General features: G+C 46.9%; 1 protein-coding gene and 1 non-coding gene across 2 annotated transcripts; one reads left to right on the plus strand and one right to left on the minus strand.

Annotated features, from left to right (window-relative positions):
- Positions 1 to 3,333: 3,333 nt before the first annotated feature.
- Positions 3,334 to 116,191, plus strand: FOXO6 (forkhead box O6). Its single transcript, XM_053398476.1, has 2 exons — positions 3,334 to 3,817; positions 112,931 to 116,191. Exons 1-2 carry the CDS (start codon positions 3,344 to 3,346, stop codon positions 114,401 to 114,403), a joined length of 1,947 nt encoding a protein of 648 aa, XP_053254451.1. The 5' UTR covers positions 3,334 to 3,343; the 3' UTR covers positions 114,404 to 116,191.
- On the minus strand, positions 20,950 to 21,020 carry TRNAA-UGC (transfer RNA alanine (anticodon UGC)). Its single transcript has one exon. It is a non-coding gene; the product is annotated as a tRNA-Ala (tRNA).
- Positions 116,192 to 144,179: the final 27,988 nt, after the last annotated feature.

Below are 144,179 nucleotides of genomic sequence, written 5' to 3' on the forward strand. Positions count from 1 at the left end.
CAAAGCAATGGGGGCTTTGCATGCTTCTGCTCTCTCCATATGGATTGTTGCTCCCCAAGTAGCCAGCTGTGTAGAGCAGCTTACAAACTCTTCTTTGCCTCCATCCCCCTGAGAGGTGAGGAGGCCAAGAGAGGTTGCACAACATTCCCTTGTCCACTAGAGATTATTTCGAAAGGATTGCTTCTCCTTGCTTTTCTCTCTACAGGTAATGATGAAAACAAACAACAATGTTGCATTTTCATTTCACTCATAAGCATAAGTGGGGAGAAAAACAACAACTCATCATTTTAATCCTCGGCGTGCACTAATGGGGTAATATTGTGAGGTGAGCTAGATGCTCCAGATTAAGCAAGCCAAAGGTCACTGTGCATCACCAGAGATCTAACAAGTCATTTTTATTGGCAGTTATTGCTTTTGTAGTGGCATCCTTTTGGATTTGATTTGCATTAAAATAAGTGCGACTTGCTTCTGGGAAATGCGAATAGGATCTGGAATTTCTGCTGAGCGAGGAGCGCAAACCGGGTTCAGGGTCGGAGAAGATGAATGGGGGCTCGAGGAAGAGACATATTTTAGGTGGTGCGACTTGGGGGAGTGGGCGTAGCCTCAGGCTAGGTGCTTTATTGTTCTTTGGAAGTTTGCAAGGAGGCTGGACGAAGATCCTGTAGCAAAGGGGGCGGGGCATTTCGCGAAGGCGAATGGGCGTGGCCTAGCTGGAGGCTGCCCGGCCTGTGAGCTTCGTTGCCCCGGGTTACCCGCGGGTAAATCAAGAAGCGCTGTACGTCACGCGAGGGAGGTTCCCTCCGCCCGCCAAACCCGCCTTTCCCTGCCCCTTTTAGAACGCCGGCTGGGAACGGGCCAATGGGGAGAGCTCTGGGGTTTGGGCTTGTGCCGCGTCCCTTCCAATCAGGAGGCGGCACTCGGGTCAGGTCAGTGTAACAATCTGGAATGAGAGGAAAAAAACACACAACCCAAAACACCCGACTAACCAACCACAGGAGGGGGAGGAAGGGAAGGAGCTGGGCTGGGGCTTCCCCTGAACTTGGGGGGGGGGAGGAGAGGAAGCACCGCTGGGTACGTGCGGTGCGCGAAAGGTTTAATCGCATTGCTGCGGTGGGGCGCGTGGAAGATAAGGGTTCCACAGCGCCTGGTGCTTCTGAAAGAAACGCGGAAAGTGCTTGGAGAGGCGTAGAAGCGCCGAAAAGGGTTAATGAACCCTTTGGAATAAGTGGGGCGAACTAGCATGCGGAGGGGCAGCCCAGCGCTGCAATGGTGTCTGCGAAGTCTGGGAGAGGTGCGGACAGGCTGCCCGTGCCCAGGTAGAGAAGCGCTGAGCAGGGCCGGCCCTACCGTTAGACGAATTGAAGTGGCAGCCTCAGCCAGCTGATAGGTTAGGGCAACCTAAAACAAACAACAACAGTACATGTACTGCCAAGGTAGTTGCAGGGAAATAAGGCGGCAGCCCCACCTGTCTTAGGGTGATCTGATAGGGCAGCAAATAATAGTAACAGTAATAATAATAAGTAAATAAATAATTGTAAATGTATCGCCAGGGTGGTGGGGAACGGAGAGGTGCTTGTGGGACTTTCTGCCTCGGGGACCAAACTCACCCGACCAGCCATGATTGCTATAATTTGGTTGGGGAGGAAGGGGATGAGGAGACACCATTTGTGCCTCAGGCGGTAAAATGCCGTGAGGAGGCCCCGAGCAGGGGAAGGGAAGCCCGGAGGAGGTTCAGAAATGCCAGCACTCCTGCTTGTGAGAAGCGTGGCGCGCGCGAGAGAGAGACCTTCGGCGGGACGTGCTGCGGTGGCGGGCCAGGAGTAGGCAAGGCGAAGTCCCGAGCGGGCCCGAGCGCTGCCAAGGTGCCGTCGGTCCGTGGCGTCGCCCCCCGCCCTGCAGCTCGCGCGACGGCAGCGAAGGGGGAAGCCCGGCGCCCGCTCGTGTTGTGATCATGTGGTTTGGCTGGAGCGTCCAGACTTGTGCAGCCGGGCAGAGAGCCGACGAGACTCTGCGTGCAGCCAGCCAGCCAGGCGGCAAGGCAAGGCAAGCCCGGCTGGCGCGCTCCTCCTCCTCCTCCTCCTCCTCTCGTGTAAGGTGCTGCCCGAGGCCCCGCCCTCTCCCCCCCTCCGCTCGCCGGCCCGGCCCCTCCTCCTCCTCCCTCCCCGCCCTCCCCCTCCCTGAGGTGCAGCCGGCTCGCCTGGCGGGCTCTCCCTCTCTCTCACTGTGTGTGGGTCTGTGTGCGAGCGCGCGCGCGTGTGTCAGTCGCTCTTCGCTCGCGGGGCTGGGTGACGAGAGGGCAGCGAGGCAGAGAGTGGCGGCCGCCGCTGCCGCCGCCGTTTCCTTCTCCTCCTCCTCCTCAGCATGTTGCCATCCCGCCGGGTCCCCAGAGAGAGGCGGCGCCCGCTCGGGGCTGCACGAGCGCAGCAGGAGAAAGAGAAGCAGCAGAAGCAGCGGCAGGAGGACGAGGTGACCAACAAGACCGAGGCGACGGCGGCGAGCAGAGGGGGCTGCCGCGCCGAGGGCAGCAGCAGCAGCAGCAGGTGCTAGGTGTGTGGAAGAGCGCGAGAGAAGCGCGCGCGCGCTACCTGCCTGGCCGCCGGCTGAGCAGCCCAGCCTCTGCCTCAGGTGCGTGCCGGCGGCGTGGAGAGCGCGAGAAGAGAGGAGGGCGATCATGCCAGCGCCAGCCGCGCGTCTCCATCGCCACCTCCGGGCCCTTTAGCGCCGGGTTCCCGCTGCGCCTGGACGCTCTTCCTGGGATTAATTCGCTCCCCGCTGGAGCCCGGAGGAACTGAACTCGCCTGGACTCAAGCGAGGGGCCTTGGAGGCTCCGCATCGCCCGAGGAAGCCCTTCTCCCTCGAAAGCGCACGCCGCTCCTCCTGCGCCCGGCGCGCTCCTCCTGCTCATCTGTTGCTTGAACGGGCGGCCCCCTCCCTGCTCTGTCTCTCGCTCGCCGGGCTTGATGGAGGAAGCAGCCGCCTTCGCCGCTCCTTGCCCTTCCAGCTGAACCTCCCTTGCGCTGGACTCGAGCCTCTCTCTCTTGCCTTCCTCCCCCCCCTTCCCCGCCACCGCTCCCCCGACGCACCTTCCTCCCCAAACCCTGCGAGGCAGCGTCTCCATATCCCGCCCCCCTCGCTCGTTCTCCCCCCCTTCTCTCGCTCGTTCTCCCCGACCCACTTTGGTGCGATGCTGCTGCCTTGGACCTTCGCTTCCTAAAAGCGCCGTTTGCTGTTGCGATCCTTCCGTTGGAAATTTACAAAGGAGACTCCCCCCCCCCCCCCCGGGATAAAGGAAAAAAGGGGGGAAGGAAAGAAAAGGCGGCTTCGGGGGGGAGGGGGGAGGAACATGGATGAGAAGCTGCAAGCGCATCAGGTTGACATCGACCCGGATTTTGAACCCCAGAGCCGGCCTCGCTCCTGCACCTGGCCGCTGCCTCACCCCGACTTCCCGGGAGAAGAGGACGATGGAGCCGCGGCTGCCGGCGCTGCTGGTGGTGGCGGCGGTGGTGGAGGAGGCGGCGGCTCCAAGCACCCCTTGGCCGGCGGAACGGAAGGCGCCGAGAACGCCGGAGTGGCGTCGGAGCGCGGCAAAGCCGCCCCGGCGCTGCCTTCGCTGGGCGCGGACGTTGGACAGCTCCGCAAGGCGAAGACCTCGCGGCGCAACGCCTGGGGCAACCTCTCTTACGCGGATCTCATCACCAAAGCGATCGAGAGCTCCCCGGAGAAGCGGCTCACCCTCTCGCAGATCTACGACTGGATGGTCAGATACGTCCCTTATTTTAAGGATAAAGGAGACAGCAACAGTTCGGCTGGTTGGAAGGTACCCGAGCGATTCTCCACCTCCTTCACCCTGCGCCTCTCGCCTCCCTCGCCAGAAACTAGAGCCCTAGTTTTCAAGAGGCGCTAGTGGAAGTTTCACTAGTGCTGAGCCTCCTTGGGTTGATGTAGTAGACTCTTAATGGGGGTCTAGTTGCCCGGTAGCAGCCTTAAACCACCCCTGTGTTGCAGGGAAGGTTAATTAAAGGGTGTTAAAATGGTGGTGTATCTTCCACCATCATCACCCACGTTTTTTGTTTGTTTTTAAACTCCCTTAGCACATTCTTACCTGGAAAGTGGTGGTTTTAACCAGAGTTAGTGATTAGGGAAGGAGTGGTGGTGAATACTTGGGAGTGAAAGTCTGTGTAGCTTTGTTTGCAGGCGCCGAAATCCTGTAGCAAGAGGGGCAGAGCTGGAAGGGGAAGGAGCCGGCCAAGTTTCCTGAGGGTCTACCCGAGGCCACTCCAGCCTTTTGCAACTTTGATCAGGAGAGCAGCTCTGGTGTCTTCTGGGATTGAGGGAAGAGAAGTTGCTCTTGCAGCCTTATCAGAGCTAGCTTGGAGAAGAGGAGCTCTTCTCTGCTGCTTATATTCGTGAAGTGGACCTGAGATACTTCCCTCTTTTTGCATTGGTGCTTGGAGAGATTATCTTGCAGTAGCTGCCTGGTCCACCTGCCATATTTCCTTCACTCTTCCCCCCACCAGCCCCAGTGGCATCAACAAAGGGGCCAGGTGGACACCCTTCCTCTCCCTCCTCTTAAGTTGCAGTTAAGTTGCAGCTGCCTGTCTGGTAGTAGGACTTTGGAGGGCGGGTACAGGGTAGAAATAGTGTTGAGGTGGGTAAAAGTGGCTTTGTACTTTTCATCTGATGGCATTGATTGAGATGCCAGTTGGGGAAAGGACATGCCAGACTTTCTCCTCCAGTTTGGGTGGTGGGGTGTGTGGGGTTAGCTGCTTGTGATTTTTGTAAGGTCTCCCCCCCCCCACTCCCATAGAATGCAGTGTAGATTGCTGGAGTGGTTTATAATACAAAAAAGGCCCAGAAAACTGATTTCCTCAGCTAATTTGCCACATGCGATGCCATTGGTGGGCAGGGCCATTGGGCAAGTGTTACTGAACTCTGGATGCATGACCATTTTGAGGTCTTGGGCTTTGTAAAACTGGAAGTGCGATCAAACTGTCTACATGTGTTAGCTACAAACTCTGCCTGTCTTTGGTGCTCCATACATTGCCCACGTCTCCTTATTAAGTCAAAGTAAGATTTGGTGTATTTGTGTGTGTTTTTTTAAAGCTTTTGTCTGCTTCTGAGGTCTTGTATGAAATGGCAAATTTTGCAGAGTGTGCTGCATCGATTGTGTGTGCTTTTTTGAGAATCCTAAACATCTGGTAGGCAGTCTGCCCACAAGCAAGTGTTCCCTTGAAGGAGGGCTTGAAAAGGCTCTCCTGCACATGTGGACTAACAAGCAATTAACCCTTGTGGCACTGAGTTGGTGGGGCAGAGTGGTTTTCCATTCTCATATATCTGTTGGTCTCTCAACAGACACACGCCCCTCTGGCATTGGCTGTACTGGCTAAGCTTCCAGGCTGTTGCCTTTGGATTGTTAAATATTTCTGTCAGGAGTAATCAATTCCCCTCTTATTGTGATTTAGTGTAGAGGTGTGTTGCACTCCCTGAGCTTACAAGGAAAGTGTCTCTCTCTGTGTGTGTATGGTGTGAGAAGTCTACTTTTTCACTTCAGTGTGAGAGCCATCCTGCTATAGCCCAGCAGAAAATGGGGTGCGTCCAAAGTGATGTTGCTAGCACACACCTTGCACCCATGTTGGTGACCACACCTGGAAGGGGCAGAAAAGCGTAGGTAATGTGGGAACCAGAAGGGGCCAATTTAAAAGAGAGGCAGTTCCAATTGATTTTCTTTCCGCTTTCCAGCCACCCTATAATAAACAATGTGTTAATTCAGGAAAGGTCCACTCCATCATTTGGGCTGGTGTTATGAGCATTATTGAAGCTTTGTGCATCTGCACCACACCTGGATTTGACCTTCTCTGTGTTCCGTTTACTTGTGAGTAGCTGAAGAGAAGACTTGTTTTAGGCCCTCAAGCACCTTGAGACATCAGAACATAAGGAAAGCCCTGCTGGATCAGACCAAGGGTCCACCGAGTCACAGGAACATATACCAGGTGGAGGTTATTTGTTCATGGGCGATGAAATGGCTCTCCTTCTATCCACCTCCTCTCCCTTGGGGCTATTTTAGTACTGACTCTTTTATGATGCATAGGTAACCAGGTCTCATGAATAGATTGGTACTTGCAAGAGAAGCATATGGGGAAGCCTTGGTAATTTGGGCTGTACAGCTGGATGGAGTCTGGTTGGGTGTACTTATGCTAACCCTGGTGTCCTGGTGCAGGATGGATGTATATGGTAGCAGAGGGGACAAAATTCCACCCAAACTGACGGGAAGAGAGAACTGCATCCAAGGAACAGTCCAAGACACTTGTCTATGGAATGCTCTCACTTCTTGTTCTGCTTCATGCAGTTATTTAAACAAGGGAGAATAAATCTGATGTGTGAAGAGTAGTAGCTACATCAACCAAAGGTCATAGCTCTAGAAAGCTGGGAAAGGCGAAGGGCCATAACTCAGTGGTGGGGCACATACTTTGAATGCTAAAGGTCCCTGTGTCAATCCGCTGGCACCTCCAGATAGGGCTGGGAAGGACTCCTTGTATGAAATCCTGGCTATCTACTCCCAGTTAGCATTGACAATACTGAGCTAGATCAGTGTGGATGGTCCTGACTTAGACAGACCAATGATCTTACTTGGTATAAGGCAGCTTCGTTTGTTCCTATGAAAGTACTCCATTTTTGGAGAAGTGTTCGAAAGTGCCCTGGTTGGGGTGCCAATTTCTTTGAGTTAAATGTTTTGTTTTACAACTGCTCTAGTCACAATGGTGCCAAGGTTATTGGGAAAGAGCTGTGGTTTCATAGTAAGGACTGAATGCTGAAGTTCCAAGGACCTTTTCCTGGAACCTCCAGGTAACAATGGGGGGAAATCCCTTTCTGAAACCCTGGAGAGCTGCTGCCAGTTAGTGTAGGCAGACCAGCTTTCAACCTCCAAACATTGCCTAACTCTTAACTCCTGTCAGCCCCAGCCATCATGACAAGTGGCCAGGGATGCTGGGAGCTGCAGTCCAAAATGTTTGAAGGCATCTGCTCAGGTAAGGTTGGTGTAGAGAGTACTGTGAGGGAGGCTCTATGAATAGGCTTCGTTTATCGCAGCTTCCCATGTTCCACATGATACTGCATGGGAGAAGACTTTGTGATGCTTGTGCCTTCATAGCTTTCAAGAGCTTTCCAGATGCATACCTTGAATTCATTCCTGCAGTAGTGTATTAGACTCTGAGGAATCAAGACATGAATACTCTGTGGGTAGAGAGATTTTCCATCCACATCAATACTATGATTCTTCTTCCAACATAGCTTCTCCCCTCTCCACCGCTGGCCTCCTGGGGAAACTGAAGCAAAGGTATGCCTGCCAACAAAAAATCAGACTGGCTGGCTGATTAGATGGTTGACAGAAGCTTGCTCATGTTTGAAGGGTAGGGAGTTAGGGGATACAGTAGAGGCTGGTCCATTAGGCCAAATGGGGTGCTGCCCCACCAACTTCAGCCTATCCTCAGTCAGCCCCCAACTGCCTTCTTAGTTCCATCCATTCCAGGGGGTGGCACTGGCTGTCACCTTCACCTTTTTTTTGGTCTCCACATTGCCCTTGTAGAATGCAGCAGAGAGGAGGATGGGGGCAAAACTAGGATTAGTTGACCCCACCTTCTTTTGCCAGCATGCCTAATGGTCAGGGAATCCTAATGATGGGATTTGTAGTCTATCAACATATGGAGGACCAGAGACTCTCCACCCCTAGAGCAATATTGATAAAAATGGGAATATGCTGATCATTGAGAGACCTCTATGGGCTGTGGAAGCAGCATACTGGCCGTTTAAAGGATTGATAGGACTTCATTTTCCCATTAGGTATCCCATGCTAGTTCTGCTCAAAACAGACCCATTGAAAATAATGGATGTGGCTAACTTAGATATGTTAAATTAAATTTGTCTACGCTTGAATGTAACTTGAGTAGGATACAACCCAATGGCATGAAACATCTCCTTTGTAGGAGATGAAAGTGTAGATGTATCAAATGAATAAAAATGACCAGCAAAGAAGGAAACTAATGCAACCTAGTTTGGTGTTAGCAGTTGGCAATGTTGGGCACCTGCCAAGGCTCATACCCCAGCAGCAGGGCTGGCCCCTTCTGCCGCTGCCTTTGCCATTACCAGTGGGATGGCCCCCTCTTTCTTTCCCTTCCTCACTCTCTGCCTTCACAGTATTGGCTGGTGCTGAGAGTATGAGCTGATGCCACCTCCTTTGCTCCTTCCTAGCCAGTGCTGGGTGCAGGAGTTGCCACTGGCCACTATATTCTGATTGGCCCTGGCTGGAAGGGGCAGGGGTGCAACTGGCTGTGGGAGGCAGTAGCTTCTATGCTTAGCACTCATTGATGGTGGGAAGGGAGGAGAGAGAAGCTGCAGCAATCCAGGAGGAGAAGGAGATGGCAGGAGCTGCACATAGGGTGCAGGGCACAGGGGACTTGCTACCAGCCTCTTGCTTGGTGCGGGTGCTGGTACAGTGATAAGTCAGACCTGGAATAATCTGTACAAATACACCAGTGTGGAGTTGTGGCTAGAGTGTTGGACCAGAACCTGAAATACTAGGGTTCAAATCCCCACTAGGTCAAGGGGATTGATATTGGGCTAGTCACTTAGACTAACCTACCTCACAGGGTTGTTGTGAGGATAAAATGGGGAGGGGGAGAATCAGGTGTGCCACTTTTCAGAGTTGCAATAATAAATTAATCTGAAAGCGAAAGATTTCTTGCAGCTCTGTGCATTAAAGGTGGCTTCTCCTTGTGATGAGTGCGTGGCACTTGTTTTCTTGTTAGTTCTTAAGTTATCTCACTGAAAGGGAAATGATCCCCTTCCCTTTAAGGAATCCCAGAAAGGCACCTTCCTTCAATGTTAGCAAGATAATTAAGGGGATAATTAATTAGCTGGTGGGTCCTGCTCTACAGTATAAGGCAGTGAGTTTGCACTTAAGGCTGCTGAACTGTGGATACCATAACTCCTAAAGACAGCCTTTGCTAGCCTGGTGCCCTCCAGATATTTTGGTCTACACTGGCTGTGCTCGCTGGGGCTGATGGGAGTTGTAGTTTGAAAACAACTGGAGGGTACCAGGTTGGCAGACACCGCCAAAAGACCTGGAAGTCCTTGAGGGGTGTTGGAGCATCTTTCCAATTTATTTTTTTTAAATGCTAATTCTGTTTCGTTTGTTGCTGTGTGGGATTATTAGTCTTGGCTACTGAAAGGAAAGTTCAGCCCTGGCTGGCTGTTAGTTTTTTGTTTTGTATGTCCTGCTCACATAGAAAATACTCCATTCCTGGTTTTCAGTTTGTAATATGAAGCCCCAGATTGGAGCCTCGCACCTGCGGCCCTGGTCCCTGAACTCTGTCGTGTCCGTCTCTGTAATTTTTAATATTTTTTTTTTGATCCCAATCTACATCTCTGCAACCTGCCACTCCCTTCTGTTAGAGCTACTTTCCTTGGATTAAATTTCTCTCCCCTCGCTGTGCATTGCCAGAGTTGCAGAGAGAGGCGTTCCTCATCCCTGCGGAGAACCTGATACAGGGAGCACCGCTCATCAGTCTTGCGTTCACAATACTGTTTCACTTTCTTAAAAGGCCCGTACATACGAGAGGGAGTTGTTCATAGTCTTTATGTCTGAGGTTCAGAAACATTGCAACTGTAGAGAGTTTCATCTCTCTCCTCTCTCTCTCTCTGCTGGGATGGTGGGGGTGTTTCTGGCAGCGGGTCTTCATCTTCAGTTGCCTCCTCCTTAGCCTAGTCTGTCACCCACAGAGAGGGCTCAGTAGCTGAGAATTCCAGATCATTTCCCCATGTTGTGGAGAGGGAAGGGGAGGGGAGTTGCTCCCCTACCCCATGAGTCAGTCCTTTTTTAAAAGGTGGGATTAGAAGCTTAGATTTAAAACTTCCAGCTGGCCTCTCCATCCTCTCTCCTAAAGTGAACAGAGAACTTCAGCTCCTGTGCACCATTTAACAAATGCACTAGCACAGTCATAGGCAAACTTGGTCCTCCAGCTGTTTTTGGACTGGAATTCCCATCATCCCTGACCACTGGTCCTGTTAGCTAGGGATGATGGGAGTTGTAGTCCCAAAACATCTGGAGGGCCGAGTTTGCCTATGCCTGCCCTAGTATCTCCCCACTCCACACCTTGCAGTTAACACAGATTTATTGGCCACTGGGGTATATTGTCTATGCTTTTGAAATGAATTATTTGCAGGAAAGGGAGTTCTACACAAAGCTTGGAAAGGGCCAAAAGGGGAGCACAGAGCATGAGACACTTAATCTCAGAGTTGTGGGTTTGAGCCCCACATTGGGCAAAAGATCCTTGCATTGTAGAGGGTTGGATTAGATGATCCTGGTGGTCCCTTCCAACTCTACAATTCTTTGGTTCCACTTTTAAGTCATGGCTTTACTGCAAAGAATCTTGCAGACAGTCGTTTGTTAAGAGTGCCGAGAGTTGTTAGGAGACGCCTATTCTCCTCGCAGAGCTACAGTTCCCAGAGTTCCCAAGGAACAGGGATTAACTGTTAAACCACTCTGGGAATTGTAGCTCTGGGAGAGGAATAGGGGGTCTCCTAATGAGACCTTTAACAAACCACATTCCCCAGAATTCTTTGGGCGAAGCTGTGGCATGGTACTGCTTTAAATGTGCAGCGCAGATGGGGCCCTTGGTGTGCTGACCTGTATTCGTTATAGCCTGGTTGCAACCCAGCATTGCGTCATAATTAGGTTTGAAACAAGGGCTGCTTGCAGCCCTTACACCTGTCCCTGCGTGGGAAGAATTGCTTTGTGGCTTCTGTTGCGGAGGGGGGAGAAACTGGTTAGTACAAAGTCCTGCCATAAGTGAACCAAGATGGACCAGTAGTATCAGCTGCAGGCCCGATGGGGTAGGAGATGGTAGAAGGAACATGTACTGAAGCAGCCGCAGTATTTGTAAAGCAACCATTGGGTTTTACCAACCCCCGCCCCCCATTTCCTACAGAGACTTTATCCCATATGTGAATAGTTGGGTTTGTTTATTAGTTTAATATGGAGTTCTGCAAGGAACCAGTATGGCAGGCATCCCCAAACTCAGCCCTTCAGCTGTTTTGGGACTACAATTCCCATCATCCCTGACCACTGGCCCTGTTAGCTAGGGATGATGGGAGCCGTAGTCCCAAAACAGCTGGAGGGCCGAGTTTGGGGGTGCCTGCAGTATGGTGTAATGGTTATAGTGTGGGACTAAGACTGGGAAGATGCCCTATTCAAATCCATGCCCATGCCCAGGCATGAAGCAGAATGTGGGACTTTGATCTGTTTTTATCTTGTAGAGTTGTTGTGAGAATGAGGTGGTGGTGGGGATGCGTGCCGCTATGCACTTCTTGAAGAAAAGGTGATACCAATCTGTAATCAGTAATAAATCTCTGAAGCTATGCAGGTCTGGTCCTGACCAGTAGCCCCCTCCCCTTCCTCCAAATGCCATTCTGAGCTTAATGGATAGGATAAAACATCACAAACACAAACTCCAAAGCATAGGTGAATTTATTGTTTCTGTCTACTGGGCAGTGCAGGTGCTTCCAGACCGTCGCTGTTATCGGGATACACTGATCAATTCAGGTTATCCAGTAAGTGTTGATTAGACACCCTCACTCAACACACCTACTCCCTTTCTTCCACTTACCAAAATAGGACTTTTCTAAATAAGGAAAGTGAGGAGGAAAATGCACTGGTAAGTGTGATAGAACAATTGCTTTACAGAACATTGCCTCACCTTCTTGCAAACAAATGGACAATAAACACCTGGTGTGGTGTAGCCAACCCACAAACTTTGTGCATACAAATGCTCAATCAACAGGTCACCAGAAGGGACCAAAGGCTCTGGCAGTTTTTTTTAAAAAAGTGCCATCTCTTTCTTAATCAGAGCAATCTTGCTGAAGCAGTGAGTTTGTGGGTTGCAGCCTACACGATTTGTCCAGAGCTTGTAGACCTTGGCGTCAGCAGTCCTCCTCCTTCAGCTTTTGGCCTTCTTCTTTTGTGACTGTAAAGCTTTACTAGCAGGAAGTCCTCTCCAGTATGCAGTTCTGGGTCGCAGGCAGCCTGAGGTTTTCCGCACGCCACTGTCCCCAGCTGTGGGTCTTGGCGCTGCTATGCTGCACACGTGTGCCAGTAGTGCTTGCTGTTTTCCAATGCTGCACGGAAGGCCCCATTGACTGACAGTTTTGCTTAATTAGGGAGTTGTTATTTTATCAATTCCAAAGCGCTTGAAGTTTTATGCTCCAGCTCACGCGTTCCACTTGTTAATGGGAAACCAACACCCTCTGTCAAAGAAGCAGCGGCTCTGATGCATTTTAAGGTGCTGTTTGTGCCACTTTGACATCCAAAGTATAACAATAAAGCTATCAGCTGGTGGATGTCTGCTTGATGTAGGTCTGACAGTGCCAAAAACCTTAATCTCCAAGCCTTCCCACTTTTCTTTCTCTCTCTACTTCTTAGGGCTGCTCCTTTGTGGCATGAATATAAACTAGCTGGGTGGCCTTGGTGCTTTAAGCTGAGGAGTGTCCTGTCTAGGGCTGGGGGAGGACCCATCACTCACCTACGGTTGTGCCCAGCCTATCTCTTTACCATGGCTTATAATTACTGCTGCAACATCCTTGACTAACCAGCAGTACTTCCTCTTGCTATTGAGCAAGACCAGGCATAGGCAAACTCGGTCCTCCAGATTTTTGGGACTACAATTCCCATCATCCCTGACCACTGGTCCTGTTAGCTAGGGATCATGGGAGTTGTAGTCCCAAAACAGCTGGAGGGCTGAGTTTGCCTATGCCTGAGCAAGACCATATGGAGGGACTGTAGCTCAGCAGTAGAGCATCTGCCTTGCATGCAGAAGCTACCAAGTTTGATTCCTGGCACCTCCAATTAAAAGGCTCAGGTAGGAGTTATTGAGAAGGACTGTCCGTATGTGACTGCTAGTCTAGTGTAGACAATACTGGGCAAGACGGACAACAGTCCAACCCGATGTAAATTGACTTCTGGTGTCCCTGTGACCCTGTAATAGGAACATTCACAAGAAGCGAGTTGGCTACTTCTCTGCTGTTGGGCACCAGGTTGAAATGGGCTGTCTTTTTATCTCCTTCGTTCCTTTTGTCCCTCGCATCAGAGCAAAGGAGCATGGGCAGCTGGTAATCTGTTGCTTTCAGAAAGAAAATAAGCACACAAAACCATGAATCATGGGGAACATTATGCATCATGTGGACAAAAAGAGCAGTAGCTGCTGCTGGTGCAATTCAGGGGCAATTTACTTGTGGGGAAGAAACGTACCTATGGACTGTACAAGCAACTGGGCAGCAATGCCCCCCCATGCTAGGTATGGATGCCACAAGATAAATAACAGTTTTTGCAGAATAGAAAACTGCCCCATGACAGTTTAAAAGACACACAGTTTGGCTGTGGGTTAAGCTTTTGTGGGTTAGGCCAGCTTTCACCAATGCATACTTCTTCAAGGTTTGCAAGTATTGGGACTACTAATTCCTGTGCCTACAGTGTGTGAAGCACTACAGGAATGCCCCACCCCCCGCCAAGCCTTCTCTTGCAGTAGTCATGATTGCAATGCTACTGCAGTGTGTTGAAAGTGGACAAGCTTCTGGAAGCGCTTTTGTATGGAGCTTAAAGCCGTTCTTGCTTCATCCACTTTGTCATTTGGCCAGAAGGATAAATTCACATTACAAATACCCTTTCTCCACTTTCTCGTCTGTGTGAATAACGATCCGATGGTCACTTAAATGGTGTAAAGGAGGCTCAGCAGCGCAACCTTCTTCATGTTTATTGGAAATAAGTCTTGCTGTTTCCAGTGGGGATTGCTCCTAGGTAAGTGTGCATTGGATTGCAGCCCACAGCCAATCTAGAAGCCCCACTGGTGCAATCGGATCTCAGCAGTCGGTCCTTCTGTGGGGTTTACTCTGGAGTAAAAATGCATATAATTGCAGAGAAGGAAGGGAGGCTAGTGACTCATCTCGCTAGCCATTTCCTCCTCTCTGTACCCATCCCTGTTCCTTAAGAGAATAAACAAGCTTAGAAATACCAGATTGCCCATCACATAAGTAGACCAAAGACCCATCTAGAACAGCATCTTGTTCTTACCATGGCCAACCAGGTGCCCGTGGGAATCTTGCAAGCAGAACCTTTGCACAACAGCGCTCTCCCCACTTGTGATTTTCAGCAACTGGTATTCAGAGGCATACTTCCTCCAAGAGTGGAGGTAGACCGTAGTCTTTTCCTCTATGAATTTGTTAATTCTCCTTTAAAGCCATCCAGGTTGGTAGTCATTGTGGGGGAGAATTCCATAGTTTACACCCCTGGTTCTACCCAGTTCTTTTGGGTGCTTGTCTTTTTAAACTTAAGCTTATATCTCCCATCTGTTCCGCTGTGGTCTTGGCTCTCCTAACCTCCATTAGAGGAAATATCACGCAGGCGTCAGAAGGGAAGGCGGATGTACTCCTCTTTGCATACTTGAAAGCAGCGTTACGGCCTTTGTCCTCTGTCTGAAGGGTTGCTTCATCTCTCAAAAGTGTATGTAGGCTGTGTACAAAAAATCAAAGTGCATGACTTTCCCCACGGAATCCTGGGAATTGCAGTTAAAGGGTGCTAGAATTTTAGCTTGGTGAGGTGTAAACTGCAGTTCTCAGGATTCTTTGTGGGAGAATCATGTGCTTAAAATGTACAGTGTACCTGAATATATATGTTGAGTTTCATTGAGTGCCAGCTCTCGGAGCTGTACCAGCACTTGCATTGCCTCTAAGCTCCTCTTAAGGTAAGCCAGTTACTGCCATTCTTCTTAAAAGTATAGACTGTTTCAAAGCCAAAGCTCTCAATTCAGTTAACAAACATGAAGCAGTCTTGTTATGAAACAGGGACATAGGCAGCTGCCTTATGTGGAATCAGACCATCTAGCTAAGTGGTGTCTACTATACTGAGTAGAAGCAGCACTCCAGAGTTTGAGGTAGGCGTCTTTCCCAGCCTTGTGTGGAGACACCTGGGATTGAACCTGGAACCTTTTGCATTCAGGGAAGATGCTGTATCACTGAGCTATGGCTTTCCCCCAGTCCTATCAAACCAGAGCTGGGCGAGTGCTAAAGATTCACCAGCAATAGCACGCAAGCCTAGCTCATGCAAATGTGCTTTGAAAAGGACTTCTGTACGCCAGCTGCTAAATCTATACATAAAGAGAGACAGGCAGGCAGATCTGGTTTTCCCTGGGCAGGGAAAGTAAGGTTTCTTATCTACCAGTTGAAAGTCTCAGTAAGATTGCTTTCATAGCTGCTTCTCCAAGGTACAGAAGTTCAAGCTTCTGTTGATGCATATGAACTCAGTGTGCTATCAGCAGGTTTCCTATTCTTAACCTAGATCAAGGTCAACGGCACTTTGCATTGTGCCAGGAAAGTAAGTGGTAGCCAGTGCAGATATCTAAGCACAGGTTTGTGCAGCCAGCTGCAATCATGAGTCTAGCCACCTCTGGACCAGGAGATTCTTAATCTCGGGGTTGTGTGGGTTCAAAACCTACCTTGGGCAAATAGATTCCTGCCTTGCAGGGGGTGGGATTAGATGACCCTTGTGTTCCCTTCCAACTCTACAATGCTATGATGCTATGCTGTGATTCTATGAACCTGTAATTCCTGAAAAGCCTTTAAGAGCATCCCCACATAGGGTGTGTTACAGTAGTCTAATCTACTAGTGTTGGTGTGTATCACAGATGCAAGGACTCTCCTCAAGTTCGAAAGTGGCAATTAGACTGTGTGAAGAAGGAGTCTCTTGCACTCAGTGGGCTAAGGCTTTGTTCACACATGCAATTGCATTTACTTCCACAGTTGTTAGTTACTTGCACAAGCCAGTGTGTCACCCAAGGCTGAAAAAATCTTAGATGAAATTTCCATTTCTGTTAATATCACCCGAAGGGATGCTTTCGGTGGAGCCCGTTCACACATTCAGCTGAGAATCGTTAAGGAATCGACTGAATTATATTCATGTGGGAACTGGGCTTATAGGGTTCAGAGGCCTCAGAAGAGAGGGCTGCTTGTATCAGCAACTCACCCACACATCGAAAGGATGTTCCTTTGCCTTCCGGCATGAGCTTGAAATGTGCATGCATATGGATAATAAATTTGTCTTTTTGCAGTGCTTGTTCCTTGCTGATAAGCCAGGGCTTCCTTGCAGCTCCTGCACACCTTGGCTGGACCTTGTTTATCAGAGAAACCCAGTACTTGCTTTATATGACCAAAGGAAGCCTGGTGTTGATACCACTCAGTGGGACGATGGAGTGAATTCTTTCATGCACGGTGGTAGAACTCAGCAGGAGGAAGATGGAGACAAAACTAGATTTAGTTCTCCCTGCCATTGGCTCTGGCTTTACTTACTGTTTGGGCTCCCTGCCTTTTGCCCTTCCAGTCCAAATGTGCCTCAGCCACTGGTTCTACTCCCCTCCTTTTACGCTCATGAAAATTCTGTGTGGCTGGTTCGGCTAAGGGATTAGTGACTGGCTGAAGATCACCTGGTAAGTTTTGTGTCTGAGCAGAGGTTTGAACCTGAGTCTCCCCAGCCCTAGCCCTAATCACTAGGCCATACTAGTTCTCAGCATGTACATACATTGGGGAAAGGTTTTGACCACTGGCACTCATCCTCAAATGCAATCATTGGAGCAGGGCAATCAGGAATGTTTGGAGGCAGACAGAAAGCGGAGAAGGGCATGAAGGATTTCAGAGCATCCATTTGCACCAGAAGTACCTTGCTTGCATCATTTTTTAATTGCACTCTTCCCCATTTTGGACTACAACTCCCATCAGCCCCAGCCAGCGGGGGGGGGGGCAGTATTACTGTACTGTACATTGCATGCTGTACTATACGTTGTATAGAGCATGGTGCTGATAACACCAAGGTCACGGGTTCGATCCCCGTACAGGACAGCTGCACATTCCTGCATTGCAGCGGGTTGGACTAGATGATCCTCAGGGGTCCCTTCCAACTCTAGAACTCTATGATATCATTATGAGAAAAAGCAAGGCAAAAACCTTCTAAATAAACTGAAGGAAGGGAGAAACTATCAGCACACCTGTCTTTTTTTGGAGGGGGGAGGGGGCATGGTGAATTGTAATAGAAACGGTATTTTTTTTTTTGTTCAGGGGACTCCTCTGCAACAGCATTTTGGGCAGGAAGATTTGGCTCGACTGGGGGGGAAAATGGCATTTTTCCTTCTTCCTCTCCTCCGTTAGGTTCTCACCCTCTTACTTTTTTTTTTCCTTTTCACCTTTCTGGAATTGCTTTTCATGCAGTGCTAACTGCTGAAGTAACACAAACCTGCTAAATGGTCCAGCTTTATGATAGCATAAAAATGATACTACAGCAGTGAGTAGAGTTTTATTAAACCCCAGGGACCGGCTGCAAATGAACAGCTTGCTCTGCTCTTCACTTTATTTATTTATTTAATAACTGCTGGAATATAAACTACATCTGAGATTCTGTGGACTAGGAGCACTCTCAAGTCACAGCACTATCCGTCCCCACTCCCAAATGCTCTCTCTTGCTCTCTCTTTGGCTTTTTCTTTCTGAAGAAGCCCAGCACAGGTGTTGGGTCCTTAGACTGGAGAATGGCGTTCTCGGCATTTGGGATACTACTTGGAACTATTTCACACTGTCTCATGGACACACATAAGTCAGATTTCATTCGCTGACAAATCTGGGCAGGTAGAGGTGAGAAGATGCCAAGTCCTGCCTGGTTTGGGCAGTTTCTCTTCACTCTGGTGGTGGTAGTCTTCCTTTCCTCTTGTTGGCCCTTGTGAGTCTTTTACTGACAGTAAAGGTAAAGGGACCCCTGACCATTAGGTCCAGTCGCAGACAACTCTGGGGTTGCGGCGCTCATCTTGCTTTACTGGCCGAGGGGGCCGGCATACAGCTTCCGGGTCATGTGGCCAGCATGACTAAGCCGCTTCTGGCGAACCAGAGCAGTGCATGGAAACGCCGTTTACCTTCCTGCCGGAGCGGTACCTATTTATCTACTTGCACTTTGACGTGCTTTCGAACTGCTAGGTTGGCAGGAGCAGGGACCGAGCAATGGGAGCTCACTCCGTCGTGGGGATTCGAACCGCCGACCTTCCGATCGGCAAGCCCTAGGCTCTGTGGTTTAACCCACAGCGCCACTCGCATCCCATTTACTGACAGTAGGCTCTGCTAATGATTTATAGTGAGTCTCCATTGCTTAGTGCCAGCAGGGGAGAGTGAAGAAACTCTCACACAGGACATGGATGGTAGGGAGCGCTCAACTCCTTCACGTGTCATAAATTCCAGGAAACAAGAAGTCAGATGTCATGAAACTGGAACTGGGTTACCCACCCACCCTTTTCCAATTGGAAAAGATCTCACAAATCGTGACTGCTGAAGCTTGTGCTCAGTTGGCTTCTGAGGTGGAGCTGTTTTATTTTTTGTTTTATTTTAAAGGGGTGATTTCTCCCCAGTTTATGCATTAACCAGGGAGCTGTGTCTCACAGGACTGCATGACTCCAGAAATCCGGGTTGGAAGAAAGGCATGAAATAGGCATCAATAATCTCATGCTGATTGGAATACAGGAAGCTCTTTATACCAAGTGAGAATATTGGTCCATTTACACCCAGTAACGTAGATGTTGACTGGCAGTGATTCTCTGGGGGTTTCACTAGGATGGGCATGTGCCCTACTTAGGGTTGGGGAAGAAATTTGTGTCAGTTTGCATTTAAAGGGGAACTTACCTAATTTGCACTTTCCGAAACTAGATGTGAACCGAAAAATAGCCCCCCCCCATTTGAAACCTGCACTTCTCAGAACATTCTCCAGCCACGTGTGTGTGTGTGTGTGTGTGTGTGTGTGTGTGTGTGTAATATTTGTGTAAAGGGTGCATGCAAATAACAATAAAAATGCCATATATTATGCAAAATTGCTTGCAGACATGCACATTAGGGGGGAAATTTCCTGATGAATTTTCCTGAGAACTTTTTTTTATTTTATTAAATGCAAACTGATGTGGAAATGTGGAGAGCTGAATTTAGGATTAGAAAAAGGAGAAACAGAGACAAACAAAAATGGACAGATTTGCTCATCTCTGGTCCTATTTCCAGAGTCAAGTCTGAAATTGGAAGGGCTTTCTGGAGACAAGTCTTTTCTTTAAGGGCTGTCAGCCCAAGTCTGGTTTAAAGATAAAGAACTATAAGGAGGAAGAGCAGCAGGAGCCTTGAAGTAATTGCCCAGGTTATTGGGTCACAGCCTTTCGCACTGTGGTGAGATGCAGGCAGTCACTTATACATTGTCTCCCCCCCAAAATAAAGAGGATGCAGATCTGCATGTTTTTTTTAAAAAATATGTTGACTTGTATTTATTATTTATTTAAACAATTTTTACACATCCTCACTACAATCATCTCTAAGTGGTTTACAAAGGTACATTATAGCAAAAATTAAAATCAGTTAAAATTCTAACATCGGCCATCAAATAAAATGCCTGCTGGAATAAAAAGAAGTCTTCAGCAGGCAGAGGGAGCCTGCCTGACCTCAACAAGAAAAGAGTTCCATAAAAATTGGGCCCACGACACTAAACATATGGCTCCTGGTAGATGTGACCTGTGCATCTGAGTCATGGGGGAACCACTCACAGCGCAGACTTTTGAGCACTGGAGTTATGTGCCGGTGATAGCCTGTTCCCACCAACAGTCTAGCCACAGTGTTATATGTGCAGATTTATTTATGATTTATTTCATAAAATTTAAATACCGCTTGGTTGTAAGAGAACGTCAAAGAGATTTGCAAATTTAGACAATGTTTACTGTAAGCAGAACTACAATTGCATCTCACCATTGTAGAGAAGTGTGAGACCTGGTGCTTGCTTAGCCAGCTGCTGTCTAGGCGCTCCCTGCTGATGGGCAACTTCAAGGCCTCTCTCATTCCCCCTTCATATATATGTATTTAATCATTAAAACTGGACTTGGACCAGGCAGCCCTAAGAGCATTCCTGCTATTGTTCACCTCTTGCAAGCAGTTAGTATTCATTGTCATCCTGTCTCTGAGCATCTTAATACAATCCATCTTCAAATGTGTGGTCCACCTCATCATTTCCTTCTCACAACAATGCTGTGATTGCTTAGGCTGAGTTTGTGTGTATGTGTGTGTGTGTGTGTGTGTATGTGTATGCATGTGTGCATGCAATTGGACCAAGGCCACCCAGGGAAGTTCCTGGCCAAGTGAGGATCTGAACCCAGATCTCCCCAGCCTAAAAATGTGTAGCTGTTATCTTTCACTGGGAGGAGCAGCTTGCTGGGTGGAGTGGAGATGCTTTGCTAGATTCCCAGTAGTTGGGTTGCTGTTGCTTACCAGGAAGGAGAGGGGAAGGGATGAGGAGGAGGGGAGGTTGGTGTCGGGAGTTCAGCCTACACTCGAGTAGGACCCTGGTGACGACACATGCCCGACTGGCATGTTCTTTCCCCCCTGGTCTTTTGTCATGTGATAAACAACAATCCCATGACTGCAGTCATGGAGCAGGAATTCTAACAGTTGGTGCCATACAAAGGAGTGCTGGATTGGCTCTGCCCTTGCATTCACACCATGCTACCTTGTCCCGTTTTCTCCTGGTAATAAGAGTAACAACAACAACAACAACAACAACAACAACAACAACAACGCCACCCATCTGGCTGGGTTTCCCCAGCAACTTGGTGCAGGCTTCCAGCAAAATATAAAAACACAATAAAACATCAAACATTGCAGCTTTGTGGGCTGCACACCACTTGACTGGCATTGCATTTAAGATGCAAAAGCTATTCCCCATGGAGGGCTTTCTGGACTCCCTTGCCAAACCTGTCACTCATCTGCAGTGAAACAGATGTCCATCTAGCTCAGTATTGTCTACACTGTCTGGCAGAAGCTCTCAAGGGTTTCAGGCAAGATTCTCTCCCAGCCCGACCTGGAGATGCCAGGATTTGAACCTGGGACCTTCTGCACGCAAGGCAGATGCTCTGCCACTGAGCCATGGTCCTTCCCCTCTCACTTGTGGGCCCCATCCCTTTTTATTAGCCAGTTGGTTTATGTCCCCCCTCTCCCTGTATGCCCTGAACTTTTCTTCTGCTGTGGAAGTTACCTGCATGCTATAGCTGAGGTGAAAGGCAGTTTAGGTTACGGAAGGACACTTGGAGCCGTTTTGCCCATGTGCCGCTGAAGCTTATTTTGGACAGCATCTGTTCATTATTACGTGCAGCCTTGGCAGCTCGCCAGCAAGGAGAACTGAAAGCAAGGCACAAAGATTGCTTTCACCCACTGGAGGGGAAATGGCTGAGGGGAGGAGGGTGAGGAAAACCGAGGGTGGTGGGATTGTAAGTGGAGTGAGAGGCAAGTGGTGGGAGGGAGGGGGGAAATACCAGCATTCAATATTTATAGCTCGGCGAGGCTGTGAGTCCCCCGCCAGGATCAGAGGGACGCATTTGCCAGGTGCTCCCCAGGCACAACAGAGGCATTTATCAATCCCCCGAGAAGGGAAAACCCAGATTTCTAGAACAGTGTGTGTACGTTTCTATGAAAAAGGGAGAGGCTGCAACCGATGCCTCATCTACAGAAAAAAAAAAGAAGAGGGGGAAAGCCTTTTGCTTCTTCTGCAAATGGGGTCTGTTGCTCACAAACAGCCAAGTGATGGGTAGTATTTTCACCAGAACAACTCTTACTCCCCACCCCATAGCTTGCAGCCCCCTGTGATTCCCCCCATCCTTTTTGCCAGTCATCTTTTCCATGCCACAACCCACCCTGACACACTTGTGATGGATACAGGAAGACTTCATCTGTATCGGATCTGCAAATTGCACAGGGTGGGTTATCCCTTCAGGCTACCAGCCCACCCCCTGGATCAGTGTGGCAGCAGCCTTCCCCACCAGCCTTGGCTCTGAGCGGTCAAGGGGGTGTCCTATGAGGGTGAGCAGCGGCCTTTCTTAAGTCAGCTCCAGAGCTGCTTTGAGTGGGGATCCCGGCTCAGTGGTTGATAAACCCCATGCTTTGCTTGCAGACAACCTCAAATCCAATCTCCAGGAGCAGGTGATGGGAAAGGCTTCTCCTGCCAGAGAACTGCTGCCAGTCAGAGTGGATGGTACTGGGCTGGCTGGACAACTAGTCTGATTAGATAAAAGGCAGCTTCCTGCATTGTGGGGGAATAATGTGTTTCCCAGTGGAGGCTGTTCCATTAGAGCAAAGGGGCACTGTGCTGCCAGCTTCAGTCTGCTCTCACCCAGCCAACAAATGCCTGCCTTCTTAACTTCCATAGAGTCCAAGGGGTGGCACAGTCTTTAGAGATTTCACGTCCTCCTCTTTGCTTTCTGTGTGATCATTGTAAAACTCAGCAGGGAGAGGAATGGGGACAAAAGTAGAATTTGTTGGCTCTGCCTGTCACTGGCTGTGGCTCTACTCACTGTTGGGCTCCCTGCCTTCTGCCCTGCCAGTTCCAACGGGCACCAGCTACTCCTTGTGCCGCTACTCCTTCCCCCTCCTGCCTCTCTCCCCACAACTAGGAACCAGGTTTGGAGAGGATGGAACGGTGCTGAGCATTGACTCCTTCTTCACCCCAAGCACAGCACAATGGGTGGGGTGCATTCCTTCTGTGTCCTCGGTGCCTGTGCTCAGTTTGAGGAAAGGCAGGTAAGTACAGCCAGGTTTAGGGCAGGAGGCCCTGGTCAGGACTTGCGCTCTTAGCTGAGATAATGCCTCCGTAAGAGGTGGGTAGAATGAGATGTTTAATATGCAAAGCAGGGGATTAACCCATTTCCCCCACTGTGAATGCAACTGTCATTGGAAAATAGGGAATCCCGACTCTGGATGTGAATACTATGCTGTCGACACAGAAAACAGGGTTTGTCCATATTTCCTGCTTTTGCCCATCTCATAAATGTCTGAAGCAGATCTGTGTGCACACAGTGCTTTGTACATTAAGAATTGGTGTGAATACAGGAATTACGACTTGCTCACTGGCTCCTCAGTTGGTGCATACTGTTAATATATGCAAGCGAAGTAGATAATGCTTATAGGGCAGTAGCTAACCAGGGTTAATTATACCAGGTGAGGTTTAAGGCAGAGCTTTCCAAACTTTTCATGTTGTTGGTGGCACTTTTTAGACATGCATCATTTCCCGACACAGTAAATCAGTTTTACTAGCAAACCGGAGGTTAAACTAAACCCTTTGCAGCCCTAGGAGGAGTGCGGGGAGCATTCGCACAACACACCTACACACTGCAGCTGACACACCAGGGTGTCGCGACACACAGTTTGGAAAGCTCTGGTTTAAGGGTATGATGCTTTGTACGTAGAACTTTCCTGTTTCCCAGTCTTCAGTATATTCCCCCAGCCACCCAGCCTTGTATGGCTTGGAGTTCCCTAGAATGCCCACTTTTCCTTTTCCTCTTCCTGGGCTAGTGATTCCTATTTCATTCTGTATTAGCAACCTGAAACATTTCCAGCACAATTCTGTATGTGTTTACTTGGAAGCAGTGGAGGCTGATCCAGTAGGGCAAATGGCTAGAGCTCCATTGGCTGGGAATTCCAAAGTGTAGGTGCTGCCACACTAAAATATCAATTTCATGCAAGCACATTATGGGTATTATATGGAACATGTGACAGTGCCAATTCCACAGTTGCCAGCGGTTGAGTGGGCATACATGGGGTACGGCAATCTCACAGGTAAAATGGCCCCAAGTTGTTCAGTTCCTTATATACTAATAGCAACACCTTCAACTTGGCAACCACTGCAGATCTCCGAGCACAGGTATTATTTACTGAAAGGGTCTCGCTCCCATAAGAAATGACAGAGATATGTGACCCAAACAAAAACTGTTGCATGAGGATAACATCCTAGCTCTTCCCAAGTGGGTTTGGGATAAATGAAGAGAACTCGACAACATATGGAGAACATACCACCCCATTTTAAGGGAATTTGTGTCCTGTATTCCAGAAGCAGACATTCTGTAGACCGTAATGGTGGATGTTTATTTTGGAACACCTAGCTGCATCTCATCTGGTTGTGCAAGTATTCATCTTGGGAATGTGTGTGCCTTGCTATATTTGAAATTTTGATTTTTGCCACATTAGTTTCCAAGCAGATTAGAGCCTGCCTGACTCAGGAAAGGACTGAGAGCCATGAGTAGCTCAGCTATTCTCCTGCCTCAGGAGCTCCTGTTAGTCAGTCCCTGAGGGTTGAAGTGCTGTTGTCTGTTTTTACCTGGCTGTCTTCACAGCACAGGGAGGAAGCAGCAGAGGTGGGGAGATGGATGGGTAAGGGGATTTGCCGGAGACAGCCTGGCTCCTGCTCAGAACACTCCATTGCACAGTGGAGAAACCTTCTGAGGAATCCCCAAGCTGGCTAGCTAGCTTCTGGTTGCACCCTTGAGCATTATTGGGGGGGGGCATTACACCGCAATACGGCAGTAAGGAGCTTTCTTGGGACATTAACCTCAGATTTTGTTACATGCTGCCTATGGCAGGAGCACAGAGCCATCATAGACAGAACTGAGTAGAAGCACAGAAGCTGCTTTTTAATGGTTAGGGTGGCAGTGAACACCATATATATGTGGCCAACGTTTTGGAGGAGAGACAGCTTAACTTTGTCAGGGCTTCTTCACCATATTGATGACATTTGGTCATACCGATCAGCCAAGGCTGTTGGCTTAATAAACCATAATGTGCTTGGGCTGCAGCATGCAACCCATTCTCCTTTCCCCTCCTAGTGCAAGCAGGCAAGCAAATCAGGAAGGAGATAGCTGAATGCTGTACCTGCTGCTCATGTGATGAAATCTGGGGTGGTATCCTGGCACAGAGTGCTTTCCTGCCATTTGAAACATAGTGCAACATTGTTATTAATTTATTACATTTACATACCAGGTTTTTGTTGTGGTTGCTGCACCACACTGTTGACTCAGGTTAAGCTTGTGACCTCCTAAGACCCCAAGATCCTTTTCAAATGCACTATGGGCAATCCAGGTGCTCCCCATCTTATACTTGTGCTTATACTTCCAGCCTGAGTTCAGAACCTTACATTTGTCCCTGTTGAAATTCACTTTGTTAGTTTTTGGCCCAGTTCTTCATTCTGTTAAGGTCATCTTGTCTTCCGCGGCATTAGCTACCCCTCCCAGTTTGGTGTCATCTGCAAATTTGATGAGCATCCCTTCAATTCCTTCATCCATTTATAAAGTCTTTGAACAACAAGCCCAGGACAGAACCCCACAGCACCCCACTTGTCACTCTACCCCCCAGGATGACAAGGAAGTGAGCACTCTTTGGGTTTGGCCAGTCAGCCAGCCAGCTGCAGCTTCCTGCGTTGCTATGACAACATTAAGCAAGATGGACCAATAGTCTGATCTGGCATCAGGCAGCTTCTTACGCACCTTAGAAGGGAGTGGATGTATGGAGTGGGGGAAATGCCCAAGCTGCTTCCTTGGTCAGCCCCACAAGGACAGAAATGATTTCTCTGCTTCCAATGATCTGAGCTGAAAACGGGAAGGTCAGCAGGGTGGGAGGGGCGGGGCGCAGATGTGGTGGTGGGGAGAGGTGGAGTGGTGGGGGGAGGGCAGTGAACTTCTGAACCTAAAGTCTGGAGATCAGTTCATTACCTTAACACGAGTTAAAAATAAATGTCTCATCTCTTTAAATGAGCCTGTCTGCAATTACGGCTTGGCATGTCTGCTTCAGAGCGTCCTGAGTGCTGGCATCGCTCCAGGTGGCAGGCGGCTTCTAAGAACCCTCTCTCTCTCTCTCTATTTTTGAAAAACAAAACAAAACAAATCAAAGGTGTCTGCTCAGCTTCTCTGTCTCCATCTCCCTCTGCTTTGCAAGCTTCCCGAGACACTGAGAGATCTTCAAACGCTGCTTTGAGATCACCACAACCCGTCTAATACCACTGCTCAATACAAAAACGTTCCTTTTTTCCTCCTTAGACCCCTGGAGTGGCTCAGATTACTGCATCCCTCCAAGGGGAAAGGACTAAGGGTAGAGCACTGGCAGCCATCTTTAGCACTATTAAGACTATTCCCCTAGGGTTCCTTCAGACTGGTGAGTCGTCGTCCTCCGCCGCCCCTGGTGCAATTCTGCAACATCATTGACACAATAACTGTGCTTCTGTGATGGATTGATACTGGACTGTCCACACACCATTCTGCTTTATTGCTTTTTCTGTGGTACTTCCCAATGTTGAGGCATTATTTTTATTTTGTTTTATTCATTTGTTAAATTTACATACCACCCTTCATCACAAGATCTCAGGGTGGTTCACAGAATAAAAATGCAAGATAAAAACACATGTAAATTATTGCCATCTGGAGGGGCTTTCTTGCTCTAAGGGAGATGGTGAAGCAAAACAAGACCTTGGAACATTTGCGGCATAAAAAGTTACGGGATTTCAGCAAGAAGTTACAGGGCGTGCACTGATTGGATGCCCACCCCAAAACTTCTGCAGATGCAAAACACTGATATGGAAATGGAATCTAGTATAACCACCTCAATGCCATCATGAATGTACCATGAAAAGCATATAGGCCGCTGTCTTTTACTCTGAGTAGACCTATTGGAATGAATGGCCATAACTAGGCAAGGCATGTTGATTTTAGTGGATCTGTTCTTGAGCAAAAGTTACCTGAATGCATTCAGTGTCTGGAGAGGGCCCTCTAGTTTAAGCTAGCGGAGAAAATGTTCTGGTATATATCCAATCCAATTGAGAACAAGTGGATTACATTAAATAGTAATACCATGCAGACAGCTGTGGTTTGTGTTTGAACGTAGCCAGGTTGGGGTTTTTTTGTGTGTGGTGGTGGTGGGGCTTATCACCCCAGCAGTACTGTAACATGACAAGCTGCACCTGCTGAAAATGTATCTTCTGTACAATTATTGTCCTCTTCTTGTGTGCATGTGTTTTACAGTAATTTGGCTAGAGGTTATGCAGTAAGGCAGCTGGAGGAAGAGACGTGTACAGAGACCAGAGAATGAACTGTAAGTGGAGGGCTGTCCTCTTTGCCACGCTTTGGACCTCCTAGGAAACTCATTAAACCAAGCATGGTGTAGCTTGGAACTGCATGTATGAGAAGCAGCTGAATGAGACACGGTTGTAGGCAGGCAGAAGAAGCTCCAGCGACCTTGGTGTCTGTCCATACAAGCAAGCCTAGTGTGAGACGCTGTTGTGATATCAGCAGGTTCCAGGAACTGCCTTTGTTGTCAGAATTTGGGGGTGATCTGTGGGTTTGTTTGGTCCTTGGGCCAGGGTCAATGCAGAGAGTCCTGGGCAAGAGCCAGGAGGCTAAGAGATGTTAAGTGGGGAGTTGTGTCGAAAGGAGATGGACATGCTATCTGTATATATTTATCAGTAATTTGTAGCAATGGTTTCATTGTGTATTTTTGTGACTTTAGTTTATCATTTTCTGCACACTGCTTAGAGATATGTTTGTGTATGAAGCAGTATAGACAAGGTTTAAATAAAATAAATAAGAGATACACTGCTGCTGTCAAGTGGTTGTTACCCTGCACTATCCACTGTGGTTCTTGCTACAAAAACTCCATTTTTGGAGTGTTGCACAGGAATGAAATTTAGCTGTTGCTAGTTAGCACAATGCACTCACTTTCTTTGCAGTGGGTTATGGAGGTGCACTCCTACTGCATGAAATACATGTACTGGCATCTAAAAGTGCCCTTAGATGGGTTTGCTGTATTACATGGACGATAAGTTTCAATGGCTGCACATCATGACGGCTAAATTCTACCTCCAGGATCAAAGCCAGCATACCTCTGGGGCTTAGGAGTGGGGGACTGCTGTTGTGCTCATGCCACACTTGTGGGTTTTTCAGAGGCATCTGGCTGGGAAGCAGAAAGCTGGAGTAGGTACACCTTTGGCCCAATCTTGAAATATGTCAGGCTCTAGGCAGACCACTTAGTGATTTTTCTGCTGGTTGTAGCAATTGCAATGCACTGTGTAGGATGCTGTATGACCTTTAATTGCATTTTTATTGTTTCTTTTATTTCTTATGTTGTATTACAATTTCAATTCCATAGCATTCAAATTGTAAGTGTTCTTCATGGACATGCCACAGGCCTCTGGTGTTCTGTGGACCAGGATTGGAAACCCCTGGCCTAATCCAGCAAGGCTGTTGATCAATAAATTTTTTTTGGAAAGGTGACCCAAGTGAAATGTGAAGACCCAGAAGCCAAAACAATTATTTCCAAACAATCATCAGGAATCCCTTATTTTTTAAAGAAGAGGTGACTCGTGGTTTTTGAGTACATGAAGGCACTTAACGCCACCATGAATCATCCTGGCATTTGGTACTTTAGTAGGGTTCTTGTGCTGCCAGTGCGATTAGCGTGAGGTTGGCGCAATGGATATGAACTGATAAGTCTGACAGATTTACCAAAGTGAGTCACTTTTGAATTGTGGGCCATTATCTTTTGCAAACGTCTTTGGAATCCTGTAGGGAACAAGCTGGAGGGGGGTGTCATTAAGATGATTATCAGTGTGGTAGCACCCAAAAGGCGTTGGGCACATCGCAGCTTGACAGGAAGCTCTGGTCTCTGCCCCCAGGAGTGGAGCGATTATCTACTTACTTGGCAAGTTTGGCAATAGGTCCCAGTGGAATGAAATGAATAAGGCTTTTCAAATCTACGAATCAAAAGTAAGCATTTTGTTGACGGAGATTATAACCTATAATGCTGCTCTTAAGAACTTTGGCAATTTTTTATTTTAAATCTAGCTTCGGAATGATTCACAGGCTGTGGTTTTTACAATTTTCAGCGTTAACAATGTCTTGAAAGGTCTGTTTCTGGGTTAGATATTAAAGAATCAATTCAGGGAAAATGGAATTGCCACCGTGCTGTGGATTCTGAAGCTTTTCACTTAATGTTTGTGAAATCACTGGGGTTCATTGACTCCCTTCCCCTCTCGAGAACCTGGCCCTCATGAGATCATTTAATAAACTAGATTAAGTGGGTGCAGTTGCTCCAGCTAGATAGCTGGGATTAAATTCACCCCAAAACACAGATGCTTTGCTAGTATCTGCTAGCAAAGTTGGCCCTACCATTTGGCAAAGTGACACAGGTGCCTTAGGTGGCAGGTGCTGTGGTAGTGGCAGCAACCACCAGTCCCCCGCCCCGTCCAGGCAGTCAGCTGTGCTGCAAGACAAACCTGTGTGTTCCCCATGGCCTGATATGCTACCTCTGATACTAGGTTACTGCCCTCAGGGGGCTCCTTCTTGTTGCAACCTCTCTTAAGTGTGCAATTGTGAGATTCAGGAGAAGGAGCAAATACCTTTCTTTTTCATCTGTCCACCTTCTGGGCACTGGCAATGGTGGTAACAGCAAGAGGGTAGATCCATTTGGGGGTGGGGGAATCCACTGAGGTGATCTTGCCCCACCCCCTGAAAAAAGCAGTAACATTGCTTGTTATAGCAGTAACAAGAAAGGAAGGAAGGGATGTGGCTTAGTGGTAGAACATCTGCTTTGCATGCAGAAGGTTCCAGGTTCAACTGTCTGCATCTCCTGGTAGGGCTGTGAATGTCACTGGTCTGAAACACTGGAGAGCAGTAAACCCCATGTAGATACATTAAAACCAAGATCAAAGCGTTAAAAACATCCCACCCACTTCTAAAAAGGTCTTCCAACAGCGGTGCTTCTAAGGTGTGCTCTCACACACATACCGTATTTTTCCGTGTATAAGACACGGTGCTTCTAAGGTGTGCTCTCACACACATACCGTATTTTTCTGTGTATTTTGGGGGACTAAATTTAAAGAAAATTAGGGGAGATAGCCCAAAGTTGTTGAGCTTTTTAAAGAGGGAATTGCATTGGTGGCACCATCACCCCAGCAGGGCCATTGCTGGGGGTTAGCAAAGTGGGCAGCCACTCCTCCCACGCCATGCGGGAAACACCTTCCACAGCAGCATGGGGGGGGGAGAGTTGCGTGCCCACCAACCAGCTGGCTGGCAGCATGCAGCTTCCCTCTCCCCACTCCACTATCCATGTAAAGGACGACCCCAGTTTTTTGACATGTTTTTTTGAGTCAAAAAACCTCATCTAATACACAGAAAAATACAGTATTTTCCACTCAGTGACTGCAGCGTCAAGGGAACGTTTGCATGTGTGGAGCAGCCAAAAATCCCTAGCTGGAGGTACAATGTCGCCTGACACTGCACTGTTTTTCAAAGGGGGGTGGTTCATCTGTTCAGCTGCCTGCTGTTCATTTGGGGATAAGCCACCGAGTGATGTACTTCCATGTGTGACTCAGACCTGGCCATTGTTCTATAGCATTGACTCTTATTTGGCCCGGGCACTTAATCTATAGCATGCTTAGCACAGAGGTTAATCCTGCCCTAATCCTGATACCTCATACATTAAGTTTGAACTGGCGATCAAAGGCTGCTTTGACACAGGGCTTCTTCCAGATGTCACTGCTCTGAATTAAAACATATTGTGGGAGAGATGAAGGCATGCAAATATCTCCAAGACCTCCGAGTGGTTACAGCAGCCCTGCTCTTTCCCTTACTAGCTAAGCATGCTCACCCTTCATATATGTTTTAAGACAAAGAATCTGTTTGCAGATCACTTGGATGCTCATTAATCTCTCTGTTTGAAAAAAGCACCACCTTTTGGAATGCTCCGTGTATTATATGCTAAAAATTGGCTGAGAGAAGGGGGAAATGCTAAAATGTGGGAGGCACCTCTTTTTCTACCGCAATCTATCTGCTCATGGATGATGGTAGCTGTAGTCCTGCAGCATATGGAAGGTCACAGGTTCCTTGCCCCTGATATAATATTGTCTGCATGCTCACACTCCAGCCATCTCTTTTGATTCTTTGATCCCCTCCCACTTTTCTGCAAAGAAACAGTGGCATTATGTGAATTCAAGAGAGTAGACTGCTGAAACTAGTTCGGCAAGGACTGTGTGCATGTGTGTAGATGTGAGTGAGTTCTGAGGCTGTGTGAATTCAAGGATTTGGGCTGCCTTGCCTCCTTTCCTCGGACAAAGAATGTGTGCAGAGACTCTGAGGATTAGCAAGCTTGTTAGGGTATGACAGCATCATAAATTCCTCCCTCCCACCCCCCCGCCTCCTTTTGAGACTGTCAAACCTACTTGAGTCCCAGAGATGTTAGCTGCTGTTTTATTGCTGCCGTTCTGGAAGCTGCTCCCTCTTCTGCTGCTTTGATTTATCTCTGCACTTTGTACTGATTGGATTAGAAGTTTAAATGCTTAAGAGTGCATAACAATATATTTTTCTTATTAATATTAAAAAATCATTATTGGGTTTTTTATTTTTATAGTTCTGCTTCGAACTGAATCCCCCAGTTTGATTTATTCTCTCTCTCAGAGTGGAATTTAATGCTAATAGGAGTAATCATTGCTTTGTTTTGAATCTTTGACTGTTTGGAAAACTTTCGCTGCAAAGGGAAATTACGGCATTATTAAGAGTCCATTAAAAGAGGGTTTGCCTGGCGTTGCCAGTGATTACCTGCAAGGCAGAAGCAGAGCCAAAAAGCAAAGACAAAGAACTTGTTTTGCAGGGGCCTCTTTCCACATCCTTCATTGACTGTAATGTAATTATCACAGCAGTTATTATAATCAAGTCTATTATATTACAGGTATTAATTGCAGGTCCCATTGGCAAAATTTCTTGTGGGACACCAGGCTAATAATGAGTGTAAATCACTGTGGAGCATGATTCTTTTGTGTTAACCTACAGATCAGGTGTCTATGTAGCTCCTTCTGATTAAGTGAGGGCCAATAATAAGAGTCTAGTTAAAACACCCTCCCCTCCCCACGTCAACAGCCCTAAGCTCCAAACCTGATGCCTTTGCAGCATTCCAGTGGGGCGTCTGATGGCTGATAGCTCTCCTGCGAATTGAAATGGCGAGATAGTTTATGCACACCTGTCGCCATTGTGGCAGTCTACACAGGCATATTTCCTTTATATTTTCAAATTTCAGTTGGGGGGAAATCAAGGCATGTCCCCCTCAACAATTGTTTGGTCTTTGGGAATTCTTCTTCTTTGGCGATCACTTTTAGCCGAGTAAGACTGTCTTCCATAAACACGGTTTTAACAATGAGTCTGTAAGTGACTGTGGAGGCCAATTCTGGAACCACACATCCTTCCACAGTGGGGACATTGGCTGATCACGGTGTGGATTTGCCAAGCGTGCTTTCCTCTAAACACGTTTCTCCCTTGCGTCCTGAGTTCGAGTGTCTTCAAAGCCCATGATGCCTTTGGTAAATACCTACAACTTTGGGGATACCTACAACTTCACCACTGTATGAGCCTTTCATTGGACAACAACTAGAACTTCAAACAGGGGTGTGTTATGCTGGCTATAGGTTTGGAAGTCCCTTGAACAAGGCATGATAAGTGGCAGTGATGCTAGCAGGATTCTGGACAGATGTTGTTGAGCTCTACCCAGCAGAGAAAGCAGAAGGCCCCGGAACCCAAGTGGGCGGGCTTACCCACCTTTTGAAGTCAGTGAAATAATTCACATTACTCTCCGTCAAATCATTAAGTCCAGAGTCTACAGTCATCTGACGGCAACCACTGGTCTGGTGTCTTCACTAAGTCATTGGCATTCTCAATGAATTTCTCTTCAGTTCACATTGAAAGTCGAACCTACCTTCTCCAAAACAATATGCAAACTGAAACACAGACCATCTTTCAAAATCCTGGCTCACCAATGCAGTTCTCTGGACAGGGGAATAATGTGTGCGTAAAAATGCCTATAGTGTGAAAATCATACGACACATTGTATTCGGGACATTTGGTTTGCAGAAATGGGTACTGTTTGCAAAATTGCAGAGGAAAAAATATGTTATAATAGGGAGAAACGCACACTAAAATGCTAATGAATTTTCATAAGAACTTCTCTCTCTCCAAAAAACGGCAATCTTATGTTGAAATGTGAACTTTAAATTGGAATATTGATAAACAGAGAAGAACCTGAAATTGAATGATTCGCCCATCCTTATGCACGTTTCTATCTAAAGAGAGCCCCTGTAAGACCCAGAGTGTAATATCTAAGTGCACCACTGATCTGTGTGCCTATCTCCCACAGCATGGGGCTGCTTCCTGCAGAGGGTGGGCCCATTTTCTCCTTGCTCCCAGCTGCTCCTCCTCCTCCTCTCATTTGCCAGGGAACATGCTGGTGTGCAATTGAGCGAGGAGAAGGTAGTTTTTCCTTAATGCTGTCCTTTTCTTACTTGCTGCCTCTAGGCAGAAGGGGAAGGATGGGCAAGCAAGCAAGTAGCAACAGAGAGGAGGAAGAGGAGGAAGAGAAACAGCAGCAAAGGGTTATGGGCAACTTGGCACCCACAGAGGTCCCTTTTGGAATGTGAGCAGGTGTCTGGCCATGCCAGTTATGGCTGGATAAACTCCATTTCCAATCTTTTATCACTATTGGACCATCAGGTGTTGGAATGTGAGTTACTCTCATGGCTAGTGCCTACCAGGTCACTTAGCAAGGTAGGGATGAAGGAATCTTGTCAGTTTCATTCATTTTTCTCATTTGTTCCAGACTTAAATTCTGTTCACCACATTTCTGCATCAGTTTGCATTAAAAAAAAAAGAAAATTTGTCAGCGTTTTAGTACGCGTTGGTCCTGATATACACATTTCCCCCCCCCCACAAGAGATTCCCCCCCCCAAATATGCTGCAATTTTTGGTGTTATTTCCACTAAAACATGCATTTTAATGCACTTCCCCCTCCCTCTAACATATGCATTTTGTACGTTTTCCCTTTTTGATTGGAAAATTGCAGCGTACAATTTAGAGAAGTGCAAATTTCAAAGGACAGCTGTTCATGTATCATATGGGGAAGTGTGAATTTTGTAGGTTAGCAACCCAAACCAATTTTGCCCCCCCACCACTAGCAGATGTAGCAGTATGGCATGGCCATTGCTCAGTACGCCATCGCTCCATTCCCTCTCTCCTAGGTTTCCCAACCTTTCTCCACTCCCCAAAGTCAGTCAGCACTTCATGCCCACTGAACGTTCTCAGTCCTCATTGAGAGATTACCCCCCAATAAATTTTGTGCTTCTGCAAACCGTAGGGTTCCCCTGAGACTGCTGATGACTCTGCCTGGTGCATGGATGGTGCTGTTTTGGCTACATAAGAACTTGCATTTGGAAAATTCAGGCTGCTGTGAATATACGATGATAACGAAGGATGTGCAGCATTTCACTGCTCCTTCTGTTATATTTGCACATTTATCAATACACTTTTGTTGGGAAAGTATTTATTTATTTACAGTACTAAGACATGAGTCCCTGTCCTCAGGCTCACAAAGACATAGCACACGAGGAAAAGGAAATGGGAGGGAGAAGGGGGAAAGCAAACTCAAGCACATATTCAGTGATGGTTTTGGCTGTCTTGCCCTTGAAAAAGAGCACTTTCCTTCCAAGATCAGATCCAGGTGACAATGTCGAAGTCAGAAGGGCAGGTCAGAGTTCCCTTAGAGCTCCTCTGGTCATTTCTCTTTGAAGAGAAGCTTCCCACCACTAATAACCAAAGTTGTTCCTGTTGTTCTCCAGAACTGATAGTGAGCTTTCATTTCACCATTTGGGCTATTGGGAGCCTTCTTTGACATTTCACGCACTTTGGCTAATGAGAAGTGACCACCTTGCTTTATGGATCTCCCAGCTTTGAATCCACAGCCCAGCAGCTCAGCAGGGCCATTTTCAGGTCAGGCACGACTCCTGTCTTTATTGCTTGATTGTTTGAAAGCAGACATGAAGACATTTCTGCCCAGGGTAAAAGCATTGTGATTGTTTAAAATGAATTGAGCAAATCTCATAAACTGGAGCTTAACCCCCCCACCCCCAGCCTGCTGGGCTGTTGCCTTTTCAAAAGTGAGTAGTCATTTAGAGAAACCATAAGCTTCAGTGGATTCATAAGGAGACCTCCATGTTCATCAGGGAAGAGTAATCCAAGGCCTCTTCATATGTTAACATTAAAAATAATAATAAGTCAGATTATAGAACTTACTTCAGGGACCAGAAACCTTAGAACTGGGGGTCAAATGCAGTCCTCCAAACTTCTCTATCTGACCTCTGTGACACCCTTCCAAGCCACAAACCCTCCTGAGCCACACCCCTCACCTCACCTCCTTGCTTTGCACCCTCCTTAAATGTTTTTGCTTGGCTGGAACACGTCCTTGAACTCTGATAATGCTTTTTGATTGTGTGGATAGAGAGGGGCAGACATGGGTGGCGCTGTGGTGTAAACCACTGAGCCTCTTGGGCTTGCCAATCGGAAAGTTGGCAGTTCAAATCCCTGTGACGGAATGAGCTCCCGTTGCTCTGTCCCAGCTCCTGCCAACCTAGCAGTTCGAAAGCACGCCAGTGCAAGTAGATAAATAGGTACCACTGTGGCAGGAAGGTAAATGGCATTTCTGTGTGCTCTGGTTTCCATCACGGTGTCCCGTTGTGCCAGAAGTGGTTTGATCATGCTGGCCACATGACCTGGAAAGTTGTCTGTGGACAAATGCTGGCTCCCTTGGCCTGAAAGTGATATGAACGCTTCAACCCCGTAGTGGCCTTTGACTGGTCTTAACTGTCTAGGGGTCCTTTACCTTATACCCTAGGGAGGGGTGCACAAGTGTGAGTAGAAACTATTGTTCATAGGTAAAATTCAGATTTTTTGCTCTACCCATTTTTGCCTCTGCCCCCACTCATCCCTGGCATGCGGTCCCTGGAACATTGCCCAGAAGTGAATGTGGCCTTCATCTGACCAAAGGCCAATTCTGAACTCTTTTTAGCAGGCAAGTGAGAATTTTCTTGCACAGATAGTTTTTCAAGGGCATTATATATCATAGAATCATGGACTTATAGAGTTGGAAGGGACCACAAGCCTCATCTAGTCCAATGTCCTGCAATACAGAAATCTTTTTGCCCAACCCACAAACCTGAGATTAAGAGTCTCATGCTCTATGGTCTGAGCTATCCACTTCAATTTATAATGTGTGGTTGTTTCTTGCTGGTATTTTGCTGCTGTCTTCATTCTTATTCTTATTTGAATTATTATTATTATTAATAATATTGCTGCTGCTGTTGCACTGAGATCTTTCTGGGTTTTGTTAACTGTGTGAAGCCTCTACACATAGAAGAAAGGCAGGGTATCCCTCTGTGTAGGAAACACACTTTTTTATTTTATTTATAAAATTTGCATCACACCCTTCATTCTGAAAAGGATCATTGGACAGATCACAGCACGTTATGCAATACCCATAAAACTAATCCATTAAGTTAAGTTCACAGAATCACAATTCAGCTTAAAAACATCAGTGACCTCCTTACCATTGATCTGTCCCTGTTCATGAACTAGGCCCATCCTGCTGACTTGAAAAGGCTTGGCAGAAGAGGAATGTTTTCAGCTTGCACTGAAAATTGCAAGTATATTGTAATGCATGAACTGTAGCATGGTATGCACCAGTGGTTTCAGGATCTGTAAGCCCACACAGATGAGAAGCACAGCCTCTTCATATGTGAAGGGATGCCTTCTTCTTCCATGCAGGGATGTCAAAAGAATTCCAATGGAAACTGCAATGGGAGTGGAAATTGCCAATGTTTGCTTCATCGTCCCATGCCCAGAAATGGACATCAAACCAGTGAATACAATTGGTATTCATGGTTGTTTTTGTCAGTCCAAAATTATACGTAGCTGATAATGATCCACCTCCCCCATTTGCACTGAAGTGAATGGTGTGGAATAACACAATGATAGTGTTGTTAATTGTGCAAAATTTCACCATGACCGACAGTGAGATGAATAATGCCATTCTTGTTGGAAGCTGAACTGCAGCGGATGGAAACGGCGCTGAGTGTGACATATGTCGATTGGGACAGAAATCAATGTCTTCTTACATCCCCACTCCTATGTGACATTGCCCCTTGCTTAAGACCATTGCTCCGGTTCCCCCCACCTTTGCAAGAGTGTCTGTCAGACTTTAGAATGCCCTCCCCAGAGATACTTGTCTGGCAGCTAGGCTTATATCTTTTCAGCGCCAACTAAAAGCCATGTTGTTCTCTGACAAGCAGTTGGTGAGTCACAGCAGAGCCAGTGTTGCATTGCAGTGAATGGGTTGGGCTAGGGCGAGCTAGATTTGGGTGCTGTAAATCATTCGGCTATGGAAGCATAGAGTGACTTTGGATTGGTTACTGTCTCTCAGCCTAACAGGATTGTTGGGAGGATGAACCAAGAAAACAGCAAAAAAAGGTACCATATGGCCTCTTGGTCACTTGTTGCCAGCCTGTTTTGCTGCTGTTGGCTCAGTCACTCACTGTTGGGGATATATATATATATATATATTGTCCAGTAGCACCTTAGAGACCAACTAAGTTTGTTCTTGGTATAAGCTTTCGTGTGCATTCACACTTCTTCAGATACACTGAAACAGAAGTCACCAGACCCCTATACAGTGGTACTTCAGGTTACAAACTTAATTCGTTCCGGAGGTCCGTTCTTAACCTGAAACCTTTCTTAACCTGAGGTACCACTTTAGCTAATGGGGCCTCCCGCGCCGCCTCCCGCGATATCTCTTCTCATCCTGGGGCAAAGTTCTCAACCCGAGGGACTACTTCCGGGTTAGCAGAGTTTGTAACCCGAAGTGTTTGTAACCTGAAGCATCTGTAACCCAAGGTACCACTGTATATAGTGGGAGGGTGGGGTGGGGTTTTTCTCAGGAGGGTAGTAGGAGATGGGTGATTGACTCAATGGGTATGGTAAACCTGTTGATGACTGTTAACGACTGCAATTAGTCCTACAGGAAAAAGCAAGGGATAGTATGCAGATGATTAGCATATGTAATGTCGGGGATGGTGCAAGTTGTGGCCCAAAAACATCTGAGTCCAGAGGAAGGTCAGCAGATCAAGTCCTATAAGGAAAGTTTGAAGGAGTTGGATATGTTTAGCCTGAAGGAGATATGGTTGAGCAGAAGCAGCTCACCCAGCGGGGTGGTCGTGTGTCTGCACTGTGTTGACTTCCTCGTTTTCTTGCCTCTCAGAGGGGTTTGAAAGAGGATTAGACAAATTAATAGAGGATGGGGCTGTCAGTGCCTACTATGGTCAGAGGTAGTATCTGTCTGAATGCCCATTGCTGGGAATGACAAATGTGGGCTTCCTATGAGTGTCTGGCTGGTCACTGTGAGAGTTGGGTGCTGGGTTAGATGGGCCATTGACCTGATCCAGTAGCCCGTTTTTATGTTATTCAGTTAAGCTTCCCACCTTTCCAAGTTCTACAGCATCTTGATGCAGAGATGATAATAATCCCTTGATGCAGAGATGATAATAATCCTCCCTTCCCTGCAATGATGGATGGAAAACAAGCTGCGCTTGCTGATTTCTGCAGACCAAACTTGTTTTAATGGCACAGGAGCAGACCGGGGCATTTCCTCGTTCTTCGGTCAACCACAGGAAACTTTGTGCAATGTTTTTGCATGGCAAACTTGCTGCTAAGGGTGGCAGAGGAGCAGAGCCATTGGAAAAAACAACACCCCATCACACGGCAACCTTCTCACTCTCTCCATGCTTCTTTCAAATCCCTTGCTTGTGAGCAACAGCTGTGCCTCTTTGGGGAGGCAGGGTCTTTGGGGAGACGTTTGCACCTGACTCCCTCCTCCTGAAGCAGCACCTGCCTACTCTGTATAAAAGGGTTGGGAGACCAGCAATGTTGCCACCTGCTCCATCTCTCCAAAGGCTACCCCTGAGAGGCACAGCGCAGCCTCCTCCTCCTCCTCTCTCCTTTCACCAGTAAGCCTTGGCTGGCAATCATATGACCCAAGTACGGCTGTGGCGTCTTTGAACTCTGCTAATTTGCTCTCCTAATCCTCCCAGTCTCGGTAGATCTGACAGGCGCTGGGCCTTCCAGCACAGCAGGGAAGGAGAACCACAGTGTGGGGCGTTTGGATGAGGGAGGGGGGAGAAGGTGGCGGGGGGGAGGGAGACAGACTTTGCAAGATTGTGATTTGCGAACCTTTCTTCTCTCCCTTGTGTGTGTGTGGATTCCTCCGGTCCCCCCTGGCCTACTCACGACCTCGTTCCTGTGCCGCTAGCAGCCAAGCCTTCCTTCGCACGCAAGGCTGCCCCAGATAGCTGGCTGGCTGGCTGGGGCTGGCGGACGGCTTGCAGTTGCAGACATGCTGCCTGGCTGCTCTTTGGCAGCTCCCTGCCTGCTTCGCCTGCCCCGGGTATGCGAAGGAACTCTCTGGGCCCAGCTGCTGCCAAGACGGAAACGAGGCTTATGTGCTCTGTTAAAAGAGAAAGAGCGGAGGGGGGCGGCGGCAGCAGCGGTGGCCCAAAGGCCTGGGAACACACGTAACGGAGCATGCATGGGAGTAAGATGTGTGGAGCGCATGGAGTAGGCACATGAAGCTGGGGAATTCTTGGAGCTGAGTTTTCCAACGCCGCAGAAGTTGGTCTCCCTAGCAGCTCAGTTTGCGCCTGGTCAGAGTCAGGCCTTGTGTGTGTGTGTGTGTGTGTGTGTGTGGCTGCTGCCACTTGCAAGTGGAGAACTCCAGGGTGGGGTGAATTCATGTGCATCAGGGGTGTGGTGCAGGATGTGAGTGTGGTTTGGGGTTTCGCATTTGCCGGATCTATAGAACTAGGAAAGGATTAGATAAATGCTTTTGTGGAGAATCACACCGCTGTTGTAGTCTGATGACAAACCACTAGGCGACATAGGCTTGATATCTTCACTCTTTCCCAGGGGTGGGTGGGGTGGTGGGTACAGGGTTGTACCCAGAGCAGTGCTAATTAACTTGTTCCATCAGCGCAAGGATTTAAGTTTGCACCGTGGGACACCCCCCCTTCTCCATGTGCCCCCCTTCCCTTCCTGCCCCCGTTCTGCCCTGTTAGCGACGTTTTCAGGTCACTTCCAGGTTTGGCACCCTGCGAGTGATAGCGCGTCAGTCGGAGGCGTGTCAACCAGCCATTGCCTGTAATATGGAGTTCTGTGCTTGTGCGAAGAGCAACATTTCCACAGATGAGTATAAGGTCATGCTTGTGACTTCTGCATTCTTATATTAAATACCGCCATCTGAGCAACACCTCCACAGTGGGTATTGCAGAAGCCTCTTTGGAACCTTCTTTGTTCAATATGATGATTTGTACACACGATGGTTTCAGGGCTGTTATACATAACTCCCCTTTAAATACCATTCACAGCTGCAGATGCTTTGGGGCGTACATACCACTTCCTGCAACGTTATACCACAAATGGTATAGGGGCACAGAAGACTAGAGTGTACCAGATCAGGTGATTCACCACTGCTGTCTATGCTGGCAATGAGCTGCTTTCTAGGTAATATAAGCATTTATATGTACACTTCCCACTAGTGTGTGCATTTTGGCTGGAGAAGCTACATTGCAAAATTCAGAAAAGTGCAGTTTTGTTTGTTTGTTTGTGCCTTGTTTCAGAAAGTGTGAATTAGTTAGGTTCACCTTTAAATGCCGAGTGAGAAGGAGATTCTCAAGCTGGATTGTGTGCAGAGGAGGGTGGCCAAGATAATGAAGGGTCTAGGAACCAAGCCTTATGAGGAACAGTTGAGGGAGCTGAGTATGTTTAGCCTGGAGAAGAGAAGACTGAGAAAGGCATCTTCAAATATCTGAAGGGCTGTCACATGGAGGATGGAGCTGTTGTTTTCTGTTGCTCCAGAGGGTGGGACCCGGACCAATGGATTAAAGTTACAAGAAAGGAAATTTTGACTGAACACCAGGAAGGACTTTTTGATAGTAAGAGTGGAACAGGCTACCTTCATTGGAGGTTTTAAAGCAGAGGTCAGATGGCCATCTGGCAGGGATTCTTTAGCTGTGATCCCTGCATTGCACAGGGTTGGACGAGATGACTCTTGGTGTCCCTTCCATCCCTCCCCACAATTCTATGATTCTAAACCTCTCCCTCATCCCTACATACGAGTGAGTGACCTGTGGCCTTCCAAATGTTGCCTGACTCCAACTCCCATCATCCCCAGCCGATGGTCAGCGGTGACTGGGGTTGTACCTTGGTGACATCTGGAGGGCCATAGCTTCCCCAAACCGGACCTCCATCCTCTCCCCGTGCACTCTCCCATATAGCCTTGCTGTCAGGAAGCAGCTTTTGGTGATGCCTCTTGGGAAAGGAACAATAACAGCCAAGCAACTCCTCTCCAGCAGGGAGTTGGGGGGGGTCGCATCATCATCAATGGCTTTCCCTAACTGCTCCCATCCATTGTTGTGCCTCCTGCAAAGTAGCTGTTCTCCACGAGTCCCCGGTGTGTGTGTGTGTGTGCTTTTTTGTTGTCTTCGTTGTCTCGCTCAGTCTCAAGTACCAGTACTTGGAGACCCTGTTAAACCCATCTCGGCTGCTTGCTGGAGCTTTTCAATCTAGCTCAGTTCCAGCTGCTCTATGGTGGCGGCGGGGGAGGCATCGCTCCCTCTGTTCCCTCCTTCCTCCCAGCCTGCCGTAGCTCAGCTGTTGGGGAGAAGAGGCGGGTGGCCCCTTGAAGGCGACCCTGACTCACATCCCTCTTTTCATGCCTCATTCTGCAGACTTTTCGGGACTTGGCTCCTCTGTTGATCTACCTCTGTGCTAATGTAGGTTTTCTTATCCTCTCTATGCTAAGAGCAAACTCATTGTCCATGGGTGGGATTTTTTACTTATTACACCCACACCCACACCCACCCACACACCCACACACCACGATTTGCCTGGGACAGGTACCTTGGTACAAATAAATAGAAATTTCCATTTATTGATAAAATATTTATACCCCATCTTTCACCCCCCAAGCTCCCACCCAGGTCACTCTGAAGACAAGGAAGCAATCTGTTGATAATTACCGTATGTAGAGAGAATAAACTACAAAAACAGAGGCCCCCATCTGCCCAATATATTAAATGCAGAATCATGCCACTCTAAGCTGTCATGGCTTACCTCAAAGAATTCCCTGGGAAGAGGCACTGGCTGTTAAAACACTTTGGGAATTGTAGCTCTGTGAAGGGAATAGGGATGTCCTAACAGCATCCTTAGCAAACTACAGTTCCCAGGATTACCTGGGGAGACTATGATGGTTTAAAGTGGCATGGTACTGCTTTAAAGGTACAGTGTAGATGTGGCCAGAGAATCAGCAACTTATCATAAAATCACGGGGTTGGGACGAGAGCAAAATTAAACCAAACATATTCAAGAGTGAAAAAGGGTTTATATGCTGGAATAGCAACAAAAAAAGGTGGCCGACTTCATCTCCTGGGGAAGGACGCTCCATGGCCTGGTGCCATGATGTCAGCGTGTTGTGGATAATTGAAACAAGGGACGGGTTGTAGTTCTCCCCCTCCCACAACAACCTTGTGAAGTAGGATAGGCAGAGTGACAGTGTGTGGCCGAAGATCACACAGGGAGATTCATGGCTTGGTACGGGTTCAAACCCTGCTCTCCCAGGTCCTAGTCCAACACGCTAACCACTATATTACTGTAGGTTCTTCTTCGCATGCAGATTTAATCCACTGATCAACGAAGTGCGGTTCATACAATTGATGAGCCAATATATAATAACAGGAATAATAGCAACGTCGGATACTGGGCCTAGGAAGATATCAGCTCTCCAGCAGGCAACCAGAACCACATTCACACTATGCATTTAAAGCACCATAAGACTTTAAGCAACTAAGGCTTCCCCCAAAGAGTTCTGGGAGCTATAATTTGTTAAGGGTGCTGAGAGTTGTTAGGGGACCGCATTCCCCTCCCAGAGCTCCTATTCCCAGAGTTCCCTGTGAGGTGGGATTGGTTGTTAACCACTCTGCAAAGTGTAGCTCTGGGAGGGGAATGGCAGTGTGTGTGTGTGCGTCTCTCTAAGCAACACTCAGTGCCCTTAACAAATGACAGCTCCCATAATCCTTTGGGCGAAGCAATGGCTGTTTAAAGTGGTATCATAGCGCTTTAAGTGTGTGGTATGACCAAGAAAACCTCTCTCTGTCTTCCCCGCCTCCCCAGAAACCTGCACGGGAGCAGAAGTGAAATGCAGGCAAGGCATGATCTTAAGCGATCATCAGCTCAGTGTGCCGCAGGAAAGCCAGCCAGCTCCAGGCGCAGTTGCTCCCTCTTCTCAGTAAGGAACCCGTTCATTGTTCAGCCATCGTGTCCTCTGATTATTAATCAGCGCACACGCTGCATGCAATATGGTGGCAGCTGCCAGCCCACAGACTCCGAGCACAAAAGAGGGTGTGATTGCAAATAGCACCTAAGGCAAAGGGAGGCGATGGCAATGGCTTGGCAGCGGGGGCGCTGCAGCGGGGAGGGAGAGAGATGAGAGAGATTTCCAGGCAAAACTTGGGTAAGGAAAGCGCAGGGATGCCAAGGGAGCGACGTGGGAGCATCCCTTGCTCTCTGCCTTCCTAAGGAGACGATGGAGAGGGGAAAAAAGCCTTGCGGGAACCCCAGTGCCAGGGCTGCCCAGAAAGCTAAAGGCAGCCTGACCAAAGTGTTGGTTTGGTAGCACAGCAACAGGGAAGAGGACTATTAACGTAAGGCGGTTATTTTGTCTTAAGCCCTCCATTATCTTATTGGTTTCTGAGATGATGCTGGGAGAAACTGCTAGATAATGAGGCTAAGATGAGCTGGAATGAGGGATGTTGCCTCTCTCACATACAAGGACACAGGCTCATGATCACTGGCTGCCTTTGGCAGGGGCTTTCAGCAGCTCTCGGGCAGCATTTGAGGTGGTTTGTGCTGATGATTTTTTGTTTTGTTTTTAAAGAAAACACCCATCATTAACAGAGGCCCAATTCCTGGCCAAGGCTTTGCAAGCAGGCTGACGGACCGATGCTTGCACAAGCAGATCAGTCCTAGGTATGGCTCCTTTGTGGTGCCAGACAGAAGCAGTTGCTTCTTCTTAACAAGAGTGCTTTTGCAGCTCTCCAATTCAGGGTTTCTGTACCATTTGGGTTTCTCTAAACAGAACAGATATGGCTGAAGTTTTTTGTGCAGGGGAGGGAATATGTTTTCGTACCACTAGGAGATCATCCCTTGACACATACCTTGGGGCAGCCTTTCAAAAACAAGAGCCAATTCTTCAGACTTCATCTGGAGTTGGAATGCTTCAGTCGGAGACTGGGCCTTCTTGTGCGTTGTAGAACCCAACTGCTTGAGTCAAGCTTTGCAGACTTGAGCACTACTTTGCACTGAAATCAGTGGTGGTTTGTGGGCTTCCCAAATACATCTGATTGTGCACTATTGGAATAACGGGATAGTGGACTAAATGGATCCTCAGTCTGATGTTTAGGGCCCTCTTTTGTTCGCTGGGCTTGCTGTGATGTGGCTTCTCATTGTGAATTATACTAATGAAGTATACTATATTAGTTGGATATAACCCTGTATTTATAGCTTGCTGTCCTGGTGGAAGTTCCTAAAGCAGCATACATCATAAATCACAGAACCATAATATGATCAGTAAAAGAAATCATAATCAGTAAAACTACACTCTGCCACTCTGGGAAATGGGATACTGGACTAGATCAATATTCTTCAACCTCGAGTCTCCAAATGTTTCTATTCTACAACTTCCATCAGCCCCAGGCAGCTTAGCCAATGGTTGTGGGTGATGGGAGTTGTAGTCCAACCACATCTGGGGACCCAAGGTTGAAGAACACATAGGGATGGGTGCTTTTAAAGGTGAAGCTACCAGATTTGCACTTCCCAAATCAATATGCGAACTGGAACTTGTATATATATATATTTGAATTTTGCAGTGCCGTTTTCCAGTCAAGTAACATGTACAAAAATGCATATGTTAGGGCAAAGAGTGCATAGAAATGTATATATTGGTGAAAAATAGCATGTTTAAAAGCACTGCAGTAAGGGAAATTGCTTTGCAAAAATATGAACCTTTTTATTAACATTTTATTAAATATTTATAAAATAAAGTGATGAAAAAACAAATAAAAAAGAGGGAGAAGAAAGTGGAAAAAATAGAATAAGAAAGAAAGATACAGTATAAGATAGTAAACACGTACCTTAAGGAAAAATTGCATAGGGGAAAAAAGGGTTTGTCCATAGAAATTTGCAGTGAAATGCTGACGAATTTTCGTGAGGATTTTATTTTTCTGGCGGGGGGGGGAATGCAAATCACTTCAGAAATGCAGAAGAATGAATCTAAGGGGGCGGGGAGATGACAACAGAAATGGACGGATCCACCCGCCCGTGACCTGCACATTGCTTTTCCTCTGAAAATTGGCCTCCCTTTCACTCGGGCAGGCCTGGCTTTAAGCAAATTAGTGTGCTGTCCTCACTTTTGGCCTCAAGGGCCGGAGCCAGGCACGGAGGATGCAAGCAAGCCCCATTCTCCGGCCTCTGTGTGCTCAGCAGCTTGTCCTCAGAACACCCCTTGCGAAGAGCAGCCATATGGCTGAGTTTCCCACCACCCTCTTCACAGCCAGCCAGGCAGCTCTGGAATTCCAGCAATAGGATCTGCTCAGCATTGCTCTTGGCTCCACTAATCTTTTTCCTTTCCCCCCCTTGAAAATGGAAAAAAAAATCCATCCTGTAGTCTGAGTGTACGAGCCAAGGAAGAGGTTGTATGGGAGGCTGCATGCCAAGCCCCAAGCCAGCTGTTAAGAGTTTCAGATTTATGTCAGGCAGAGGGGCTGCCGGTGGTGGCAGCAGGTTAATTTTGAACACGAGGTCACCGCTCGTGCTTGCATGTGCAGATTCCTCTTTCCTGACTCTGGGAAATACCAGCGCGAGCTGGAGAGTCCCATCCTGATTTAGCAACAGACCTCTGCTCCTTCTTGGCACTCTCTGCGCCCCTGACAGCTCAAAGCATTTTGCAGGCTTTAATAGGATGATGCCGAACAGCCATGCGTGTTCAGCTGCCTGTTCTACGGATGGGAAACAGAGGCTCGGCGAGATGGGAGGTCCTGGTTGTTAAACAAGTTAGGCCAGTACCTGCACGTGCCTCGATACATGCACAACAGCTGTGGCCGTGATATATGTGCATGCAATTTCCCGTAAGCTCATGCGCGCCAGCAGCATGCAGAGATTGTCTCGTGGGTGCAATGAGTTTTCAATTGCCTGGAGGGAGGGGAGGGAGGAAGAGGCTGGAGAGGAGGAGGAGGAGGAGGTGCAGGTGCAATTTTGAGTCGTTTTATGTCTTGCATGCTTTAAAGGAGAGATGGGAGTGCCTCTCTTACTGGCTGGACAAAGCAGCAGCAGCAGCAGGGGAAAGTGTATACTTGGGTATAAATAAAAATTCAGCATCAATAAATGCAAATTATGGGATCAGTATAATTTAGCCATAGTTGGGGAAGTGATGGTGATTCAGCAGGTTGAATTTCTGATACAGGGAGATTATCCTGAACTGAACCCTCTTCTGATCGTTTCTGCTCAATTTACTTTCCCTTCCAGAATGAAAGAGCCAATGTGATGCAATGTTTGAGGTGGTGAACTATGGCCTGGGTGACCTTGGACCACTCACCCTCTCTCAGCCTAACCTACCTCACAGGGCTGTTGTGAGCATGAAATGGGGAGAAGAGCCATGCACATCACTTTGGGCTCCTTGGAAGAAAAGGTGCTATATAGATGCAATAAATAAAAATGATTTGACGCAATAGAAATCATTATCACCATTGTCTTGCACAACCTAGTGAGGGTTTAATTGGGATGCACAATCTTTAATGGATTTTAATGGGAAATGCCAGGATGTGATGAACATCCAAATGTGCATAAGAGAGAACATTCAGTTTTGCTAACCTGGCTCTTGCCCCAACCACTATCACTGTTTGGGACTTTTGCCCTGCAGTAAAGGAGCCACAAATTCAAATCCAGGTGTGCTCTGTAAGTCGCTCTCTGAGTTAGTTAATGGTCCCTAACAAACTGCTTGCAAAGGGATCGCTTTGGATCCAGACTCATCTTTGCAGGAGGAAGGCTGTGGCTGTCGGCTCTTACGATTGCTGGGAGGAACTGAATAATTGATGCAGTCATTACTCCGGCAAAATGTCCTTCCCCTCTTCTGTCTGCAAAAAAAAAGGAACAAAAACCCAACAACAACAACAACGAAAAATCTTGCCTGAGTTTTGTCAGAGCTCCAGGTCTGAAGGACAGGATAGATCCAGAGTTGGCCTGTGGTGCTTTTGTCAACCCAGGCAGGAAGTGAGTGAGAATAGTCCAGATCTGTCTTTTGTGTGCATTTTAAATCTTGGAAGTGTATATTCTGGGGTTGATGTTTAGACAAGCAATATTCTGTGCAATAGGATCCAGGCACATTTTATGTGACCTGCATAAATTAGAGACATCATATATTTATTTAATCTGCATAATGCATTCTAGTTTCTGGGGAAAGGACCATAGCTCAGTGGTAGAGAAGGAGTCCTCCTCTTCTTTGGCGATCACTCGTAGCGGAGTAAGATTGTCTTCCATGAATACGGTTTTGAACAGTGAATCTGTAAGTGACTGTGGAGGCCAATTCTGGACCCACACGTCCTTCCACAGTGGGGACATTGGTTTCCGGATGGGAGTAGATCACGGTGAGTGTTTGCCAAGCATGCCTTCCTCTTAGCGTGTTTCTCTCTTTTGTCCTGAGTTTGAGTGTCTCCAAAGCCCATGACACCTTTGGTAAAGGCTATTGTCCAATTGGAGCTCTTGCAGGCCAGTGCTTCCCAGTTGTCGGTGTTTATACGACATTAGAACAGGAGTACCGTATTTTTCGCTCTATAGGACGCACTTTTCCCCCTCCAAAAATGAAGGGGAAATGTGTGTGCATCCTATGGAGCGAATGCAGGCTTTCACTGAAGCCTGGAGAGAGAGAGGGGTCGGAGTTCCCGCCGGGCTCCCAAGGCTTGCGGATAGCAGCCTCCAAACCCGACCTGGTTTGGAGGCTGGCGGTGGGGAGAAGCGCTGCTTTCCCCACTGCCAGCCCCACAAGCTCGGGGGACAGCGGGGAGGCGGAGCGCCGCCTTCCCGCTGTTCCCCGACCTGGTCTTTGGGGCTGGTGGTGGGGGAAAGCAGCGCTCCCCCTGCCAGCCCCAAAGAGCAGGTCGAAAGGAATACAAAGCCTCCAGAGCCCAGCGGAAACTCCCACTGGGCTCCGGAGGCTTTGGGTGAATGCACCTTGAATGCACAGAACACACCTTGTATTAGAGGGGGAGAACAAGAATTCCCCCCCCCTGTTCTCCCCCTCCTATGGTCCGGTGCGTCCTATGGTCCGGTGCGTCCAATAGAGCGAAAAATACGGTACTTAATCCCTGGCATCTCCAGGTAGGGTTGGGACAGACTCCTGCCTGAAACCTTGGAGAGCTGCTGGCAGTCAGTGTAGACAATCCTGAGCTACTGTAAGTGGACCTATGATATGACTCAGTATAAAGCAGCTTCCTCAATTAATACCCTCCAACATAGGGACATCCTAAGGAAAAGTGAGACATTCCAGGATCAAATCAGAAACCGGGATGGCTTCTGTAAATCTGGGGCTGTCTCTGGAAAATGGGGACACCTGGAAGGTCTGTATATTCCTAGTTAAAGGAAGCAGCATTGGTTATAGGGAGTTGCATCCTTTAATTGTGGGGATTGCTGCTCTGCCTCCCTCCTTCCAGCTTGTGAGATTACCCACAGTTATTATTTTATAGGCTAGTAACTTGCTTTCTTTTTCTTTTTTCTTAAAAATGTGATAGCATCATGATTTCTGAATCCAGTACCCAAGATCATGAATGCTGCAGCAGTTGCACTAAACAAATTGGCCACGTTTAAATCTCAGAATTGCAAAAGTTTAATCACCAAAGTACCCCTCTCCCCCCCAAAAAAGCATTTAAGATTTCTATGTAGCATATACTTAAGCTTGCTTTATCAAAAGCGCTTCTCCCTGAGTTCAGTGGGATTCACTCTGAGGTGCACTACCTTTTTTTTGTTATCTAGCAGGCAAATATCTCAGTCTTTGCTCTCTAGCATAATTCGAGCCATTATTCAGCCAATGATGTAATGCTGGGTCTTTTGGCCAACTGTGGCATAAGCTTAGAAGAACAGCCCTCCACTTGGAAGATTAAGGATGGCATTCAACTAACTTTTACTCAAAGTAGATAAACTGAAGATAGTGGAAGGACTATGCTGGGTCCATTCATTTCAGTAGGTCTACTCCGAGTAAAATTTAGTTAAATTTCACCCAGTGTGCCTTGCATGCAAAGCATAGTAGGTGGCAGGAATGCCTCTTTAGAGATGGGCAAATCTGTCAGATTTGGTTTCTTTCCATTTCTCATTTTTTGAAACTCACATTTCCACATCAGTTTGCATTTTTATAAATAAATATATAATTCTGGACATACATCCGTATTTTGGTGTGAATTTCTCCTCATGTACACATGTTGTATGCAATTTTGCCAAATATTTTTGCAAAGCAATTTCTCCTAAAATAATGCATTTTCACAAGTATATGCATTTTTTAAATAAAAAAATAATGAACATGAAACTTCCATTGTTCTAGGCGAATTTTTGACTGGGAATTTTATTAGCGCAAGCATTTACTGAGTTCTGGGTGCAGTACTGTTCAGATTAAAACTCCGAAGGAAAGAAGGAAGGAAGGAAGGAAGGAAGGAAGAAAACGAGGACCTTTTTCTGCCTCCCCACTTCCAGCTACTCTCTGAAGACTAGAGAAGAGACCCCCTTGAGAATATTAGGGGGGTGGGCAGGGGAAGGACTAGACCATGTGAAAAATGAACATAATATTTGAGCTGCAATTCATTCATTTTCAGCTCCGTATTCTTCTTATGAAAAAGCACGCCTAGACATTCCTTTGTTGCACCCATAACCTAGGCTTAAGGTGCCATTTAGCTCCTTAGCTTTCACATCTCAGTTTCAAACACTGTTTACTCCCACTATATGCATTTTTGTACTCGTTTCTTGGGTGGAGAACTGCATTGCAGAATCTGGAGAAGTGTGGGTGGCTGTGTTCTAGTTCTTGCGTGTTTAGTCTTTAAATGTGAACCAACAGTTGGCTTGCTTTTTTAATGGAAAGAGATGTCACCGAATGGCAAAGAACATCCCAGGGTCACCCTCCAGCATCTCCTAGGCAGGGCTGGAAAGTAGTCCTGCCCGAGACTTTGGAGAGGTCCTGTCTGTCGGAGTAGACAACAGTGAGCCAGATGAACCATCAACCAGACTCAGGATAAGGGAGCTTCTTATTGGGAAGGGCTACATCTCAATGGTCGGACATGTGCATTGCAAGCAAAAAGTCCTGAGTTCAATCCCCAGCATTTCCATGTGGGCTGGGAAAAGGTCTACCTGAAATGATAATAATAATAATGATAATAATGATAATATTTATACCCCACCATTTTCCCTGATAGGACTCAAGGCAGCTTACAGATAAAAGCAAGAACCGCTGAAAACATAGAATAATCCATCATTACAATAAAATTAAACATAGATAGAATTGAAACTATATGCATATTAAAAATCTGTTTAAAACATACCAATAATTGCAATAAGAACAGCACGCCAGCAGCCCTTTAATTGAAAGCAGTCAATTCCCAGAAGCCTGTTGGAACAAGAAAGCCTTCACTTGGAGGCAGCCAGTCTAGCATCTCTAGTGGTCTTCAGACCTGAGACCCAACCTTAACCCAGTTGTGCATTTTGGGGACCCACTCATTGTTTTCTTTACCATTTTTTCGTATGGTGGCAGTGCTGCTGTTGCGACCTACCTTGATCTGTCGTTGGGTCCCAACCGTCCAGTTGAAGACCTAGACCATACTGAGCTAGTTGGACCAATGGCCTGACTCAGGAAATTTCCTTCCATGTCCCCAGCCATCTCTCCCCAAAGAAATAGCAGCATTTTAATTAATGTTTGATTTTATAGTTTTAACTGAACTATATATATCTTTGTAAACCGCTTTGGGACTATTGTAGTTAAGCGGCGCCTAAATTCTTTAAATAAAAAATGAGTAAAACATTTAAATAAAAAAACCACTGCTGACTTTGTTTCTCAGTTGCATAGATTTTATAGAACCAGATTTGTTTCTAAGGCCCACGGTCCAATATCTTCTTACCTGGGAGCTCGTCCCTCTTATCTAAATGGGACTTAGTTCTGGGTGTGATATAACAGATTGCACCATATATGGTAAAATGGGATGTTTGGAGAGATTAAATAGAATAGCAACAGCATGAACTTTTCTGTGGAGTTGTCTCTCACTTCTGCTTGGACGCCAGTGTAGGACAGGTGATTCCTGAGCAAATAAACTTAGCCCAGAGGAGACAGAGGAACCCCTTCAGCAAAGGATAGGACTGAATGGATGCTGAACAGATGCACGGAAATAAATGTGTGGGTTGTATCCAGTGTTAGCAATTCTCAGAACAGACCCATTGCAATTAATCTTATATGGCTAACCTAGGTCTATTTATTTCATTGGGTCAACTCTGAGTAAAACTTACTTCCAACAACCCTGCGGCACAAATTATCATGTCTCTCTCTTTCCATCTGTGCATATGTATTAAGTGCCTTCTCTCTCTGTGTGTGTATGTGTGTTGCACATCAGAAGGTGGGAGTGAGGCACAGTTGCTGTTGTAGCTTAGCTTATTCCACCTCCCCTTCCCACACACCCCTGTGCGCAGGAACTTTAGGGCCGCCTGCTCCACGCGAGGGGTTAACAGGAATAAAGCCCCTGCAAAATTTTGACTTCAGAGCTGCAGGCCAAAAGTACATTTGTAACCTCAAGTGGCCGCCTTGAAGACGCTCCAGATCCGTCTAGGAGCCGTCTGCAGCTAAAAACCCTTTGATCCACTCATTCTCCTCTGGGGAGCAGGCTGCAGTAATGGTGCTAATGCCCCATGGCGACAGGGGTTTAGCTGCTAGACGGATGTAGGCAAGAACCTTCCCCTCCCTCACTCCAGGAAAGAGGAAAAAAGAAAAAGAAGGCACAGTGAACAGGAGGGGGCCTTTGTGACAAAGAAATGATGCCTCGGGCCTTAACTCTTGAAGTGCTGGATGCTTGGCTTAGAATAAATCTCTGGAGTGCTACTGGATCTGGAGAAATGGAAAGTGATGAATTATTTCCGGACTCTTAAAAACTAAAGGAGTGGGGTGGGTGGGTGGGAAAGAGTGTCATTCCTTCTACAGGAGAAAAACTGCTTCCTAGTTTGTATTCTACTGGGTCACTGCAAAATGGAAATATTCTGGGTTGGTGGAGTTAAGAGAGTCCTCAACACAATCATGATTGGAAGGGGTGCAGGAATCACAATGTGAATTAATGTTGGGGGCCTCAATGGCTGGGAAGGGCAAAGATTCATCTGTGTGGGCAGTGGTATGTGTGTGTGTGTGTGTGTGTGTGTGTGTGCATGCATATACATGCAATGTACCCCAGTTCTGGAACTGTGATATGGGGGTATTCTAGGGTTAGGTCGGCACCTGACCAGTTACACCTTCCCTATGCTTTCCTCCCTTTCTGCATTTGTTTCTGAATACAGCTGTCCACAAAGTTCTGTTTCAATTGATGGGTAATGCAATAACTTCTAGATTTGCAGTGTGGCCAGGGCTTCTCAAATGCAGCCGCAGAGGACTTTGTGATGCAGCCATGGAGGCAGAAATGGGAGGACTCTGGCAGCAGAGAGGTGGAGCAAAGAGGAGACAGATGTCCCATCCCGCAATATTTGAAACCACAGATGTGTGCTTTGGTTGGAACATGTGTGTGAGAGAGTCTTCTCTATGACCAGACCAAGGCTCTGGAATACCCTCACTTTGGGTACCACTTGGTCCCCTATGCCTAATAGTCTTCCATCGCTGCTTGTGGGCAGTGGGCATTGAATCTTGCTTCCTATTTGGGGCATTCAGAGATACACAAGGTGAACTTGTTAGGGAGATGTTTCCTAGAAAGTAACAGATGCTTCCCCCAGGCAGCAAGCTGTTGCCGCATGCAGCCCTGAGCTCCAGCAGCTCCTCTTGTCTCATGTTGACGGCCAAGGCAACTGGGTTTTGGGGGAGAGGGGGGTTGAGGGAGAGGCAGAAGCCACGGGCTGCAGCTAATGTTCGAAAAAGGGGATGGTGGGGTTCAAAGTCTTCCTGCATCCTCTCAACGATGTCTGCATGTTTCCAGAGAGTGGATGTGCAGCTATGACTTTTCAAGCAGCAGCGAGGGAAATGCACTCTGCTTATAGGCTCGGAGGCATTTTCGTTTAGTGCCAAGATCTGAAAGGGCGCCAGCTCAAATGAAAGCTTTAGAAACAGAGAGGAGTCCAAGTAGGGCTGGGAAAAGACCTCTCGTCTAAAACCCTGGAGAGCTACTACCAATAGGGGACGGAGGACAAATTCTATTCAGTTTGCATTTAAAGGGCTAATTCACAGTTTCTGGAACAGCCCTCGAACCTCCGAAATTCACACTTCTCTGAATTTTCCAGAGCAGTTCAGTTTAGCCAAATAACGTAAACAGAGATGCAGATGCCAGGGTGAAGTGTGCATTGAACGGGTATACTAATGGAAATATTATAGATAAATAAATGCATTACATTAGGGAAAGGGTTTTGTGTGTGTTTTTGCAAAATTGTGTACGCTGGGTAAAATGGCATACAAAAAGGTGCATATTAGGAGATTACCTGCTCTGGGATCCCAAAGCTAATTCTTCCCTGGTCTCCTCGCTGGCCCAAATAGGACTAATTTAGCCAGCTAGCCCTGGTGATCATCTAATGTTTATTGGATGGATTTCCCCCCTAAATTGATTTTTGAATTCTGAATTTATTGTTATTCACGTTTTATACTGTATTTTATGCTTTTTTTGTTGAATCAATTAAGTGTTTTAAATTTGTTGTTAGCCACCCTGAGCCCAGTTTTATGAACCGGGAAGGGCGGGGTACAAATAAAAAAATATTATTATTATTATTAATTAGGACAAAAACGCTGATGAATTTTCACGAGGGCTTTTTTAAAAAAAATATATTAAATAAATCACAAATTCATATGGAAATGTGGAGCTTTAAACTTAAGACTGGAAAAATGAGAAGTGCAGCAAGCAAAATTGGCAAGATGGACCAGCTTTGCACGGTAATCTAGCAGGTGGTGGGAACGACTCTCTTCCTGAGACCCTGGAGAGCCCTTAGTGTCAACTAGGGCAGAGAGCACACTGTGCTTGATGGACAGGCAGCCTGACCTGACACCAGGCAGCTTCCTGAGCTGTGAGTGACAGCTTTGGCTGCTTTCCCTGTACGCAAGGAGGAGAGAGAGGCCAGTCCTGCCGGGTGCAGCAGCAGCAGCACACTGGGAGTGGAGTTTAGCACATTGTGTCCTGGCCTGGATTGGGAGCTGCTTCTGTTTGGAACATTCCGCCACAGAGCCTGGAGGAAGCTGGCTCCTTGGTAGACCGGCTCTGACCCCGGCTGGGAGAGGCTCCTCGGCCCCCGGGGGGAGGGGCGTGGGCTCCGCTCGCTTGCCATGCCTAATCGTCTGCATAATGAGCTCCATTCAAGCCGGTCAGGCCCCCCCTGAGGCTGGAGGAGGCCAAGGGTTTTGTCAGTTCTAGGTCAGCATAGAGGAGGAGGAGGAGGCGGCGGCAGCGGCAGCAGGCGTTAGGTCAGATTGCAGGCAGCGAGCCCGGTGTTGTTGCCCGGGCATCAGTGGATGTCCGACTGTAGGCGACTCTTGTCTGGGCTAGAGTGGCTTTTAATTAAAATGAGAAAGAATAATAGTTAGGTGTCACTAAGGTGTCCACGACACACCTAGCTTGGTGCAGAAAATGGCATTGCCTTTTTTTTTTTTTGCAGGGTGGGGAACCTGTCCTTTTTATTTATTTATCTTTTTATTTTCCTTGATTTGTTAAGCAAAAAAAATAATCAAATCATTTTTTTAAAATAAAAAGATAACAAAAAGCAAGCAAGAAATCGAAAATTTAAACAATCAAGCATCACAATCTGGAAGAACAAAGAGGACTGCTGTATAGCTCAGTTGGTTAGAGCGTGGTGCTGATAATGCCAAGGTTGCAGGTTTGATCCCCGTGTGGGACAGCTGGATATTCCTGCATTGCTGGGGGTTGGACTAGATGATCCTCAGGGTCTCTCCCAACTCTATAATTTTATGATTCTGTGATACAACACAGCTCCATAGGGGGATGATATAGTATTAACTCATACAAAGATTCCCTTTACAAATAACAAAAATTTGGAAAAATACAAGTATTCCCCCACCCGTGAGTTCCATTATTATGAAGAATAAAGATTCCATATAGTTTTAATGAGCCAGACATTTGCAGATACTTCTTCAGCAGAATTAACTCTGAAGTTCCTTCCAGATTTGGTTGGTAGTTTGTATGCAAGAACGGGAAGTTTCTTCTTGGAAATGGGGTGTTATCTATTTTACTTTTTTCACACACAGAGGAAAAAACTTCTGTCTACTGAACAACAATTTAAGGAGGTTGCTGATGATACTAAATAGTTCAGGGTCATTCAGAGGGAATGGATGGTAAAAGGTCAAATGCAATGCAAGCTAATGGAAAGTGATACCTATTGGAGTTCCTCCTTGCAGGTTTCCCAACATCTGGTTGGCCACTGTGATAACAGGATGCTGGGCTAGATGGGCCATTGGCCTGATCCAGAAGGCTTTTCCTATGAGAAATAGAGAGCTTTTGACTTCTTCCTTCAGGCCTTGTACATAGCAGGGAGACATTCAACCAAACATACAGGAATGCCTGCATTGCAGGGAACTTGGGCTAGGTGACCCTTGGGATCCCTTCAGACTCTACCATTCTATGATTCTATTCCTGGTCCAACCAGAATGAAAACCTTAATGTTCAAGTCTTTTCTTTTCTATGCAATTCACCATTGCTCGCCTATTGTCTGCCTGTCTTTACCTTTTCTACCTCCAGTGCTGCAAAATAGGAATTCTCACAACTGGTTCACATGTGAGTGCATGTGTTGCTAACCCTATGGATGGGCTTTTCCACATCTGCAGCCTGTGGATGAGTTGTGGATGAGTAGACGGACTGTTGCCGCAGCCGAGCACCCCAGTTTTTCAGCGCCGCATAACCAGCCAGCGACTCAGAAAGCACTCCAGATGATGTAACTTTTGCCATTACCACTAAAGCTTCTGAGCCTTTGCTGCTCGGCTCCTCTGGGGCTCTGTTAGATTGTGCCTCCGTTAAGACAATCTCAGTGGGGCTGCCTCTGGAGGAAGCAACTACAGCAGCAGCAGCAGCAGCTACAGGCATGCCTCCTTTACCTTGCAGGACCTTCCTACAGGCGCTCTCTTGCTAACCCAGCCCAAAGGGACCGTTTTAGCAGCTGCTCTTGGAATGCCAGAGGCTGCTCCAGTGTCACGTGGGCTTGAATCTGAGTTGTTGTTCCCCGGGGATCCGTTTCTGTGATGTTACTCAGCTGGTTCCGGAGCTGCCCACAGCAACGCCAGCTCCATGTGACCAATTGTCAGACTGCCATCTCACCACTCCTGGCTTTAGCCGTGCTTTTCTCTGTGCCCAGTTTGGAAACCTCCCTCTCGAGGTCGCTTAGCTGTGGCATCTGCAGGCGGAAACCAGTCCCACCATTGCACACCCACAGACAAAGCTGGTTGGCCACACTGGCAGTTGTGGACAGTGTGTGTGTGATGCTCAAGCCCATGTTGTCGTATTTCTGGGCACAAGCTCCACATCCCCTCCCAACTGGTGCTGCTGAAGGAAATGAGAAAGGAATCTGCCCTTCTTTCATGGAGCTGCAAGCTCTGTCTCACAGAAGCGTAGGAAGCTGCCCTTTCCTGAGTCAGACCCTTGGCCCATTCAGCTCAGTACTGTCCACACTGACTGCCAGTGTCTCTCCAGAGTTCCAGACAGGGAACCTTCTGAGCCCTCCCTGAGATGCCTGTGATTTGTGCTGGGGCCTTTTTCACACAAAGCAGATGCTCTACCCCTGAGCTAAAACCCTTCTTCTCTTTGAGACCCAAGGAGACATGGATCTTTGAATTGGAAGGTGCTCCCCAAAAAGTGCCTTTCACTGGTGGTGTGGTGTAGTGGTTAGAGTGTCAGACTAGGACCTGGGAGACCCGGGTTCAAATATCCACTCGGCCACGAAGCTCATTAAGCAACCTTGGGCCAGTTACAACCTCTCAGCCTAACCTACCTCGCAGGGTGGTTCTGAGGATATAAAAGGGGGAGGAAGACAACTATGTATGTCACCTTGAGCTCCTTGGAGGAAAGGGGGGAGAAAAATGCAATAAATGAGTGGATAAATAAGTAGAGAAGGGGCTTTCTGCTTTCACAGTCATAGTTGCCATGTATCTTGGGTGAGGGTCAGGTCTGAGATGGTTGCAAAGGGACATACAGCTTAGAAGTTAAGCCGTGCATTCCCTTCAACAATGGCTGGATGCTCTTTTTTGCCTTCAAAGCCAATAGTCCCCTGATTTGGCTAGCTTGTGTTTGAAAGACCAGCGAGCCCCTGTAGAGCGCAGAAGTGCTGCTGTGTGATGTTGAGCTCCCCCTCCCAACCCAGTACTACAAGTCCGTGCTATAATGCATATGCCCCTTTAATGTCACCTGAGTCAACTTTGAACCACTGTGCAACCCTAGCATCTCCCAGTGATGGATAAGTTGTCCGGGAGATAAGTTGTGTGTAGGAAACAGGATGAGGAGGCATCAACCTGCTCTCCCCGCTACAAGGAATCCTTATGAGCTGCAATCTGGCTGCCACTACTTTCCCCAGAAGAAGATGGCTCATGCAAGGTTAAAAACAAAGAGAGACAATATCACGTTGAACATCAGCTCTTCCCTAACCTGCGAGGACCTTATCTCAGGGTTCTGTGTTTCCCTGGCAACAGTAGAAGGCATCCCTAACACCTAAAGCAGAGAATTTCCCTGCTTGGTTTTAAGGTGGTTGCAATGTCACCAGCCGTTTCCTGGGTAACGCAGAATCCGGAAGCCGAGTCCTGGCAGGTAGGGAGGGTGGGGAGGAGCTGGATTTGGCACCCCATTATATGCATATGTATGGTTTGCTTTGTACAAGGAAAAGGCGCCACTGTATGATTTAATAATTATATGAATTGATTGTGCAGTCACCCTGCTAAGGTCACTGCCTGTCTCTCTCCATCATACCATCCCACAGCACACAGTTAAGGCTGCTGCAGTTGGAAGTTTCCAGGGCTGTGTGTGTGTGTGTAGAAAGGTGTGGGCCCCTGTGGCAATGTGAGCTGTAAGCAGGTGGGGCATAATCAGGGAACTTTTATCATTTCCGTCTTGAAACCAAAGACCTCAGAAGACCTCAGATGACACCATCAGCCTAACAGGCTGGAGAAAACTGGTTGGCTAGCTCCTCCCTATAGTGTATCTTCCCATAAGTTAGGTCAGTTGCAAGCCAGTGTGGTGTTGGGTGGTTGGAGTGTTGTTGCTATGTTGTTGTTGTTGTTGTTGTTGTTGTTGTTGTTGTTGTTGTTGTTGTTGTTATTATATTCAGTTTCTTATCCAACCTTCACCAAAAGGCCCCAGGCATATTTTTTTTTGCAGCAATTTAAAAATAAAATATTTAAAAGAGTTTAAAACACACCAAAATATATACACCTGAGATGTCAAACGCCAGGGTAAAGAGGTCTGTCTTCAGCATATGACGGAAACTACATAATGAAGGTTCCAAGTGGAGCTATTTGGGGAGGGAATTCCACCACATAGGACCAAAACCAAGGATATATTGCATGCATGTATGGATTTTTTTTAAAATGCAAGTTACATTTTATACAATATTGGTTATCAAATGATTAGAGAAGTATTTTTAAAGTATAAATTGCATAGTGAAAACAATACAATTCAATGTAAATCATTAGTGGTTGCCAATATTCACATACGGTACATTTATTTATATTTATTTATATATTTCAATTGATTGAGTGATTGCATTTATAGGCCACCATTTCCTCTAAGGAGCTCAAAGTGGTGTACATGGTTCTCCCCCTCCTAATTTAATCCCCACAACAACCTTGTGAGGTAGGTTTTGGTGAGAGGCTACCCATTGAGCTTCATGGCTGAGTAAGGATTTGAACCCTGGTCTCCAAGGTCCTAGTCAGACACTCTATCCACCACACTAGCTTTTTTATTTTTCCATTTAATACAGTTAAAATATGAAATATTATTAAGAAATATTAAATTAAAACCAAATGATATTTCAGAGCAGGGGAAACTGCTTTTATATTCCTTCTCTTCCTCCACTTCTTATTTAAATATATAGATAATCTATTCCTCTTCCCGAGACTTCAATGCATGTGTGCATTTACTATATCTGGTTTTGAATTGTGTATTTTAAATAGCAGCTGTGGTAGGGGTTGGCCATGGTGGCAATGTTGCTGCAAAAGTCATAATGCCACTATGAGACTAAGCTTGGAACGCTGATTATGGTTCTGTTGCCTATTGTGGAGTTGGAAAGGGTTCAGAAAAGATCATCCAAACCGATCAAGGGGATGGAACAACTTTCCACTATGTGGAAAGGTTACTCTATTTGAAGTTTTTTTTAGTTTAGAGAAGAGGCAAGTAAGAGGTGACATGATAGAGGTGTGAAAAATTTTGCATGGTGTGCAGAAAGTGGAGGTTTTTCTCCCTTTCACCTAATGCTAGAATTCGAGCCCTTTCAATGAATCTGAACATTCAGGACAGAGAAAAAATAAATAAAATAAACATCTTCATGCAGCCAAACTACAGAACTTGCTCCCGCAGTATGTACTGATGGACACACCACCTTAAATGGCTTTAAAAAGAGGGCAGATGGGCTGAAGGGAAGGACCCAAACCATATTCATATTGGATGTTGTTTGCTGTTGATTTCCATGTTTGTGTAATCTTACTAGTGTTGGAAGGTCAGCAGGAGGGTTTGTAATGTAATGGCTAATTCTGTTAGTGTCAGCCAAGGCGGGTGGGGTGGAAGTAGGTGTTGCTTAGCAAACAGGAAAAGCGGCATGACGTTTGCTGAGGCAACACTTGCTCTGCTTGACTGTGTAGTTTTGAGGGAATTTGCTCTCTGTGTGTTTGGTGGAATGTCTTCCTTCTGTAAGTACAAGGCCTGGAGTAAAGGCCCCTCTCTCTCTCCTCCTCCTCCTCCTCCTCTAAATACTCACTATTTTTCTTCCATTTCCTCAATGAAATGTGATTAGGATTTCTCTTCGTTCTGGACTCTGTCTGCGTTACTTAAGTGACTTTGCTAACAATTAGGAACCACGGAAATGATCACAGCAGTGTCCCCTGATTCTGCTTCCTTTTTAGCCCTGCAATGTGTGCCCAGCTATATAACCCAGCAGCCACTTCACTTGCATAACAAGTGAGGCCCTGTTGCTTAATACCTGGGCTGCATATGTCTTGTCTCCAACAAAAGATCTGGAAATAATTCCTCCTGCTTTGACGGAAGCCCCTTTCCCTCCTTCCTTTGGCTTTGATGCTCCATAGGCAAGAAGAGAAGCGCCCTGCTGGTTAGCAGCGTTTATGCCTATTTTGTTGCGTAAGTAGATTTGCTGGTCATTTTGAAGAGTTTAGCCTATGCCCTAGCTAGGTCTGAGTCATGATTACGACTTCTCCTAATACAGTCTTTCTCTCTCATACGCGCCCGGTGCACACATACACACACACGCAGAGCTGAAATCCTTCTTATCCAGTCTGATGGGGATGGAACATTCCTTGCCACGGGGCAAGCAAGCCACTCAAATGCAGGTCAAGGAGCTTGAAATCCAGCCTATGATCAGGCTAAGGGAAATTAATTCCTCAGACAGCTGTATTTAGTTGCTCCAGCTTTGCACAGCTGCCTGGCTGCTGGGGACGGAGGCGAGACTGAAGCGCAGCTTTGGGGGAATGTCTGGTGATGGCTCATCGCCGTCCATGCTTTGCTGTGCTACAAGGGGCTTTCCTGAATTCCACCCCTAAGGAAGGCAGCTAGTCATTGGCCATGCTCCAGACTCCTTTCGGCTTAGTCTAGACCAGCCTGGACTTCCCTCCCTCCATAGGCAGTGTTGGATGCAGGCAACACACAGACAGTGGGGATGTAGGTGGCAGCAAAGGAGACAGCAGTCATCACACCCGTAACTCATTTTTTTTGCGGTGTTGATTTACCAACCTGGACTAGACAGAGGTGGTTAGGATCCTGAGGTGGCTGGGAAGACCGTACTGTTCCAGACTGCAGGTGTGGGTGTCATGTTTTCCAGTCCTCCCCTGCATCAGATTTCTCTGCAAGTAAAAAAAACCAAAACGAAACTAGCTCATCAGGAAGGAAAGTTCTATCTTCTATGTAGGCTAGCTTTCAACTTGCATCTAGGCTGAGTTTCTTTTCTTTCTCCCTATTTTTTTTTAAATATAGCAGGGGCTTTAAAAAATGGCCTCTTCCAAGTCTGAAGTGATGCAATTTATTCACCACTCCACCACCACATTCCCATCCCACCTCATTCTGCTGTGAGTTCCAGCAGAATTTTATATTGGAAGTGCCCAAATGATGGTGAGTGTGATTCTAAGCTTTCCCCCAATCTTTTAGTCTTCTCTATCTGTGAACCACTTCCCTCCTGTTCATCCTAGTTCTACAGTCCTGTATCCCCCCCCCATCTCTCTGCCCTTTCGTGGGCTGGTCCTACCATGAGGCAAAGTGAGGTAGCTGCCTTAGGCTGCAGATGCTGAGGGCAGGGAGTAGACAGAGCTGTGTGCCACTTGGCCTGTTGTGCATTTCTTCTTAACCCAGCCTGTGCCCTCAGGGGCAGCAGAGGACCCTGTCCCACTGTCAAAGTAAGATTCAGAGACAAAATGGCCCACCTTCCCATTCCAGTCTGTTCGGCTTTTGCGCGAATGTCATTTTGTCTTTTGCCCCAGACAGCAAAATATCTTGGGCTGGCCCTGTCTTTCATATCCAAACATTCTGCATATTAAGTCTTGACAAGAGTGTTTGCAAAGTGATTGGCATTATTAGAAGATCCCTTGTGTTTTCACAGTTCTAGGAGGAGCATCCTTATAAGAAGCAGCCTGGTAATTTTATCATTACCATAGTGTAAGTCTTGGCCTTTTTTTGGGTGGTGGTGGTGATTATCCACTCCACAATTGCCTTATATTGAGTCAGGCTATTGTAGGGCCAGCTCTATCTTGAGGCAGGTGGATGCTTCAGGCGGCAAACCTTGAGGAGCAGGCCATGGGCAGTTTGCTGATCTCAGGTGCAATGGAGGGGGGCTGTCTTGTCACCAGTATCAAAATAAGATTCTGCTGCCAGCCTGGTTGGCTTCTGTGCATGGGATGGAGTAGGCACCATTTTGTAATTCACCACAGGCAGCGACATGTCTTGTTGCCTCATAAGAAGAGCTTGCTGGATCAGGCCAGTGGCCTATCCAGTCCAGCACCCTGTTTTTTCAGTGACCAATGGGAAACCCACCAGCAGGACCTGAGCACAAGAGCGCTCTCCCCTCCTGCCATTTCCAGCAACTGGGATTCAGAAGCACTCCTGCCTTCAACTGTGGAGGCATCGCGGTTCGAAGCCACGCATAGCCTTACCCTCCATGAATTTGTCTAATCCTCTTTCACAGCCATCCAAGTTAGTGGCCATCACTGTTCCCTGTGGGGGTTCATTCCATAGTTTAACTGTGCACTGTGTGAAATAGTATTGTCCTCTGTCCGTCTCAAATATCCCAACGCTCAGCTTGGTTGGATGTCTCTTGAGTTCTAATCTAAGAAGAAGTGGCCTGCCCATGCGTCATGTGCTGGGCCGGGGGTAAACCTGAGCAAGGGGGTAAACCCTGACTGGTCCAGGTCCGGTCCTGAATCCAAGGGTTCCACGAAGGGTCAGTCTGACAGGGTCAAGGCTAGGTCCTGAATCCAGGCTAGGTCAGGCACAGGGTCACAGGCAGGTTCTAGCAAACAACAATGTTGCTCCCGCAACCTGGGGCGGGGTCCGACACCCTTTTATCTCTGCCGGGGTAACGGCTGGTCCTGATCCCCTGGTGACTCACCTCCCTGTCTCGCCCGAAGGCGAGCACTCCTCCTGTTTCTCCTTCTCTCAGGCCTAAGCCTCTGCAACTTGGGAGACGTCGGTGGGTTACTAGACCCAGAGGCCGCCTCAGCCTCTCCTAACCCAGCTGGTAGTGGAGCAGCTGTGAGTGATTGCCCAGCTGAAGGCAACGAGGTAATCCCCACATCTGGAGCCAGGGCAGGCTCAGGCCCCTGACTCGGCCCAGCTTATGCTTGTTGCAGGGGAACCTGTGCAGACTGGGGCTCTTCAGAATCAGGCCCCAGACTTGGTTCCAATGCCCCCTGAGGCAGAGGATCCAGTGTGGACTGAGACTCCTCTGGTTCTGAGTCCGAGCCCAAGTCCCAGGCCATCACAGGTCACTTTGTTCTCCTTTCCACCTATTAGTTCAATCCCCAAGCACACTTTGGGCAGAGGCTCTCATGGATATCTCTCCTTTATACTCTCCATTGCCCCACTGCAGAGCTGCCTTCAGAGGGCGTGAGCTTGGGAGATGTCTCTTCAGCCTAGCAGGAAATAGTGGGGGGGGGGAAAGCCTCTCCCCGCTTTCTCCCCCTCTCTCTTGGAATGTACCAGGATATTTGCCAGGCTGTGGGCTGAGCCTGTGACTCAGAGTGTGTTGCCCTCCCTTGTTTGTGCCTCGATTTCCCAGGAAAGCCAGGACGGGTGTGTGTATGACAGAACAGATCTCACAGCCAAGGATGTGGCAGGCCTCCCTCGCTTAGCTCATGTGGCAGCTACTTGCACTTAGAGCACTGAGGGCACATACGTAGAAATTACTGCCCCTCCCCGGCATAGAAGGAAAGAAAGGGGGCGGTGGCGGCAGGAGGGAACAGTGGCATAACACTGCTTGTGAGTGTATACCACTGTTCCTATTGATTTGCAAAAAAGCAATGTTTGAAGGGCCCAGCTGCAGAGCAGAGCCCACACTCTCAGGCCTGATGTTGGCATTCAGCCTGTGGCATAGTCTGGTAGTTGGCAGGACCCGAGTGCCCTGGATACTGGCTACTGGTGTCCTGCAGTTCTGGCTGAGCTGGGAGCTGCCATTGGGGAAAGGCTGCAACTTAAATGCAAACTGAACTGAGCTTCTCCTCCACCCCTGCATGTGTTTATAACCAGAGAACTGGAGCAATTTCAGAAAAGTAGGGGGGGGTAGAGAGAGAGAGAGAGAGAGAGAGAGAGAGAGAGAGAGAGAGAGAGAGAGAGACTTTCTGTGGATAAGTGCTAACAATGACATTGTGTGGCTCATGTGTCTTTGGCCTGTGGGGCTACATGCCTTCGGAATGCAGTGTTCTCAAGAGGGCACAATGCCACCACACGTCTGTGCTCATCACAGCTCTATGCTTGGCTCCTTCTTCCTTTGTCTTGGCAGCCTGGAGAAGAGCCTGTCAGTGGGTCAGCCCCGAACAGCCCAGGAAGTGATGACAAGGCAGCCTTAAAGGGACGGCAGCCTAAGTGCCAGACAGGGAGAGCAGTTACTATCAACCATGGTGACATGTCCCTGCATGCACACTCTCCCAACTGGGGATGGGCAGTCTCAGCCATGACTTCACTTGTCACAGGAACAAGGCTGTAACCACGGGGGATCTATGGAGTTATTCCAGACTCCCACCTCCATGGATTTTCAGGCTTTTTTATTTTAAAAAAAGTTATCATTCTACTTATATTCTACTTACTGTATAAGGAAAAATGTGTAGAGTGTTCTGCTCAGCTGCTCACCAAGAAGATGTTCAGTTCATTTTGGCTACCCGTACAGTGGTACCTCGGGTTAAGAACTTAATTTGTTCTGGGGGGTCTGTTCTTAACCTGAAACTGTTCTTAACCTGAGGTACCATTTTAGCTAATGGGGCCTCCCGCTGCTGCTGCGCCGCCGCCACGCAATTTCTGTTCTCATCCTGAAGCAAAGTTCTTAACCCGAGGTACTATTTCTGGGTTAGCAGAGTCTGCAACCTGAAGCGTATGTAACCTGAAGTGTCTGTAACCCAAGGTACCACTGTATATGTATGCTTTGGCTGCCACCTTCGCCCCATCCCCACAACTTTCCTCACTATGGGCTTCCCATACACAGCCTGGGATGTCTCAGATACCCACCGTGAGTTGCTTGCTGGACACTTTGAGGACAAAGTCATTTGTCTCCATAGTGAGGTAGATGCCACAGCTGAAACAGTCCCAGGTGAGGTTTCCAATGCCCTACCAAGTCTTGTTTGGTGGGATCAGTTTCAGTATTAACAGCCAGTTGACACTGACAAGAGTGCTTGTGAGCATGTCTTCAGCAACTTTCCCTCTGGATTCTTGCCCTTCATGACTGATTAAAGCTAGCTGGGGGTGGGTGGGTATGGCTGGATGCATTCAGGGCATGGTCAGTGTGTCTTCGTTTGACGGGGTGGTGCTGGCCACCTTGAAGGAGTAATAGTGCAGGCCCTCCTGAAACCCCCCCACCTTAGACACACTGGTACATTACAACTACCACCCTGTTGCAAATGCCTTCTTTTTGGGCAGGGTATTTGAGTGGGTCATGCAGCTGTAGGCATTCTTAGAGCAAAGTGGTTTTCTAGATCTGTTCCAATCTAGGTTCAGACCTGGGTTGGGGACTGAATCCACCTTGGCTGCCATGATGGATTACCTCTATCAGGAAAGCGACACGGGGAATGCAACCCTCTTGCTCTTATTAGATCTCTCATCAGCTTTTGTTACCATTGATCATGGTCATCTTCTGGACTGGGAGGATGGGTATGGAGGGTATTGTTCTGCAGTGGTCCCAGTCCTATCTCCAAGGACAGTTCCAGGAAGTAGCATTGAATAATTGCTTCTTGGCTTCCTGGAGCTTGAGCTTCAGGGTGCCGCAGGGCACTATACTGCCTCTGATGCTACTTAACATCCCCATGAAATTCTTAGGAGCAATCATTAAGAGTTCTGGAGCAAGCATTGTCCACCCACTATTATGCAACTACAAATGGAAGTCTGTGAATGAGTGCTGTCACATTATAAGGGGGACTTGCAAGCATTCAGGGTGTATGTGTGTGTGTGTTTTTAACAAAAAGGAAGGAAAGAAAAAATATGCCAGAGGGCAAAGTCTCTGATTGCAATAGCCCAGGGAAGATAATATTTCTGGTTTTCCAGGGAAGCTCCAACTTGGGGCAGCTCCTACCATTCAGAAGAAGTGTAGAAATGAAATGGGAAAATTGCATAGCTACTGCTTCCAGCCTTGTGTGCTGAATTCAGTAATGAGCCCAATACCCTTTTAAGTAACTGAATTGTTGCTGGAAAAGTCACATCTATGGCACATTCTGTTGTAAGGTTTCCAAACATGTAACAGCACCACCTGTTGGTGCATTTTCTGCGCTCTCTCTCTTTCCAGATTTAAGGGCCAGATTTAAGAAGAGGTATGTCGTTCGGTCCCAGCTCCTGCCCACCTAGCAGTTCGAAAGCACCCTTAAGTGCAAGTAGATAAATAGGTACCGCTTTATAGCGGGGAGGTAAACGGCGTTTCCGTGTGCCGCTCTGGTGCTGGTTCGCCGGAGCAGCTTCGTCATGCTGGCCACGTGACCCGGAAGTGTCTCCGGACAGCGCTGGCTCCCGGCCTCTAGAGTGAGATGAGCGCACAACCCTAGAGTCTGTCAAGACTGGCCCATACGGGCAGGGGTACCTTTACCTTTACCTTTATGACCCAGGCAACCATGTAGGGTGCCGGACTTTGTTGGGGGGGGGGGGAGGAGAGACTCAACTGCCGAGTCAGATATTCACTTAGCCGTGGAAAGAAATAGCACAAATTGTTCATCTTCCCTTAGAAAGCTCACAATAATAGCCTCTCTGGCCTGATTTGCCTAAAGGTTCAGAGAACGAGGTTCCTATTTTCATGTTTGGTGGGAGTGTACCATGGTCCATGCCTTTTGGGGAAAAGTTTTTAATCTGACCTCCAAAACAATCTCCCCCTCCTAATTCAGCACTTGCCTTATTATTATTAGATTTGACTCCACCCTTAAATCGAAAGAATTAATTTCCTTCCTGTTCACTGCAGTTAGACTAGTTGTTGTCGAACGATGGAAGGAAACGTCTATATACCAATAGACACTTGGGTCTGGAGCGTTGCTCTATCAGAACGCCTCGCATACAACTGGTGTCTAATCAAAAGCATCCCCAAAAAGGATACCTTTGCCATGATCTGGTCTCCCTTTTTCTCTTTTATTGAAGAAGAATAGGATATTCTTGCCTCTGGCCACAACTGGCATGCAGCCCTTGGGCTGAAAAAGATCCCCTCCGCAACCTGGTGTGTTTACTTAATCAATTTTTAAAAAATTAAAAAGGACTGTCAAATATACCTTTGTGCAGGGCTGGCTGGAACCCCAAGCTAGGGTTCTCATCCTTCTCGGGAGGTGCAGATACACACCACAACATTTTGTCAGAGCTACCACCTTTTAAAAAAATGCATTGCTTTCCCACTCTGCGCTGACCCAAAGGAACACAATAGGGCAGTCAGGATAGGTGGCCGGGTGTTTTGCTGCTCTGTGTGCTTGAGCTTTGCATGCCATCGTAGTATCGGAGGCTCTGCGCACGTGCAGAGCGGAGGGCCCATGCCATGTGTGCAGGCAGCGGCATCCCCTCTGCAGGCCCTCAGGAGACGTTCATGACCTTCTGTGTGGCCTAGTGCCTAGTTTCCAGGGGGGGGGGGGGCTGGAAACGCTCCAGCTACGCTGAAGATCATGGAATGGAAAATAAAAGCTGGCCCATCCTCAAAAGGATTTGGTCTGCGTTAGCGTCCAATGACTGGCTGCTCCCCAAAGTTCCTTTGGACCGGAATTCTGCTGGAACAGACTCCCGGGGGAATGGCTGTGAACCTTCTCTTTGTGAGCAAATAGCTTTCTCTGCAGGACTGTGGTATTTCTGTCTCTGCCTCCAGCACGCTTAGAGGAAGAAGGAGTGGAGAAGAGAATGTATTTAGAGATGCAAGGGTTTTTGTTTTTGTTTTAAAAAATAAAATAAAAAAGCATTATTTTTTTAAAGCCAACCCTTCAGATCTCTGTTTACCATTATGGAGGCCAATGTAACAGTACAAGTTGAGGCCGTTTGTTCCCAAGTGGGCAAACGGAGTCAGTTTGAACAGCTTCACAGGATGTCTAACGGTCAAAAGCTCCTAGAAAAATATACCTTCGTATTAAATATCTATTATCATGACTTAGCTAAGGGCAGGGTCCTCCCCTCCCTCCTTTCCTTTTTTATCCTTGTCCAATCTACAAAGATTCTGGACTGCTGTTGTCTTAACGCAGCGTTCCCCAACTTGGCACACCCTCCGGAAATTTTGGCCAGCAACTCCCATCGTCCCCTGCCAGCCCAGCCATGTTGGCTTTAGATGTGGTTAAACTACAGCTCCCATAATCCCTGAGCATTGGCCATGCTGCCTCAGGGCTGATGGAAGTTGTAGTCCAAAACACCTGGAGGACACCAGATTGGGGAAAGCTGTCTTAATGGGCATTCTGATTTCGAGTCGTAGAAACCATGGGCAGGAAACCTTTCGGAGTCTGATCTAACCCATCTGCATGGGCAAGACTTGTTCCACTGAATATTTGTCCTGTGAGTTGATGCATTCTAGAACATTTTTTGGACCCGTTTCCTGCAACCTGCTATAATGTTAAATTTCACAGCTTTTAAGAAGCTGCTACGTACTATAGATTCTCATCTTTAGAAAGAAAAAAAAGCTCTGTTGTCCTCTTGTGGTCAAGCCACAATGAGAGGAAAAAGTGGGAGACTGAGGGCAGACTGAACCCTCCTTGAATCCTGCGTTCCTCCTTTTGCCTTGGAGGGAGATACCCACACATAATCTCTTGGAGCCCTGATTTGTACCATAATCTGAATTTCAAAAAGGAAGGGCTCAAGAGACTTTCCAAAATGTTACATTTCCATGCAAGTAAGTTGGTTTTTTTAAGCACAATGTATGGATTTTTTTGAAAACAGTTCATTTTTCTGCACAGTTGTTTGACACAGTTATTGCGCTTTTGCAATTTTGAAATACCACCATTGAATATAATGCACATTGTGTGTTCCTGTGTGTGTGTGTGTGTGTGTGTAATCATTCCTCTGTTTTTCTGAGAATGCTCCCCTCCCCTTAAATGTTTGGGTCTTCCGAAGGTAAAATTCCTCTAACATTTAGGAACTTTAAAATCTTGGAGATATTATATGGTGGAACTTATGCTCTGCATGGCCACATGTGGCTTGAGAAGAAATCTGTTAAAAACCAATTATCTCCACAAAATTGGAGGCCTGCACACTCTGAGTTTCTGGAACATTATAAATAATTCCATGGATCTGTTTGCCCCGCTCATCCTGGCATTTTGAATTTCACCGAATATTAACTGCAGAGGATCTGTTAAGTGTGCCAGATTTCGTCTTCCTGTATGATGATGAGATATAATGTGGCCTATATAGGGACAAGGAACCAGCCAGCAAATTCTGTGGAGCAAGTTTCTTGTACCAGAAAGTCAGGTGAGCAGGAGGAGCCAATCAAGCTCTATTTCCTGCTAGATAACCACCAGATTGTGCTGCAGTCTCTTGCATCAGGTGGAGTTATTAAGATTCCACACAAAGACATATCTGACAGTCCATTTTTAAAAATTAAAAATTAAAAATGGATTAATTAATTGATTAAGCCTTTCAGCCCTGTTTAAAATGCCCCATCCTAGCCACCAAAGATCAGTGTCCAAACACCATCCCTTTACACACAGTTGAAGGCTCTCTTCTCTGTAGGTTTGCCAGACTTCCAAGTCTGACTTAAAGTCTCCAGGTTTGCCTTATCCCTCCAGTTGTCACGTGGTGGGCTTGAATCTCCAGGGGGGCAAGATTGCCAACGATGAGGATGATAGGCTGTTGCATATAGCTTGCAAGCTTCAGCCCAGCAGGAGCTAGCTGCAAATTATAGCACAGACAATCGGGGGCAGGAGTGTTGCCCACCTCCTCTCCCCTCTTCCAATTAACCTCCATCTCCAGGGCCTGCTCCCGTGACTTTACTGGGGGCTGCCTCTAGGTGTCAGGTTTGAGCCCTGAAATATCAGTTTGGGATGCTCCTGACATTGTAATGCTACTTCTCTGCTTCAGTTCTACTTTAAATGGATGCTTCCTGCTTCCCCAAAGGGACTTAATCTGCAAATGGGTCATTCACAAATGTGTCAATGGCAACAGGTTTTTTTTAATTTTCACTTACTGAACCACCTCTCTAAAGGGCAAATCCAGATTAAATGGGGAAGAATTACAGGCTGGTATTTTGATGCCAGGGACATTGTGTGGATGCTCCAAAAACAAAACCTAACTTGCATGCCTGAAGTGCACTGATCCCACAATAAACACTGGCCCAGAAGCACTGCCTGTGGCTGACTGTCAGGCTCTATTTTATGAAGCAGGTTACAACTTCTTTTTATTTACTAGCAAATTTATACTCAGCTTCTTTCATGTGTGATGCAGTTAGTTCCTTTTTTTTTTTGCAATCCTCAGGAGGCCACTTTAGACACAACAGTGACTGAGTGATTTGACAGGGATAGCTATGTATTTATTCATTTGCTTATTATTTTCTTAACATTTATACCTCACCTTTCATCCAAGGAGCTCAAGGTGGCATACATAGTTCCCCCTCCCTATTTTATCCTCACAACAACCCTGTGAGTGGTGCTTTAGTGGTTTTTCCCTACGGCACAAGCTGTCACTTATGTGTTGTTTTTACCTGTATGGGCCTATGGCCGTAATAAATGAAATGAATGAATGAACCCTGTGAGTTTAGTTTAGACTGACAGGTAGCGGCTGGCCGAAGGCCGCCCAGTGAGCTGAGTGGAGATTCGAACCCTGGTCTCCCAGGTTGTAGTGCAGCACTTTGATCATTGCGCCACACAGTCCCTATTCTCTACAACAGGAGCCTAAGGCTGCTTTAGACATTCAACATTTCGTGTGGAAGGCATTTGGTAGCTTACCTACTGTGCTGTTCACACCAGCCTCTCCTTAGCAAGAGAACTACTTTTTACCCACTGTTTTGTGTCAAGGGACCTACAACTCCCCTTCCAGGCTGTGTGGCTTTGTCGCTCCTGCACCTATATGTTCAACTTCCTAGCCACCAAGGATTGCGGAAAAGGGGGCGTGCCAGAGAGGGAGGGCCCGAGCCCCTCATGGGAAAGGGTGCATGGCTGAGTTAATGAAGGGATGCTGTAAGGACTCTAGGTGGAGGAAATTGAGCCCTGGGGAGAGAATACTGTAATTTCATGCAAAAATTACACGTTAGCTCGGTGAGATGTTCTGCACCGCTTCTGGTGACCAGCACAGGGGGGTAATTAGAACTCTGCCTATTAGAGAGCCGAGGGCTTCTCCGACTCCTCTGGGGGAAATTCAGCCCCCAAAGGAAACCGTTTCGACTCAAGAGTGATCATGTGGCACTGGTGGTAATTGCTATTCTGGAATGAGGACTTCAGCATGATCCAAAACAGGGCAGCTCGCTGCAGGATCTTGTGGGCCTGCTACAGCTGTGTTTCATTGCACATATATTCCAATTCTTCCCTTTTGCTTCAGTAAACTTCAGGCGGCAGCGTAGCATACGTGGAGTTTTGAGGAGTTCTCATCCAGTTGCCAGCTAGATCTAGAATGGCTTTGCTTCAGTAAGGTTGCTTCTTCAGGTTCCTTCAAAAGGTAGCCTGAGCTCAGCAAAAAGCAAACCCACCCCCCAAAACAAACAAACACCATACTGCCGATGGGAGGCCTTCAGAACATATATACAACATGTAAAACACTTGAGAGACCTGCTGTTATTTTTGCTCTTATTTTGATGCTGATTTTATTATTGTCCTGTCTATGTCTGCTTTAAGTGACGTGGGTGGTGCTGTGGGTTAAACCAAAGAGCCTAGGACTTGCCAATCAGAAGGTCGATGGTTTGAATCCCCGCGACGGGGTGAGCTCCCATTGCTCGGTCCTTCTCCTGCCAACCTAGCAGTTCGAAAGCATGTCAATGTGCAAGTAGATAAATAGGTACTGCTCCGGCGGGAAGGTAAACGGTGTTTCCGTGCGCTGCTCTGGTTTGCCAGAAGTGGCTTAGTCATGCTGGCCACGTGACCCGGAAGCTGTACGCTGGCTCCCTCGGCCAGTAAAGCGAGATGAGCGCCGCAACCCCAGAGTTGGGCATGACTGGACCTAATGGTCAGGGGTCCCTTTACCTTATGTCTGCTTTAAACGCCTAGTCAGATGCACTGCATCTCTATTTCAATAACTGAAATTTTATTTCTAAATTTACAGCTATCCAGAAAAACCTGCAGTTACCCATGCACATGCATATTTTATGCATACATCTGACCTTTTCATGTCTATCAGATTTATATCCCACTTTTCCTCCAAGGAGCTCAAGGCAGCATCTAGGGTTCCTCTTCCTTGCCATGTTATCTTCCCATCAGCCGTGTGAGGTAGGCTAGGCCAAGAGACCGTGACTGGTCCAAGATCACATCCTCAGATTTATGGCTGATCAGGAATTTGAGCCCTGGTCTCCTAGGTCCTACCACTCCTACCACTGCGCCACAATGGCTCTTTTTGGCAATGCACAGGTGACCAAAGTTGCAGGGCCAAAGTCCACCATATAGTGGCATGAGTTGAAGGACCTACTGGGAGGTTTAGGATGCAGTTTATGAGCCGGGCAGAGAGCTGTCTCTCAAAACTGACACCAACTATCAGCTTGCTTTGGTTTCTCTCGTTGCAATAATTAAAAAACAAACACTTTGTTTTATGATGTATCATTCGGAAGATAGGAAACTGTTTTATCTGACTATGTATCCATCTCATCCAGTTCTGCTTGCTTTGATGCATCGTGGTCTCTCCAAGATCTCGGGTTGAGACAGGTCCAACCTATCACCTGCTAGCCGTTCTTTTTTCACTGGGAGATAGAAGCTGGGACCTTTTGCCTGTGCATCATGCACTCAGCCACTGAGCTAAGCACTCCTCGTGCTAACTCGTGAGTCTTGCTTATTTTGCCCTCTCTGCAAAAACATATTTAATTCCTATGCTCCTTCTGATTGTGGGACTCTTCTGTGCACTTATTTTGCAGCCGTCTTTTTTTAACCATGCTAAATTTGTGCACAGCTAGACATCTGCCTTTCTCAGACACTACTAACTTTGCTGGGGTGTGCAAAATTGAAAAGAAGAAGGAGAAGAAGGGGGGGGGGCTTGAAAAGATAGCTCTGTGGGATCGCAAAATAGGCGGGTGCTAGCAGAACAGAAGATAACAAAGTCAAGAAGACTGGAGAGCGGGTGGGCGTACGCAAATCAGATTTAAACGATTAAAAAAGCACTTGCAAATGTGGGGGAGGAAGGGTGGGACAATGTCCAGAATGATGGGAGTTGTGAAATGTTTTGCAACAGCTAAGGGACTCTGCAGGAAAAAGAGAGAGAAAAGTAACTATATTAGGAGGCACTTGGTTTAGCTCTCAAAAAAGCCCCCAAGAAAAACACAAGGAAACCAGGACAAGTTACAGATATCAGGAGGGGAGTCATACAAATTACTAGAAATACTTAGAGCTTGATTTATTCCTGAACAAAATTTGGGCAAAATGCTGTGCAGAGCTTTGCTAGATCCAGGAAAGCTTGAGCTGCCTCCCCCAAAATACATTCATGGAAACCACAAAGAACTGCTACCTCACTTTCATAGAAAGTGGCCTTACACACAGGCCTATTTAGCTTAGTATTGCCCACACTGACTGGCAGTGGCTCTCCAGAGTCCCAGGTAGAGGTGTTTCCGAGCCCTACCTGGAAATTATGGGGATTTAATGCAGGAAATTCTGCATGCAGAGCATGTGCTCAGCCACTGAGCTATAGCACTTTTCTAACTGGCCATATATAAGAACCAAGCTTTTAGTGTTGCCTTGGAAGAAGGACATGAGGCATCTCAGGCTTAAATGTCTTCCACAGGGACAGGCATAACGTAGATTGGGCTCTACTGGCAGGTTGCTGGATGATTTTAAGTAGATCAGCAAAGGTTTCTAACTACCAACTGTTTACCTATACCAGTACAGTGGTACCTCGGGTTAAGTACTTAATTCGTTCCGGAGGTCCGTACTTAACCTGAAACTGTTCTTAACCTGAAGCACCAATTTAGCTAATGGGGCCTCCTGCTGCTGCTGAGGCATCCGGAGCATGATTTCTGTTCTCATCCTGAAGCAAAGTTCTTAACCTGAAGCACTATTTCTGGGTTAGTGGAGTCTGTAACCTGAACCGTATGTAACCTGAAGCGTATGTAATCCGAGGTACCACTGTACCAGCAAAAGAGCTTCTCCTTCACCCTAAATCGAGCTATTAGATTTCTTCATCTGTAGCAACTTGAATGTAGATGTGTGTTTATATGTTTATATGTAGCTCATCTCTATAAATGGTTTATGGGGCACGGTAGGACATTTGCTCTACCCCCCCTGGACCCCATTTTGCACTGGCTCCCCTTCCCATAAGAAACTATTTTGCACTTGGTTCTGGTCAGTAGACCTCATCCTGCTAGCAAAACAACAGCAGCAAAGTAAATCCTGCCAGACCGAAATCTGCCCACACTTGGTCAAAGCCATTGTTCTAAAACTGGTAACTCAACTATTGTGTGATGGGCCAATTCAAGGCAGGTAGCGCTGTGGACACAACCACCTTTTCTTCTTATAGTTTCCTTAGAAGAGAAAGGATAAGGACAGAGGTGGCATAGCTCTGAATAGAAGTAGCTGGGAATCACAAGTGGGAGATTGCCGTGGCACTCAGAAGAAGAAGAAGAGTTTGGATTTGATATCCCGCTTTATCACTACCCAAAGGAGGCTTAAAGTGGCTAACATTCTCCTTTCCCTTCCTCCCCCACAACAAACACTCTGTGAGGTGAGTGGGGCTGAAAGACTTCAGAGAAGTGTGACTGGCCCAAGGTCACCCAGCAGCTGCATGTGGAGGAGCGGAGACGCAAACCCGGTTCACCAGATTACGAGTTTATCGCTCTTAACCACTACACCACACTGGCTCTCAGGTCCTTCTTGCACTGTGAGAACCCATTGCTGGGCTGCATGGGCCTTTGGGCTGATGTAGCAGGGCTGTTACGTTCTTAATGCAGGATGTTGGGGAGTATGGAAAGAGGTGAGGTGAAAACAGGTTAGCAAAGAGAGGCAGAAACAGCAAAGTGCCTATAGCAAAATGTGGGTCTCATTCAGCAGCTGGGGGAGAGGGGCAAGTCCTTGCCTGAAAGCTACTGCTTCGTGAAACTGGAAAAGCTGCTGGATTATTTTTTTAGTCCCCTCCCTCCAAAATGTAGGATACCCTGAAAACTTTGGGCAGATCATGGGGCTTTGGTTTTGCTGTCTGTTACATTACTGCCAACCATTCATCTGCTGGTGAGGGCTTGGAGCGCGGAGGTCCGTTGCCATGGTGCTAATGCACTGTCCACAGGGAAACACCTGGCCTTCCTCCCTGCCCCCCCTCCCCACGGGTGCTGCTGTTAACTCCTTCGCCGCAGCGCTCTGGGAGACTTCATCCTTGTCATGGTGACTGCCGGGAGGATTTCTCTGCCTCTCACTGCTCCGGTTGCCCAAAGAGCCCAGAGGGGAAAACAGAAGCAGAGCACGTTTGCCAATTAAAATACTGCAGCCTCACAGAAGTCGGCCGCTGAGGCCCCCTGAATGTCGGAGCTCCTGCGAGACAAGAGAGGAAAGTGGAGCACTTTCCAGAGGAGTGGAGGAAGCCATCGGTTCTGATGCTTCCCAGCAGCTAGAGGGAGCTAGGCCAGGACATCCTTATTGCTGTTTCCTGGACTTCCGGATGAGTTTGCTGGATCAGGCCAGTGGCCCATCTAGTCCAGCGTCCTGCTCTTGCAGTGGCCAACCAGGTGCCTGTGGTAAACCTGCAAGCAAAATCTGAGCACAAGAGCCCTCTTTCCTCCTGTGGCTTCCAGCAACTGGTATTCAGAAGCATCAGTGCCTCAGAGTCATTGTGGCTAGTAGCCACTGGTAAATAAATAATAAATAAATAAATAATTTTTTATTTATACCCCGCCCTTCCCAGTTCAGAAAACCAGGCTCAGGGCGGCTAACAACAAATTTAAAACACTTAATTGATGCAACAAAAACCAGCATAAAATACAGTATAAAACGTGAATAACAATAAATTCCGAATTCAAAAATCAATTTAGGGGGAAATCCATCCAATAAACATTAGATGATCACCAGGGCTAGCTGGCTAAATTAGTCCTCTTTGGGCCAGCGAGGAGACCCGGGGAGAATTATCTGTGGGATCCCAGAGCAGGTAATCTTCTTAAAAAGGGGAGGAGGAGGGAAGGAAGGAAGGGGAATAAAAGATCAGGCTAAGTTCAGATTGAAAGCCAGGCGGAATAGCTCTGTCTTACAGGCCCTGTGGAAGGAAGTTAAATCCTGCAGGGCCCTGGTCTCATGGGACAGAGCATTCCACCAGGTCGGAGCCATCACTGAGAAGGCCCTGGCCCCGATGGTAGGCTTACCCTGCATGAATTTCTGCAGTCCTCTTTGAGACCATCTAAGCTTCTGCCTCTTGTGAGAGCAGGTTCCATCATTTAACTAGGCCCTGCATGAAGCACTTCCTTTCGTCTGGCCTGAGTCTCCCAACATTCAGCTTTGTAGGAAGTCCACGAGTTCTAGCATTCCGAGAGACGGAGAAAAGCTTTTCTCTAGCCGCTTTCTTCACGCGGTGCATAATTGTGCACACACTTCTGTAGTGTCACCTCTTTACCTTTTCTCTCGGCTACAAATTCCCAAATATGACAGCCTTTCCTCACAGCACTTACTTGCTGCTGTGCAGTGAAAACCTGGATGCAGATGTGACTGTAAGGAGGATGGGTAATCATAATGGGCTCTACCGAAAGACAGCCTTCAACCAAAGGGACCCTCTTGGTTTGTGGGCGGCAGGAACATGCGATATTCAGCTGGGTTGTGCATTATACTCTGTGTCAAACTGAATAATAATAATAATAATAATAATAATAATAATAATAATAATGACATATACTGTGCAATTAAAAAAACAGCAATCCAGATAAACTAAGCAGGTTGATGCCTTTTGCACACAGTATTTATTTTTTCACATTTTCCCCTTTTGCAGTTGGGGCAAAGAATGAGGCAGAACTTTGAACTTCCATCCAAGGCTGTTGTGATGCACCACTGGGTGTGCTTGGGCCATTGCCTGCACCCCAAAGGAATGCACCACAACTGCTGAGTGTGTGTTGTGTGAGTTGCACACACATGACTCCGAGATGAGCCGCGGCAATGGCCCTTGAAGTCTGAGCAGCTAAGGCTGAGCTGAAACCTCTCGAGCTATTCCGCCCCTCCCGCTACCACGACTGAAAATGCCCGCTTCTTCTCTGTTATGCAGCATGACCCGCAAACGTTTCTGCTGCTTTTTGCCCATGTTGTGTAGGTCCCTGCACTGGGAAGCCCCTGCTTTCTTCTGGGGCACATTAACTACTGACACTGTTGGCCAATTCGTATTTCACTTGATCTGCAGCCAAAAGAATTGGCTGTTCATTTCAGATCCATATGGCTCGCTGGTTCCTGGACCTCACTGGCCCCTTGGAAATTGCTGTATCGCCATTCTGTGATGACAGCAGCAGCCGTGGGTGGCAAAACTCTCTTGTCAGGGTCTAAGCTAGGGTTGGGGAACCTTTTCCAGCTCCGTAGTCCGTATAGCCATCTGGCTTTTCTGATGGAAGGGACCTTTGTAGCAAGAAGGTCTCAGGTTGGAAACCTGGCATCTCCAGCTAAAAGGATCAGGTAAGGTGGTGATAGTTAAGACTCTTTCCCACCTAAGACCCTGGTGAACCACTTGCCAGGCAGAACAGACCAAGGATCCTGAACCGTTTTGATCTTTGGAGAGGTGTGGGAGGGGGGCATTTGGAAGTCCGTGAAACAGCAGCAGATACCACAAAATACCCATTTCACAGGAGGAAAAACTAGCGGTGCTCAAACCCCAAAATTCACAACCTTCCAAACAAATGGCACAAAGGGGTGTGTGTCTTATTTTTAGAAGGGGAGGAGCCCATAGGGCCTTGATGGGTTCTAAGGGGGTTGGGTGTCTAAGAACACCATGATGCCCCCAAATGCCATATTGGGCTAGATGGATTATGGGTCTGACTCAGGGCAAGGCAGCTTCCTGTCTTCCTATGACTCAACTGCAGTGGTGTTCACCACAGAAGGAAGGCTGAGAGAACTCCCACTTAGGGCTGAAATAGCCAAGGCAGTGTCATGTAATTAGGAACTGGGCAAATGGCTTTCAAAAACTAAATTGCAGGCATGGCTGCCTGGATCTCGACTGAGGGTCTTGAATGCAAGGGGGGGGGGACGTTTTCAGGGAGCTTTAACCCTTTGCCTCCCGCTGCAGTCCTAAACCTGATCTGACCTCCTGTTCCATCCTCCCCCCCCCCAGCTGCATGCAAATAGTAGGATGGGCAGGGAGAATCCACTTCAGGACTGCAGTGGGGTGGCAAAGACATAAAACCTCTACGCTGCACCAGGTTCTTAATCCTCATGGCCCTCCCATGCCTGCTACTTACATTTTGAAAAGCCATCTGTGCAGTTATGAATTGGGTGGGTGCTGTTGCATTTGCTTTGGTCCTTACAAAGTTCGAGAGGGTTAGCTATGCAAGTCTGTTAGAGCCGCTTAAAAGCAAGGGCTGGATCCACAATTGGTCATATTTAGAGTCGAACTATTGAAATCAGAGGAACTTAATGGCTATGGCAGCTTCCTACATTCATAAAATACACAAATAAAATGTTTTATTTGAAAGAACAACGGACCACCTGTGAGATTAATCAGCCTCAGGCAACCAGGCAGCCTCCAGATGTTCTGGACTGCACAATTCCCATCAGCCTCAGCCGGTACAGTCATATCTCGGGTTACAGATGCTTCAGGTTGCGGTTTTTTGGGTTACAGACAGCCGAAACCCGGAAGTACTGGAGCGGGTTACTTCTGGGTTTCGGCAGTCGTGCATGCGTAGAAGCGCCAAATCGCAACCTGCGCATGCGCAGAAGCACTGTTGCGGGTTGCAAACACTGCGGCTTGCGAACATGCATCCCACATGGATCACGTTCGCAATCCAAGCATCTACTTTATAGTCCAAAACATCTGGAGGGTGCCAGGTTGCCGAAGGCTGAGATGGAGATCCTTAGAAGGCCAGCTCCGCTCTCTTCTAGTGGTTCCACCCGTAAGTCTGAGCATCAGTGGGACCACCGGAGCCTCTTATTGGGGTGGGATTCCCCCCTGCTTTGCCCACCGCCTGCCCCCTCTGCCCCATCTTCCCACCGGGGCTTTCAAGCCCTTGCGCCCTGGAAGCCCCGCTTTCCAGAGCTGCATTCTGCATCTCGGCTGGGAGTGCCCTGCCGGCAGCCAAGTTAAAAATAGCTACAAGGAGGCTGCACTCAAGCATCTAATCAGCCGCCAGTCAATTGCCTGCCCGTCTGAAGAGCAGCTCATCAGAGGCAGCACTGGCGGCAGCGGCAGCAGTTGCTAATCAACAGTTAACCCAGGGTTGCTCACAAGATCCCAGCACAACTGGAAGGCCGAGGGGGCCCTGGCTGGGAGGATCAAGCTGCAAGGCACACCCAAGGAGATGGGACCAGGCCTGATTCAATCTATGTCCAGCTAGGGTGGGGTAGGGGTGCAACTTCGGCTTTTGGTTTGCATTGCAATGAGAAGCTACCTAGTTCACACTCTTAGAACTGGTATGCAAACCGAAGCACAGCTAACCTTCAAAATTCACCCTTCTCCGAATTTTCCGATGCAGTTCTCCAACCAACGAATGTGCAAAAGAAAAGAAAAAAAGCATATGTTCATGCGGATAAAAATGGATGTGTTAGTGAAAAGAAGACCCTGAAACACTTTCTGTTGCTTCCATAAACGTGTGTGAGAATCAGCACTGCATACAGGTTATTAGGAGAAAATTGCACTAAAATGCTGGTGAATGTTCAACAGGATTATGATTATTTTTTAATGGCAAATTTCTCAGGAAATGTGGAGAGCTGAATTTAACATTGGATAAAAAAGATGTGAAATTGAGAGAAACTGAAATTGACAGATTTGTCCATCCCTGATGTAGAAGGACTCTAGTTTGGCCTGTGGGAATGGACTGTAGCTTAGTGGGAACACATCTACCATACAGGAACAAGGTCTTAAATTTGAACTCAACCCACTCACCAAGGAAAGGGACTACTGTTAACAGCAACATAAGCTCAAGCCCCGAGCAATAGCGAGAGGTTTCTGTGCCAAGGGAGCCTGCTGGTGGCATTACTCTGAATTGGCACTTCCTCATCACAGGGACTGGGGCCAAACCAGCTTTCCCCAGGCTCAGTCACTGGTAGAATGCAACAAATCCTTGCCCACATACTCCCCTCCCCACCAAAGGCACCATCCTTGTAACACATGCATATTGTCACAGCGCCAACCTTTCTCTCTTCCCCTATTGCATTCATGCACACATATGCACACACCCAATGCTCAAAACAACCCTTTCTGGTAATCCTCTTTGCTTGCAGTGCTGTATTTCAAAGCTGTTGTCATCCTATAAGTACCCCCAGGTTCCACACATACACCCCCCTTCCCTGCATGTTGTCTTCTCTTAGGGTGGCTGTATTTGGGTTCTCATATGAATATCAGTCAATCCAACAAATGCTCATGTTCCTGATTCCTCCTTCACTTATGTTGGAAGCACCAATCAGGAACCAAGCAGGCCTTGCTTCTGTGCATCTAAAAGGGGAGAAATACAAGTAATGGATGTACAGGCATATTGCATACCGTATTTTTTGCTCTATAGGACGCACCTGACCATAGGACACACCTTGTCTTAGAGGGGGAGAACAAGAAAAAAAAATCTCCCCCTCTCTGCTCAGCGCCCCTTCAGCGAAGCGGCAGGAGAAACGGAGCCCCTTCCATTTCTCCTCCCGCTTGGCTGAAGGGGCGCTGCGCAGCTCTCCCTCTCTGCTGAAGCCAGGAGAGTCTTGCTCTCCCGGCTTCAGCAAAAGGAACCTGAAGCCTGCGGAGCACAGCGGGATCTTGCACTGCGCTCCGAAGGCTTCAGGTGGCTATCCCTGAAGCCTGGAGAGCGAGAGGGGTCAGTGCGCACCGACCCCTCTCGCTCTCCAGGCTTCAGGGAAAGCAACGCGAAGCCTCCGAAGCGCAGAGTGCATGCTCCCTCCGCACTCCGGAGGCTTCGCATTGCTATCACTGAAGCCAAGGAACCTGCATTCACTCCATAGGACGCACACACATTTCCCCTTAAATTTTGGAGGGGAAAAAGTGTGTCCTATAGAGCGAAAAATACGGTAATTGACACTGTGTGTGTGTGTGTGTGTTCCTTCCACTCAGGTGTCATAGTTGGTACGGTACAGGGGAGATGGGAAAGCTGTGCCCCTGCAGACACTGTCAAACTACAACTCCCATCATCACTGATCATTGGGCCCTGCTAACTGGGACTAATGGAAGTTGGAATCCAGCAGCTTCCCGACACCCAGATTTGAGTGTCAACTGTGGAAACCTGGGTTCAAATCTCTACTGAACCATAAAGCTCACTGGGTGACCATACTGTCTGGGGCCGAGCTGAGTTTTCCAAAACATCTAGAAGGGACCACGTTGCCAAAAGCTGATTTAACACATTTATGTCTCTTTAAAAAAAAACAAACAGATTTTAATGGAGCGTTTTAGGAACATAGGAAGCTACCGTAGACATGACTAAATGAAGTTCCAATGATTTCAGTAGTTCTGCTCTAGGAATGACTGATCCAGCCTGTTGTTTTGATTTGGTCTAACGTGACTAAGTCTCTGGAGTTAAGTGAAAGTAAGAGGCAAAATATATGCAATGGCATTCCCGTGTCTGAGTGGCTTTTTAAAAGTAAGTAGCAGGCATAGGGGGGCATGAATATTAATACCCTGGTGCATATATATATGTGTGTAAGGTAGGGGCCTCAACTCTTTGCCACTTTCCCTCAGCTGAAACTACCTCACAGGGTTCTCATGAAAGGAAGAAAAAAGAGGAACCATGTACAGTGGTACCTCGGGTTACATACGCTCCAGGTTACATACGCTTCAGGTTACACACTCCGCTAACCTAGAAATAGTGCTTCAGGTTAAGAACTTTGCTTCAGGATGAGAACAGAAATCGTGCTCTGGCGGTGTGGCGGCGGCAGGAGGCCCCATTAGCTAAAGTGGTGCTTCAGGTTAAGAACAGTTTCAGGTTAAGAACAGACCTCTGGAACGAATTAAGTACTTAACCCAAGGTACCACTGTATGCTCCTTAGAGGAGGGTTGGATACAAATGTAATAAGTAATAAAATAAATGCAGCTTGAGATGTTGGAATTGCAAGGGGAAAGCCTCCCCAACCAAAGCCTCTTCTGGGGTTCAGGTTTCATTTTCTGATACTACAAATACACTTGTGTGTATTTATATGGCAGGCTCTGATGACCTCGGGGGAAAGAGTTCGGCCTCTTCTGAAAATCCCCAAAGAGGAATACTGCTATTCCCCCCCTCCCCGTCAAATCTATCTGTGCTGGCAAGGTGAGGCAATGGGGGCTGAAACAACAGAGAAATCATCAGATCACATCAGGAAATCTCCCAGAGTGAATTGGGACCAGGCCCGCTTTGATAAAAGGAATGTGGGTTCCTGATTGAATAGCAATATTCTGGACTCTTCATTCAGGCTTTTGGCAATCAGGTTCAAAACACCCACCCACCCCACCCCTAGCAATGTTTATTTCAGTTGCTACGATGGTAGCACAGATTTGTCAAGCAGCTAGCTGCTGTTAAGAACCCCTGAAAGGGGAGTACCGCTTCTCTTCCATCTTGGCTGCAGGATTTGTTTTAGCCAACCAGGAATTCACTTGGCATCACGTGGCAGTTCACCAAAGCTGAATATGCAGATTTGTTGTTGTGGTTTGGTCGTTTAGTCGTGTCCGACTCTTTGTGACCCCATGGATCAGAGCACGCCAGGCACTCCTGTCTTCCACTGCCTCCCTCAGTTTGGTCAAACTCATGCTGGTAGCTTCGAGAACACTGTCCAACACTGTCCACTGCTAGGATAAGGTGGAAAATTCACACCCATATTGCTTGTCATAAGAAGAGTCCTGCCAAATCAGACCAATGCACCATGTAGTCCTGCCTCCCATAGAATCACCAGATGGTAGAGTTGGAAGGGATCCCAAGGGTCATCTAGTCCAACCCCCGGCAATGCAGGTATCTCAGCTAAAGCATCCATGACAGATGGCCCTCCAACCTCTGCTTAAAAACCTCAGAAGAAGGAGATGTCTCCAAGAAGCCTACCAGCAGGGCATAAAGAAAACAGCCTCTCCACTGACCGGCACTGGAATCCAGTGGCATGTTCTTTCTGAATATCGAGGTTCTAATCAAACATCATGGCTGATAGCCACTGAAATACCTACCCTCCATGGTCTTGCCGTTCCCTGTTTAAACCTGTGGCTGCCGGCACATCTTGTGGCAGTGAGTTCCATAGATGTGTTTTTGTTCTTGCCCTGGAACTAATAAATAATAATAATAAATAATAAAATTTTATTAATATCCTGCCCTCCCCAGCCAAAGCCAGGCTCAGAGCGGCTAACAACAGTAAAATAAATACAACATTCTAAAATCATTTCATTATAAAATTAATTCAAATCAGATTAATGGCAACCATTGGGCTAGAGTTCGGTGAGGATTGCCAAAGGAGGGAGTCAGGCTGTACCCTGGCCAAAGGCTTGGTGGAACAGCTCTGTCTTGCAGGCCCTGCAGAAAGATCTCAAGTCCCGCAGGGCCCTAATCTCTGTGGCAGAGCGTTCCACCAGATCGGAGCCACAGCTGAAAAAGCTTTGGCTCTGGTTGAGGCCAGCCTAACCTCTCTGTGGCCTGGGACCTTCAGGATGTTTTTGTTTGAAGATCGTAAGTTCCTCTGTGGGACATACCAGGAGAGGCAGTCCCGTAGGTACGAGGGTCCTAGGCTGTATAGGGCTTTAAAGGTTAAAACCAGCACCTTAAACCTGATCCTGTACTCCACCGGGAGCCAGTGCAGCTGGTATAGCACCAGGTGAATGTGATCTCGCAGCAAGGACCCTGTAAGGAATCTCGCCGCGGCATTCTGCACCCACTGGAGTTTCTGGGTCAGTCTCAAGGGCAGCCCCACGTAGAGCGAGTTACAATAATCCAGTCTGGAGGTGACAGTCGCGTGGGTCACAGTGGCTAGGTCAGGTCGAGAGATGTAAGGAGCCAACTGCTTAGCTTGCCGGAGATGAAAAAACTACTGCCAATAAACTACTGCCAATAAGTTCCATTGGGCCGACCACGAGTCCCTACGCTATGGGAAAGCAAAGAGAGTTTCGTAATAGCACCACCACGTTTTCTCGAGGTAGTGGTATAACAGTCAGAAGGTTTTTAAAAGGGGACTACTTTGACTTCAAGAACTTGAGAGCTCTCTCCTCCCCTTCTCTCCTCCTGCCCTATTCTTTCATCAGGACGCATTGCCTACCCAAAGCGATTTGCCACTCAAGTTGTTTTAAATTACTATCCCCTTGTTGCATGCTGGATTTCCAAAGCTGTGGGGAAGGGAATGTGCTGGACAGGGGTAGGCGGCTTGTGCGGTCAACTTTGCGTCAGCTGCTTATCCTGTCAGTTTGAAAATAGCTTTCATGGCTTGTGGTCAGGAGGAGGAGGAGGAGGAAGAAGAAGCAGGTTTGGATGGGAAACAACCCACTACAGTGCTAAGTCTGAAGAAGAGGGAGCAAGGAAGGGGGCTGCTCCTTTCACAGATAAATGTCTCAAGCTTGCCCCAAAGACTAGAATCGGGTTCAGCTGATACAGGCCACCAGAGCATGCAGTCATGTGGAGGGGACAGAAAATGGCCTTGCAGAAAGCAGGAGGAGCTTGACTCTATTTATTTATTAAAAGTGTGCATGTTCCGCTTTTCTGCCTCAATAAGAGGTAGCTCGCAACACAAAAACAGTCATATATATATATATATATATATATATATCTTCACAAACAAAAAAGGCTCAGAGAAAGCAAAAGGCTGCGTAGATAATAGAAGCACAACAATACCAAGGGTGTAAATAATAATGAGTGCGCAGGCAGCAAGCAAAACAAAAATTAAAAATAGAACTCAAACATCTGATGGGCCGAAGGACCGTTGGAACAAAAAGAAAAGGGGGAGGGGGAGTATTCAGCCTAGATCAAAATGTTGCCAGGGAGCCTGCCAGACAAGATTGCCCATGGCAGCATGTTTCAATCCTTGGGCATGGCACCCCTACAAAATAGGTTTGGGAGCTTACTTGCCCCCTCCCACTCACCCTGGTTCGCTGTGACCATGAGCGAGCAATGCTTTGATCTTAAGTTCTTGCGCCTAAAACATGGACGTACGAGGTCTTTTGGATGGGACAGAGACGCCAACTTTGTGGTTTGCATGTCTGTCCCATTCACAAGTTAAGAGGTGTGTTGGTACGTAGGGGTGGTTCTTGATCTTTTAACCAGATGGAAGGGACAGCTCCTCAAACTGAAGAGGGCTTATAGAATCGCAGAATTTTAGAGCTGGAAGGTCCCCCAAAGGCCATCTAGTCCAACCCCCTGCGATGCAGGAACCCTACCCACAGCTGTCCCTGGGTGGGCTTGAACCACCAACCTTCTAAGTTAACAGCCAGATGCACTGACCCATCGTGCCACAGGAGTTTCAGATAGAGGATTTGTGAAGTAGGAGACATGGCCCTCCTGAACTGAGCTAGATAAACGGCAACTCCTCTGTAGGAAGGGCTGTGGCTCAAGGGTAGATCTTGCATGCTAGGTTCAAATCCCTGGCATTTCCGGGTAAGGCTAGGAATGTCCCCTGCCTGAAATCCTGGAGAGCTGCTGCCAGTCAGTGTAGACCAGCCTTTTTCAAGATATTGTTGAACTACAACTCCCATCACCTCTAGCTAGCATGGCCAGAGCTCAGGGATGATGGGAGTTGTAGTCCAACAACATCTGGGGACCCAAAGGCTGAGAACCACTGGTGTAGACAGTCCTGAGCTAGATGGACCCAATGGTTTGACTCCATATAAGGCAGGTTCCCAAATGACAATCTGAATTTGATATAGGGTGGCTTCTTATGCTCCTATAAGTCGGACGATCCATCTTCCCTGCAAGCAGCATCCTGCGGGTGGGGAGAAGGTGAGAGAGAGAAAAGCAAATTGGTGGCATCCGTGATCCACCCTCTTCTACCTTCATCCAAGCTGGATGCTTTTTTAGCCTCTTCTAGGCAAAGGTTGCCTGTCATGCGCTGGCAGTCTCCTGCTCATTAAGCGCGCTAATGAGATGCGGGCCAAGTTCCCGACTGGCAGGGGCGGGGGGGGGGGAGGGGTTGAAGCACACAGCGGGCCCAGAAATGCATGACAAGCTGAAAGAAGCTCTGGCCAAGCTGCCACTGACACACACACTGGACTGCTTGCAGGGGAGACGCCAGGCTGTGTGCATGTCAGCCACCTGCAATAGAGAACTCGGTGACTGATGCGCTCTGTCATGCCCCTAATGGGCATTTGGTTCAATTATCAACCCGTCAGGTCGCTTCTGAATCAGGCGAGGCACTGACCCGGATGCGCTTGCTTCCACCAAACAGCTACAAAGAGAGAAGGAGAAGGGCAGCGGCGGGGGGCGGGGAATCCTCCTGGTGTGCAGGTGCTAATGCATGACTTGGGGTGTGTGTGTTTAAAGTATTAGAGCATCCGGTGGCAGAGCGCTGCTTCAGAAAATGGCTGGGTCAGAGGAAGTTGCTGCCACTTAGCACCGATTGGGACTGTCTAGCACAAGACGTGCTCCATTATGTGTTTCCTCTTAGGGGCCGAGTTGAAACACGAACGTGTGAAACGTTTGTTCAGAATATTTGCCAAGTAATAGAACACGGGCTCCTCATTTCAGCAAAAACATGTGGAGTCAATGGTGTGAAAATGTTACGCCCATTCAGAGTGAAGGGCAGAAGCGTTGGCTCTGATTTGGCTTTGGGGTGAGATCAAACAGAGGGTGCGTTTTGTGAAAATATCCACACACCACCACAGCTGTATTTGGGGGCGCTGCTGCTACTGTATGGAATAGAATAAAGCTGTTCTCCCATTCATTGAAGGGAAGAAGCATTCCCTCGCTCTCAGCTGGCTTTGTGATGCTGCCATGCAGCCAAATCGAACTGGCTACGTGGGGGTTGTGATATCAACTGGCTGCGGGAACGATCATGTTGCAAACAGAAAGAGCCTGGAAGTATCTATTTCCCACCCTGTGCCAAAACAGCTGCCAAGTCAGGCAGTGAAGAGGAGTAAAACAGTACAAAAAAGGGGGGGGGGAGGATAAGGGTGAAATGGCTGCGTTACTATTTAAAAGAAAATTTTGGGGGACTACTGAGTCACCCTTGATTTTCTTATTTTCTGCATGGGAAATGCTTGCTCTCTCTCCCCCTCCCCCCGAAAAAAATCAGTTTAGCCCTCCTTGCTGTCAGACTCGGCGGGAGATGCAGGAGAGCAGCAATGGAACAGCAGGTGTGCAATGGGCAGGAGGTGCAGCGCAGGGGTATGGAAAGGAGGCGTCCAAGTCTCTGGCCCCTTCTCCCTCCCTGATGCTTCTGCTGTAATGGATTACGCAGGAACGCTTGGCCCAGGCTGTGCCGCTGTGAGCAAAGATTATCACAGCAAGAGCAGCATTTCTGGGGAGTTAGAGAATTAATTAAGGATGAAAGGACAGATTTATCAGCCCAGGACTGAATAGCTTAAATGCTGCAGCTCTCCTCTAGCTCCACTCCGCCCCCTACTCTCTGGCTGCTCTTTGGCACAGAGATAGATATATACCTTTTGGGCAGTGCAAGGATGCAGGCCTAAAGCTAACAGTTCAGATCCCCAATTTTCCCAAAGTAGCAGTTAAGGTGGCCTCTTATGCATTGCTGCCCCACAAAAGGGAATGCAAACCCCTCCCTTGGGGGGGGGAAGGAAGATGCCGATTTGCATTGAATTTGCATATGTTAATGTATACGTATAGATGCAAATTCAGAAATAATTACTATAATTTGAATAGAAATGCAATGCATCTCGTCATAGTGAGGAAGTCTGTCACAGTGGAATTGATTGGCAGTCTAGCCAGCACAGATAAAAGGGAATAATTCCGCTCAGCACACCATAAATGTGCAGAATTTGCCTCCTCAAAAAGGCAGCGGTGGTGACTGGTTTCAAGAGACGATTGTTACGGAAGAAAGGTTTATCAGTGGTTATTAGACATGATAGCTAAACAGAACCTTCATGTTCAGAAAATCCCAATGGCTCAGTCGGTAGAGCATGAGGCTCTTAATCTCAGGTACGTGGGTTCAAGCCCCACGTTGGGTGAAAGATTCCTGCATTGCTGGGGGTTGGACTAGATGACCCTCGTGGTCCCTTCCAACTCTACAGTTCTATGATTCTATATGAGAGACAGTATACTTCTAGTTGCATGATACTGAGGACAGTGTACAGAGGAAATTGGTCGCTTTCATCCTGCCCTGTGTAAAATTCCCATTGATACAACTGGATGGACTGCAGATGAATGTTCATTTGATTTGCCTTAAAGGATTTTTATGTCTAGCGGCATGTAGCTATGGACTGAATTGGGATTAGCTGCATTTGGAAGTCACAGTAAACTGTGGTTTATCATGGTGTAATGAGTCTTAGTAAGTGTTGGGCTCATATGCTTCATCCCACCTCTGACCTTTTCAGGCTCATCCACCAGGATTCCAAAAGCTCCTGCTTCTGATTTCAGTTAACCACAGTTTAGTGTTACGTCCAGACCTTACACTGTGGCTAATCTGAACTATGGTTGCTGGAACAAGCCAGCTTCATATTCTATGTTTTGAACTTGTTTCAAGCAAGCCATTGCTAAGGTTGATCACAGTTTGTCAGGCTGTGATTAATCAAAAATGAAAACAGAAGCTTTGAAGTTTATTGGAAGCAGTTTTGCCAGACAAGAGGAAAGGAGGGACATTGGAATATTTGCACAAGCAAGAAGATTTTGCAGTGTGCAGTTTTGCTGACATAACTTTTAAAAAAGAGAAAGTTAATGCAACTTCACTTTTGATTTGCGTGGGTTAAGATTCCGAGGGAAGTTCTAAGTTAATGTAAAATTCATGCTCATCTTCACTATCTAATACGTACTTAACTCTTAGCAATAGCTAGCCGAGTCGTTTGAAGCTCCGAATTAACTGATTTGTGCATTCAAGTCAATGAAGTGTTTGCACTGACTTTCAAAATTGGCAAGTCACAAGACGCTAATTGCAAAGTCATGAATTGCAAATTATGACATCACTTATTCACAGGTTCATACATTATTCTTGAAGATTGCAAAATAAATATAAAACAAACGCCAAATTTGAAATTGGTCGAAGAGTTCTCAAAGAGCGCAAATAGAAATCTGCCGGTCAAGGAGTAGGAGGGGTGCGGCAGGGGCTGATCCTAGGGGCTAAGTCCAGCCCGCCCCCCAAGGAACTGTAATGGGGGCAATGGCAAACAGACCCCGAATCAGCATTTCAGACAGAATGAGGCTCACTGCACCATATTTTCTTTATTCTCAAAAAATAATATGGTTGGGAAGAAGGTTGTCCAGGCATAGACATGATTAGAGATGCTCATTTTGTTGTCTTGCATCTATCTATCATCATCTATCTATCATCTATCTATCTATCTATCTATCATCTATCTATCTATCTATCATCTATCTATCTATCTATCTATCTATCTATATCTATCTATATCTATCATCTATCTATCTATCTATCTATCTATCTATCTATCATCTATCTATCTATCTATCTATCTATCTATTTTTTACAACAAAAAGGTGCTTATTCTCAAGTAAATGTGTTGAGCACAAAGGCAACAGAGTGAAACCCCATTTAATTCCTGTGGACAGGATGGTGCTGTATCATTTAAGGGAGTAAATGCAGAAGTACACATGTACAGTGTGTGTGTAAATGTGTGTGCATACAGTAGGTGTGCATGAACCAGGGTGCCATGTGGCCGACTTCTCAGAGGACACAGTTGTCTATTTGAAGGCACCCCTGGCCTGATCCAAGTCCCAGTTGTTACAGATCTATAAGAAGGGCCCTTGGTGTTGCCATCCAACAGTTCCTGGGCAGCAGACTGAGCAGGCACCCAGGCAACCTGTTCACAATCTATTTCCTCCACTATTGTGAGAAAGTGTTGCATGTCTGTTGAAATCATAGGAATTATTTCTAAATTTGCATCGATGCAGGCAAATCAACACATTTCACGCAGATCTGTGCCCCAGTTTGTCCTCTTTCGTGTGAATCATTTCCCTTTGCTGTTGTTGTTGATCCACAAGTGGTCTGAACCTGTCTTCTGGCATTGTTGATGCTCCATCTTGTTCCAGGGTACCATTTCTCTCATGCTTTACTAGTTCCTGTCTGTCTAGAATGTCAGAGTGAGGCCCTAGCCCTCCCAGGCACATATGAATTCACCAGTCTTTACACTATTTGCTTCCTCTGCTTCAGGGATGGGGAACATCAGGCCTGGAGGCCATATGCTGCCCTTTCTGTCTCTCTGTCTGGCCCCCAGGACCCTCTCAAAGCTACATCCCCTCCCAAAGTATTGCCCTAACCACCCCTGCTTTGCACCTTCCTTGAGTGCTTTTGCCTGGCCAGAATGTGTCATTGGATTCTGATAATGCTTCTTTCTTGGAAGGCTGGCTGGCTGGCAGATCCTCCAAGTGTCCCTATTTTCCAGGGACGTCCCTGATTTTCTGAAGCTGTCCCGGTTTCTGATTTGATCCTGAAATGTCCCACTTTTCCTTAGGCTGTCCCTATTTTCAATAGAGAAATGTTGGAGGGTATGAAGTTATCCAGTCCATGAGCTGTCTGAAGGCAGTCCTGTATAGGGTAGTTTTTTTAAAAAAATGTTTAATGTTTTATTATGTTTTTATATATGTTGGAAGCTGCCCAGAGTGGCTGGGGCAACCCAGTAAGATGTGTGGGGTATAAATAGTAAAATTATCTCTATGGAATGGGACATCCCTATTTTCATCAGAGAAATGTTGGAGGGTATGGGAGGGCAGATGAGGATGTGTGAATATGTATCAAAACTGACCTACTGTACAAAGGAAGAATTCACATTATTGCTCTGTCCAGTTCACCGCTGGATAAGGGGTGGTCCCCAAGTGGTCCCCAGAAAGTTGCCCAGAAGGAAATGTAGCCCTCAGGGTGAACAGATTTTGCACTCCTGCTCTGCTGCCTTGGAAGTGAGCTTTCAGCCAAATTCTGAATGCACACCTTGAGCTGGTCTAGATGTGCATCCCTGGCTATTGTCTCCAGCATCTTCCATCCTGTGTGTGTGTGTGTGTGCCTGTGGTAAGATAAACAAACAGCAATTAACCCTGCAGCAGCACACATTATTAGCCTACCATCGAGGGCTTGACTTGGTTTTGCAACGTGGAGTCTCATTAGTAGCCTGTCACCATTTGCTCTTGTTAGCCAGCACAACGATAGTAGGATCGTCCTCAGCCGCAGGCTTTGTTAAGTGAGTGGCCAGCATTCTGGGCAGCATTCTGAATTCACCTGTTGTGAATCTGACTGCGAGACCCACCCCTTTGGCAACTGCTTTTGGAATCATGGGTCCCTTTGATGCCTCTCTGGGAACTGAAAGGTCTTTCTTGGTCGGAGTGCGCTGAGATCTTCATCTACCAGCCCCACAGGGTTGTGTCCAAATCAGTGCCAGCAGAGATAATCTGGTGCAGCCGTGCTCCTGTTTCCTCTCCATCCTTGCAGGCCCCCAAAATCTTCTCCAGAGGGCTTGCCAATCTTCCAGAGCTGGTTTCAAGGGAGGGGGCCTTCAGGGGGAGAGGAGAGAAATGTTCCATTCTGCTAGAGCAATGTCCCTTGGGCTAGCCAAACTAGAGCATTGGCTACTTCCCACAGTGCTGCTGCTAGTCTCCAACAATGCTGCTTGCTCAGAAGCTGGCTGGAGGTGAAGGGTTAGGTCAGAGGATGACTATTAGCCAAACCCTGTCAACTTGCAAGGGATTTCAGATGTGGTGCCAAGTTCTCCAAGCAGGCTTTGGGTAATTAGGAGAAGCAAACCAGATCTCAGGGCCAGTGTCAGCATGTGACATCCTTAGGTAGCTGGTGGTGATGTTGTTGTTGTTTAGTCGTTTAGTCGTGTCCGACTCTTCATGACCCCATGGAGCAGAGCACGCCAGGCACGCCTGTCTTCCACTGCCTCCCGCAGCTTGGTCAAGCTCATGTTGGTAGTTTCGAGAACACTATCCAACCATCTCGTCCTCTGCGGTCCCCTTCTCCTTGGGCCCTCAATCTTTCCCAGATGGTGATACATGAACCAAAAACACAGCTATTCTTCAAAATTGGGAGGCATCCAAATTTTGCTGGGGTGTTCTCCAGCCACGTTGTGTACAGAAATGCACATACTGCAGTTAAAAATGTTCATGGAAATGCAATAGGCCAGTAAAAGCAAAATACAAGAATGTATCATAGTCGGGAAAATTGCTTTGCCAAAATGTCTGTATTAGGCAGAATGGCATACAAACATGTGTATTAGGATAAATTCACACTAAAATGATGCTAAATTGTCATGAGGGCTTTTTTTATATAAAAAAACCCCTCACAAACTGATGCGGGAAGGTGGAATTAAAATTGGGGGGGGGGGAGAGAAGTTAAGGAAAACCAAAATACAGTGGTACCTCAGGTTACAGACACTTCAGGTTACAGGTGTTTCAGGTTACAGACTCCACTAACCTAGAAATAGTACCTCGGGTTAAGAACTTTGCTTCAGGATGAGAACAGCGGGAGGCCCCATTAGCTAAAGTGGTACCTCGGGTTAAGAACAGTTTCAGGTTAAGAACGGACCTCCAGAACGAATTAAGTTCTTAACCCGAGGTACCACTGTAGGCAGCTTCACCCATCTCTAGTCTGGGTCAGGCTAGAGCTGCCCTTGCTGGGTCTCTATCAACAGCATAGTATGCCAGGACTAGCCCTTTGCACTGATGTTATTGTCAGAGAGTTGAGAATTGCAAAGCAATTCAGCTGGCCTTTCTTAGGTCCTCCTATCCTTGCACTCTTCCTTTCGCCAAGTGAGAGAAAGTTCAGGGCAGCCCTTACACGGGCTTTGTTTTCTTTGGAGAAAAGAACACTTACTTAGCAAGGTCTTTGTAGCAGTCTCTTTCTGTATTAGTGTACTGATTGACTGGATAAGAGTGCACAGAATCTCCCTGTTGTTTTTTTCATTCCCTTGCCGAACAGGTTTTCTTGTGGACATCTACTGAATGGATAGTTTGCCCGTCACTTCCCACCCCAGCATAAGGGTGTGTTGACCAAATTGCTATGAATCCTGGTGCAAGCCTACAGTAGCTTATTATTGTTCCCCACTGCAAGTGCCACATTTGCTATTGCACATTGTGCTGGGTTATTTCATATTATTGTTCACTGCTGAAAGTGGCGCCACATTTACTTTCTACATAGTGCTTATCTCTGCTTGCCCTTGAAAGTTCTGCAACATTTGTTATTGCACATGTGCTGAGCGATTGCTCATTATTGTCGCCCCTGAAAGTGACACATTTGATATTGTACATAGTGAAACACTAGTAGCTATTGCTTATGTTCTTCTCCTCTGACAAACATGTTATTTCGCATGATGCCATTTAACAGCCCATGTGATCTTCCCTTCCCACTTCTGGAGCCTGACTCTAAGCTTTTTTAAAAAAAATAAATTAAAAAATTTAAAAAAATGAGTTACTCTGTTTGGTTCCAAATGTGTTCACAATAACTGGCAAGCCTGTTTTCCTACCTGGCTTGCAGTTTGTGAGATTTGGGAGAGCTTTTATAGTTGTTTATAGTTGCACTTTTTTTCCTGTGTAATTTTTCCTGTGACTTTAGAAACTTTGTGCCAAGAGGGATCCAATATAAGGAGGGTAGAGAAGGCAGATGCTGCAAAAGGGATAAGGGAAGCAAAATGCAATGATAAAACAATAAGATAGAATAACATTTTTAATATTATTTTTTTGTGCACGAAATGACTATTCCAGCACGAGATGAAATAAACTCACAACAGGAACGCCTTAAAATCAAACCTTGCTACATTTGAATGCACTTTCCATAAAGTGCAGCTTTGTTGAGATACCAGCTTGGACATTAGGATGGCGTTGAGCTATATGTGTAAATCAGGGTTCTTCAACCTCAGCCCTCCAGATGTTTCTGGCCTACAACGCCCATGATCCCTAGCTAGCAGGACCAGTGGTCAGGGATGATGGGAATTGTAGTCTCAAAAACATCTGGAGGGCCGAGGTTGAGGAAGCCTGGTAAACTAAGATGGATACATTGATAATTATTGCATTGTTAAAATGAGGTAGTGGGCTTTTCTTTTTTTCTTCCTTTTTCCTTTATCTACCCCCCCCTTTAAACATAAATTTTGCAATGGAAATATGTATATATATAGAGAGAGAGAGGGGCCTCAAGCCTTGCAGATTCACATTGGGCACATTTATGCCTCTGTGACATGCACAGGCAAACTCACCCAGGCATCCCTGACAACTCCCCAGCGCTCTCTCCCCTCCCAGCAGGAAAAGAAAACCTAGAGAGTTAAACTTCCACTATCCTGGCTGGTGGAGAGAAAGGCGTGCTGTTCCAGCCTGGGGGCCCCTCAGTCTAGACCAACAGCTGCTTCCCACCAGTTCATCTCGGGACAAGCACGTGATGCTGAAGAGCCGCAAGCCTGCTGTGTGCGGCCGCCAGACTCATGCAGTGTGTGTGTGTGTGTAGGATGGGATGGAGGAGCTGTCTGCTTGGGGTGGCTTCTTCTCCTGCTTGGAAGATGCAGGAAACGAGGAGAGGAAGAGCCTCGTGCACAGCAAACTGGAGAGACCAGCTTGCTCTCTCGCCTCCTTTTCATCCCTTGTTTGCTCTGCACCTCTCCAGCTGCAGAGATTGACAGGGGTGGGTGTCAGCATCTTCTGCAGCCAGCTAGACCTAGGTGCAAGTTGGGGACAGATTTGTTGTGGTTCCTCCACAGCGGACTCCATTTCTCGGAGCCTTACCGGTAGACAGGATTTGAGCATAATCGAAGCCCACATGGCTGCTGTTGCCCTATGGGACACAGGCAGCTCAGAGGTGTCAAAGTTGTGCCTCTGTTGTGCAACACAGCAACATTCTAGCAGTGAATGTGCTGAATTTTGCACCTTTTTCAGGCCAAGGACCACATTCGCTTGAGAACAGCATTCCAGGGGCCACATGCTAATGGTAGCAATAAGTCTTTGTGCAATAGGCTACATTCCACCAGTGCAAAATTCAGAGACACCCCTCTCCCTCCCTGCAGGCGAGCATCGTCACATTGTGCACATTCCAGCCAAGAAAAAGCATGGAGCAGGGCCCAGTGAGGGGTGCAGCCTGGGGATGGGGGTGTGGCCAAGCGAGAGTCTTAGGGGCCAGGTTGCGAGGCCTCGGGGGCCGCATGGGGCTCCTAGGCCTGAAGTTCATCACCTCCACCTTAGGGCTATTACCTTTGAGAGTTGCACAGAAGGGAGCCTCATGCCAGCAATTGGCTGTGCCCACCACCGAGCTGCAGCGACAGAAAAAGAGGCGCACCGGTTTTGGGGGGGGTGCCTTTTAAAAAGCGCACTGAATATTCTCAGGTTCTGGACGCAGCAGATCCAATTTGTGCAGCCTGCACGGCTGGGTCCTTGCTTGGAATGTTGCATGTCGAGTGGTGTGTATGTGTGTGTGTGTTGAGGACACCTCCCACGCTCCTGGCTGGGTGCTTATACTATACCACATTGCCAAAAGCATGAAGCTGCCGCAGAGATGCACGAGTATCTCCTCCTCTCCGCCCGCCCCCCCACCTCCTCCTTCTCCCATCTTATGCCAATCCTGCCTGCAGAGCCCGCTGACCTGATTGCTTTGCCTACCAGTGGTCAAAAGGACACCGGGAAAAGCGGCATCAAGGGCAGGCTGTTCCAGATGCAAATTGATAGTCAAGTCACTCATCAGAACAATGCCTCCTCCCCTCCTCCGCTTAATCCTTTTACAATGGGACTAATTGCTAATCAGACTGATTTCACACTGGCTGTTTTCCCTCGACAGTGAGCCTCCTTGGAGGAAAGCTCTTGGAGGGTGGGGGGAGGGGGAGGGTGGGCTGCAGTCACCCTGGCACGCAGCTCCCCTGGCGACAACGGGGACGGCAGCATCCTGCACGTCTGGAGAGATTACTCTCTCTTCAGCCTGTGCCTGTATGTGGCTGGCAGGGGAGCTGCAATTGCCTTGGACCCAGGGATCAGCAGCCTCCTTGCCTTGCTGCTAGGGGAGCTGCCGTCATCATAGGGCATGTGACACATGGCGTATCCTGTCGACACTGAAAAAGGGCATGCCCAGGCAAATCCAGGACCCACCACCTCCGTTGCTGCCCACTTTTACAAAGGGAGCATTCTGGCTCCATGCAAATATTATTTTTTGCACATGCAAATTTGCTCAGCGAAGAATTGTTATGTCTCATGGAGAGCCTTGGCAGTGTCATGTCAGTTGTTACAAAGGAGTACGTCAGCTTGGCAGAGCTGCTGTCAAAGGGGTGAGCCAAGTGGGCGGCAGGTGCCATCTCTCTCCCTGGTGACTCCCTACTCCTTGGGAGGTGCGGGTGGCAGAGAGAGCCTATCGCCTGCAAGGGCACAACTGTTCCTCCGCTGCTTGCCTTACACTCCGTTTCGGAGCCCTGTGTGTCACATGGGGGCACACTCATTGGCGTACAGATGTAGAGGACTCTGTACTTTAGAGCACACACACTTCTGTGTGCAGGGCTTTTTCTGGCACATTGGGACACACATACACCTATCAAGGCTATGTCACACACACACATCAATGTGCTTCTTTATGTTGTACCTCGAATCTTTCACACTCACTCATTCACACGGAGCTTTCACTCTGGTCCTTTTTCTTTTACACTTTATAATCTACCTTACTGAAAGGGTGATATTCATGCCCTCCTTTTGTCCATTGGCCATTGAAACGATCAAGCAACATACTACTATTACTGCTCATATTATAAAGACACCCGTTCCTCGTATATTTTAACTATTTTGACTAAATTCCCAGGCAGATCTGATATTTTTTACACTTCCTTCCTTTTGTCAGATCCCACTAGCAAAATCACCACTGAAGTGGCAAAAACCAGTGCATCAGTATGCAGTACTAGGAACCAGAACATCCTAAGTGTGATTGTGCGACACCACACACACACACACACACACACACACACACACATCCCAGCTCTTTGCCATGCTGCTCATCTATGCTGCTCATCCCAAATCGTCCTTTGCTGGCCTGTACACTGCAAAGTTGTATCTGTTGAATTGTAATTTCGTGGCTGATCTGTGGTTGCAACAATAAAGACGGATTGATTGATTGATTGACACACACTCATCAGGCTGGCTTCTCGCAGACTTTGGGACTCTCTTCCTAGAGCGGCTACACTGGCTCCCTCTGTTGTCCTTGCACTGGCAGGGGAAGACTATTTTATTCTGGCAGGCTTTGGGGAACTGACTGTTTTTAAGGAAGTTTTTAATAGTGTTACACTTTTCTTAAAAAATAGATTTGTTTACCAGATTTTATAGATTTGTTTTATATCATTTTAATTCTATTAGAGTTCAGTTAATTTTTCACTATTATCTTCTACATGTTTTTAACTTTTGGTGTTTTATCCATGTTTCTTTAAATTTTTCGTTAGCTACCTTGAGTCCCAGTTCTAGGGGACAGGCAGTATATAAATAATAATAGATAATAATAATCAGTGTACATGTGCTGGGCTCTGTGTTGTGCACTGGAACACACAACCACACCCATCAATGTGTGTGCGTGTTTGCAGCAGCAGCACTAACTGCAGTTAAAGTCCAATTTGCATCCAATTTTTCTTTTGCCAAACTGGGGAAATGCATGATACGGAATGGTAGAGGGATATGCCCCGATCAAAAGCACATCATTTTCTTCTCAAGGGTGGCGGCTGTGCGGAAGAAAAAGCTTTGCAAAAGGGGAAGGCATAGTTGCAGAGGAGAGGACAGCCTTGTCCTTGTGCATTGTTGTTTGTCTTAGTAGGCTAGCTGATCACTCCCACATTTGAGTGGTCCTGCAGAAGTGCGTTTTGCCTCTGGAGCATTAAAAAGAGTCACAAACACACCCACGACAGTGGCGAAATAAAGGTCGCAAGATGGTGTGGAGATGCTGAGAGGGAGAACTGAGTCACTAGCCACCTGTCATGCCGCAGGTGGTTGCCCATTCATATTCCACATAAGCACTTAAGCTGCAAGTGGCTTTTGCAATCTGGGGAGCTCCCAGGTTCTTAGTGGCCAAACACTGCAGTTTGATGATTGAAAAATATACTATCTCTCTCCCAAGGAAGCATTGCCTTGAGATCGGGATGGGAGAGAACGTTGGTATAGTTCATACTTACAGGTGAACCTAGGTGTCATCCACACTTCCTTTTGTCCTTCTGGCTGCTTTGCCCTGGGAAAAAAACTCTCTTTAGCACTCAATTGGAGCAAACAGCAATTTGGGTTTTCTCTGGATTGACGTTTGCTCCAATTGCACTAAAGGGTGGGTTTTCCCTCGGAAAGGAGTGGGGCAAGGGAAAAACCACTCGGAACTGTGCTTTCTAGGCAAGTGGAAGTGTAGATGAGCCCCTACTTAATCCACACTTTACAAACGAGCTCAGTTGCACAGACATACCCTCCAACATTTCTCCGATGAAAATAGGGACGTCCCTTTCCATAATGATAATTTCACTATTTATACCTCACACATCTTACTGGGTTGACCCAGCCACTCTGGGTAGCTTTCAGCATATATAAAAACATAATAGAACATTAAACATTAAAAAAAACTTCCCTATACAGAATTTCCTTCAGATGGCTCAGGAGTCGGATAACTCCATACCAGGGGTCAGCAACCTTTTTCAGCCGTGGGCCGGTCCACCGTCCCTCAGACCATGTGGTGGGCCGGACTATATTTTTGGGGAATTCCTATGCCCCACAAATAACCCAGAGATGCATTTGAAATAAAAGCACACATTCTACTCATGTAAAAACACCAGGCAGGCCCCACAAACAACCTCGAGATGCATTTTAAATAAAAGGACACATTCTACTCATGTAAAAACATGCTGATTCCCAAACCATCTGTGGGCTGGATTGAGAAGGTGATTAGGCTGCATCTGGCCCCTGCGCGTTAGGTTGCCTACCCCTGCTCCATACCCTCCAAATTTTCTCTATCACAAACTAAAAATAGTGGGGAAAAATGAGAAGGCAAGAGAAACCAAATTTGAAAAATTTTCCCATCCCTACCCTGGGCCAAGGCTGTGACCCAATGGGATATTTTGCAAAAGGAATGTTGCATGGTGTTCAGGACTACTGTGGGCAAGATTGCTGCTAATTGTTGGTTTAGGAGATTCAAGGGAACCAGAGTCCTTAGGAGCCACTAGAATGTGCGGCTGCTTGGATTCAATGCTCTTCTATGAACAAAAAGCAGCCCAGACCTGCTGCTACCCTCACTAACTGCATGCAACAGCCCAGTCTGCCCAAGGGCAAGAAGGCTCCCAAAGGTCCCAACTTTGTAGCACTGGTGTAGCATCCTTGGGCTGCACCATGAAGACACATGGAGAATCTTCTGACACTCTCAGTGTGGTTGGCTTGGGGTTCAAGTGGCACCTTCTGGCCATTCCTCTGACCAAACTGCATGCAACCATCACTTCTGCATCTCCTGGCTGGCTGGCTAGCTACTTCTAATGGAGAAGGACACTCAAAGCAAGAAAAGATGGGAACCATCAGACTATTTTGTGTTGCCTCACTAGCGGTTGACAGTACTCCCTATGGTTGTTTAGCCCTCCCTCCCTCCCTCCCGTGGTTACCAGACATTGTAGGACTCCAACACCCATCAGCCTCAGGCAGCATGTCAAGGGCAGATGGGGTCAGCTGAGGGCAGACTGCGGCTAGTGGGGACCATGCCCCTCCTGCCCTAATGGACCAGTCTTGCCAGGACCGCATCCTGGTGCCACTGCCAAGAAAAGAGGCCACCACTTCCAGAACAGGCCTTTTTACCCTTGCAAGAGCAATTCTTTGAGAGCGAAGTCTTGCTTTGATCCTGACTTCTTCCTGTTTGCTTTTATCTGCATTTCAGTTTTGGCTCCTTTTATTCAAAGTGCTTGTTTGGCTCCAGAGATCGTGTGTCCCGGAGAAGTGGTGATAGATACGTTGGGGCTGCATATTTGCCTTTCTGTTTAGCATTATTGGCTACAGTATGAGCATGGCTGCGAGGGGATCTATGGCTTATGGTTGCTCTTCCTATCCTCAACAGAGCTGGATTTTGACCAGTTATGCTGCAGGGTCCTTTTCAGGCATGGAGGGCTTCTTTGCAAACATGCAGAACACCAATCCAAGGCTACATGAATTTCCAAAACAGAACTGAAATGAATTTTATTTAAAACTCAAGCAAATTCTGAATGCTAACACTGTAAAAACTTGAATTTATATCCTCCCTTGTGTTCCCCCCATCTCAGTTGTACATGCTGCTGTGTTATGATTGTTTAAAACAACAGCAGCAGCAACAAAAAGTAAAGCACTTAATTTAGCAAGACCCTTAAATTTATGAAAGTGTTTTTTTAAAGCATCCCTTCAATTTCAAATGTCAAAAGCCCAGCCTGCAAAGGCCCAACATTGTAAAAAGTCAAAATTCAATTATTTTGCTGCTTTAAAAAAAAACCACACACTTCATATATAATATCATCTACGCTCCAGCACAGAGGTGCTGGACCATGTCTGCTGCAAGCTTGCCATTTAAGTGTGTGTCCCAATTTGACTCAGTTTCCCTCCTGCTCCATTTTCCTCTCTGCCTGGGAACAGATGAAGCTGCTTTCTACCGAGACAGGGCTCTTCCACACTTAACTTTTGCCCCATGCTTTCTAGGCACAGGTTTGCACTTTATAGCACTGTGTCTGAGTGCTCCCCCCACCCCTTGCTGCCAATTTCCCCATGAAAACCCACTCTTTAAAGCTGAATCAGAACAAATAGCAATTTGGATTTCATGCAGATTTCTGCTTGCTCCAATTCAGCTGGAAAGAGTGGGTTTTCACAGAGAAAGCACGGGGTGGGGGGCAGGGCGGGTGGAATTCAGTCTGGATGAGCCTTCAGACTATTGGTCCATCTAACATAGTCTGCGCTGACTGGCAGCTGCGCTGACTGGCAGCATTTCAAGCAGGGAACGTACTCAGCCCTACCCAGAGATTCCAGGGATTGAACCAATGCTCTACCACTGAGCTACGACCCTTCCCCATGTTCTTTCTCACACAGCTGCCCTCTTCTATGGCTAAGTAGCATCACAGAGCAATGAACTATTCAGAGGAGAAGGTCACATTGCCTCCTGGTGCGTGATTGAAAAGCTCTGAGCGGTTTCTCGGGAATTGGAAGTAGTCCGCACCAAACTTGAAAACCGCAGGAGATTTCCTTTTCATTGCTCCGTGCATGGCTGCTGCTTCGCATCCCGCAAAGATCATGGGAGTGAGGCTGGTCGTTGGTCCCTGTGTCTGTCTGCGTGGCAGCTAACAGCAAGCGGCAAACTGCTAGAGGGTGCTGTGGGAGCTAAGTGTGGGTGCTTATTCTGAAAGAAAGTCTCTCTCTCTCTTCCCAGAGTCGCTATATGGCTCCCAAGCAGGAGCCCGCCAACAAAACTCACACAAATAAAAAATAATTGTGTCATGGCACTGGGAATGCAAAGTCCCCAGGGGGTAAGTGCATCTCCAAGTGCTGCCTTTAAGGGCCGGAACATCGGGTCTCTTGGTACCAGGGATGCAGTGCAAAGCGCAAATTAGCTTTTTCCCTTCCACTAATTAAGCCTGCTGTCCTAGTCACTCCCACCTCTGCACTCGCTCTTCTGGTCCAGCCACCAGTGCCTACGCAGTCCTTCATGGAGCCGGCACTGGCTCCTCAGCTCTGCTGAGCTGAGCCTTAATTACTGCTGACGCCTTGTTTTAATGAAGCTCCTTCGCAGAGCAAGACTGCAGCCTCCATCCCATTCGGCGCTGATGAATGTAGGGCAGGAATCTTCCCTCGCCCACAGAAGCATCGTCCGTGGAATTGGGGGCAGGAGGTGTTGGAGGTGTGTGTGGGGTGTGTGTGTGTGTGCAGTTCTCCTTTCCTGCATCTCTCCCAGGAGCTTGGGCAGCTGTTCTCCACGCCTGCCGGTGTCAAAGTAAGCAGGGTGAATTTTTGTGTTTGTGCGGAACCTTTTGAAAGGGTGAAATGTCTAATATACAAGGCTTGTCTAAAAAAGGCAAAAATATGTGGGCTTAGGAGCTTGAGCCAGGCTGGGGAGGCATTTTGATTGACGGCTCCCTCCTGACTCTGGCTGTGAGGGGATTTCAGGGCAGGGAAGGTTCCAGGTGGCCTCACCGTTACCTTTCCATGTCTGCACTCCTGTCCTTACTTGCCCCTCTCTCCCGGCACTGGCCTCTTGCCTCACCTGCTCAGACAGGCCCCCAAGGCAGGAGCTAAAAATCGTGTTCACATGACTAAAAGCAATAAAATGAAACAGAACCCAGAGTTTCTGTAACTGGCGAAAGTAGGCAGGGACAGAAAAGTACAGAGCATCACATGAACATGGTGAAGCACATGCAGAATATTTCTCACACAAACATGGTCCACAAAGCATCGAGGACCCGTTCCACATTATGAGCTGGTTCAGTTTATAATATTTTGGTTTATTAAGCCAAGATATGCACTGGCCATTTGTTTGCACATTAAGACCCTTCCGATCATTCCTTACGTTGCATAAGTCACAATTAAACTAGGAAGCCTCTAATTAACCATAGTTTCTTGATTAATCTGAACCATGAAACTGTAGTTACCCATTTTGGATCAAGCCTGGGCACTATACCAACTTCAAACCAATGTTTAAAAATCCTGGCTTGTTTTAAAGACATTAACCATAGTTTCTCTGGATTGGATCCAATGCTAGTCCTAAAGAGAGTTGGGCCAATGCCAGTGCCTAATTTAGGTCCATTAATTTTAGTGGGTCTACTCGGAGCATGACTTAGTTGGATGCAACACGGATTATCCTGCTCTGGTGGAGCTTTTGGAAGAAGCGATAAACTGAGCCTCTTCCAGAGAGGGGGGAGCAGGGCTCTACTTGCTGAGCTATGGAATATGTTGTTTCAGCAGAGACCTGGAGCCATCTGAGGCCTTATGTAGGCTGGCAAGGCCTATACTATAGCTGGCCCCAACTACCTGTGGAGTTGGCTGTGCTAACTTAAAATACCCTTTTTCTGGGTGTTTCAGGCACAAACATCTGCCCTGTGGAGGAAATGAGGATGCTATCTGTGGCCTGGCCTTCAAGTCTGAGGAAGGTGGAAGAACTACATCCATATGCCAGCAGGTCACAGGGGGTGGGGAGCTGAGTCCCTTCCCCCGTGTGGAACAGCCTGCTATTCCTGTTCCCTTACATCTTCCTCAGGGTAGTGCGAGAGCCTGACTTTGGAGACCATGACACACGGGTGTGGACTGAGCAGCAAGTGTTTAATTAGAAGCTTCCTGGTTTAACTGCTGCTTGGACCAAAGGGAGGAGAGAACGAGGTTTCATGTATGAGCAAAAGGTTTGTGCATATCTCAGCTTAATAAGCCAATATATGGTTGTCTGAATGCAGGCTATGCAAGTACCAGTAAAATACACACACCATATGATCCATTTTCCTGAGTAGTTTCTACAGCCTCTGTGCTGTCCAACTCTTTATTTTCCAGGGTACAACCTTCATCCCCGTACAGTACCTCAGGTGACCAATTTTATTTAAAAAGTATAGTCCTAGAGCTTTCCTTCCCCACAGGCAGTCCCAGTGACAATCCTCCCCTAGAAAACGTACCCCTCCCTCAATTCCTGGCCTAGCCCCCTGGGACTACATGCTGGAAAGCCACTTTCCACGTGCAGATTGTGACAGAATAATAAACTGGAACATGCTTACTTGAAAGTCATCTCCATCAAAATCAATAGGACTTGCTTTACAGAGACAATATGTTTAGGGTGGGTGCTCAGGCACAATCCTGGGGAGACCTGGGGAGAGACTTAAGGCTCGTCCAGACTTCTGCTTGTCCTGTGCCTATAAGGCATGGGTCTGAGTGGTTTTCTGCTTGACTCACGCTTCCTAGGATCAGATTTGAGTGGGTTCCCCGCTTGCCCTGTTCCTTTCCCATAGACAGTTGCACATGATAAGTCAGGAAGTACTGCAAGATCACAGCCTGATCTAAAGTGCATCCCAACAACACTACCGGTAAGAAAGAAGGAAAGAAAGAAAGAAAGAAAGAAAGAACTAGCTCCCCAAATGTGTTCTTGGGTTGAAGGTGGGTCCTGGATCAGGAAAGGGCAAAGGCTACTGCTTTAGCACATGCAGATTTGATGCAAATCTCCTGTCCCTTTTTTGTGATGTGTAAGTGGCCACCTCAAATGGAACAGCAGTTAACATTATGTCAGACTGAAGGAACTCATTTGTACAGATTTGGCCACCTTGGCTATTGCCATGCGCTGTTGCAGCCAGCTGCTGGCAACGCTTGAACTTCCTCCAGCTGTGGCACTGTGGGTTGGTATCCTGCGATGCTGAGAAGTATTGCTCATGTTACAGAAACAGGGAGACCCACCCATTAAGCTACGCTTCCCCCTCCCCCGTAAGGTTCTTGTGGTGAACACTGTTAACATGAGGGGGATACACGGGCGGCTATTTTTATTTTATTTTATTTCTGGCTCACATGTGTGTGCATGAAATGATTCAGAGTGGCTTATGGCTAGTACGAAACATAATAATGCAAAATATTCAATCAATAAAACAGGCAATAAAAACCACCAAGCTAAAACAATAAAATATTAATTGATAATAATGGAGTGATTAGTAGAAGCCAGCACAGATTTGTGGAGAATAAATCCTGCCAGAATAATCTTATCTTTCTTTCTCACTCTCACTCTTCCCCCCACCCCTTTTCTAAATTGGGTTACTAGCTTAGGGGTTGTGAAAATGCTGTGGATGTAATTTATCTTGATTTCAGCAAAGCATCTGGCAAAGTTCTCCATGATATTTTGCTTCACGGACTGGTTTAACATAAGCTAGAGGATGATGTCTTCAGGTGGCTGGGCAACTGGGTCGAATGGGTTGCTGTGAGTTTCTGTCGTGGGTCCAGTACTTTTATTATGACTTAAATGAAATGAAAAGGTAGAAGGAATTATTCGCAAATCTGCAGCTGACATCCAGTTGGGAGGGTAGCTAGCACCACAACAGGAATACAGTTCAAAGTGGCCTCGATATAATGGAAAACTGTGATTGGGGCAAAATGCAATTCAACAGAGACAAATGCAAAGTTGGCAGAAAAATATGCATATGTTCAGGATAAAAAAATCTCTAGATGCTAGTCAATCACAAAGTGAACATAAGTCAGCAGCATGCTCCTGCTGCAAAGGAAACTAAGGCAATTTTAAGCTGGGCATTGCTCTTTAAAAAGGTTATAGAGATACGCTTGTCTTGCGCTTTCAAGGCATGGGTCCAAGCGGTTTTCTGTGTGCCCTGCTGCTTTCTCTGGGAAAACTCAGTCTTTAGCGCTGAATCGGAGCAAACTTCAATCTGCAGAAAACCTGGATGACGCTTGCTCTGATTCAATGCTGAAGAGCAGGTTTTCCTGGAGGAAAGCGGCGGAACAAGCAAAAGTCTGGATGAGCCCATAGTCAAACAAGAATGTGTTCAGAGGCAGGAAACAAAGATGAGTGAGGACATTTGAAAGGTTGAAGGAACTGGGCATTTTTAGGCAAAAGAAGAAGAGATCAAGGTAGTTTCCAGTCAACCTGTTCCTTGAGTGTTCATCCCGATTTGTTTGCAGGGAGAGTAGAGGGCATGGCATCAAAGCAAGTGTTACTCTGTACTGCATTTCCCTGCCACTTTCCTTGTTGCAAAAAGTCTCATCTGATGTGTCTGCTTTCATCTGCCTGGGTAAAGGGGACCTGTTGTCATATGTCTTTTTCTGCACCTGAACTGCACCTAATTTTGCTGCCTCACACTCCAGTCCAGGAAATGAACAATCCCATCTCCCTCCACAACACATAAAACATGCCGGTTGTGATGTTGAAGCCCACTGCCTCCTCCTTTCTTCTTTCCCGAGGCACACCCCACCCAAAGCATCTCAACTAGGAACAGAGGAGAAGGCAGTATGTTCTCCCATATATATATATATATATATAGTGTGTATCTTCCTTCGTAAAATGTTATCCCAAGGCAGTTTACAGCACAATTTTAAAAAACACACAAACAACAATTACAACAATCAAACCTTTCATTTATTTACATTATTAAAATGCCACCCTGTAACACATGTTTCCTGAAAAGCATGTAAATATACAATATACCCAGTGCTTTTTTTCTATTAAAAAAGGTGTGTCCTCCTGTGACCAGCAACCATGCTGGCTGACGCTCATGCAAGTGGTAATCCGAGAACATCTAGAGGGCACCAGGTTGATGTAGTGCAGGGATGAGGAACCTCCTGATGTTTCTGGACTACAACTCCTCTCATGCTGGCTGGGGCTGGTGGGAATTGTAGTTCATCAACATCACAAAGGTTACAAGTTCCCCATCCCTGGTCCTAGTGGAAGCTAAATTTGATATAGAAGCCTTTTGGTGGTGTCAGCAGGAAAGTGGGAAGTAGCTGGTCCACCCCCCCCAAAAAACCCTTTTCATCTTGCCTTTCCATTCATCACATCATGTAGGATGGCTCGGAGCAATTAAGTTCTGCAATATTGTTATGAAACAATAGTGTCGAGATTGAATGCAAGGGAGATAGGCGCAGCAGATGAAACACGAAAGGAAATGGGGTCAGATTGGTACTAAAGTGTGCAAAAAAACCAAATCATCTGTTCACCTTAGGATTAATCAGAAACAGAAAGGTAGGCTGTGTTCTGCAGTGTGGCTTGCAGATTCAGTGAAGGGAGGGGCACGTAGCTCTCTCCTCTGCTTAATCCGAGCACTTCCTCAGTGTTGAAGGCGAAGGCAAAAACTGCCCAGATTGATGAGGGCACCAAGCACGACTTGTCTGGCAAGTCATCCCGCACCTCCTCCTAAACTTTCCCTAGGCACCCCTCAAAAGGGCTGGCTCATTGTCAGATCCAGCCGCAGTTCTGAGTCCCTGCACAGCTCCCCTGTCTGCTGTCTGGGTGCACTGTCACAGCCATCATGCTTCTGTGTAGGGTTCTCGGCGTCTCACATTCCTTTCCGAAGAGGCAGTGGAGGTGCAGTGGGAGGGAAGAGGGTGATTCTTTGTGCAACTAACTGCCTCTGGCAGGTCCCCTCATGCATGAATCGCAGAGACATGGCAGCCTCTTCTGGCTGGGGGAAAGAGTAGCTGTAGCAATGTTCTTAGGTGGGTTTTTTTTTTCAAAGGGGCATTTTGTGCAGCTATGGGAGTGTCTGTTCCAAGCTTTGGTGGAGAACAAGCACTCAGTGTGGCCTGTCTGGGCTGGGACAGTCACCAACCTCTTTCTCAATCTCTCTCTCACTGCTAGTGTTGCCAAATCTCCAGGTCTGACCTTAAGTTTCCGAGTTTGCCTGGTCCTTAACAGGCGGCAGACAGAGGGTCTGAAGCTCCAGGTGGGCAAAAGTGTCTAACAACAACAACAACAACAACAACAACAACAACAACAACAACAACAACAGCAGCAGCAACAACAACAGTGCATGCAGCTTGCAAGCTTCAGCCTGGCAAGAGCTGGCTGCAACCACTTGGGGAGGGGTCTGCCCTCCTCCTCTCCTCTCTCCCAATTAACCTCCATCTCCAGGGACCCCCTAGGTTTCATGTTTGGGCCCTGAAATTTCAGGGTCTGGGATGCTCCTGACCTGGCAACCATACTAACAGCAGGTTCCTTAGTTACGAAGATGGATCAGGGCAGCATTTTGAGCTTGAAAACATGCTGGAGAGGAGTGGTGAGTGGTCGTCGAAGGGGAAAGCAAGCACAAACTCTCTGAGCAGCCATCTGCTGGCAACGTTTTGCTACCTCTCTGCATTGTGGTCCATTTTTCTCTCCCTGCTGCTGCTTTGGCATTCCCGTGTTTCTTATGCTGTTGCACTTAGGGGTTAAAGAAAGTAAGTTCTATGCTTATGCCACGATAAATCATTTGGCTTTTAAGGTGCCGCAAGTGTTCGTGTTTGCTGAAAAAGGCTTAACAGTAAGATAGCTACCCCTCTGGAAATTGTAAAAGGAGCATTTCACACAACCTATTACCTTATTTTATCATCTTCAATTAGTGAGAAAGTGTTTAAGGTTCCGAGATTGTTGCTGATGTTGTTTTCTTTAAAGGCTTCCCCTTAAAGCTGAATTTTCACAGTGAAAACTGAATTCTGCAATTTTGAGATTCTAATTTTCAGCTCAGTGGCTGCTTCTGTTTGGAACCATGGAGCACCTCTGTCTAGTGCATGACCCTCCAATGACATACCTGGGAGTTAGGGCACTGTGACAGTGGGAATGGGGTGTGCCAGATTCTTTGGTGGTGATTTCTTTTCCAGTATCAGGGATCACATCTAACACAGCACAACCTCTAATAAAGCCACCCAGCCCTTTCTTTGTGGTGGCAGTGGGGTTGGAAATGTCATTGTTCCCACTAGGGAATAACAAAAGCGGTCCTGGTTAAAGTATGGCGTTTCGGAGCAGCTTTTGAACCCGAGATAGCATATTCTACAAAGTGAACCAAATGTCACATGCAAATGTTGCTATTGGACTCCCATCCTCCCTGAGTGACCATTGGCCATGCTGGCTGATGGGAGTTGGAGTCCAAAGACTTCGGCAGGACCACAGGTTTTCCCCTGCAATAAGAGAATTGCAACCTGGGGATCTAATCCTGGTTGGCTGGAGCCAGAGGCTGTATGCATGCAGCAAGGTGGCAAATGGCATCAGGAAAAGACTATAGGCCAGTGTTAGGCCATGCAAAAGGTTCTGGGTTCAGTGCCAGAACCAGGTAGCAGGGGTTGCAAAACAAAACAAAAAAACCACCTCTCCCGGCCTGAGATTCTGCAGTCCCAGCCAGTCATTTTTGCACTAAGATGGACCAATACTCAGACCTGATTAAAAACAACTTCCTCTGTATGGTGCAGTTCTCTTCCTGGGTGCCCCAAAAGGGACATGATGCTCCTTTGTTGCTGGCAAGAGCACCCAGATGAGGACATTTGAGGACGTGCAGGAGGAATCAGTGCTTGAACCCTTCGATTCCATAGCTGGGATTCTGTATTTTTCCTTCCCTCTGTCTCTTTCCAGGTGAGCCTGCTGGTTCTGAGCTGCAGGATGGAAGGGGTTAACAGCCAGACCCTACCTGCCACTGCATTTTAAAGATGCTGAGATGAAAGCCCATAATTTATTCTCCCCACACACGAAGGAGCAATTAGTTCTAAACACGGCTTAATCAGTCAGCGCGAGATTGATTTCTGTAGACTTGGATTTGGTGGCTGCTGGCAAGGTGCCAGCCTGCGAGCAATCTCCAAATAAATGAAGTGCAGAGAAGTAAGCCATTACATAATATGATATATGGGGCCTGTAACTTGCTTGCCTGCTCATTAGTATGCCTCTGGACAGAGGCATGGCACCAACTCTCTGCAGACTCCTCAGCCGTCCTCTCATCAGGCAATATTGGAAATGTGCTCCCATCCCCACGTCTGATGCAGGTGCTTGTGTGATAGATTCAGCCCTGGCCCCAGCAGATCACCTCCTCAGCTCCAGACTAAAGGAGCATTCAGCTCACCTCTCCTTAAAAAACCAGCCTCTGCTGAGGCTGGAATCCGTCAGCCTGGGAGTTCCACAGAGAGCTAAATCAGGCACCAATTATGCTCATTTCTCCAATTCCAGTTGTCAGCCTATTTTGGCCTCTGGATGATTTCCCTCTGCATATCCTCCAGCTGCACTACATGAGCACATGATTTGGCATGCAGAGAAGCCCAGTTTTTGTTTGGAAGCATGCATGTTTCTAGTCCTTAAGGAGGTAAAGATGGAAGTGTGCGAGGAGGAACAACTGTTGCAATTGCAGAATCCAGGGCGAGGCTGAACGGGAAGTTATTTCAGGAGTCAGGGACCGAGGTTCCAAAATTGTTCATAGTTCCTTGCATGCCGCTGCAATTAGGGGAAACTGAATAAATTATGCAAACTAAGCAGATGCATGTAAATTATTTTGCATAATTCATAAAGGCTCCAGATTTGGAATGTATGTTTAAAGTACAGGGTATACACAGTGTTTCCCATCTCTAATTTGACGTGAAGCATTCCCATTTTGCAGATTTAGGAAACTGAGGCAAGAGGTGTGCTTCATACCAAAGACACCTGATAAGTTGGGGGTGTAGCTACTCACATTTGTGCCCCACCTTTTCTAAAACAAGGGCAGGGCAGGAAGTAAGGACTATTTCATTTTATCTTCATATCGACCCTTTGAGATTGATTAGTCTGAGAGATAGAGATGGATTATTTCACCATAAGGGTCTGCCTGGACAGATTTGGGGAGCTGTAGTTTACTGAGGTTGGTGGGAGATGTTAGGACTCATGACTCCTCCTCCTACTTAAAGTGGCTTCATAGTGCTTTAAATGTATGGCATGAATGTGACCTAAGTTGGACACAATCCAAAATATACAATAATTCAATGATTGTTTTTATTTTTAGTGGAACCGAGGTGTTTGTGTGTGTTTGCTTCTCTTTGAGGTCAAGGATAAGGAATTAGACAAAATCCATGAGGATAAGCTCGATGGTCAAGATTTTCAGAAAAAAACCCTCCTGGTCCTTTCCCCCCCTCTCATCTCATTGCCCAGATGCTCAAAGAAGGCGAGTGAACTGGTGGCAGAGAGCAAGGAGCACCAGCCGTGGGGCTAGGATGTTCCAGGAATTGGCAGTGGGCCTCCTACTGGTCACCAGCCTCAGCAGGTGCCAATATTTGATGCTGGCACCATCCACCGCCCTATGCATTACCTCATATCAGCACGACTGGGGTCTCTCCCATCTCCTTGCTGCTTGCACCAGAGGCTGAATCCAATTGCCACCCATCCCCTTTGGACCACAACACGCACGCAGTCCGCGGCAGCAGCGCTTTGCCTCTCGCTATTGTCTGCCAGGCTAATCAGCTGTGCAGAGCCCCACTGAGAATTCCATGGGAAAATTCCTTTGGATGGAAGCAGAGGAATAATCCACAGGTCACAGGCGAGAGTTTCTCAGCGTCCCACGCTTGCCATGGATCAAATTCCCTGCTGGCTCTCTTTGCCCGCCAGGCATTAGAATCAAAGGCATCTCTGGGAGCTGAAAGAGCAGAGAGAGCTACCTCCCGCCCGCCACCCTCTCCCGCCGCAACTCCATTTGCCATGTTTAAGCTTGCTTTTTTGGATGGTGTTGAAAAAATAAAAAGGGGGGGGGAATGAATCCAATGGCAAAGAGCCCTTGGCATAGCTGCAGCTCCAGCTGCTGCAAGGGTCTTTGTCTGCCATGGGAATAGGGGACCTGGAGAGGCCTTTCCATCACAGAGCTGCTGAATGGGGCACTCAAGGATCTCTCGGGGTGCCAACTTGCCCAAGCGTCTGGGCAGGCACGGATGTCGTGTTTGAGTGAAGCAGAAAAGTGGCCGTTTCTCCAGGAAAAGCAGAACTGGGAAAGGGTAGCCGGGCTGTTTCCAACAATCTCCAGTCTTCAGGGACTGTTAAAGAATGATGCCCAACTCCTACCTGGAGCGGGAAGTTCCTTGTGCTTAGGGCACATCTAGAGTTGCCACCTTTGTTCTGGCAAAATTCAGGACAGGGTGGGGCAGGGCAGTTGGGGGACAATTCCCCCCCCCATCTGAATTTGTACATCTGTCTGTTCTTGGCTACGCAAAGCTTAAATACATGACCTTTCACACACCCTTTCAAACACATGCATTTGGAGAGGATCCCTAACTTGGCAGAGAGAGAGAGAGAGAGAGAGAGAGGGGGGGGGGACCTGAAATACAGGCCAAAACTGTATCAATACAGGATGTAGCATTTTACATTGAAATACGGGACAATCCTGTATTTTACAGAACAGGTGGCAAGCCTAGCAGCCATACCATACATTTAAAGCACTATGGTACTACTTCAAACAGTCGTGGCTTCCTCACCCCCCCCCCCAAGAATTCTAGGAACTGTAGTTTGTTAAAGGTGTTGAGAGTTGCTGGGAGACCACTGGTTTCTTCACAGAACTACAGTTCCCACAAATCAGTCTAAACCACTGAGCCTCTTGGGCTTGCCGATCAGAAGGTCGGCGGTTTGAATCTCCACGACAGAGTGAGCTCCTGTTGCTCTGTCCCAGCTCCTGCCAGCCTAGCAATTCGAAAGCATGCCAGTGCAAGTAGATAAATAGTATCGCTGCGGCGGGAAGGTAAACGGTGTTTCCGTGCGCTCTGGTTTCCATCATGGTGTTCTGTTGCGCCGGAAGCCATGTAGTCATGCTGGCCGCATGACCCGGAAAACTGTCTGTGGACAAACGCCAGCCTGAACCGCTTGGCCTGAAAGTGAGATGAGCACCACAACCCCATAGTCGCCTTTGACTGGACTTAACTGTCCAGGGGTCCTATACCTTTTTTCTTTTCCCTTTACTCACATTCACACGCACACCCAGACGTGGTTCACGAACATTTTCCAGCCAGGCAAAAATGTTGGGGTGCAAACCAGGACCAGTGAAGAGTATGGCCTGGAGAGAGGGGGGAATTACTGGGGAGAGTTCCATGGGTCAGACAGAGAGGTCCAGAGAGTCCCTTGGCTTAAGATCTTAAGACTACAAAGATGCTGCTTATGAGCATCCTGTAGGCATCTGGTTGGCCACTGTGAAAACCAGATGCTGGACTAGATGGGCCACTGGCCTGATCCAGCAGGCTGTTCTGATGTTCTTCTGATAACTTTGAAGGTGTAGAGGCATTGGCTGCTGACACTGGCGGCCTTGTGTGATGGTACAGTGGGCTTGGGCTGCTTCTCTGGCTGGTATTGATGGGGGTCTTCTTCTTTTGTCTCCCACTCTGTCTGCAGAACTCGATCCGGCACAACCTGTCTCTGCACACCCGCTTCATCCGCGTGCAGAATGAGGGCACGGGCAAGAGCTCCTGGTGGATGCTGAACCCCGAAGGGGGCAAAACTGGCAAGACGCCCCGCAGGCGAGCTGTCTCCATGGACAACAACAGCAAGTTCCTGCGGATCAAGGGCAAAGCCAGCAAGAAAAAGCAGCTGCAGGCAGCCCAGGAGCGCGGAGAGGAGAGCCCGGTCAGCCAGCAGGCCAAGTGGTCGGAGAGCCCCAACTCCCACGCGAGCGAGGAGTACGACGCTTGGGCCGACTTCCGGACGCGGGCCAACTCCTCGGCCAGCACCTTGAGTGGGCGCCTCTCCCCCATCATAGCCAACCACGAGCCGGACGAGCTGGAAGAGGATGACGGGACTCCGTCCTCCCCGCTGATGTACCCCAGCCCGTCCAGCACCATGTCCCCCTCCTTGAACGCCCGCTGCTCCGTGGAGATGCCCCGGCTGACCGATCTCACCGGCACCATCAACCTGAACGAGAGCCTTGGTGAGAGCCTCCTGGAAGACCTGCAGGACAACTACAGCATGAGCCCTGCCCAGCCGCTGCCCGCCGGGGGCCTCCGGCAGAGGAACTCCAGCTTCAGCTTCAACTCTAAGTGCTCTGCTGTGGGCGCTGGGGGAGGAGGAGGAGGAGGAGGTGGCGGTGGAGGAGGAGGAGGAGGAGGAGGGAGCACCTACTGTGGGACCATCTACAGCCAGCCGGCCATGAGCCTTATGCGGCGCCTGCCCATGCAGACCATCCAGGAGAACAAGCAGGCCACCTTTGCTCCCATGAACTCCTACCGCAATGCCTCCTTGCAGGACCTGCTCTCCTCCATCTCCTACGCCCACAAAGAGGGCGAGGCGCACATGCCGCAAGCCAGCAGCATGGGGCCACCCCGCGGCCACAGACAAAACCCCCTTGTGTGTGGCGGCGGGGGTGGCGGGGGTGGTGGAGAGATAGGTCTTGTCCCCTACCCTCCCCACTCGTCATCCCTCATGAAGAGCAACGCGTTGTACCACCCGTCACCAGCCAGCCACCACCACCACCACCCAATCAGCAACAGTGCCTTACCCTCTCCTATCAGCCTTATGAGCCTGCCCAATGACTCTTGCAGCATGGTGGCCATGCCCCATCACGGGCACATCCATTCCTACATCAACAACCAAGGGGCGCACATGAGTCTGCTAGACTCCTTGCAGGGACCCTACCCAGAAGCCATGCACACCCCTGTTTTGGGCCAGGACAGATTCCCAGCAGACTTGGACTTGGACATGTTCAACGGTAGCTTGGAGTGCGACGTGGAGTCCATCATCCTCAACGACTTTATGGACAGCGACGAGATGGACTTCAACTTTGACTCAGCTCTTCCGCCGCAAAACGGCCTCAACATGGCCACTTTGCCCAGCGCCCCGCAGCCCACCAATCAGAGCTGGGTGCCAGGGTGAGACCTACTTCAGACAACTCTGACCCACCAGTCAGCAGGATGAGAGGGTGGGGTGTGTGTGGAAACAAACTTTCTCCCCCGCCCTACTCCGCCTTTCTTATTTTCTTTGCCTTCATTTGTTCAGCCAGGCTAGAGCCATCTGTTTAAACTTGACAACAACACTAAATACACACATACACACACACACACACACAAATACACAATGTAGGGTAAAATGTTTTGAAAGGTACCGGCGACTACTCGCTTGTGCCAGGTGTATCGTGCAGTAAGTCAGATCTGTCTTTGATGTGTGCAATAGGCACAAGTTAGCCATGGCATTGCAGAGCTGCTGCCCGCCCACCCCCTTCCCTCCCCCCTTCCCTCCCCCTCCCTTCCTGGGCACCTGCACTATTGCACAGAAAGAAGGAACTAGTGATTTGTGGCTAGAAGAGTCATCTGGGTCTCCACGGTGGCCTAGGTAGCCTCAGTGAATTGACAGCTCTGGCTTTTCATTCACCCCTTTCCTAATTGTTTTCAGTACCGCTCAAATCTAATTGGACACCCTAGCTCCATTTCCTGGCCTTTGCCCACCTGTGACACTCCTTTGGCAAAGGCCAGTAGCTTAGGATCCCCTTACTTTTATTATGGTGGGGGACGGGGCTCTGCGCGGTCTTGATAGATAGCAGCACCAAGAGCTTCAGGGGAGAAGCTTGCAGCACTAAAGGCAGTTGTAACATCAGTTTGCTCTGCTACCATCCCTGCCCAGCTGTTCCCACCTGCAATCACACTCATGGCATGGCTGGTGCAGAAGGGAGGGGCTCCCCCCAACCATTGTAGATCCAGCAACTGACATTGTGGTTTCCATAGCCCACTGTGCAAAGGGAAGCTGATCTGAGCAGCGCCAGCTTTTTCACACACACCCCAACCCCATGCTTGCAACAAGAAACAACAGGCAGTTGGGGGCATGAAATGTGTGTGCGTACAGCACAAGCAGAGGCATGTGTGCTAGCATGGGTTTGCTTCAGTGCGCAAGCACTGCACAACTTTTTGCACACATGAGTGGCACTTACTGCTACGTTAAGAGCCAGCCACAGGTTTGGCATGGCGACTGCTGTTGCTGCTGGCCTGGGAAACGGCCAGGGTAAGCAGGGAGGCAGGGATGGGGAGCAATGGCAACTATTTATTCTGGCGGTATGCACCCTCTGGCCTGCGAAGGCTCGCCATCGCCAATGCTACCCTTGCTAGATATGCGCGGGACCTTGTAGCCTGTAAAGCGAGGAGGGCAGCTATAGCAGGTAAAGATTCAGGAAGTGGGGAGGAAGGTGCAATAAACCAAGATACACACAGACACAGGGGTGGAGAAGGAGGGCTATTGGCAAAAATCTGGAATTTGACCAGCCCAAGATCATCTAGGCTAGGAGAGGTGATGTGGCTTCCTATGAAAGCTGTAGTCCGAAGGCTGAAAATGAAGGAGCCCAAGACACCTCAAAGTAACTAGTTTTCTACTTAGGCAGCCCATAGCAGGTTAGTGGTGGACAGATGTTAGTGATGATTAGGGAAAACAGGTGATGGGTGAAGCTAGAGTTTCTCCCCAGTGCGGAGCTCTTAAAAGTACTGGAGTGCCATACAAAGTTCTGCTGGACAGCCATAGGTTCTGTCTATATCAGCATACTTTTTTTGCACAAAGTCAGGACCTATCAATTGGGCCATCTGAAATGTTCACCCTGTAACAATAAGGATAGGTGTCAGTAGCCTGCAGAGTTTGGAAATGTGATCAGTTTCTGATAGCACCTCTAGTTGTAGCTAGGCAGGGCTTGGATGTTACATTATTTGAGGGCTTCCTGTTCTCTGTGATATGAAACATATCAAATTGCCTTATACAGAGTGTTGGGTCCATCAAACTCCATGTTCTCTACACTGGCTGGCAGAGGCTCTTGTGGGTTTCATTGAGAGGTCTTCCTATCTGAAGATGCCTGGGGTAGAACCTAGGACCTTCTGCACAAAAAACATGGGCCTGGATACAGAGCTCTAGTGAGATTTCTGCCTCTCTCTCTCATGGGACCGCTTGATGAGATGTGTGTGTTTTGGGAGCAGGGAAGTGTGGAGCACATACTTCCTCACTTCCTTTCCCACAACCCTGACACCCTGTCTTTATGATGTCACTTCCAAAGCTGCTCCTTGACACCCCCTTGCTTGTTTATTAAAAGGAGGCTGGGCCTGTCCAGGGATGCCAAAACTCCATGAACAAGAGATTCAATGTCAGCTTGTCTGAACATGGCAAATTAAGAAATTTGCTTATTTTGAACCACTTGTTCCTCTTCTTTGAATCATGGCAAGGAAGACAATGAGCAGTGCTTCCCCCCACCTCCCGAAATATAGGTGATGAAACTCAACATGAAGTTGTTACAGTAAGTCACCAGCCCATGAGCTAAGCCCCCTAGAAACATCTCCTTTGCATCAGCCAGAGCTGGGCTCCAAAATCCACATTAAGCCTGGCTAATAACAGGAAAGGGCTTGAGGAGAGGGAGGAAAGTGACAGACAAGGGAAGGTCCCATACTCCTCGCCAGGACACCCCGTGCAGGAGTACAGGGGAGCTGCTTTGTCCTACTAGATCAGATGCTTTGTCCATCAAACCTCGTTTGTCTAGTCTGACTGTCAGGGTCTCACTCAGATAGTAGTCTTCCCAGTGACCTGCTGTGTTATAACTAGGGATCCTGGAGATTGGACCCAGGAACTGCAAAACATATGCTGTGCCACTGAGCTGTCAGCCACACTGGAATCATAAAGCACAGGAAGCAGCCCTTCCTCGTTGCCTGCTCCTTGATCTTTTGAATTGGGAGATTCCAGGGGATCTTCTGCAGGCAAAAAGCTGTGTGTGGCCGCTAAGGGACGATTCCCTCCTCTTGTGCTCACCGAATCAGCTCCCTGCCCATCTTCCAATGTGATTGGGGCACACCTGGATTAAAACGCACAGTGATCATGTAGTCTTTTCAGCCATTGTCCCCTTAAGCAGATCCTTAGGTGTGCTTAGATGCCTCCCTTAAAAACCAGAGGGACCTCAAGACTGTTTCAGTGGTGCCTGGGTCTTGCCCACCACATCCATTCAACCAATAATTACAAATCTACTTTTATGTTTGAGATTGCGAATCACGGCTTCGTCCCGTGGAACCTAAACAAAACTTGAGAAATGAAAACCATCAGCACTGTGATTAAAAAGGGGGAAAGTTTTATGATTTGGTCACTCTGAAGGAGCAGGGGAGTGTCATGTGCAGAAAAGAGCCTTCTGGGTACATAGCTCAGGTGGAGTCTTTAAAAGTGCATCTATCTGTTCTGGCTGTGTATGAAGGGCTGGGTTTTGTTTTTAAGCAACAAGGAAGCCTTGCCACTGCTTCAGGCAGCAGCTCAGTCTCCCTAGCCAGGCTCCTGGAACATGCGCCTCAGTGTGATGCTATGTGAGGAGGTGGCTTCATTCTCAGGGGGATCTCCTGGCTACCCCCCCCCCCTTTGGCGGGGCCATTCATGATAGTCCCTAGGGACATTCCTTTCCAGGTGCATAACCGGAGCTGCCAAGCCACTGTTTCTTAGGGGAGAAATTTGATCCAGCCCGCATTTAAAGATGAATCTGCCCAATTCGTACTTTCCAGAACAATACACAAACTTAAAAACAGCCATCTTTCAAAATCTGCACATGCCTGAATTTTGAAAGGCAGTTCTCCAGCCAAATAATGCGTGCAAAAAAAAAAAAATGCACATACAAGAGTAGAGTGTGCATTGAAGTGCATATGTTAAAGTAACACTCAAAAGGCACATGTATATTAGGCAAAAATGCATACAAACGTGGGTATATTAGGAAAAATTTGCACTAAAATGTTGATGTATTTTCAGGAGGACTTTTTTTAAAAAAGTGAAACAATATGAATACCTGGAGAATTTAAGGTTGGGTAAATTAGAAACTGGGAGAAACCAAAACTGTCAGATTCTTCCATCCTGACTGCTTCTTTTCCGTTGTGCAAAAGAAGAAAAAAGCCCTCAGCTTCCTTGTATTTAAGCCGGAGATAAGATGATCTTTAAAAGAAATTTGTCCACCTCCAAAAATAATTGAATACCTCCCTCCCTGCTACTTCCACAGATGGTGGAAATAATATTCAGCTTCTGGCGGTGGGGGGGGGGTAACATTTAGCTCAGCTCTGCTTTTGAGCTGGCTGCTTGCACACTCTGGTGTGCAGGAGGACGCAGATCTGTATCTGGGACCACCAGATGCAACTGCACAGCCCGTTGCCCGTGACTTGAACTAGAGGGGAGGGAGCAGGATGCTACGTAGACCATAATATTACCATGCAGAAAGAAACATGTTTCTAATGAAATTTTTTTCAGAGGCTGAGTTCCCTCTAATGAAAATGACATACCGGTAATTTCACAGAGCGTGTGGAAAGAGATCTTTTATTTCATAGTGCTCCCATGCCATAGTGCTCCTCCCTCAGTTGTTTTGCACGGGGCGTGACATTCCCACCCAGATTTCCCCCGTGGCCCTCCGTATTCATAGGCAGGAATGGGCATAATTTAAGTGTCTGCTTAGTATGGAATGGAAGGGTGCTCTCTGCCAAGGTAAACGTTATGAATAGAGAAGTGAGGTTGGCCTCCAGGCAGATTATCTGAAGGATAGCCTCGGCTCTTGCTTTTGGTTCATGTCACAGCACAGTTTCTGGACAACGAGAAAAAGAAAAAAGTGCATCCACTTTCCTCTCCCCCTTCCTCGGCTTGCCATAACATCACAGCTATTTATTTTACCCCTCCATTATTCTGCCTCTCCCCTACCCCACCCCCCTGTGATTTGCACCTGGACCAGGTCCCAAAAGCCTATCAGGATTTGGGCAACATATCTTGCTACAGCTCATAAGAAGGGGAGGGTTTCCCTCCCAATTTTGCCCATGAGACTAGCAGGATATGTGTTGGAGTAGCCTGCATTCCTCTTTGCTCTGGGTTTCTATCAGCCCCAGGCTAAAAATAATAATAATTAAATAACTTAAGATGGGCTCACAGGCTATAAATGTTTACATTGCTGGATCATGAACTGAGTTTAATATATTTTGACTCTGTAGGATTCTTTTTGTTTGTTTGTAACCATTATTGCAATGATGCTCTTTTTTTTTTACTACTATAATTATTTTGGTCCAGCTCCTGAGATCATTTTAATAATTTCAGCCTCAGTTTCCCAAATGGATTGGACGAGAACACTAATCATAAGCGGAATGGCGAGTCCGGTGCCAGCAGTCTGGCGTACACAGAAGCGGCAGGCTGTCAAGTATTTGTTGCTTGTGGAGCAAGGGTGTGTGTGTGTGTGTGAGAGAGAGAGAGAGAGAGAGAGTGAGACTGTTCCCTGAGGATTAGGAACCCAACTGCCTCCATTTAATCTTCTGTGAATGCGCATGCGCACACACCCACACCCTTGATCTTGAAGTGATGGAGAGAAAGGAAGGAGAACCTGGAAGGAGGATAGAAGTGGGAAATGCCTGCTCTCACTCTGTACACCCCAAAACCTGTACAGTGCAAATCAAATCATGTCCCCCAGTGTTAATGCAAGGAGACTGAGAGACGAAAAAGGCCCCTCTCCCAGTGCACCCCAAGCTGTGACCCCAATTTTGTGGAGGGCAGGAGGAGAGGCTAGCCCCCCTCATATGCTACCTAGCCACACAGCAGGCTCTACCAGAGAGACCCCTCCCCCAGCAGCAGGAAGCGCCCCTCTTTGCTCAGCGATCTTTGTGGTGTGTTAACCGTGAGGTCATCGTGTGTGCAATGGAGTCATATTTGCTAAGCGTCGTGTTTTACCGTCTTTTTTTGTGGAAGTGCAGTGCAGCGCTGAGGGGCTGGGGAGTCGAGCGAGGGCTGGGCAGGGGCGTGCTGAGGAGCTGATCGCAGCCGCTTAGGAAGGCAGTGGCCTTGGAGGGATGGTGGCGATGAGCAGGGAGACGAAGGAGAGCAACTGAGGTGGCAGAAAACAAAACTAAAATCATGGGAGTGTGTGGGATAGTTCACTGGTTGCCTTGGAAATTGAGATTTATTTATTTACTGCCACCCACCCACTTGGGCTTCTATGGGGATACTCAGCCTGTAGCCCTGACTAGAGTGTCAGCGGCCAAGCTAGCCAACAGAAGCAGCTTTGACCATCCTGATGGTCCAACAGTTGATCTGGCCTCTGCAGGCTTTCCTTGTCCCCTTCCCATTAAGTCACTGAAACCCGTGAATGCGGCTGACAATCCTGAGACCACCCACGTCTCGCCTGCCTGCCTTGGAATAGCTTCATGAAGCAAGTGCCAAGCAGAGGAGACGTCTTGTGTGCCACATGGCCGAGAATGCATGTGGCATGGCCCATGTCCTTGTAGCTTCAGGCACTGTGGCACCCATCAGCCATAACAGGGAAGCAAGGCGTGCCCTCATTTTTCCATTAACACTTGGTGCTCCAGTGACTTAGGATTTCTGGTCATCCCCAGAGTGACCACACTGGCGTTGATGTGCGTGACTAAGTTAGGTCTGTTGACTTTGGTAGCTCTACTCTGAGCAGGGCTTGGTTGGACACAATCCTCAGCTAAAACAATTCTGCTGGAAACAATTCATTAAACCGAGCCTACATTTGGGGGTGCTCCTCCCTCTGTTTTCTTTTAATTTGCCTTCTTTTTGGGTGGGAGGAAGGACAAATTGTGCTCAAAACTGAAAGATGATTATGCTTTCCACTGTTGTACTCGTGTCACCAATCTGATGCTGATTCAGAAGGGCCAAAATGCCACTGGCCCGCATGGGTGTGATCCCATCTCCCCGGGGAAGACAAGCTTCTGCGCTGATGTGAGTAAGGAACGTTCCGTGATGACTCTTATTCCCTTTCCAACTTCCTGAAAACTCTTTGCCCAACTCCTTGTGTAATACAGCCAGTGCTTAGCCAAGGTTCAACTGAGGAAATTATGAAGTAATTTTTTTTTTAAAAAAGAAAAGGGTGCTACAGGGCATGTGCAAAATCCTTCTCCCTCACATAACCCAGTATCATGGAATAGGAGCAGAACTTCCAAGCCAAGCAAGGCCAACTGGATCCCCAGAAAATCCTCTCTTTTTTAGACTGAATGCAGAGCTGCTTTGTGTGAATGAACAAGAGTGGACCTTGCTATGCGGTTGTGTAGTCACGGTGTTTTGTGGATCCTGAGATCAGGTTATGTGACTCCAACATTTCCAAGTACAAAGCTGCCCTTGGCTCAGCCCACCATATCAGGGTCTGTGGGATGCTTGTATTTTAAAAATAAACAATTACACTGTAAGGAACAATTGGCTGCAGGCAGGGGGTTCCTTCCAGTGGCTCCCCAGTTTCAGCGATGCTGAGTCATGACAGTGTATTCAGCGGGCAGGTGAGTCATGCAGACCTCTGAACCAAGCGCAGTTGTAGTGCATCAGCAATGCCCTGTGCTTTGCTACTGTGCCCTCATTTCCAGATCTGCGCAGGTGAGCTGATTCACATGATCTGGTGGAGGTTCGCACAGGGTGAGGCTGCACACCAGGTCTGTGGTGTTCAGGTCTCATTGAAACACTACACCTCCACAGAAAGGGCCGGTGCGGGGGATGGCACTATGCCAGGAAGTTCTGCATAAAGGTTGGGCCAAACCAAACATCTCAATGAAAAAGGAAAAAAGAAAAATGGTGTCTTTCCCCCCCTCCTCGTATTTATAACTGTACAGATTCAAGGGGGCTTAGGGTATTCAACAGGCTGTTTATCTCTCACCACACATATATTGTACGCAATGTAACCTTCTTGATTGTGCTATTCTAGTTTTTGTGTATGTGGCAATGTAAAGAACTGTGTATAGTGCATTGTACAGCATATTTTCATGAATAAAATTGTTTTAAATATGAGTAAAAGGGGCGTGTGTTGTGTTAATGTGGGTCACAGGAGCCATAAAAACCCACAGAAGATGGAAATGTGGGGATTTCTAAAAATAGAAAAATACAGGTAAGGTTTAGGGTTGGATCTAGATTGGGTGTGTGGAGCAGGGCTCAAAAGTTGTGACCTGGGGATAGGGATGATTTAGGAAAAATCATAAGGGCCAGATATAATAATAATAATAATAATAATAATAATAATAATAATAATTTATTATTTGTACCCCGCCCATCTGGCTGGGTTTCCCCAGCCACCAAAAAACACTAAAATATCATACATAAAAAACTTCCCTGAACAGGGCTGCCTTAAGATGTCTTCTGAATGTCAGGTAGTTGTTTATCGTTTTGACATCTGATGGGAGGGCATTCCACAGGGCGGGCGCCACTACCGAGAAGGCCCTCTGCTTGGTTCCCTGTAGCTTTGCTTCTCACAATGAGGGAACCACCAGAAGGCCCTCGGCGCTGGACCTCAGCATCCGAGCAGAACGATGGGGGTGGAGACGCTCCTTCAGGTATACTGGGCCGAGGCCGTTTAGGGCTTTAAAGGTCAACACCAGCACTTTGAATTGTGCTCAGAAACGTACTGGGAGCCAATGTAGGTCTTTCAAGACCGGTGTTATGTGGTCTCGGCGGTCGCCTCCAGTCACCAGTTTAGCTGCTGCATTCTGGATTAGTTGTAGTTTCCGAGTCACCTTCAAAGGTAGCCCCACGTAGAGCGCATTGCAGTAGTCCAAGCGGGAGATAACTAGAACATGCACCACTCTGGCGAGACAGTCCGCGGGCAGGTAGGGTCTCAGCATGCGTACCAGGTGGAGTTGGTAGACAGCTGCCCTGGATACAGAATTGACCTGTGCCTCCATGGACAGCTGTGAGTCCAAAATGACTCCCAGGCTGCGCACCTGGTCCTTCAGGGGCACAGTTACCCTATTCAGGACCAGGGAGTCCTCCACACCAGCCCGCCCCCTGTCCCCCCAAAACAGTACTTCTGTCTTGTCAGGATTCAACTTCAATCCATTAGCTGCCATCCAGATAAAGAGGCTTGCAGACCCTCCAAATGTCCCTATTTTCCAGGGACGTCCTTGATTTAGAGAAGCCATCCCAGTTTCTGAATGTCCCACTTTTCCTTAGGATGTCCCTATTTTCATTGGAGAAATGTTGGAGTGTATGGAGTTAACTGGCCCCCGAGCCGTCTGAAGGCAATCTTGTAAAGGGAATGTTTTATTGTGTCTTTATATACAGTCGTACCTTGGCTTTCGAACAGAATGTGTTCCGGAATTCCGTTCGACTTCCGAAATGTTCAGAAACCAAGGTGTGGCTTCCGATTGGCTGCAGGCTTCCGGGTTTGCGGCATTCGAGTTCCAAGTTGTTCATGAACTAAGCTGTTCAAAAACTGAGGTATGACTGTATGTTGGAAGCCGCTCAGAGTGGCTGGGGCAACCCAGCAAGATGTGTGGGGTATAAATAGTAAAATTATGATTATGGAGTGGGTTGTCCCAATTTTCATCAGATAAATGTTTGAGAGTATGGGCTTGGAGAACTGCATTTGGCCCCTGGGCAATGGTGGCTGGTCCCTACCAACCCATCTAAGGCCTAAAGTCCCCCACTCTTGCACATAATGAAGTTGCTGTTACTACATTTTGCTCCGATAAGTACATCTGCTCTCTCACCGCAATGTTCTCTCAGCCCAATATATTTTTGCACAAGAGATGTTTGCAGCTGGCCTGCAGGGGCTTCCTCAATGGTGAGCTGGGATCCCTCCTCCTGCCCACTGCCCTGATCAGTTGGCAACTTTAGCAACCTCAGCTCCTCGCCTTCTGGTAGAAGAAAACCCAGGCGTTATCTAATAAGCAAATACTCTAGAAAACTAATTTCAAGGTGTGAGTACAGAATAGGCACGACACAGTCTTATCCAGCCACAGTGTTGCAGCTCATTTTGAGCATTTAAATTAAAAAGAAGGAGGAAAAGTAAGAAACAGAACCAGAGCAAATGACTCATTGTAGATCTGGATGTCTGTACCTGAAAATTCAGTAGGAGAGTAGTAATGAAAACAGGGAAACAAAAATAGACAAAAAGTTCTATATATAGGCAAATGAATGCAGCAAAGGCAAAAGCTAACAGTGATCAGTTTACAGATTAAGGGAAATGAAAAATGAAAGCAAAGGGAGAACAGGCAAAAGTGCATATGCAAAGCACAGCAAGATTATTATTATTTTAAAAAAACCACACAAACATTGCAAAAGGAACAAAGGTATTGCAGACAAAGGGGAAAACACACACACCATGAAAATAAACTCTAAATATATAGAGAACGAACATCCGCCTCGACATTTCCATTGATGGGATACAGGCTGAGGGGTTAGTGTGCATCTGTGCGCACATGCGCAGGTGGGATGATTCTCTTTCTACTCTGAACTACTCTTTCTACTCTTTTTCTACTCTACTCTTTCTACTCTTTCTTTCTACTTCTTTCTCTTTCTGGGGTGATGCTCTTTCTACTCTTTCAAGTTTCCATTTTCCCCTCTGCTTCCCCTAGGCAGTTTTTTTAAAGATAGGAGGGCATAATGTAAATGCTTCTTACACTGCTTCTTTTTGTGGGATGTCCCCTGTGGGGAAGAGAGCTTAGCCCAGAAGAGAAAACCCCTTCGGCTCTGCCTCATACTCTAGAAGAGGCATGTTTGTGTGGACGTGTCTTTTTTGCTCCTAAGGCACAATCAAGAAGCTCAGCTCATGAGAATGAGAGAGGACACATCTGCACCATATATTTAAAGCACTCTTGCACCACTTTTAACAGCCAAGGAGAATCCTGGAAACTGTGGTGTGTTAAGGGTGCTGGGAAATGTAGGTATGTGAGGTCAGCACCCCTAAACAAGCACAGTTCTGAGGATTCTCCAGGAATGTTTAAGTTGTGTGAGAGTGTTTAAAACGTAGGGGAGGGAAGGACAATGGGTCCTGCCTTGAGCTTATTGGAGAAAGGACAGGAGAAAAAATATTATATTCTCTCTCTCTCCCCCCCCCAACACACACACACACACACACACACACACACACACACACACACACAAGTTCCAGGCCTGACTGAATGACAGAGGGGATGGATTTGACAGCGTTTCAAGCAACACCTTCCAGGAACCTCATGGGAAGGGAGTTCAGAAGGCTTGGAGGCCAACTTTTGCTGTGTCCTGAGCCTTGAAACTGCTCGAAAAAGCTCTTGGCCAAAGAGGGGGCGGAGGCCGAGTTGCAGGGCCTATTGCGTTGACTCGGAAGACCTTAACGGGGCATGTTTCTGTCATAAAATCTTCCATTTGCAGGAATCTTGGAAGCCTTTGAAAGCGTTTTCCCTCAATGTTATTAATTAAGGCAAAAGAATCCCCATATGGAAAGAGAAACAGTCAAGTTATATTTTTGCTAAATACGCAGCACCATATGGTAACATACAGAAAATTGGCCACATCGGCGGCTCTGGCTATATTTTACCATATGGTCCTGTGCGCTTTATAATTTCTTTGTTGTTTTTTTCCTTCTCCCCAAAGAGGGCATTGTCTTATGGGGTTGGAAATGAACAGCTTGCCCCAGGGGAGGAGAGGGAAGTGGCAGGGCCCGGCTCATGCTTCAAAACGAGGCTGGGAAGGGATCCAATCTCTGCTTCTCCGAGGGATTGGCAGCGCTTGGGTGGAAACGCCAGGCGTGGGGGCCCTTTCTTTGACAGCGCAGAGACATGAGTGCCATGGGGCACCCAGCTAGAGGGGTGTAGAAAGGACTCCCTCTTTTAAACAGGAGGTGCCAGGCAAGACATTTTGCTGCCTAAGGCAAAGGACAAAACGGCGTGCACACACACACACACACACACACACACACACACACACACACACATAGAGTGGCAAATCCCGCTTCAGCCCTACCAATGAGGCACTGCCCTGCTCCTGATGGAGATCAACAGGGTGGTTACAAAGGTGGAGGTCAAGGTGAGTGGCACGCAGCTCTCTTCTCCAACAGGGGAATCAGGAGAAATTGCTGAGGGGCGCCACCACCTCTTAGCAAATGCCGCCTGAGGCAGTCGCCTCACTCTGCCTAATGGTAGGACCGGCTCTCAACCTGGCAGGGAAAATGTGCTTTCTGGGGACAGGCCCTACCCAGGGCCTGTCCCTACCTCAGCTTAATGTGGATTGTCAACCCCTTGTGCCCCATTTAATCCACCCTTGCCCACAGAGCTACCTTATCTGCATAGGGAGTCTCCAAATTTTGGAGGAATTAAAGGAGGCACAAGGAGTTCATAATCCAAATTAAGTCAAGGTATGATCAGACTCGCAGAGCAAAGAGGGCAAGCATTTACACAAGCCTCTCAGCTCCCATACATTAAAAACAACAACTACCACACCAATTTAATCCGTCGTGGCTCCCTATCCTGAATCCTGGGAACTATAATTTGTTCAGGGTGCTGGGAATGCTTAGGGGATTCCCTTCACAGAGCAACAGTGGTTTAACAGTCAATCCCTCTTTCCAGGGAACTCTGGGAATTGTAGCTCGGTGAGGGGAATAAGGGTCTCCTAACAACCCACAGCGACGCAGGTGGCACTGTGGGTTAAACCACAGAGCCTAGGGCTTGCCAATCAGAAGGTGGGCGGTTCAAATCTCTGCGACGGGGTGAGCTCCCATTGCTCGGTCCCTGCTCCTGCCAACCTAGCAGTTTGAAAGCACATCAAAGTGCAAGTAGATAAATAGGTACCACTCCTGTGGGAAGGTAAACAGTGTTTCCATGCGCTGCTCTGGTTCACCAGAAGCGGCTTAGTCATGCTAGCCACATGACCCGGAAGCTGTATGCCGGCTCCCTCAGCCAGTAAAGCGAGCGCTGCAACCCCAGAGTCGTCTGCAACTGGACCTAATGGTCAGGGGTCCCTTTACCTTTAACAACCCACAACAGTCTCAACATATTACAGTTCCTGGAATTTTTTAATTTTTAATTTTAGGTAGCCCTGTCTGCTTAAAGTGCTATGATACTGAGAGACTGCACCTGCTGACTCCCAAGAAGAGCATCAGAGCAAGGGGTGACTCCCCTCAACCAGAAAACTTTATGACCTAAGAACTAGGCCTGGCTTTGCTTTTTATTTCCTTCTTCCCAATACTTTTTCCTTTCGCATCATGAATTGCAAGGGGTTGGACTAAATGTCCCTGATGCTCCCTTCCAACACCACCATTCTATGTATTTTAGATGGCATACCTGAAGCCAGAGACTTATTACTAGTTGTAGGAAGCTACTCTTGGAGTCTTTGTCATCTGAAGAGCAGGGTGCAAATGCTTAAATTATGATGCTGGGCCCGATATAACAGTGCAGGCCCTGGAACTTGTGTACCAGTAGTATTATTGTTGTTACTCTTGTTATTATTAATAATAGTCTGCCTTTCAAGAAATAGGAAGGCAGTTCACAAACAATTAAAAGCCAACAGCAAAAAAACAACAACAAGAAGAAGACCAATGATAAATAAATAGCTACCTGTAACCAACTAAAGTACATAGTAAAACAGCCACAGTAAAACATCCATCATTGAAATATAAAATAAACCAATTAAAACAATGGGGAGGGGACATCTCTAAAAATGCAAGAGTATCCCTACTGCTGGATCAGAGCAGCTATCCATTTATTTGTTCATAAATAATATTTATATACTGCTAGCTCATATAGAAAACGTCTAAGTGTCGTGCAGAAAATAAGAAATCACGATAAATGTGAGAAAAATTGGTAAGCTGAAAAGTGTCGTAAGGGACAGGCCAGTGCTTCAGCAGATCTCAGTATTCAAGCTGAGATATATACGGTTCATCTAGTGCTTAGGATATTCAGGAGCCGAGTTGTTAAGATGAAATACAGAAACTTTGAACCAAGCCCGGTAGCCTGTGGGCAGCCAGTGTAGAGGCTTCCATAACTGTGTTCCATGCTGTCAGCCATTGGCCAGTGTGGTGTAGTGGTTAGAGTGTTGGACTAGAACCTGGGAGACCAGGGTTCAAATCCCCACTTGGCCATGAAGCTTACTGGGTGACCTTGGGCCACTCACGACCACTCAGCCTAGCCTAGCTCATGGGGTCGTAGTGGGAATTAATTGAGGAGGGGGAGAACCATGGATGCCAACCTTGAGTCCTTGGAGGAAAAGGTGAGATATAAATGCAATAAGTTAGGGAATTTGCCTTCCGTCCACTGCATCTGGTCCAGTGTTCTGTCTTCACAGTGGCTCAACAGATGCTCACAAGAAGGACATGAGTGAAATGGCTTCTTCCTCTTCCTCCTCCTCCTCAGTAGATGAGTCAGGCAGCTTATGTCCCACCCTGTACTAATTGTCAGACTTTTTAGCAAATTCTAAAACCCTCCAGCAACAACTTCTTCTGATTATTTTGCCAATGATCTCCTGTTCTGAAATGGTATCTGTTCCCCCCCCCTTTGCCCCCACCTCAGTTTTCAGCAGCTGAAATCTCAATTCCAGATGGCGGAACATGTTAAAAATAACAAATCTCCAAGAGCCACAAAACCTGCTGAAATTAACGAACCTCCTTGTGTTAAGCACTGAACAGTTTCCAGATAAAGAAGGGCAAATTCTCAAGTCGCTTTCCCCACCTGCATTGCCTCTCTCCACCTTCGCGGAAAAGACACAGCAGAAGAACATATGAAGAGGCAGGCTGGATTAGGAAATGGTCCATCTAGTCCGCCATCTTGTTTTCACAATGGCTGACCAGGTGCCTCTGGAAGGCCAGCAAGCAGGATTCAAGCACAAGAACACTTTCCTGTGGTTTCCAGCAACTGCTATTCAGAAGCACGACTGCCTCCGAGCTTAGCCATCATGACTAGAAGCCATCAATGTCCCTCTCCTCCATGAATCTGTCCAATCCAGTGTTAGAAATGGAGATATGTAAGCTAGGCTCTAAATGGCACCTTAAGCCTAGGTTATGGGCGCAACAACAGAATGTCTAGGCGTGCTGTTTTATAACAAGAATGCAAAGCTGAAAATGAATGAACTGCAGCTCAAATATTATGTTCATTTTTCACATGGCCTAATCCTTCCCCTGCCCGCCCCCCTAATATTCTTAAGATGATCTCTTCTCCAGTCTTCAGTGAGTAGCTGGAAGTGGGGAGGCAGAAAAAGGTCTTCCTTTCCTTCCACTCTGCAGTTTTAATCTGAAATCTTAGGCACAGTACTGCGCCCAGAACTCAGAAACTGCTCGCGCTGGTGAAATTCCCTGTTGCAAAATGTGCCTAGAACAATGGGAGTTTCAAACACTGGTCCAATCCTTTTTTAAAGCCACCCAAGTTGGTGTTCTAGTATTATGAGAGAGGGTGAACAACTCCTCTCTGCCCCCTTTCTCCATGGCAGGCATAACTTCCATCCCGTCACCTCTGACTGCCCTTTTCTCTCATCTCTGAAGTCATAAATGCTGCCACCTTTCCTCATAAAAGGAGTTGCTAGATCCCAGCCTGGCTGTTTTTCAACATGGTATCTGGGTCCCGATCCATAAAATGGCTTTGGGTGTGCCCCCACTTGAACCTTGTGCCTCTTGCTACTTTGATCAGCAGGTGCCCTTGGGGACCCCATGACTGGTATGACTGCATCTAAGGATGGTCAATTCCCCCCCCTTTCCCCCCATTTTAAGTCCAGTTCTCCACATTTCCACATCAGTTTGCTTCTTCTTTTTTTTAAGAGACCATAAGAAAGTTCATCCATGTTTACATTTGTCAGCAGGTTCAGAGGACGACGACCAGGATGGTGGCAGAGTGGTGCCTGGTGGAAGGCAGGAGGCCAACAGTAGGGGGAGCCAGAGCCAATGACAGGCAGAGCAAACTAATTCCCCTTTTGTGGCCATCCTCCTTCCTACAGAGTTCTACAAAGGCAAGCCTCTGAATGCCACTTGCTGGGATCCACAGGTGGGGAAAGTGTTGAAGCATTCAGGTTCTGCTCAGTAGCTTCCTTCCAATGTGGATGGCCTCTGTAAGGTGGAATGCTGGACTAGACAGCTATTGTGTTCTTAAGGGACAGTATCTTGTTGAAGATGGCCATCTGTCATGGATGCTTTTGTGGGAATGTTCAGGGAGGCAGGAGAAGATATATTGTTTATTAATATCCTTCCTAACTTGCACTAGCAAGTTCCTTTACTTAGCAGAGTTTCACATTCCCCTTTTAAACACATAGCGGATAGCTGGTTGCAGGCTTGTGTAAACCTTTTACTATTAAGTTCCTGGTAAGTTCCCTTATACCCCTCTTAAAAGAATAAACACACCACGATCTTGTATAAAGTATAGAAAAGAAGTTTACTCACATTCAGTTCACAGTTGGATCCCTGAAGGCAGACTTAGTTACGAAGTATATACATGTGGGTCTATCCCATATGGGGATAATCTCAGTGTCCTCTGTTGACTGAGAGCCAACAGAGCATCTCTAGCTAGAAAGCTGCTCCAATGACAGAGGAAGTCAAAGAGAGTATGTGGGCAGCATGCCTTGTCCTTTGGTTACCTGGACAGGTAAGGTCACGCCCACCTCTAGTCACATGCAAAGGAAGTATGTCCCAGCCTAGGAGGAAACAGGAAGTTCCAACTGGCTGGACCAAACATCCCCTTGCATGTCTACTCTAGGAAAACAAGGGATGTTGTACTTGACTGCTACATATGCATCACATCCCACAGCTTGAGTTGAGTTTCCTGCATTTCAGAGGCTTGGACTAGAGGACCCTCAGGCTCCCTTCCAACTCTAGGATTCTATGAAGCACATAGGAAGTTACCTTATACCAAGTTGGACCCATTGGCCCATCTAGCTCTGTCTATGTTGATTGGCAACAGCTCTGCAGGGTTTCAGGAAGGGTACATTCCCATCCCTATCTGGAGATACTGGGGTTTGAACCTGCGGCCTCCTGCATTCAGGGCAGAGGCTTTCCCATTGAGCCACAACCCTTCCCTTGCTGAAGTGCACACAACTTGCAGGGCTTTGGCGCTGGGGTCCACTGTTCCCCTGGGACTGAGAGAACCCGCCTTGTCCCTGCCCAGGTAGCAGAGGCACTGCTGATCTTCTGCCTCCACCTGCCCTTTACTTCTTCCAGAGAGAGGCAAGGCACCCCTGAGCTGAAAAGCTGTCATTAAAGCTGGAGAGCCATGGAGGCAAGAGGCAGCACTTAGAAGTCACTGGCAGCCTTGAGTTATGAGGCTTTGCTTTATTTGCGGGGCAGGGGGAAATGCTTATCTTCCTAACAGTCCATTATGTTTCATTTGGAGATTCGGTGCAATCAAGGCTTTGGCAATGGGGAATGCATCCTTCTCTCTCTCTCTCTCTCTCTCTCTCTCTCTCTCTCTCTCTCTCTCTCTCTCTCTCCCCCCCCCCACCCCACCCTTCCTCTCCTTATCCAAGTTTATCTCCCTATTTCATTACTGCAAGTTGAACTTGCCTGGGTACATCAGCCATGATGAAGTGGATTGCTTGAGTTCTCTGCTGTCCTAGCAGAAAAGAAAAAAGTGGCTGGATGTTGGGGGGGGGGGAGAGAAAGGAGAGAGAGGCAGCTGGAGGTTCCTGCTATTTTCAGAGACCTTGGCTGCATGATTTATTCATAAAAAGGCCATTATTTATGCCAAAGAAAGAAGACAGAATGGGTTAGCTTTTTAAGTGCTTATAATGCATTATATGGTACCGTCGTCTGCCAGACATCATTTATAATTGTAGAATCCCTTCACCTCCTTTTCTCCCCCCCCCCACAACCCGCCAAATCCTGATTTCTTTTTCTTTTTTTTCTGGTGTGCTTCTCCTTCATATCAGCATGGAAGGTGATAGCAAACTCAGTTAATTAGCAGAAGTTGACAGATGTAGCAAGGAGAGGTAAGGTGAAATATCATTGAAGGAGCTGCTGCTCAGGCACCTAAGTGTGGAGAAAGGCTTCTTCCTGCCCGCCTTGATCTCTCCGGTGCACTGAACTGAAGAAGAAGAAGAAGGAGGAGGAGGAGAAGGAGGGGGTGACGGGGGAAGGCTCAGAAAGGCATTAGCATCATTTGACACACGTCTCCATCCAGAGCTGTGATGGAATTTCCGAATTCTAGCCTCTCCCTCCTCATCCGTCTCCAAGTGGTCTCCCAAGTTTTTCAGATAATGAGATCCAGGAGTTAAGAGAGTTGGAGTAGGACCTCGAAGGCAGGGGTTCAGCTTCCTACTTGACCATTGGGATCACTGGGTGACCTTGGGGAAACCCACTGCATCTCAGCCTAACAGGGTTGTTGTGAGGGTAAAAAGAGGAAGTGGAAGTGAGAGCTGGACCATAAAGAAGGCTGATCGCCGAAGAATTGATGCTTTTGAATTGTGGTGCTGGAGGAGACTCTTGAGAGTCCCATGGACTGCAAGAAGATCAAACCTATCCATTCTGAAAGAAATCAGCCCTGAGTGCTCACTGGAAGGACAGATCCTGAAGCTGAGGCTCCAATACTTTGGCCACCTCATGAGAAGACAAGACTCCCTGGAAAAGACCCTGATGTTGGGAAAGATGGAGGGCACAAGGAGAAGGGGACGACAGAGGATGAGATGGTTGGACAGTGTTCTCGAAGCTACCAGCATGAGTTTGACCAAACTTGCAGAGGCAGTGGAAGACAGGAGTGCCTGGCGTGCTCTGGTCCATGGGGTCACGAACAGTCGGACACGACTAAACGACTAAACAACAACAACAAAAAGAGGAAGGGGAAACCTGCTAGCAGCTCATTGTACCTTATTGTCCCTTTCGCCTTTGTGTGTGTGTGTGTGTGTGTGTATATGTGTGTACATACATACATACATACATACATACATACATACATGCACAGTGCTTTTTCTGGTGGTCCTCAGGGGTCTGCATACCCCTAAACATTTTGTGAATCTAACAGGAGAAGAAACTATTTTTATTTATTTTTTTAAAAAATAGTTTCTTCTCTAGCATGGTGAACCGTCAATTCCGTTGCTACCCCGATGGTGGCCTCATTTCCTGTCATGGTGTTCCTGTCAATGGTGATTTTCTTGAGTCAAAATGAGAGTACCCCTAAAAAATTTTTAAGAAAAAAGCACTACACACACACCACACACACACACTAAACTGATTTTAGTATTTTAAGTATTTTTATGTTGCAGTGACCTGCCCTGGGACCGCATGATGATGGGTAGGCAAGAAATTCAATAACAATACAATAAAAAATAAATATCTTGCTTTAACTCTAGTTTAATTGCTTTTAAACTCTTGTCTTTTGTATGTTTTTAGCTGCTTGTATTTCAACTGTGCTTTAATTTATGGTAGCTGCCTTTGAGTCCCATTCTGGGACAAAGGTGAGATATAAATAATAATAATAATAATAATAATAATAATAATAATAATAATAATAAATAAGTAAGAACACAAGTGCTCTGCCTGATCAGATCATGGGGACTGTATCCAACCTGATGTCCAAAAACTTCAATGATAGGACTTTTAAGTTCCTTCATTTTAATAGGTTGGTTGGTTGATCAATTTAATTTACATGCTGCTTTCCCACACTGAGCTGTGCCCAAAACAGCTTACAGCAAACATCCAAAACATCAAAATAGAGAACATTGGATATACAAACATACAACATTTACAGAGTGTGTCAGTAAATTCAAGATAGCAAAAACTGAAAATCTAATTTAGCAAACAGAGAGAAAATTCAAGATGGCAAAAAAGAATCTCAATCTAGGCTTATGTACATAAATACCAAGGCAAAACCAAAAGTTAACCGACAAAACTGCTGCACTCCAAAGATCCTGGCTTAAATACAGTTCAGAGGAGAGAGGTAGGTGACATGCAGCTGGCTCCCATATCCTTACTCCAGAGGAGGCTGACAACACCTAATGGCGACAGAGAGAGAGCAATGATGGTAAGTCTCTTCCCCAGCTTCCTGGAAGTACCAAAAGCTGCGGCATTTTTGCTCTGAGTAGCAGAACTTCACCGGAGACCAATCTGTAGAGCCAATTCAGCATGCTAGTCTAACTGTGGGGAACCAGATATTCCTGGAGAATTGCAAATACATCGTGAGGTTAATTGATTCCTGGCATCAAATGCACTGGTCTGATCCCCTTTTAAAAATCACCTAAGCCACATCATGTGACAGACAGTTCTGAAAGTTAATTCTGCATTGTGTGAGAAGGTACGTTTCTTTGGCCTGAATCTATTGCCAAACAGTTTCATTGGGTGACACTAAGACTCTAAGACGGAAGGAAAATTCTTTTGCAATTTTCTACTCACTTTCTCAGAACTATTCATCATTTTGAACATCTCTGTCGTGTTTCCCCACTTATCCTTTTCTTTAAAAAGTATTTTATTTTATTCATTTTCACTTTTAACATTTGTCACCATACACAAATCACAATCATTTTACAAATAGGATTCTCAGAATTCCCAAACTTCCCTCCACCCCTCCTTCCATGGTTTCCCCAGATATTCTTTTCAAACTGCATCATATCATATTCTCCATATTTTCTTAAATCTCAATTTTTATCACAATTCTCGCTTCATTGCAAGTGTTTTTAAAATCCTGCCAACCTTTTTGGTTGTTTTCAGTGTTCTTTTTTTTTTTTCTCAATACATTTTTATTCAAATTTTTGTAAATAAACAGATTCTTATAAATGTAAGGTACACAAATAAACATGCTAATAAATCTTACAATATATGTACATATCTTTCATTTACATAGTTTATTATATCCCTTCCCTAAACAAACAAACAAAAAACCTTTGGACTCCCCTCTACCCTTTTGGTAAGTATCAAATAAAAATTCTATAATCATGTACTTTGTTTTTAAACTTATATATTAGCTGCTGTTAGCGTTACTCCATCCCCGCTAATATCATCTACAAATTATTTCCAATATATTTCCAATATTTGTTCCAGTTTTTATGAAATTCCTGTTCATCTTGATCTCGTATTCTTGCTGTTATCCTGGCAAGCTCTGCATAATTTACCATTTTAAGCTGCCATTCATTTATATTAGGTATAACTTCCGTTTTCCAGTTTTGAGCCAACATGATTCTTGCGGCTGTAGTGGCATAGAGAAATATTATCTTATCTTCTTTTTTGATTTCTTTACCCAGAATTCCTAACAAAAAGGCTTCGGGTCTTTTGGGAAATGTATATTTAAGAATTTTTTAAAGCTCATTATATATTAGTTCCCAAAAACCTTTCACTTTATTGCATGACCACCATAGATGATAGAGATCACCCTCCGCCTCACCACATTTCCAACAACTTTTGTTCTTTAATCTATACATTTTGGCCAATTTCACCGGTGTATGGTACCACCTATATATCATTTTCCATACGTTTTCCCTCAGTGCCGTACACGCTGTAAACTTTATATTTTTATTCCATAATTCCAGCCATCTTTCAAATTCAATATTATACCCGAAATCTATCGCCCATTTGGTCATTGCCTCCTTCACCTCCTCGTCTTTTGTATACCACTCGAGTAGTATATCATATATTTTAGACAGTATTTTACTCTTGCCTTCAACAACCTCCACATTAAACTTAGATTTTTTATCCTCAAAACCTGCCTTCTTTTTGTCTTCTTTTAGCAAATCATTCACCTGGTGGTATTGCAACCAACCAGTAAGTGAGTCTTTTATTTCTTCATACGGTCTAAGTTTAATACCTTGTTCTGTTTTACTTATGAGATCTTCATAGGTGGCATTTTTCTCTTCCATATTAGATTTCTTGATAGTTAGCACCTCTATTGGTGAGATCCACCAGGGGGTCTTCCTTTCCAATAAGTTTTTATTTCTCTCCCATACCTGAAATATTGGTCCCCTGAAAATGTGATTTAGAAAGCCCTTGTGCACCTTCACCTTTTCGTACCATAGGTACGAGTGCCACCCGTACCTATTATCGAAGCCCTCCAGATCCAATATATCTCTATTTTCCAGTCTAATCCAATCTCTTAGCCATAGTAGACATGCCGCTTCATAATATATGCTCAAATCCGGTAGAGCAAAGCCCCCTCTTTCCTTTCTATCAACCAATATTTTCATTTTTATTCGTGGTCTTTTTCCCTGCCAAACATACTTCCCCAGGGCTCTCTGCCATTCTTTACATTGTCTTAAACCTTTGAGTACGGGTATAGTTTGGAATAAAAACAGCATTCTGGGGAGAACATTCATTTTCACCACTGCTATCCTCCCCAAGAAGGATAGCCTCATTCTCCCCCAGATTTCAAGATCTTTCTTAATATTCCTCCAAGTGACCTCATAATTATCTTTATAGAGATTAATGTTCTTTACCGTAATCCACACTCCAAGGTATTTCACTTTCTTAGCTATCATAAGTCCCGTCCTTTGCTCTAAATCTAACATTTCTTCCTTTGTCAAATTTTTAACCAACATTTTAGTTTTGTTCTTATTGATCTTAAGTCCTGACACTGCACCAAACTCTTCAAATTTTTTTAAAGCTTCTTTTACACTGTGTTTTGGGTCTTCCAGTGTTAATACAATATCATCGGCAAAAGCTTTTATTTTGTGTTCCTTCTTTCCTACTCTGACTCCTTTAATCTCTGTTGTTTCCCTTAATCTCTTATTGAATATTTCCAATACTATTATAAATAATAAAGGAGACAGAGGACAACCTTGCCTAGTCCCTTTAAATATATCAAAAGATTCTGACATAGTATTATTTATTATGAGTTTTGCCTTTTGTTCATGATAGATTGCTTCGATACCTTTTCTAAATTTTTCTCCCATCCCCATCATTTCCAAGCTTTTCCTCATGAACCCCCATGAAACATTATCAAATGCCTTTTCGGCATCTATAAATACCAGGGCGGCCTGCTTATCTATTCTCATATCCAGATATTCAATAATATTTATCACATTTCTTACATTGTCCCTCAATTGTCTCCCTGGAAGGAAGCCCGTTTGATCTTTATGAATTCTATTATTTAATACCTTTTTTAATCTTTCTGCCATTACGTCTGCGAACAACTTATAATCGTTGTTTAGTAACGAAATTGGTCTATAATTCTTCAGCTCCAACATATCGACCTCTTTTTTAGGAATTAAAGTAATATATGCTTCCTTCCAGGTGTTCGGGATCCTCCCCTCTTTTAAGATACCATTCATCACTTCGCATAGAATTGGGGATATTTGATCGCTTAATGTCTTATAATACTTAGCCGATAAGCCATCCGGCCCCGGCGCTTTTCCAATTTTCATCCTTTTTATAGCCCTTTTTATCTCTTCTTGTGTAATAGTCTGGTCTAGTAACTCTTTTTCTTCTTTTGAGATCTGTGGCATCTGATGTTCTTGCATAAAGCAGTCTATTTCATGATCTGTTTCTTTGCCTCTTTTGTATAGTTCTTTGTAATACTTCTGGAAAGTCCTTTTTATTTCTTTTGGTTCTTCTACAATCCTTTCTCCATCCTTTATCTTGCTAATCATGTTTTGTTTCCTTCTTTCTCTTATTTGCCATGCCAAGTATTTCCCTATCCTATTGGCTGATTCGAAATTTTTCTGTTTCATCATTTTTATTTTCCATTCAATTTCCTGGTTAATTATTACTGAAAATTTGGCTTGTAATATCTTTATGTTTTGTTTTACGTTCTCATCACCGGGATTTATAGTTAATTTTCTTTCATTTTCCATAATCTCAGTTAGAATTTGCTCTTTCTTTTTCTCTTTTTCTTTTCTTAATTGACTGTTTTTCTGGATCAGGAAGCCTCTCATGACTGCCTTTCCTGCATCCCACACTACCTCTAGAGCTGTTTCCCCATTTAAATTCCATTTGAAGTACTCTTCAATTGTTTCCTTAGCTTTAGTTACTATTCTTTGGTCGTTGAATAAAAATTCATTCATTCTCCATCTACCTATTCTAGTATCTTTGCCTTTTATCTCCATAGATACCGGATTGTGATCAGAAATAGTTTGTGCTAGAATTTCGCATTTGCTTAAATTCTGCATCAATTCCTTCGATATCCAAATACTATCTATTCTCCCCCAGCTCTGCTTGGAGTTTGAGAAGAACGTATACTGTTTTGTAGTAGGGTTTTTGAATCTCCAGGCGTCAATTAATCCTATATTGTTAACTAGCTCGAAAAAGGATCGGGGTAGTTTCCCTTCCTTAGTCTCTTCCTTTTTTGTTGACTTGTCCAATTTCGGTGAAACCACACCATTGAAATCACCCATTAATATCATTTTGTGATCCATCCATTCCATTAACTTATTACCTAATTCAAGGAAAAAAGCTGACTTTTTATCATTAGGTGCATATATTCCAACCACGATTATTTTTTCTCCTTGAAACACCATCTGTACTACAATCACTCTCCCTTGATCATCTTTATACAATAACTCAGGATCAAATTTTTCTTTTATATATAATACCACACCTCTTTTCTTAACCTTATCGGCAGTCACAAAATCCATCCCTAACCTCTTATTACTCAAGATTCTCCTGTGTTTATTTATTACATGAGTCTCTTGTAGACAGATTAGGTCAAGGTTCTTTTTCAATAGCGTGTGAGCAATCTGATTCCTTTTATTTTTATTGTTCAGTCCATTCACGTTCCAAGTCAGAATTTTTAAAGCCATCTATTATAAAGTGTTTATAAATTGTCAAAATCTGTGTGCAAACTACTTTTCCTTGTCTTCTTTCTCTACTTCTTCTCTTTCTTCTGTTAAGTTTACCCCTCTTTCTTCTTCTTCCGTTGTTTTCAGTGTTCTTTATTAAATTCATTGTCCTCTTGATCTCCGATTTTCCTGGTCATTTTTTCCAATTCTGCATAGTCCATCATCTTTATCAGCCATTCTTCTTTTGTAGGTAAATTGTCCTCCTTCCATCTTTGGGCAAGTAGCATCCGCGTAGCTGTTGATAAGCTTCAGATACTTTAGCCCAGATACTTTAGCAGAGCAGATCTACTGGTCAGGAGAAGGACCAAAGCTTGGGGGCAGAGAGCATGGTTTGCATGACAAAGGTCCCCAGGTGGATCCCCAGCCTCTCTGGGGAAGTCTGGGAAAGACTCCTGACTGAAGCCCTGGAGAGCCACTGGTAGCCAGTGTAGATCAGGGAAGAGGAACCTAGAACAAAGGAGAAATGGAGAGAAACTGAAATGGAGAGATTCCTTAACCCCTTTTCCAGAGCAGCAGTGCTTATCTAGCTGTTGTTTTTTTTTAAGTGCACCAAAAATGAATCATAGAATCATAGAGTTGGACTAGACCACAAGGGCCATCGAGTCCAACCCCCTGCCAAGCAGGAAACACCATCAGAGCACTCCTGACATATGGTTGTCAAGCCTCTGCTTAAAGACCTCCAAAGAAGGAGACTCCACCACACTCCTTGGCAGCAAATTCCACTGTCAAACAGCTCTTACTGTCAGGAAGTTCTTCCTAATGTTTAGGTGGAATCTTCTTTCTTGTAGTTTGGATCTATTGCTCCGTGTCCGCTTCTCTGGAGCAGCAGAAAACAACCTTTCTCCCTCCTCTATATGACATCCTTTTATATATTTGAACATGGCTATCATATCACCCCTTAACCTCCTCTTCTCCAGGCTAAACATGCCCAGCTCCCTTAGCTGTTCCTCATAAGGCATCGTTTCCAGGCCTTTGACCATTTTGGTTGCCCTCCTCTGGACACGTTCCAGTTTGTCAGTGTCCTTCTTGAACTGTGGTGCCCAGAACTGGACACAGTACTCCAGGTGAGGAGTACTCCTACTCTTAGCAGAAATTACCTGCCATTTGCATGAACATGTTGCTTTTTGCAATGTCCTCAGCTGCCATCCCATGCTCATTTTCCTCGGAGTAAGCCCCATCAAAAAGAATGGAACTTGCTTCTGAATAGAGATGGGAAAACCTGTCAAATTCACTTTCTCTCAGTTGCTCATTTCCCCATCTTAAGTTCTTCACATTTCCACATTCGTTTGCAATTTTTTAAAAATTAAGTCATTAAAATGCATTAGAATGTTAGTGCAAATTTCTCCCAATATACACATCTTTGTATTTCTCCAATATACACAGTTTTGCAAAGCAAGTTTTCCCGAATAAGTTTTCCTCGTGCAAATTTGGTAGGTTTGCCTTTAAATGTGAACGGAATCAAATTCCTCTCTCACACCTACTTCTGAGTAAACATACAAAGGACTGCGCAGTTATTTCATTTTGTGAATACTGAGTGCTTCCAATCTCCAGTGCAGAAATGTATTATACCCCGAATTAGGGATGCTATCTCTTTAATGGCCTTTCGCTGTATTGTCAAGGCCTTCCTTTTCAGGATGGTTTTTGTTAAGTGTTTGAATTCCACTGGAAGCTGTTTTAATTGCTTTACTGGGTGCCTTCTGATTATTATTTTAACCTCTTGTGCACTGAATTTTGATAGTTTATTTATTTATTTAAACGTTTCTAAACAGCCCTTCATTTAATGGGTTCCCAGTTGGCGTGGAAATATATACTCCCCATACGAAATGCAAATGCAACCAAAACAATGTACTTCACAACCGAGAAGGCAACAAAAGCTAGAGAAACTAGAATGAGATGTGAGCAGCAATCCCATAAGCACTTACCTGTGAGTAGGTCTTATGGAACTCAGTGAGGCTTACTTCTGAGTAGATGGGATTAGGATTGCACTGAGATGAAACATAGCCCTTTAAAATGTTTTCTTCCCCCTCAAAAAATCTTCACTTGGGGCCCAAAAGACTGTGGACTGGATCCAGACTTAGACATAGCAATTGAAATCAACAGGACTACAAAGCACCTCTTTGCACTTGAGAGCTCACAAATGGACACAGTGATCATGACACACCCCCCTAGCAAAATACAACAGTTTCAGAACTCCGCGTATGCTTCAAGTATTGTTGGATTTTGCTCCCCAATAAAGTAGTAGACACTACTGTGTCATCCAAAGTAAGCAGAGTTGGCAAGTACCATGCCAGTACAGTGGTACCTCGGAAGTCGAACGGAATCCATTCCAGCAGTCCGTTCGACTTCCAAAATGTTCAGAAACCAAGGTGTGGCTTCTGATTGGCTGCAGGAAGTTCCTGCAGCCAATCAGAAGCCGTGGAAGACTTGTCGGAAGTTCGGGTTCCAAAGAAAGTTTGTAAATCGGAACATTCACTTCCGGGGTTGTGGTGTTTGGGACCCAAAACGTCTGAGTACCAAGGCATTCGGGATCCAAGGCATGACTGTAATCAATGTGGAACTGAATTGTATTTTTTTTCTCTTTTTTGAGTTATTATGTGCTTGGCCAAATATTAAAAGGGGACATTGGGGCACACCTGTGAATACAACCACAGGCAGAGTGGTGTATGGGCAGGACAGAACTGGCAATGACAAAGGGGGAATGTCAGATGGTTGGAAACTGATCTCACATCTGGTCCCTTCTTGTCATCCAAGAAGGTTCCAGTTGCCCTGTCAAGGAGAAGAGAGAGCTGGTCACTGGAGCAGCAGCGTGGTTAACTCTGTGCTTCTTGGACATGGGTGTGTGTGTGTGTCTCCTACCCCCAAAATACAGGGGGACCAAAAGGGTTTTGCCTCCCAGAGCTGGTGCCACTGACAGAGTTGCTTTGTATGTGTGTGAACAGATTGAAGGAACAGAAAACTGCAGCATACTGGGCATGCAGCTTCTGTATAAAACTGTGTACAAAGCGTGCAGTGATGCGAACAAAATTTGGAAATACTAATAATAAATAAGCCTGAGCAATGAAGGATTTGTTGGAAAGGAAATGTTTAACCCCAAACATCCGGGGAGAAATTCAGGTGAGGAAAAATTATTCCTAACCATGCAAGTGTCCCTAGAGTTTGGAGGCTGCCCTAAACCCAGGAGAGATGTGCTCTGACACTAAGCCACCTCTGTTCCCTTTTAATATGGCCTCTCTTCTTCTCCCCTCTGTTCCATGAGTGCTTGTTCTTCTAAGGCATAGTGAGCATGTAAGAGACGCCATGAGGAATCCTTTGCAAGGAAATGTGGTTCCCAGGAGGTCTCTCATCTGAAAAATTGACCAGACCCAGATCTGCATGGCTTCAGCAAGGTGGTGGGCATGTTAGGGGATGCTAATATGGTGCCCTCTTCCTAGTGTGGTGTAGTGGTTAAGAGCAGTGGACTCGTAATCTGGTGAACCGGGTTCGCTTCCCCGCTCCTCCACATGCAGCTGCTGGGTGACCTTGGGCTAGTCACACTTCTCTGAAGTCTCTCAGCCTCACTCACCTCACAGAGTGTTTGTTGTGGGGGAGGAAGGGAAAGGAGATTGTTAGCCCTTTGAGACTCCTTAGGGTAGTGATAAAGTGGGATATCAAGTCCAAACTCTTCTTGTTGTTGTTGTTGAAATCCAGCTCCCATCAGCCCTAGCCTGCATGCCCAATGGTCAGGAGTGGTGGGAATTGTGGTCCAACAATATCTGGAGGGCACCACATCAGCTACCCCTGCTTCAGGTCATACCTTGGTGATGCTGGCATTGACTAGAGGAACGTCAGAATGAGCCGTCACTGTACTTGATGCATAAGAGGCAATGGCAAATTGTAGGTGAGATTTCACAGAATCTTAGAGTTGGGAGGGACCCAATAGTCATCTAGCCCAATGCTCTGCAATGCGGGAATCTCAGCCAAAGCCTCCATGACAGGTGTACACTGGTCAGCTGCTGTGTAAATCCCATCTCATATCAGCACCCCCCAAACCCCTGGGGCAAAACCAGGGCTGTCTCTAAGATTTCCCCCCATTCAACAGCTAAAGAGATGCCATCGAGGTGATCAGCTGCTTCTTTGATCCTAAGATAAAGAAATAGCAATGTTGAACATGGAAAGTGGTGTAATGCAATCAGCCAGGAGAAGAGAAATCAAAGGCACAACTTGCACGCACACACACACACAAATATAAACACACGCATGCACGTGCGCACACAGAGTGCAAACACATTTTCAAGCCAATTAAATTCCCTCTGTAGAAAGCTCTTTCACCCACACTCCCCAGGATCCTAGGGTATCTGTTTCGTTGGCACTTGGTGTATGAATAATTAAAAACTCAACATATGTTAAAAATGCAAACAGTATATGATACTGGTGGGGGGATTGCATGATTACAGAGTTTTCTTGCAAAAAAAGGAAGGAAGGAAAGGGAAACGGGGGGGGGGAGAATAATTTTCCAAACCCCCCCCCCGAAAGCTGTTCAGCTGAGAAATCCGTGAGCCGATGCTAACCTCAAAAGGCTGGCGTTGGGCTGGCTTCCCAAACCGGCCACACAGGAGTTAAAGCCATTTGGCAGAGACTAACCCATTAGGCCTAATAATTATGAAATTATAGAGGTACTCAGGTGACTGTTAATTTCACACATACTGTTCGGCTCGGTGGCTAATGAGGGCCTGAAGAACTCAAGTGCCTCATCTTTCTTGTTGAATGGTGACCTGCAATTAATGAGCTTCTGCAAGAAAAGGCAGTATTTTGCACTTGGGGCTAATAAGATGGCTTTTGTGAGGCAGCATTGTGATACCGGGAGCTTTAGAATGAAGATTAAGAACTTTCTCCCCTTTATTTATTTATGAGCGGCACAGAGTCCCAGGGACCGCACATGGCGAGAAGCAGCCCCGGTGTGTGTGAGTCTTGGAGCAAACTCCAGAGCTCGCTTGCTCCAAGGCAGAGGCAAGAAAGAACCTCTGTCTCCTAGGCTGAGGAGGGAGCCAGCAGGAAATCGCAGGGAAACAATCTCTCTCTCTCTCTCTCTCTCTCTCTCTCTCTCTCTCTTCATCAGGCAGGGATCTGGGGTGAGGTGGGGAGGGAAAGAGAGAAAAGGTTGAGGAGAAAAAGCAAGGGAATTGTTCATCTGTGACTAATCAGCTTCTCGTGCCCATAATGCCAGGTCTGTGCTGATGGCAATGGTATGGATGTTGACATGTGGAGTGGACGAGCAGGATCGTGCTTGCAGGATCCCTCAAAC

This window comes from Podarcis raffonei, chromosome 8, assembly GCF_027172205.1.
Source record: "Podarcis raffonei isolate rPodRaf1 chromosome 8, rPodRaf1.pri, whole genome shotgun sequence".
Taxonomy (NCBI): domain Eukaryota; kingdom Metazoa; phylum Chordata; class Lepidosauria; order Squamata; family Lacertidae; genus Podarcis; species Podarcis raffonei.

Excerpts from the sequence above, each read along its gene's own strand:
- FOXO6 (XM_053398476.1), top strand. The coding sequence starts at position 3,344 with ATGGATGAGAAGCTGCAAGCGCATCAGGTTGACATCGACCCGGATTTT. Across the intron at positions 3,818-112,930 it reads ACAGTTCGGCTGGTTGGAAG|AACTCGATCCGGCACAACCT; the intron begins GTACCCGAGCGA and ends CTCTGTCTGCAG.